The 143658-nt window shown below is 52.1% G+C and overlaps 2 protein-coding genes and 1 long non-coding RNA gene across 5 annotated transcripts; all 3 read right to left on the bottom strand.

Moving 5' to 3' along the window:
- Positions 1-44154: 44154 nt before the first annotated feature.
- LOC127571246 (solute carrier family 41 member 1) lies at positions 44155-77752 on the bottom strand. 3 transcript variants are annotated; one of them, XM_052017472.1, is made up of 11 exons: positions 77730-77752; positions 76501-76757; positions 61287-61394; positions 59858-59929; positions 59298-59442; positions 57162-57308; positions 56098-56242; positions 55311-55390; positions 48850-48984; positions 45189-45337; positions 44156-44913 (listed from the first exon to the last, which is right to left on the bottom strand). In XM_052017472.1, exons 2-11 carry the CDS (start codon positions 76747-76749, stop codon positions 44743-44745), a joined length of 1401 nt encoding a protein of 466 aa, XP_051873432.1. In that variant the 5' UTR covers positions 76750-76757; positions 77730-77752; the 3' UTR covers positions 44156-44742. The 3 variants fall into 3 exon arrangements, with proteins under 3 accessions (XP_051873433.1, XP_051873432.1, XP_051873431.1); XM_052017471.1 differs by lacking the exon at positions 77730-77752 and adding an exon at positions 77399-77423; XM_052017473.1 differs by lacking the exons at positions 76501-76757; positions 77730-77752 and adding an exon at positions 67084-67649 and having other exon boundaries at positions 44155-44913.
- Positions 77753-86459: 8707 nt separating this feature from the next.
- LOC127571253 (uncharacterized) lies at positions 86460-95663 on the bottom strand. The gene is made up of 3 exons (XR_007956463.1): positions 95603-95663; positions 93512-93588; positions 86460-86471 (listed from the first exon to the last, which is right to left on the bottom strand). It is a non-coding gene; the product is annotated as an uncharacterized LOC127571253 (long non-coding RNA).
- A 13840-nt stretch (positions 95664-109503) lies between these two features.
- On the bottom strand, positions 109504-130314 carry LOC127571291 (phosphatidylinositol 4,5-bisphosphate 3-kinase catalytic subunit gamma isoform-like; the record flags this gene model as incomplete). Its single annotated transcript, XM_052017560.1, has 10 exons — positions 109504-109769; positions 114391-114548; positions 117930-118041; positions 118438-118568; positions 119749-119839; positions 120650-120796; positions 121519-121613; positions 124082-124307; positions 125551-125616; positions 128662-130314. Coding segments are annotated over 10 exons (2943 nt in total), but the record flags the coding sequence as incomplete, so codon positions are not given.
- Between the last annotated feature and the right edge of the window lie 13344 nt (positions 130315-143658).

The raw sequence follows: 143658 nt of genomic DNA, 5'->3' as shown, positions 1-143658 counted from the left end.
AGGTAGTACAGGTAAAAACAGTAACAGTTCAGAGTAAAGTGTCACAGCTACAGGGTAGTGCAGTGCAATAAGGTGCAGGGTCACAACAAGGTAGATCGTGAGGTCAGAGTACATCTTATCGTACTGGGGGCTGTTCAATAGTTATAACAGCAGGATAGAAGCTGTCCTTGAGCCTGGTGGTACGTGCTTTCAGGCTTTTGTACCTTCTGCCCGATGGGAGGGGGGAGAAGAGAGAATGTCTGGGGTCGGTGGGGTCTTTGATTATGTCGGCTGCTTTATGAAGGCAGCAAGAAGTGTAGACAGAGTCCATGGAGGGGAGGCTGGTTTCTGTGATGCGCTGAGCTGTGTCCACAACTCTCTGCAGTTTCTTGCGGTCTCAGGCAGAGCAGTTGCCATACCAAGCTGTGATGCATCCAGATAGGATGTCTTCGATAGTAAATAGATAAAAATCGGTGAGGGTCGATGGGGACATGACAGATTTCTTTATCCTCCTGGGGAAGTAGAGGCTCTGGTGAGCTTTCTTGGCCGTGGTGTCTACATGGTTGGGCCAGGACAGATGGGGTTGAAGGTGCTGTGGTTGTAATTCTCTGCTGGGAATATCTTGACAGGTTCTGCTTTGAGGATGGTGCTTGCAGAACATCAGGGTCTGCCACATTGAGGGAGGCTGAGGTGGGCTCCGTGCTGAGCCACGGTGCGAGCCTCCTGCTCGTTGTTTGTTGGACTCACAGAGAAACGGTTTGCTGTTCAGAGCTGCCTCTTGCTGTGCCCATGGTTGTCCTGGCCAATATTCCTTCCCAGCAATTTGGGCTCTACCCTGCTTACAGTGTGTTGTGTAACCACACCCAGCTGTGTTATTCCCAAATAGCCGACTGTTCCAAACTCCTGCAGGAAGCAGATGAAAGGAGAGAACATGCAGAAGTGTTTCCTGAAGCAAAGGACTCCCACTGCGGGATCCGATCCACACACAACGACAGTACTTGCGGGGAGAGGGACTCTCATTGGTGTCTAGTCACACTCCCCCTCACTGGGGGACGAGTCACACACAACCCCCCCCCCCCCCCCCCAACACACACTCACTCGCAGATGGGTCCCACACGCACTGCCCCTCACTGCAGGGCTGTCCCACAGGCAGAGAGTGCCTGTAGCTGGTTACAGTTGTACCTACTCCCGGACTTTACAACATGCTGTTTTGGGCTTCTATGGACTATTTTTCAGCCTGTTTCTCCCCAGTGTCACACTGAGACAGTGCTGCACAGTCAGTGCCTTCTCGTGTGGGGCAGGAGACCGTGGCAGGCTGTCCGGCGTCTTCCCATGGATGTGGAAGATCCCAGCATCCGAAACCCTGAAAGAGAGCAGGGCAGTCTCGGTTGAAGTTCAGAGCCCGCATCAGTAACAGCAGAAAATCAGACAATTATTATATTTGTTAGTGGGATCTTGCTGAACTTGGCTTGGATATTGCCTTGGGATGTTGAGGCGTGGAGACCCGTGGTCCCATCTCTGATTCTGTTGGAACTGGGAAGAGGGAGTGTGGGCGGACAGGGAGAATGGACGAGCTGCGGAGAAGGCCTCTCTGTAGTGACTCTCCAACACTTCATCTTGGTAAAATGCCTGCTGTGTTCAGCACTGTTTCTGCGTGAACGAGGCTGGAGCTTGATGCTTTGAGCTGTCAGCGGCCTCGGAATGACAATCTGCGAGGGAGCTTGGCAAGAGTCGGCATTGGCGGTGCCGCAGACCCCACTGCTGTTGTCCTGGCTGTTTTCTGTTACTGCTTCAGGGTAGTTTGGAAGGGGCTGTGGGTGGGTACAGCCGAGGTCTTCATCAGTATTCAGTTCTCCAGCACTGTGCCACATGGCTGAATCCTGCTTGCTGTTTCGGTGGAATTGTGGCCAGTACAGATACTTCCAAATGTGAACGTGGCAGGAATTTCCCTGGAGCCGGTGGAGGTGGGTCTACTACTGAGGATGGTCGAGGTGCTGCTTTAATCTGTCACTGGGCACAGTATCTGCGCTCTCCAGCACCGGCACACGGTGACTGCAGTGTGCACCGTCTACACAATGCACTTGCCCAGGCTTCTTCCGACCTCACCCCCCAGACCTGACAGCTCTCCCACTGGAGTGCGAGGGCAGTCGGTGCAGGGGAACACCACCACCTGCAGGTTCCCCTCCCAGTCACACATTGTCCCAACCTGGAAATGTATCACTGGACTGTCGTTGCTGCTGGGATCTCCCTTCCCCCACACCACACCCCCCCACCCAGACACTCCTTCCAGGTGAAGCAGTGATTCACTTCCTCCAGTGTCCTGCATTCAGTGTCCACACTGAGGTCTCCTCTACACAGGAGAGACCACGCACAGACTGGGTGATTGTTTTGTGGGCAGTCCGTGAGGGATGACCCTGAGCTCCCTGTTCTCTTCCGCTTTAATTCCCAGATCGCACTCCCACTCTGACCAATCGGTTGGTGACCTCCTGCTCTGTAACCACACAAGCTGGAGGAACAGCACCTCCTCTTCAGTCTGGGCACGTCGCAGCCTCCTGCCCTCCATTCTCCAACTCCCAGTTTGTCTGTGGGACAGTCTTCCCAATGTAGACACCAGCCCCCTGATATTTGAGCCGAGCACTTTGCGAGGCCGACTGTGCTGGGACTTTGGCATCTCCAATTTCGATGATGGGGTGGTCAGTCTAATTTTATTCCTTCTGGTTAAACCTACAACTTGGTGGCTTGCTAGGCCACTTGACAGGGTAGTTAAGAGTCAACAAAATGGGGCATGTCTGGAGTCATAGTCATAAAGCACGGAAACAGGTCCTTCAGTCCATCTGGTCCATGCAGACTAAGATGCCCCATCCAAGCTAGTCCCATTTGGAGATGAGCCTTTGAAAGCTGTTAACCTGAAACATCGACTGTCCGTTTCCCTCCATAGATGCTGCCTGACCTGCTGAGTTCCTCCAGCATTTTGTGTGTTAGACCCATTTGCCTGCATTTGGCCCATAACCTTCTAAACCTTTCCAATCCATGTACCTCTTCAACTGTCTTTTAAAAACAGTTATTGTACCTGCCTCAACCACGTCCTCTGGCAGCTCATTCCACGTAGATACCACCCTTTGTGTAATAATAAAAAGAGGTTGCCCCTCAAGTTCTTATTAAGTCTCTCACCTTGAGCCTGTGCCCTCTAGTTCTTGGTTCCCCAACCCTGGGAAAAAGACTGTGCGTTCACCCCTCACTGTAGACCAGGGAAGGTTGGCAGAGTTCCTCCGGAGGAATTAGTGAGCCAGCTGGGTTTTATAACAAGCCGGTAGTTTTCATGGTCACCTGTACTAAGATTGGTTGATTTCCAGAATTCCACATTATTACTGAATTCCGATTTCAGAGATGCCATTAGAGGTCTGTCCTGCGGATAGTCTAAATGATTGGATTACCAGACGGTAACTTGCCTGATGTGCCGCCCATCCCTCCCCAGTTATCACCTTCTCTGCTGTTCCCAGATACTCCCGTCAGAGGGAACATCCCTCTGCATCCATCCCCTCCAGTACCCTTATACTTTTCACTCGCCTCTAATTCTTCTGAAGCCCCATGAGTGAGGGCTCAACCCGCTCAAACCTTACCTCATCTGTTCATCCCTTTATCCCAGGATCAACCCCGCCAACCTTCCCTAACCTTCCCTACACTGCCTCCAGTGTGAGTACAACCTTCCTTAAATATGACCCACCCTGTGCTCAGCACTCTAGCTGAGTCTCACCAGTACCGCGTCAATCTGCAACAAAACTTTCCTCCTCTTGTACCCCATACCCTCCTCAATAGAGACCAACGTCCACCAGCCTTCCCAATTCCTAAATGGTCCCTCTGCCTGCCAACCCTGCCCTTTGATTTCGTGCACTTATTATTTGTGGAGACACTTGGGGAGGTCAATTCGGCGTTACATTTCTGTAGCACCTCAGGATGTCACTGGGGGTTTTGACAGCCAGTGAGCTAGTTTCAAGTGTAGTTACTGCTGTAATGTCAGAAAACGAGCAGTCTGATCAACTGCTATTTGGTGATGTTAGGAGATAAAGCACTGGCCAGGGCATGCGGGGAGCATTCCTTTGAACCAGGACCCTGGGATCCACTGCTCCTCATCCCAGAGACAGTACAGCACTCCCTCAGTGCCGGCAGTGGGAGTGTTGGTTGGGAATATGCACTTGAGACTTGAGCAGGAGGTCAGGAGATTTGCCTGTGGCACGTTTGAAGAATTCTCTGCATTCTGCTGAAGTATTCTGTCTGGGCCTGCCTCAGTGAGCTGTTTCGGTCCTGGAGGGAGCGCCAAGATCCTGCAGGGCCCTTAATGTCTTCGGGCTGATGGGGAGGAATTATTGGTTCTGGGATGGAAAGGGTTTAAGGGTGAAAGAAACTTCCACAACTGGTACAAGATCTACTGTGGCTGTTCCAACACTCGCAGAACCTTTAACTGTATCTTCCCCAAGGCGCACACACTAACTGCCTTAATCCCTAGAATTTCATCTTTTTTTTTACTTAATCTTGTAGCACTGTGTGCAGTTCTGGTCGCCCCATTACAGGAAGGATGTGGAGGCTTTGGAGAGGGTGCAGGAGAGGTTCCCCAGGATGCTGCCTGGATTAGAGGGTATTATTTGTAGGTTGGACAAACTTGTGTTGTTCTCTCTTGGGAGTCAGAGGCTGACAGGAGACCTGATAGAAGTTTACAAAATCACGAGAGGCATGGATAGACAGTCAGAATCTTTTTTCCCAGGGTAGAAATGTCAAATACTAGAGGATATAGCTTTAAGGTGTGAGGGGGAAAGTTTAAAGGAGATGTGTGGGGCAAGTTTTTTTACACAGAGAGTGGTGGGTGCCTGGAATGTACTGCCAGGGGTGGGGGTGGAAGCAAATACGATAGAGGCGTTTAAGAGGTTTTTAGACAGACACACAAATAGGCAGGGAGTGGAGGGATGTGGATCACGTGCAGGCAGAAGAGATTTGGTTTAATTCGGCATCATGGTCGGCACAGACGTTGTGGGCTGAAGGGCCTGTTCCTGTATTGTACTGTTCTGTGTTAATCATGGACTTCTTTACTTTAACCAGCTCTGTCTGTCTCACCCACAAAGATTTAACCTCTTGAGAGACCTTGTGATCACCCCCCTCCTGAAGTTCAGGGTTGCTGCTTCTGGTTCCATTTGAGGTGCTGGCTCAGCCCTGGGTATGTTCCAGCCCGCCATTGGTCCCTCACTCCACCACAAGGAGATGTCATTGGCCAAGTCAGCTTGCCTCGTTTCTGTATCACCTCCTGAGTACCAATCCCCACCTCAGCCACCAGCATCCCATGTGAAATCATTTATTGACCCAAGAGGTCCGAAACTCTCCGGGTCCCAAACACCTCTAGTCTTGGTGTCTTGGTCATCCCCAGTTTTAATGTCTGTACCTTCATCCGCCTGGTTCCAACCTCCAGAGCTCCCTCCCAAAACCTTTCTTCCCTTCCAACTTCAAGATGCTCCTCAAAGCCTTTCCCTCTGACAGAGGACCTGTTCACCTCCCCCAACATTGCACCTGGTGGGCGTCAGTTTTTGTTTGACAAAGTTTGCACTTTGCAAGGGGAACAGGCCATTCAGCTTGTCTGCTCTCTGATGGAACGTGCTCCACACCAGCCTCCCTGCCACTCCCAGCTTCCCTTAGCTCTTCACTATCTCCCTCTTCCCCATAAACTCCTCCCTCCTGTTCCCCTCAACCACTCCCCATGGGAACAGGCTGCACCGGTGCCCCCGCCCTCACCCCCCCTGACCCCACCCCCAGCTCTCCGGACTATGAAGGTCATTGGCTGGATCACTGGGGGTGGGAATTCAAAGAAGAGTTGGTACATTTCTGAACATTCAGGGGATTGAGGGTGATGGAGAACTGGCGGAGGAGGGGAGCTGATTCCTAGGTTTTGAGTTAATAATTGGTTTATTATTGTCACATGTAGCGAGATGCAGTGAAAAATGTTTGTTTCCATACCATCCTGACAGATCAGTCTGTACAGAAGTACACCTAAGTAATACGACGGGAAAACAGAATGCAGAATAAAGTGTTGCAGTTACAGAGAAAGTGCAGAGCAGGCAGACAATAAGGTGCAAGGGTCACAACGAGGTAGATTGAGAGATCAAGAGTTCACCTTTATTATATAAGAGGTCCGACCAAGAGTCTTATAACAGCAGGATAGAAACTGTCCTTGAGCCTGGTGGTAGGTGCTCTAAAGCTTTTGTATCTTCTGCCCGATAGGAGGGGGGGGAGTGAGTGGTCGGGTGCTCAGCACCCAGATGTGGGGCTTGGGGCTGCACCCAGGTCACGTACGGTGGCTGCAGATCATTGCGGGGAGCTGGCAGCACGTCCTCTGTATGGCAATATCTGCACCTCCTCCTCTGGCAGCACCTCCTCTGTATGGCAATATCTGCACCTCCTCCTCTGGCAGCACCTCCTCTGTATGTTGACTTTGCACTACAATGGACTTATATTTTGTTCTAATTGCTTCCTCTCTGGTACAATTTATGTTTTTCTTGTGGATGTCGTGTCTCTGATGCTCCGTGCCTGTGATGCTGCTGCAGGTAAGTTTTTCATTGCATCTGTGCACACATGGACTTGTGCAGATGACAATGAACTTGACTGAGCGCCCAGACACCACAGTCTCTCTCATCGCTTCGCACTGGGTGTGATGAAGCTGCTCTGTCCCCCTCTCCTGCATGGCTCCCCCCTCAGCCCAGAGATTTCTCTGTGGTAACAAGACCAACTGGCAGGGAAAGTGGTTCTGATGTAAAAGATCAACTGTGATCCTATGGAATGCTGGAACAAGTATGAGGGGCCAAATGGCCTATTCCTGCTTTCTTTTATGTTCTCATGAAGCCATTTGGGGTCTAGGATCGTAAGAATTCTTCAGCCTGCCATCTCCATGCCTATCGCACCCATATCCACCAACTCATTGAACTCGTCTACAAGTCTGCGGATGAGACCACCGTTGTAGGCCGTATCTCAAATAATGATGAGTCAGAGTACAGGAAGGAGATAGAGAGCTTAGTGATGTGGTGTCATGACAACAACCTTTCCCTCAACGTCAGCAAAACAAAAGAGCTGGTCATTGACTTCAGGAAAGGGGGCAGTGTACATGCACCTGTCTACATCAATGGTGCTGAGGTCAAGCGGGTTGAGATCTTCAAGTTCCTGGGAGTGACCATCACCAATAGCCTGCCCTGGTCCAACCACGTAGACACCACAGCCAAGAAAGCTCACCAGCACCTCTACTTCCTCAGGAGGCTAAAGAAATTCGGTATGTCCCCTTTGACACTCACCAACTTTTATCGATCCACCATAGAAAGCATCCTATCCAGATGCATCACGGCTTGGTACGGCAACTGCTCTGCCCAGGACCGCAAGAAACTGCAGGGAGTTGTGGACACAGCCCAGTGCATCACGGAAACCAGCCTCCCCTCCATGGACTCTGTCTATACCTCTCGCTGTCTTGGTGAAGCCGCCAACATAATCAAAGACCCCACCCACCTGGGTCATTCTCTCTTCTCCCCTCTCCCATCAAGTAGAAGATACAGGAGCCTGAGTGCACATACCACCAGGCCCAAGGACAGCTTCTACCCCACTGTGATAAGACGATTGAATGGTTCCCTTGTACAATGAGATGGACTCCTGACCTCACAATCTACCTCGTTATGACCTTGCACCTTATTTCTACCTACAATGCACTTCCTCTGTAGCTGTAACACTTTACTCTGTATTGTTACTGTTTTTACCTGTACTACCTCAATGCACTCTGTACTGACTTAATGTAACTGCACTGTGTAATGAATTGATCTGTACGATCGGTATGCAAGACAAGTTTTTCACTGTACCTTGGTACAAGTGACAATAATAAACCTATACCTGGTCCATAGACTTCCATGCTCTGGTGATTCAGGTGCTCATGCAGATGCTTCAATGTTGTGAGAGTCTCTGCCTCCATCACCCCCTCGGGCAGTGCGTCCCGGATCCCAACCACGCTCCGGGAGAAAAAATTCTTCCTCGGATCCTCCTTCCTGAATTTCTAAATTGTTATCACTGTGCAAGGTTATTTTCTGTCTACACTCATGTTCTGTAGGTTCATTAGTTTTCCTCAGTCTTAACTTACCAGCAAATAATTTACCAGATCGTCTGGGAGCCTCAGGCTCCCACGTTAACAAATCCGTTCAACACAATGTTTCTGGAGTCTGAAAATATACACATGACTCAGTCTGCAAGTTGTCTACAACTGTGGGACACTCTAGACAGCTTGTAAGCACCTCTGCACTGGAGACAACATACAGCAAGCCAGACAAGAAGACCACATCCATCATCAAAGATCCCCACCATCCGGGCCGTGCCATCTTCTCACAGCTCCCATCGGGCAGGAGGTACAGAAGCCTGAAGTCCCCACACCACCAGGTTCAGGAACAGCTACTTCCCTTCAACCATTCGGTTCTTGAACCAACCGGCAAAACCCTAATCACCACTACAGTTTAGCAACACTGTGACCACTCTACACTAAAATGGACTTTTTTTGTTCAAATTGTGTTTTGTCCTTGTAAAATTGTGTATAATTTCTGCTTAATTTATGTGATTGCTGCTTATCTGATGCTCTGTGCCTGTGATGCTGCTGCAGGTAAGTTTTTCATTGCACCTGTGCACACATGGACTTGTGCAGATGACAATAAATCTGACTTTGACTTTTGACTTTGACTCTGTGAGTGTCTGGTGTCACAGCAATGCCTCAAGTCTTGAGCACAAGCTTTGAATCCTCAAACATGGAACAGTACAGAACAGGAACAGGCCCTTCAGCCACATGTCAACGTCGAGGTTATTGTCATATGCACAAGCACATGAAAAGCTCACTTGCAGCGGCATCACAGGTACCTAGCATTAGAGAGACAACTTTCGCAAGAAAAACATAAATTAAACATAAATTAGATACAATTTTCACAAGAAAGAACACAATTAGAACAAAGAAACAATGTCTGTTGAAGTCCAAAGTGGTCATAGTGTTGCTGTACCATAGTGATTAGGGTTGTGCAGGTTGGTTCAAGAACCAAATGGTTGAAGGGAAGTAGCTGTTCCTGAACCTGGTGGTGTGGGGACTTCAGGCTTCTGTACCTCCTGCCCGATGGGAGCTGTGAGAAGATGGCATGGCCTGGATGGTGGGGATCTTTGATGATGGATGTTGCCTTCTTGAGGCAGCGCCTCATGTGGATACTCTTGATGGTGGGGAGGGATGTGCCTGTGATGTATCGGTCAGACCATGATGCTAATCTAATCCCATCTCCCTGCACGTGGTCTATACCACTCCATTCCCCGCCTGTTCGTGTGTCTAAATGCCTCTCAATCATTGCTATCCTATCTACCTCCATCACCTCCCCTGGCAGCACGTTCCAGGGACCCACCACTCTGTGTTCAGAAAAAAACTTGTCTTCTGCACAGTTACTAAAGTTAGGTTGTGCTGAGTCCAAAGGAAGTCCGTCACTATCGAGTGGAACAGGGCAATGTGTTTTTGAAGAATGAGGTGATTTTACTGAAACTTAGGTAATGGTTAACTTTCTGAGAATTAACGTATGGTTTACAAGTAATACATCCTTTTCAGACAAAAGAAAAGTGAGCAGGAAAGATATGCAGCTGTGGATATCAGGGGAAACTCCAGACAGTATTACATCAAGAGAAAAGGTTCATAAGCTTGCTTAAAAAAAATGCTGTTTGCCTGGAAAATCACCGGCATTCAATCCGGGAGGACCAAGGCGTTAATGAGGGCAGGGAAAACACAATGGGAGCAAGGCCAGCAAGAAACACAAAAGAAAAGATTGTAAGAATTTCTATGGATATGTAGAAAGCAAAGGATTAGCAAAAGTTCGTGTGAAACCCATACAAACTGAGATAGGAGAAATTATACTGGGGGATAAGGAAATGGCAGAGATATTAAATGGATATTTTGCACTCTTCCTGGAATTGGAATCAAGTTTATTATCACCGACTTGTCGTGAAGTGTGTTGTTCTGTGGCAGCAGTACAGTGCAGGACATGAAATTACTATAAATTACAAAATAAATGAGTAGTGCCAACAAAGGAATAACAAAGTGGTGTTCATGGGTTCATGGACCCTTCAGAAATCTGATGGCAGGGGGGAAGAAGCTGTTCCTGAATCGTTGAGTGTGGGTCTTCAGGCTCCTGTACCTCCTCCCCGGTGGTAGTAATGAGAAGAGGGCTTGTCCCGGGTGGTGAGGGTCCTCAGTGATGGACACTACCCTCTTGAGGCACCGCCTCTTGACAATGTCCTCGATGGTGGGGATAATTACCCAGAATAGTGAGGATTTCATGTCTGGAGTAAATGAGGGGCACGGTAAATCGCTGGTGCTGGGGAAACTGAAGCAACACCTCACGTTCCACCGGGCAGTCTCCAACCTGCCGGCATGGCCGTCGAATGCTCAAACCTCTGGTAACCACTCCCCCTCTGTCCCTTTTCCCCCATTTTTCTTTTTTCTCCCTTCTACTGATCCAGTTGGCCCCCATTACCCCATCTTCTTCCCCCTCCCCGCCCCCTCAATCTGCCCATCATCCACACACCCCTCCCATTGGTTCCCCTCCCCACCTCCCCTCCTTTATTCCGTGCTCCACTGTTCTCTCCAATCAGATTCCATCACCTTCAGCCCTTTGTCACTTCTGCCTGTCACCGTTCCCATTTTTTCCACCTTTCCCAGTCCCCCCATCTGCTTATCACCCCCCTCACCTGAATCCACCAGCCAGTCTTTGCTCCACCCCTCTCCCCCCAACTCTCTCCCCTCTATCTTTCAGTCCAGACGAAGGGTCTCGACCCGAAACGTCGACCGTCCATTTCCCTCCACAGATGCTGCCCGACCCGCTGAGATCCTCCAGCTTTTTGTGTGGTGCTGCAGAAATTAATGGGATTAAAAGTGATGGACCCTAGGACCCGATGTGGTGTCCTCAAACTTCAAGAGGTCTTTAGGAGCAAGAGTAGGGTGCAGGATACTGGGGGTAATGTATTGGCACGGATTAAGGACTGGTCAATGGAGAGAAAGTGAAGATCAGGAACGAACAGGTAACTCTCGGCTTGGGAGGTGGTGACCGTTCCGTGCTTCAAAAATTATTGTTTTTCCAGCCATTCGCAACTTGTGTCAATGCTTTGGTTGGGGGAATCAAGTATAATATATCCAAGTCTGACGGTACTAAGGCGGAAGTGAGGAGAATGCAGACAGGCAGCAGGGGATGTGGACAGACTGAGTGAATGCAGTGTTGAAACATTTTACCCTATCCACTTTGGCAGAGAAACTAGAAAAACGGAGTAATTTTTTTAAATGGTGAGAGGTTGAAAGGTGTTGGTGTTCCCAGGGACCTGATTCTTGTACACACATCTCTGGAAGTTGATGAGCAGGTTCACTGAGCAGTTAGAAAGGCAAAGGGGGTGGAGGGTTTTGCCCAGAGTTTTGTGAGTGTTTAGTTGTTGAGTACTGTGAGTGCTGAGGGCAGTAATGATTTGGACACTGGCGGAGTTTACCACTCAAGACGGCCGTGTAGTTCCAGGAATCTCCCCTGGCTGAGCGTGCGAATCAACCTCGTCCCACTGCCCAGTACTTTAGAGAGGAAATGCCCCTGATTGCCTCTTAGGCAGTGAGCTCCAGACCCTTCCACTCTCGCTGGGAGTTAAAAACCTCATCTTCCCAGTCATAGAGTCACACAGCATGGAAACAGGCCCTTCGGCCCAACTCGTCCATGCCGACCGTGTTGCCCAGTGAGCTGGTCCCATCTGCCCACATTTGGCCCACAGCCCTCTAAACCTCTCCTATCCGTGGACATCTAGATGGCTTTTAAACGTTGCTACTGTGCCCGCCTCACCCACTATTTCTGGCAGCTCATTCCAAATATGCATCACACTTTCTGCGAAGAAGCTGCCCCTGATGTCCCTTTTAAATCTCTCGCCTCAAACCTACGCCCTCTTGTTTTTAGCACCCCCTCCCTGGGAAAAAGACTGTGTGGTTTCACCCTGTCTATGCCCCTCATGATCTTATACACCTCTATCAGGTCACCCCTCAAACTCCTACATTCCAGGGAATAAAGTCCTAGCCTACACAACCTCTCCCTGTAACTCAGGCCCCCAAGTCCAGCAACATCCACGTAAACCTTTTCTACACTCCTTCTAGTTTAGTAACGTCTTTCCTATAACAGGGTGACCAAAACTGGACACAATACTCCGAGTGCAGCCTCACCAACGACTTGTACAACTGCAACATAATATTCCAACTCCTGTACTCAGTGCCCCGACTGATGAAGACCAGTGTGCAAAAGGCCTTCAAATGACTTGGTCTGTTAAGAAAGTTTGCTGATGACACGAAGATTGGTGAAGCTTTAGATAGCGAGGATGGTTGCCCATGGATACAGCGAGACATAGATCAGCTGGAAAGTTGGGCAGAGCGGTGACAGTTGGAACTTAATCCAGACAAGTGTGAGGTGATGCACTTTGGGTCATTTACTTCTGGCCAGACATGCTCTGTAAAACTGCAGGGACCTTAGTAGCTTCGATGTATAGAGGGACCTTGGGAGTTCAAGTTCATATCTCCCTGAAAATGGTGACATAGGTGGATGAGAAAGTGAAGAAGGCATTTAAGATCTCTTTATTAGTCACATGTACATCGAAACACACAGTGAAATGCATCTTTTGCATAGTGTTCTGGGGGCAGCCCGCAAGTGTCGTCACGCTTCCGGCGCCAACATAGCATGACCACAACTTCCTAACCTGTACGTCTTTGGAATGTGGGAGGAAACCGGAGCACCCGGAGGAAACCCACACAGACATGGGGAGAACGTACAAACTCCTTACAGATGGTGGCCGGAATTGAACCCGGGTCGCTGGTGCTGTAAAGCGTCACGCTAACCGCTGCACTATAGACGGGTATTGAGTACAAGGCTTGGGACGTGTTGCAGCTGTACAACACATTGGTTAGGGCACACTTGGAATATTGTGTGCAATTCTGGTCTCCACACTACAGAAAGGTTATGGCAGCTCTGGGAAGAGTGCAGAAGAGATTCACCTGGATGTTGCCAGGAGTGGAGGGCTGGGGTTACAAGGAGAGATCGGATAGGCTGGGATTGTTCCCACTGGAATGTGGGAGGCTGAGGGGTGACCTGATAGATGTGTATGAAATTATGATGGGCAATGCGGAATTGGTTTATTATTGCCACATGTACTGAGGTACAGTGAACAACTTGTCTTGCATACCGTTCATACAGAGATAGACCGTCTTTTTTCAAGGGTAAGGTACATAAGGTGAGAGAGGAAAGATTTAAAAGATCCCCCCTGAGGGTGGTGGGTGTGTGGAATGAGCTGCCGGAGGAAGTGGTAGAGATGGGTACAATTACAACGTTTAAAAAGCATTTGGACAGGTTCATGCATGGGAAGGGAATATGGGTCAAATGCAGGAAGATAGCGTGAACAGACATCTCGGTCAGCATGGATGAGTTGGGCTGAAGGGCCTGTTTCCATGCTGTATAACTGTGAGTGTGATCTCCCCATTTAATCTCTCAGCCCTTTACTCCCTGCGAGGGAAATGGTCCTTCCTGTCCGCTCTCAGTCTTGTCACCTGACAACCTCGGGTAAATCTCCAGCTAATTTCCTCATTCTCTCCTGGAGTAAACCTCTCCAGTGCCGGCAGCGCCAAACCGAGTCCCCTCTGTGTTCTCCCACTGTTGTTATGTGAGAACTTCCCAGTACAACCCCATTATAATTCCTCAAATTTCACTGCTTCTCGGAAGCCAAGCAAAACTACATAACGGCCAAGCAACATAATGACTGGCGCAGAGCTGGACTCAAAGCCAACTGTGTGAAATGAAAGCAGAAAATGCTGGAAACACTTAGCAGGTCAGGCAGCAACTGTGGGGAGAGGAATGGTTAATGTTTCAGGTCCAAGACCCTTCGTCAGAGTCATAGATTCTTAGAGTCACACCGCACGGAAACAGGTCCTTCAGCCCAACTGGTCCATGCCGACCAAGATGCCCATCTAAGCCAGTCCCATTTGCCCGCGTTTGGCCCAGATCCCTCTAAACCTTTCCTCTCCATGTACCTGTCCAAATGTCTTTTAAATGTTGTTAATGTACCTGCCTCAACCGCTTCCTCTGGCAGCTCGTTCCATATACTGACCATCCACTATGTTTAAAAAAAAAGTTGCCCCTCAAGTTCCTATTAAATCTCTCCCCTCTCACCTTAAATCTGTGCCCTCTAGTTCTGGATTCCCCAGCCCTGGGAAAGGACCGTGTGCATTCACCCTATCGATGCCCCTCGTGGTTTCATACACCTCCCTCTCCGGGGGCTGACGTTACCCGTCAGCTGGTGTCACTGCAACGCTGTCTCGCCTGCTTTGCCTCTGCCATGTGTGGGATCTTGCTGTACACAAGCTGGCTGTTGCCGTTTGCTGCGCTTCCTTGTATTCAAACCTGTGGAGTTGTAGGGCGCTAGGTGAATGCAATCTTTTGTGGTCCTTTTACATCCTCCACCGCCCCCTCTACCCCCAACCACCCCCCCCCCCCCCCCAAAGCTGAATGTCCCCAGGAGTTTGGCAACAGACTCTCCATCATCCCAGGGCAGTTGGGGTTATTGGAATTGGTCTATTGTTGTCACACATACTGAGATACAGCGAAAAACTTTGTCTGTGTGCCATCCATACAGATCATGCCATCTGTAAGTTCATCGAGGTAGTACAAAGGAAATCAGAATGTAGAATATAGTGTTACTGTTACAGAGGAAGTGCAGTGCAGTGCAGGCAGACAGACAAGGTGCAAGGGCCACAACGAGGTAGATTGGGAGATCATTTGTCATACAAGAGGTCCGTTCAATAGTCTTATAACAGCAGGATAGAAGCTGTCCTTGAGCCTGGTGGTGCGTGCTTTCAGGCTTTTGTATCTTCTGCCCGATGGGAGGGGGGAGAAGGGAGAAAGTCCAGGGTGGGTGGGGTCTTTGATTATGCTGGCTGCCTTACCAAGGCAGTGAGAAGTGTAGACAGAGTCCATGGAGGGGAGGCTGGTTTCTGTGACGGACTGAGCTGTGTCCACAACTCTCTGCAGTTTCTTGAGGTCCCAGGCAGAGCAGTTGCTGTACCAAGCCATGACACATCCAGACAGGATGCTTTCTATGATGCATCTGTAAAAATTAGTGAGGGTCATCAGGGACATGCCAAATTTTCTTAGGTTTCCGAGGAAGCAGAGGCACTGGTGAGCTTTCTTGGCTGTGGTGTCTACAAGCTTGGACCAGGACAAGTTGGTGATGTTTACACCAAGGAACTTGAAGCTGTCAACCATCTCCACCTCAGCACCGTTGTGGCAGACAGGGGTGTGTGCTCCACCCTGCTTCCTGAAGTTAATGATCAGCTCTCTGGTTTTGCTGACACTGAGGGAAAGGTTGTTGACATCATAGAAAGAACCAGGGGGTGGAATTAATTGGATAGCCCTTTCAAAGAACCAGTACTGGCAGGATGGCCAGAATGGCCTCCTGCACGTGATTTCCTACTCCTGGGGCTGTCAGCTCCTCCAGTGACTCCCTGCTGTACACAGATGAGGGTAGGATTGACCTGCTGTGATGCTTCCGCGTGTTCAATAGTCCAGGCATTTGGATATATTGCAGGCAGGATTGGCTGAGGTAGTGGGAGAGGGGGGGCAGGGAGTGGGCCGAGGGGGGTGTTGGACAGGGTGGAACACACGAAGGTGGAATCAACAGTCGATGTTTTTCCTGTTACAGCATTTGACCAGCTGAGACCGATCCAGACAGGAAAGGAAAAGGAACAGGTAGTCCTGGGTCACTGGTCCTACAACTTCAACAAGGTAGGTGTCCCTGTGGGTGGGGGCGGGGCGGGGTGGGTTGGGGGGGGCCCTGCCTGTTCACCAGCCACCCCACCACAATCTCACGGGGGAGTTCCTGAGGGACGGGCACTGATGGGGTCTGGCGTTATTCACTGGGGAAGGGATTGGAGACGCATCCCTGGGCCGGAGCTCGGAATCTGCTCAGTTTTCCCAGCTCCAGCTGGTTCAACCCCAGGTGACGGGTCACGGGGCACGGGGCACGGCACAGGTCACAGATGCACCCTCCCAAGGGGCAGGGGAAGTCCAGCCAGAGAGAACGGCAGAAACACAGGAAAATCTGCTTGGTTGGATATTGCCGTGAGAGGGGCCATGCGGAGGGAGCACCGTGGTGCGGAGGGAGGGGCTGCGCTGTGGGAGGGGCAGTGCAGAGGGAGCGCCGCGGTGCGGAGGCAGTGCCACGCCGTGGGAGGGGCAGTACTGCATTTTTTAGAGGTGTCCTTGGGATGAGGTCTTAAACCAAGACTAACTTGCTCGGGTGAATGTAAACGTTTCCCTGGTTATCTGGGGCGATATTAATCCCTGAACAGACTTCAGTAAGGCAGATGATCCAGTCATTATAACATTGCAATTTATGGGAGCTTGCTGTGCACTATTTGGCTGCTGCGTTTCGTGCATTTCTGTGGCACACTCCCTTTCAAAGGTGTAAATGTTTTAACTGAATGGTTGTCTGCCACGAGTCCCAATCTGCTCTGTGACAGAGGTTGTGAAAGCTGCCACTTCAGTCGATCCACTCTTTCAGAATTCCTTCTAAAGTATTGTTGGAGACTCTGGAATCGATCCAGGTTTGCCTTGAGGCTGTAACTCTATCTGCAAGGTCTCTTATTAGTAAAAAAAATGTTTCCCATAAAGCACAATTTGTTTTGCGATGTGGGTGTGATGGTTTGTATTTATTCTCTGTTGAAGGAGCAGTGTGATTTCAAGGCGTCTGCAAATTATTTCTGTTGTGTATCCAGTGACGTTATAAGTCAGGGCAAATGTTAAACCTCTCACAAGATCACTGCGGATTAATTCAAAGGGTTAGTGGGGTCTGCCTCTTGTCTCTGGGGTAAGGTGTGCAAAGTTACACCACAGTTGTGGCAGGGGTGACACTGGTTCTATAACAATGATGCACAGCTCGTGGGTTAGGTCATGAGGAAAGGTAGGATACAGTGGGTTTGTAAGGAGGTGATCTTATCGACGTCGTTAGGGTAAATGAAAGCTTCATTCAGTTGGGGAGAACCTTAAAATCCAAGCCAGGACATTGGTGAAATCAAAGAACATTTACAATTCGAGATCTCAACCATTCGAGATCTTGCTGATTCCTGGTGCACTGATCCAGTTGGTACACCCCTCGTCCTTCCTCTGTAACCCTGCAAATTATTCCCTCCCCACCACCTTCCTGCTCCCTACTGAGTAAAAAAACTCAGTGGGTCGGGCAGCATCTGTGGAGGTCAATGTTTCCGGTCGAGATCTTGTGTCAGGCTCCCTGTTGATTGATCCTGTTTTCCACCAGCAGTTCCATAAAATGCCATTCTCTGCCTTCCCCCCCCTCCCCTTTTAACATTTTGCCCCAAAATTTAAGTCTGTGCCCCCAGTCCTTGAACCGTCTGCCAATGGGGAACCACTTCACCTACTGTCCTGATGCAGGGATTCGACCTGAAAAGATGACTATTCCTCATCCCTCACAGATGCTGCTCAACCCGCTAAGTTCCTCCAGCAGATTGTTTGTTGCTCCAGATTCCCCCTGGTAGCTCCTCCAAGCTCATCATCACCCTGTCTGCATCCGTCATATCTCCTGCCAGCGTTCAGAGTGGAGCTGGGAGCTCTGCTTCACTCAAGGGACTGGGGACAGCATTCTGGAATCCAAACCATACCAAGCTGCGGGTCAGTCTAATGAGTGTATGAGGGGATCTTGGAGACGGGGCTGGTGGAGGGAGCCAGCACAGGTCTTGGGCGCAGTTAGTGCCACAGGGGCCCTGGCTCACAGGAGAAGGCATTTGGGAAACTGCTAATTCTCTCTGCTCCCATCTGCCAGAAGCTTGGGAACGTGTACCACCAGGCTCAAGGACAGCTCTATCCTGCTGTTAGCAGACTCTTGAATGGACCTCTTGTACATAGAACAGTACGGCACAGGCCCTTCGGCCCACAATGTTGTGCTGAACTAATTAAGCTAATGATACCTAATCTCTTTTGCCTGCACAAGGTCCATCTCCCTCCATTCTCCGCACATTCATGTGGCTAAGAAACTCTTAAATGGCTGTATCATATCTGTCTCCACCACCACCCCTGGCAGCACGTTCCAAGCACCCACCACATCCTGTGTGTTTTAAAAAAAAACTTGCCCCGCACATCTCCTCTGAACTTCCCCTCTCACCTTAAATGTATGCCCTGTAGTACTAGACATTTTGTCCCTGGGAAAAAGATACCGGCTGTCTACTCTGTCTATGCCTCACATAATTTTATAAACTTCTATCAGGTCTCCCCTCAGCCTCTGACGCTCCAGAAAGAACAACCCAAGTTTGTCCAACCTCTCCTTGTAGCTCATACCCTCTAATCCAGGCAACATCCTGGTGAACCTCTTCTGTACCCTCTCCAAAGCCTCCACATCCTGTCTATGATGGGAATACAATACTCCAACCTAACGAGAGTTTTACAGAGCTGCAACGTAACTTCCCGACTCTTGAACTCAGTGCCTCGACTGAGGCAGGCATGCCATACGCCTTCTTTACCACCATATGAACATGTGCAGCCACTTTCGGGGAGCTATGGGAGTTGGACCCCAAGATCCCTCTGTACATCAATGCTGTTGAGGGTCCTGCCATTAACTGTACACTTGCACTTTGGGAGATCAAATGTACAGAGAAACACCTCACCCTTGCCCAGATTAAACTCCATCTGCCATTTCTCCACCCATATCTACAACTGATCTGTATCCGGCTGTATCCATTGGTAATCTTCGACACTGTCCACAATGTCACTGTAAAGATGGACTCCTGATCTATCAATCTATCTCGTCATGGCTCTTGCACCTTATTGTCTGCCTGCACTGCACTTTCTCTGTAACTGTGACACTTTATTTTGCACTCTATTTTCCTTCTGTACTACATCGTTGTACTTGCATATGAAATGATATGTCTGGATGGCACGCACACAAAAGCTTTTCACTGTATCTCGGTACATGTGACAACAATAAACCAATTACCCTCCAACCTCACTGTGCAAGCTTACCCAAGAGTCGGGGAGATCTCGTACACCGAGTACTGCAGTCCTGTTGATTTACAGAGCATGATCCCAAGAACGGCCATAAATTACACTGTGTTGCCCTATCACACAGTATGATCCTGTATCGAGACCACAGATCTGCGACATTGGGAGGCACTCTGTCGGGTGTGGGGCAGGGGAAGAATTAAAAATAGTTTAGTTAGCACTGCTCAGGCCCTGTCAGGCTGTGCGTTCTTTGTCTGCAGGGGGCTCAGGGCTGATTCCTCACAGCTGTGTCAACAGACTTGGTTGCCAGAAACTCAGCCGATGAATCCAGTGCTCAGCCACCCCCAGCAGTGGTCTGGTCTGGGCACGCTGTGATCCAGCAGGACACGTGGACCTCATGTCTACCGCCTGTTGATCTTTGATGCCTTACCAATGCTCGCAGTCACCGTGTCCGCCTCTGCTCCCCTCCTGGCTGGCTGGTTGAGACAGCGCCTGATTACTTGGTGGAGGGGGAGCTGAGATAACTTGCTTCCCCTCCTGGTTATGGCTGTCTCTGGGATACACTTCCGCACACACCCACTCTCTGAGGGAGCCGAAGAGGGGAATGTGGGACTTGCAGACTCTGCCATAGATGGGGGGGGGGGGGGGGGGGCTGACGGGGTGGGGGGGGTGTAGTCTGTGAGATGGGGCCCTTCCTCTTCCACTGGTACACTTTGAGCTCCCCATTTACAGACTCAACGTCATAGTCATACAGCACAGATTCAGGCCCTTCAGCCCAACTCCTCCATGCTGACCAGGGCGCCTTCCTGAGCCAGTCCCATTTTAAGATAAGATCTTTATTAGTCACATGCACATCGAAACACTCAGTGAAATGCATCTTTTGTGTAGAGTGTTCTGGGGGCAGCCCGCAAGTGTCGCCACATTTCCGGCGCCAACATAGCATGCCCACAACTTCCTAACCCGTATGTCTTTGGAATGTGGGAGGAAACCGGAGCACCCGGAGGAAACCCACGCAGACACGGGGAGAACGTACAGACTCCTTACAGACAGCGGCGGGAATTGAACCCGGGTCACTGGTGTGTTTGGCCCCTATCCCTCTAAACCTCTCCTATCCATGTACCTGTCCAAATGTCTTTTAAATGTTGTTGTTGTTGTTGTACCTGCCTCTACCCCTTCCTCTGGCAGCTCGTTCCGCACACCCACCACCCTCTGGGTGAAAAACCTGCCCCTCAGGTTCCTTTTAACTCTTTCCCCCCTCACTTTAAGCCTATGTCTTCTTAGACTCCCCTACCCTGGGGAAAAGACTGCGACCATCCACATTATCTATGCCCCTCATGACTTTATAAATCTCTATAAGGTCACCCCTCAGCCTGCTTCGCTCCAGGGAAAACAGTCCCAGCCGTTCAGTCCCTCCTTATAACTCAAGCCCTCCAGTCGCTGTAACATCCTTGTGAATATTTTCTGTCCCCTCTCAATCCCATCCCAAATGCTCCTCCTCCACTTTGAGGTCATAGATTCCCAGGAGTCAGTGGGAATGTTGCATTTCTCCAAGGAAAGTTCAAGCTGATCCTTGAATCTTTTCCTCTGTCCACCTGTGAATCACTTTCCATGAGAGACCTCAGAATAGAGACTGTTTCAGGAGTCTGGTGTTGGGCATGTAAGGGGTGTGTGTCTGGGACCTGTCCCCCAGTGAGGGTCAGTGTGTGTGTGTGTGGGACCCGTCCCCCAGTGAGGGTCGGTGTGTGTGTGTGTGGGACCCGTCCCCCAGTGAGGGTCAGCGTGTGTGGGTCCCGTCCCCCAGTGAGGGTCTGTGTGTGTGTGTGTGTGGGTCCCGTCCCCCAGTGAGGGTCTGTGTGTGTGTGTCAAACTGGGAGGGGCAGTACTGAAGGAGCGCTGCACTGTGGGAGGGGCGGTGCTGAGGGAGGGTCACACTATTGGAGGAGCGATGCTGAGGGAGCTTCTGATCCTAGGATCGGTCTGTCCTATTCCACCATCTACAACTCTGCAGTTCCTGGCCACATTTCTGAAATTTCTCACATCTGCACCATGGCCTCTCTCTGTGCTTGCTGGATCACCTTGTTCTGTGACCAATGTAGCTGCCTCACTGCCTCATCTGCGGAGGCTGGACTTAGATCAAACCACAAACTGACAGCGCCATCAACAAAGTTTTCTCGGCAGCTGGACTCCCATCATGGCGTCTGTGGCGAACCACGTGTCCTGGCACAGACACCTGGGCTCAGGGCATCAGTGGGTGAGAAAGTGAGGACTTGGGGGTGGGGGATGTTGGTCATGGGTTGGATGGGAACAGAGGCTGAGGTTCACTGTGTGTGTGTTTATCCGTGCTTGAGTCTGTATGTGTGACAAATGTGCAAGGGCCAACATGGACTTTGTGCGTGTGAGTCCGTGGTTTGTGTGTGTGACTGTTCTCCTTGACCGACACTGGTTCTAAGGCAAGAAATGTGCTGAGTTAAAAACACAGAACAGTATACCATAGGAACAGGCCCTTCAGCCCACCGTGTCTGTGCTGACCCTGAGGCCAATCTAACTAATCCCATCTGCCTGCACACGGTCCAGATCCCTCCATCCCCTGACTGTTCAGGTTCCTAAGTGCCACTTCTCACTGTCGTGCCTCGGCACCCACCACTCTCTGTGCAAAATAAACGTGCCCCGCACATCTCCTTTAAACCTTCACGCCCTCTAGTATTTGACATTTCCACCCTGGGGAAAAAAAATTCCGCCTGTCTACCCTATCCATGTCTCTCATGGTTTTATAAACTTTTATCAGGTCTCCCCTTAGCCTCTGATGCTCCAGAGAAAATGACCCAAGTTTGTCCAACATCTCCTTGTAACTAATATTACAGCACCAGCGACCCGGGTTCAATTCCAGCCGCTGTCTGTAAGGAGTTTGTACGTTCTCCCCGTGCCTGTGTGGGTTTCCTCCGGGTGCTCCGCTTTCCTCTTACACTCTAAAGACATACGGGTTAGGAAGTTGTGGTCATGCTATGTTGGCGCCGGAAGCGTGGCGACACTTGCAGGCTGCCCCCAGCACATTCTTTGCAAAAGATGTATTTCACTGAGTGTTTCGATGTACATGTGACTAATAAAGAAATCTTATATCTTACTCTCTAATCCAGGCAACATCCTGAACTCCCTGAAGCCCTCCCCACTGTCTCTGTAACCCCATCTGGCCCCACACCCCATGGTGATTAATGGGCTCCTATCTGTACCCCTGGATTCCCATTGCTCCACCAATGGGGCTGTGCCCTTGAGCTCTGGAACTCTCAGAGGATGCAGAGGAGATTCACCAGGATGTTGCCTGGGATGGAGCCGTCCACTTATGAGGAGGGACTGGAGAGGCTGGGTCTGTTTTCCCTGGAGCGGAGGGAGTTAAGGGGGAACATGACTGAGGTGTGTAAAATTACAAGGGGTATAGTTAGGGTAGACTGCAGGAAATGTTTCACCATATCAGAGGAAGATCAGAGGACATAGATTCAGGGCAAAGGAGAAGAGATGTAGAGGGGACGTGAGGGGGACTACCTTCACCCAGAGGGTGGGGAGTACCTGGAACACACTGCCGGGGAGAGAGGTGGAAGGAGAGTCACTGACAGCATTTAAGAAGTGTCCAGATGAGCACTTGAATGGCCCAGGTATAGAAGGCTGCTGGTTTGATATGGATGGGTGCCCACTACAACTACCTGGTTCCCTGAAAGTGGCGTCGCAGGTAGACAGGGTGGTGAGGAAGGCATTTGGCACGCTGGCCTTCATCGGTCAGGCACTGAGTATAGAAGTTAGGGTACTGTGTTGCAGTTGTAAAAGGTGTTGCTGAGGCCACATTTTGAATATTGTGTACAGTTTTGGTCAGAATAGAAAGAGTGCAGAAAAGATTTACAATGATGTTGCCAGGACTCGAGGGCCAGAGGTATAGGGAGGGGTTGGCCAGGCTGGGACTTTTTTCCTTGGAGTGTTGGTGACTGAGGGGTGATCTTATAGAGGTGTATAAAATCATGAGGGGCAGATAGGGTGAAAGTGCACAGTCTTTTTCCCAGGGCTGGGGAATCAAGAACTAGAGGGCATGGGTTTAAGGTGAGAGGGAAGAGGTTTAATAGGGACCTGAGGGGCAACTTCTTCACCCAGACAGTGGTCAGTGCATTGACCGAGCTGCCAGAGGGAGTGGGTGAGGCAGGTACATTGCCAACATTTAAAAGGCACTTGGACAGATCCATGGATAGAAAAGGTTTAGAGGGATCTGGGCCAAACGTGGGCAAATGGGACTGGCTTAGATGGGAACCTTGGTCAGCATGGACCAGTTGGGCCGAAGGGCCTGTTTCCGTGCTGTGTGACTCATCACCCCTTTCTCCAGTCTTAAGATGCTTCTTGGAACCTCCCCCCCCTTGTCCTAACATCTCTGCATCACACTCTTGCGATGTTTTTCAGGAGGTTTGGATGCATTTAAACAGCTGCTGCAGAGTGACGTTGTCACTCCGATGTGGTGGGTGAGTAACAGGAAGGCTGCTCTCGCCTCTGCTCTTCAGCCTTCCATAGTCAAATAGCCCGACGTAACTCGATGCTGAAACTTGTGGTCCTCAGTGATGTGTGAAGAAAGGGTGCTCCAAACTGCATCACAGCCGGTGAAAACATTTAGAATTTCTGATCGGGGAAACAAGCCCTTAATCAAAAGAAGGACCCAATGATCTATTTTTGGGGATATTGACTGGGGAACAAACGCTGGCGTCAGGAGTCTGAAGGCTCCTTTCAGAACAGTGGCCAAGGGATAGTTTCAGGTCAATGGAAGGGAGCAGATGGGGAATTGGGTCAGGATTTTGCTCCATAACAAGGTCCTGTCCATAGTGTAGTGCTCCCCTGACACCGCCCCTCCCCTGACACCGCCCTGCTCTAGGAACACCAGTGTGAATCTTGTCCTTCAGTGCCCAGACGGCACTCGAATCCATGGACCCCGAACTCAGGGCAACGGAGAGGGTGGTCAGACTGAGCCGAGCCTAGGTTGGTGGGGCACTGGGTCTGATCCGCTGAGGGGCTTTGTGAGGCAGCAGGACACCGTTCAAATCCCGACATCGGTGAACGGGGAGACTTGCCCCTTTGTGCAGGAACTGGCCGAGGAAAGATTCTTTGACAAAAATTAGTTCTGCTGCATTACAGTTCTCCCCCTTGTTGAAAACCACAGCCTCCATTCCTTGGGGGAGATGAGCAAGGGCTGTCATCGGAGTTTGGAAGAATGAGAGGTGATCTTATTGACACCACAGGTTATGGGATGTTGAGAGGATGTTTCCCCTTGTGGGGGTATCTAGACCATGGTTTGTTCTAGTTTCAGATAAGGAGACGAGGAGGAGTTTCTGCTCAGAGGGTGATGATTTGTTGGACTTCCCTCCCCGTGAGAGTTGTTGAGCAAGGCAGAGACAGACAGATGTTGGGATTGTGGGTTTCTGGGTCACAGATGGGGAAGTGGAGCTGAGGTCAAGGTTACTGGAGTTGGGGATGACCAGCTCTTCCTACTTGTAACGTCCTTGTCTTTAAGGTAGAATAACCAGGGAGCAAAGTTTGCTGCAGCTGGCAGAATCCAGATGTAGAACTTGTTGATGTAAGACGGGCACCAATAAATCCAGGAGAAACCTCCCCTGGACAGCACTGGGAGTGTGGAACTTGCTCCCACATGGAGGGGAATAGCAGTGATGGATTTTGCCTGATGAAGGAGAAAGGAATGGAGGGAGATGGTGACGGGGGTGGGGGGGGGGGACCAGGGATGGGAGGATGTTCAAAGTTGACAGACACTCCAGCACAGAGCAGAGGTCCAGATAGTTTCATTCTGTACGTCACCAGACATAACCGAGTCATATTGGGGTACCTCAGGCTGCTCAGGAACACCAGTTGCCATTGGCACTGAGCATGGGGTTATAGCCCTTTTCCAGACATAAAGCACTTGTCTCGGTTTTCCAGTCAACGACAAAGGTGCCCTTTAACGGGGTTTTGCACAATGAAGCTATTTTGTTTGAAAGATCTGTGTATTTCAGATGGGGGATGGAATTCAGGAAATGGGAAATAAACCTCTCATCTCCAGGCTGAAACCAGTTGATTAATTGACTGCTGGGTTCCATGGGCCTGTGCAGGGGAGGGATTAACTGTGGGGCTGATGTGCGTGCTTTTATCATTAGCACACTGGGAGTGAGTGGTGGAGGTGACGGTGATGTTGGTTGGGTGTTGGCCTGGATCCTACTGAAGACCGACTCTCCCATTAACAGACACGTAGTTTGTCTGAAATACTCTCCAGTGTAACTGTTTCCTAAACTGCAGGTCCAATGTTCATTACTCATTATTTTCGGGCTCTTTTGGTGCTTTTATTTTTCCAGCTGGGCTCTGGAAGGCTGTCCCTCATTGCCTCCTGAGAAGGTGGGTGGGGGTGGGGGGGCGATGGGGGGGTGCAAGCCGCCCCCTTAAACCGCTGCAGTCCTTCTGGCAAAGGTGCTCCCGCAGTGCTGTTGGGGAGGGAGTTCCAGGGTTAGACCCAGTGACGATGAAGGAACGGTGATATATTTCCAAGTCGGGCTGGTATGTGACTGGGAGGGGAATCAGAGATGTTTTACTTTTTAAGATTTAAGATTTCTTTATTAGTCACATGTACATCGAAACACACAGTGAAATACATCTTTTGTGTCGAGTGCTCTGGGGACAGCCCGCAAGTGTCGCCATGCTTCTGGCGCCAACATAGCACGCCCACAACTTCCTAACCCGTACGTCTTTGGAATGTGGGAGGAAACCAGAGCACCCGGAGGAAACCTACACAGACACGGGGAGAACGTACAAACTCCTTACAGACAGCGGCCAGATTTGAACCCGGGTGACTGGCGCTGTAAAGTTGCGCTGAGAATTTCCAACCATCGCACAGAGTCGCCTCCTGTTAGTCCTTATTGAATTGGTTTTTAAGATTGTAAGCCTGAAACGAGAGCTTGGCCAATCAGGGTTGTTCTCGGGAATGACTCCTTGGGATGACGCTGGAGACAACGGGAGCTATCGAAACAGACAGCGATGAGTATTTCCTGGGGTTGGGCTCTGAGCCAAGGTGGGAGGAAATCAGCAGTTGTGACCAGCGTGCCTAGAGTTATAGAGCAATACAGCATGGATACAGGCCCTTCGGCCCAACTAGTCCATACCAACCATGGTGCCCAACCAGCTAGTCCCAATTCCCCACGTTCAGCCCATATCCCTCCAAGCCCCACCCCTCCGTGTACCTATCCAAGTGCTTCTTAAATGATACTGTTGTACCTGCCTCACCCACTTCCTCTGGCAGCTCGTTCCACATACTTACCACCCTCTGCGTGAAAAAGTTACCCCTCAGGTCCCTTTTAAATCTTCCCTCTCTCACCCTAAACCTATGACCCCCTAGTTCTGGACTCCCCTACCCTGGGGAAAAGACTGTTATCGTCCACCTTATCTATGCCTCTCATAGTTTTAAACATTTTATAAGGTCGCCCCTCATTCTCCTACGTTCCAAGGAATAAAGACCCAGCCTGGCCAACCTCTCCCTGTATCTCAGGCCCTCGAGTCCTGGCAACATCCTCGTAAATCTTCTCTGCACTCTTTCCAGTTTAACCACATCTTTCTTATAACAGGGAGACCAAAACTGTCCGCAGTGCTCCAAGTGTGGCCTCACCAACAACTTATACAACTGCAACATAACGTCCCAACTCCTATACTCGATGTCCTGACTGATGAAGGCCAGTGTGCTAAACACCTCTTAGAGTAGTGTAGCGGTTAGCATGATGCTATTACAGCGCCAGCGACCTGGGTTCAATTTCCACCGCTGTCTGTAAGGAGTTTGTACGTTCTCCCCGTGTCTGCGTGGGTTTCCTCCGGGTGCTCCGGTTTCCTCCCACATTCCAAAAAGACGTATGGGTTAGGAGCTGTGGGCAAGCTATGTTGGCGCTGGGAGAGTGGTGATACTTGCGGGCTGCCCCCAGAACATTCTCACTAATGCAAAAAGGCGCATTTCACTGTGTGTTTCGATATACGTGTGACTAATATATAAATATCTTTCACCACCCTGTCTACCTGTGGCGAGGCTGCTTTTACCTAAGGATTGACTGGGCTAGCCTATGATGCCTGCTGTTGTTGAACAGCCAGCTGGTCAAGGTGTTGATTGGGGTGGGGGGGGGTGGTGGGGGTGGTGGCTTTCTGATCCTGAAGCCACATTATCCCCAGCCCTGGTAACACCCTCTCTGGTATCTCTTGGTGTAATGGTTGTGTCTGTTTACATCAGCGGCCTGATGTACTGCATACGTTAGTTGAAGTTGATTGCTGGCAGTTATCGAGAGCCTGGTGTTTAATAATCTGATAGTCAAGGACATTCATTGAAACAATTCCAAGTTGTACAAGAGTAGCCAAGATGTAATACCATTTGGCAGCACTGCAAACCCAATAAAAAGTACCAGATGTTTTGGAGAAGCCCATGAGTGGTTGGAGAGTGGGGGAGAACGCAATAACTTTTGTCTGCATCTTTCTGCTTTCCATTATCCCCTGGTCTTCCTCTGGAAGGTTCTCTTTAACATTTGCCAAAAATTAGGAATGGTTGCCTGGTTCTCGAATTATTTCACTCAGCTGGAAACAACAAGAGTTGTTGGAGAAACACACACAAAATGCTGGAGGAAGTCAGCAAGTTGGTAATAAACAGTCAACGTTTTGGGCTGAGACCCGAGATGGAGAGGGTGCAGAGGAGTTTTACCAGGATGTTGTGTGGATTAGAGAGTGTTGTCTGAAGTTTGGACAAACTAGTGTTGGAGCCTGATAGTTTATAAATTTATGAGAGGCAGAGATGGCGTAGACAGTCAGTCTTTACAGCGACCTGGGTTCAATTCCCGCCGCTGTCTGTAAGGAGTTTGTACGTTCTCCCCGCGTCTGCGTGGGTTTCCTCCGGGTGCTCTGGTTTCCTCCCACATTCCAAAGGCGTAAGGGTTAGGAAGTTGTGGGCGTGCTATGTTGGCGCCGGAAGCGTGGCGACACTTGCGGGCTGCCCCCAGAACACTCTACGCAAAAGATGCATTTCACTGTGTGTTTCGATGTACACGTGACTAATAAAGAAATCTTCTCTTTTCCAAGGGTGGAAATGCCAAACACTAGAGGGCGTAGGTTTAAAGTCAGAGGGGGGCAAGTTTAAAGGCAAAACAAATTTTTTTTTGTACAGAGAGTTGTGGGTGCCTGGAACAGACTGCCAGGGGTGGTGGTGGAAGCAGACACGATAGTGGTGTTTGAGGCACTTATACACACACATGAACATGCAGGGAATGGATTCAAATGCAGGCAGGTGGCAATGGTTATATTGGCATCATGATTGGCATAGACACTGTGGGCCTAGGGGCCTGTTCCTGTGCTGTACTGTTCTATGTTCTAATTCGACTGGGCTTGACAGGATGGATACAGGGATGTTGTTTCCCCTGACTGGGAGTCCAAAGCCAGGGAGCACAGTCTCAGAATAAGGGGTGGGCCATTTAGCACTGAGGTGAGGAGAAAAGTTGAAAGGTTGACTGTCCAATTCCTTCCACACACGCTGCCTGACCTGCTGAGTCCCTCCAGCGTTCTGTGTGTTGCCCAGATTTCCAGAATCTGCAGTCTCTCTTGGTCTTTAGTCTGACCAGAGGGTTGGGAGGTGAATTTTGGGAATTCTCCCTCCAGACACTGTCGAGGCCCAGTATGGAGGCCAGCACACCATGCACTTTCTTAACCACCCTCCCAACACACAAGTTGATCGGGTGGTTAAGAAGGCGTATGGCGCGTTGGCCTTCATCAGCCGGGGGATTGAGTTCATGCGCCGAGAGGTAACGTTGCAGCTCTATAAAACTCTGGTTAGATCACACTTGTAATATTGTGTTAAGTTCTGGTCACCTCATTATAGGAAGGATGTGGAAGCTTTGGAGAGGGTGCAGAGGCGATTTACCAGGATGCTGCCTGGGTGGAAGAGCATGTCTTATGAGGAGAAGTTGAGCAAAGTAGGGCTTTTATCTTCGGAGCGACAGAGGATGAGAGGTGACTTGATCGAGGTATATAAGATCGAGAGGCATAGACAGAGTGGACAGCCAGCACCTTTTCCCCAGGGCGGCAATGACCAATACTAAGAGGTCACCCGTTTAGGGTGCGCAGAGGAAAGTTCAGGGGAGATGTAAGAGGCAGGTTTGTTTTACACAGAGAGTGGTGGGTGCCTGGAATGCACTGCGGGGGGTGGTGGTAGGGGCTGATACAATAGGGTCATTTAAGACACTATCAGACGGGCACATGGATGAAAGAAAAATGGAGGGTTATGGGAAGTGAAGTAGAGAGGGGGATAGATTGGAGATAAGGGTTACATGGGTCGGCACTACATTGTGGGCTGAAGGGCCCGTACTGTGCTGTCCTGTTCTATGTTCTCTTAAGTTCATTCAGAACTGAGCAGGTCCAATTACTGGACATTGAGGGATGTGGGGATAGTGCAGGAAAATGGAGCTGCTCTTGATGAATAGCAGAGCACGTTTGAAGGGCTGGATGGCCTACTGCCCCATTTATTAAATGTATCCAAAAGCACTTCATGGACAATGGCGGACAATTGACGTGCAGATAGTACCGTAATGTAGGAAACACGGCAGTCTATCTGTTCACAGCAAGATCCCACAGTTGCTCGATAACCTGCTTCAGTGAAGTGGTTTGAAGAATATTGCTTGGTGCAATGCTCTTGTTGAAATAAAGTCTGTGGGATCTTTTGCACGTCTCTGTGGGGCTGAATGTGTTGAATGCTGATCTGACAGCACCACTGGCAGTGTGGCACACCCACAGCTCTGGAGGGAATGCCAGCGCAGGGTTTCCTTGTTCAGCTTTTGTGCCACCATTCTGTGTGGGCTTGTGTAACTGCCGATGATCAGTGATCTGCTGGTTGGTGGCTCCTCTCTTCTGCAGTTGTACAAGACGTTGGTGAGGCTGCATTTGGAGTATTGTGTTCCGTTTTGGCCACCCTGCTATAGGAAAGATGCCGTTAAGCTGGAAAGAGCGCAGAGGAGATTTTTACAAGGATGTTGCTGGGGCTCAGAGTTATGGAGAGAGGCTGAGCAGCTTCCTTGGAATGTAGAATGAAGGGTGATCTTATAGAGGAGTATAAAATCATGAGGGGCATAGATAGGGTCAATGCACACAGCCTTTTTTCCCAGGGTTGGGGAATCAAGAACTAGAAGGCATAGATTTAAGGTGAGAGGGGAGAAATTTAATAGGAACCTGAGAGGTGTCTTTTTTACCCTGAGGGTGGTCCAGATATGGTAATAGGAAAGAGGGATATGGGCCAAATGCAAGCAAATGGGACTAGCTTAGATGGACATCTTGGTCGGCATGGACCTGTTGGGTGGAAGGGCTTGTTTCTGTGCTGTGTGACTCTCTGGGACACCTGCAGGAGTGCATCATGATAAATGTTTTAGAATGGAGTGCCTCGGAGGCAGTTCAATAGAAAACAGGAGCAGGAGTAGGCCACTCGGCCCTTCAGATCTGCCCCACCATTCACTATGATGGTGGCTGGTCCACCTTAAGCCTCATCTCCTCTTCTGTACCAGTTCCCCACAACCCTCAATTCCCAAATCCTGCAAAGATTTACCTCCCTCCACTCTAATAATCCGGCCTCCACAACGTTCCAGGGTAGAGAATTCCAGCGATTCACCACCCTCTGTGAGAAGGAACTTCTACGCATGTTGGTTTTAAGTGTCCAGCAGCTTTATGGTGACTCTGTCCTCTTGTTCATGACTCTCCCACTAGTGGCAACCTCTCAGCATCCGCCCTGTCAAGCTCCCTGAGCATCCTATATGTCTGAATGAAGTTAATCCTCATTCTTCTAAACTCCCACTGTCAACCCACTGTCCAGCCTCTCTTGATAGGACAACCTGGTGGATCTACTTCTGACTGCCTCCAATACTACTAGATCCTTCCTTGGGTAAAGGGACCACAACTGCCCAGGACTCCAGGCGAGGCTTCACCAACACCCTGTACAACTGGAACGGCACCTTGTTTCTAAACTCCGATCCCTTTGCAATAAAGCCCAATCTGTCATTTTCTGCCTTAACTACTTGCTGTACGTGCCTGAGAAGTTTTTCAGGGTGCAGGCAGGGTTGTATTCTTGAGCTGCAGGGTATGTAGCCCAGTTGAGACAGAGAAAGATCCCAAGAGCAATGGAAAAGGAATGATGTTAACTAATCTGTCCTTGGAAGTGTTGGACGTGACAGCTCTCTGTTGCTTCTTGAAATCTCTTCCATCCAATGGAACCCTGAGGTGGTTACAAAAACAAAGGGCTGGAAACACCTGGCAGGTCAGGCAGCATCTGTGAAGAGAGGAACAATCAGCACCGACGGTGCTCCTCCAGTACTTCCATGTATCTGGTGTCAGTTGCCCAGAAGTCAACGAGAATCCCTGTTGTCCAGGAGAACATGAACTTGGTGTTGGGTTTAAGGTCTTGATCTTCAAACACCCTTCTCCTCAGTTGGCCAGAGGTTGGACTGGCATACTGACAACATTGGTGAGTCCTGATCAATGCCTGTCCTTGGCAGCCCCTGAGATGGAAAATGATCCATGTTCTTCAGCACTTTGAAATTCGGTGGTGAGGTTGTGTAGTGGGACAGGTTTCTGAAGGACCTTTGTCTCATGGATATTTATTCACAGCTCAATGTAGTGAGTGTAGGACTCAACAATGGTTTGGAGCTTGGTCTTCAAGTGTGCACACATGGTAACTCAGTAACAGGGTCTGAGTGCTGTTGTGGTGGGCGTTTCCTGCTCAGCCTATTGATTAACTCACTCCAGTAGAAAAGTCAGTCAAAATCAAGTTTATTGTCATCTGCACAAGTCCATGTGTGCACAGGTGCAATGAAAAACTTACTTGCAGCAGCATCACAGTCACATAGCATCAGATAAGCAGCATTCACAAGAAAAACAAATTAAGCAGAAACTACACACAATTTTACAATGATAAAACACAATTAGAACAAAAAAAGTCCATTTTAGTGTAGAGTGGTCACAGTGTCGCTAAACTGTAGTGGTAATTAGGGTTGTGCTGGTTGGTTCAAGAACCGAATGGTTGAAGGGAAGTAGCTGTTCCTGAACCTGGTGGTGTGGGACTTCAGGCTTCTGTACCTCCTGCCCGATGGGAGCTGTGAGAAGATGGGACGGCCCGGATGGTGGGGATCTTTGATGATGGATGTTGCCTTCTTGAGGCAGCACCTCCTGTAGATACTCCCGATGGTGGGGAGGGATGCGCCCGTGACGTATTGGGCAGAATCCATTACTCTCTGCAGCTTCTTGCGTTCCTGTGCATTTGAATTGCTGTACCAGACCATCGTGCAACCAGTCAGGATACTTCCAACAGTACGCCTGTAGAAGTTTGTTAGTGTGTTTGGTGACAAGCCCAACCTCCCTAACCTCCTAAGAACGTAAAGGCGCTGGTGTGCTTTCCTTACGATTGCATCTGTGGGGTGGGCACAGGACAGGGTATCTGATATCTCCAGGAATTAAACACCCAGGAATTTAAAGCTGCTGACTCGCCACCGCTGATCCCCAAATGTAGGCTCGTGTTGGAGGCAGGCTGCAGTATTGCTCTGAGCAAGACTGAGCGTTTGGAGCATTTGTGCTTGATCTCTATCTGCACTGGGATGGGGTCACTGGTGGATCCACTGCTGAGAATCGCAATGTGCACCACTGGAGAGGCTTGTGATGAGTTTATGAGAAAAGCCAGACTTGGGAAGGACTGTTGATGGAGTAGAAGGCTTTTGTGAGTTAATGAAAGCCACGAGCTACGTTTAAGAGACATTTAGACAGGAACTTAAATGCTAAAGGATGTTAGACAGAGAGAAAAATTCACACATGGGACAGGTTGAAGCTGTGAAATGTGGGTCAGAGCTGTTGGTGAGAAGTGAAAGGAGAATGTTGGAAATGTCCGCAGACTGGGCAGTGTCTGTGGGGAGGAAAACTGAGTTAATACGCAGATACCCTTACAGCAGACCTGGCCAGTCCTGATACAGAGAAAGAAGTTGCCTGAAATCGTTGAGTTTGACGTTGACACTTGGAGGCTGCGGAAGATGAGGTCTAGTTCCTCAGGCTAATGCTGGGCCTCGTTGGAACGTTGCAAGGAAGCTGCAGACAGATACTAGACTGCTGATTTGGAAATATCAGTTCAAATACCACCATAGAAATTGGGGAATTTAATTCAAGTAAATAAATAAGTCTAGAATTTAACAAAAATTCTAATCAATAATAGTAGCCATAAAACTACCAGACTGTTGCGTAAAATAAAAAAAACATGAACTGGCAGATATGGGCCATGTTCAGGCAGACAGGGTTAGTGAAGACATCTAACTAATGTCTGTCAGTTGGCTTCACTCATCTAACTAATCCCAGCTGGGCCGAAGGGCCTGTTCCTGTGCTGTACTGTTCTATGTTTGGGAGGAAGAAACAAGAGCTGGAAAATCCTGCAAAGAGTGTTTCATATTTGTGGGAAGACATGAAATTTTTCTAGAAACAAAGTTTGGAACCAGAGTGCAGAGCTGGACTGGGGAGGGGAGGGGAGGGGAGGGGAGGGGAGTGCGGGGAGGGGAGGGGAGGGGAGGGGTGGGCGGGGCGGGGAGGGGCGGGGCGGGGCGGGGTGGGCGGGGAGGGGAGGGGAGGGGCGGGGGGGGGTGGGGAGGGGAGGGGAGGGGAGGGGAGGGGGCTGGTGTGTGGAAGGATACTCAGGGGCTGCTGGAACCATCAGCTGAAATACTCAGGGTCCCAGCAATCACACTAACCTTCGGAATCAAACACTGTGGGTTAGTTTATTGCCCAGTGACAAATGGGATTTGGCTCGATGTTATTCATTACAGCAAAGCCTCAAAGCATTATGGCAGCCTACTATTAAACAGAAACATCACGTCCCACAGCTGTCGAGCTGATTTTTAAATGTGGAAGAATTATCATTCAGCTGGTGTCTTTTGCAACTGCAGGACACCTCAGCCAAGGAAGCAACGCTGCAGTGTAGTCACTGCTCTCGTGTGTGAAGTTCAGCTCAAAATTGTGCACAGCAAGGTCCCACGGTCAGGAATGTGATAATGATCTACTAGAGGGGTGGTGACTAGGATATAAATGTAGAGCTCCTCTGTGGCATCTTCTACATCCAGCGACTGGTGCAGGTGGAGCCTTGGTTAACAATCTCATTTGAAAGACCCCCCCCCTCCCACAATGTGACCCTCCCTCAGTACTGCCCCTTTTCTTTTAATAATAAACGTTTATTTGCTAAAAGCACTACAAAAGACAACCAGTGTCAATGCACATCTAATACAGAAAAGAAGAAACTACGCAACGACATACTACGATAGAGAGTGCAACTAATACTAGCAAAACACACACGCGACGCTACACCCGTCAACGCGCCACGCGACACTTCAAATGAGAATCGCGTTTGTACCGTCCACCACACACGCGATCCCCTGAGGGGCACACCGAGCGCGGAACTCAGCTAGGGTGCCTGCGGAAACCGCGTGCTCCCTCTCTAAATGCACCCGCGCGCGCACGTTAGCGCGGAAGATGGGCAGGCAGGCCGACCTGCCGGTACCCTTGGCCGCCCGCCACCGCATCCCGTGGATGGCCAGCTTGGCCAGGCTCAGCAGGAGACCCACCAGGAGATCCGCCGCGCGCCCCTCCCCGCGCTGCACCGGGTGCCCGTAGACCAACAGCGCCGGGCAATCAGTACGGCCCCTCCCACAGTGTGACCCTGCCTCAGTACCAACCCTCCCATAGTACGATGCTCCCTTGGTACTTCCTCTCCCACAGTGCGGTGCTCCCTCTCCACCGCCCCTCCCACGGGGCCTGTTCCTGGTGTTGTGTGGGGTGGAGGGAGAGAAAAGGCTGTGTGTGGGGTGTTGGGAATGAGGGTCAGGACAGGGAACCACTGATGGGGCAGTAGTGCTGTAGTGGAGGGAGCTCTCTGATTAGTGAGGCAGGATGGGTAGGGTCAGTGCGGCCAAGTGACTGATGGTTGGGCAAGTCGGTGGAGGTGGGAGAGGGGTCACATGTAGAGTGCGTAACTCTACCCATCAGTTCCCCGAGCTGGGCAGGGAGGTGCTCAGGAATGTCCCACTTCTGGGATGTTCTTCCATGCTGGAACGCTCCACATGGTTGGCAGCCCTCCTCCCCCCGTCGGCTGTGACTACATGAGACACCACACTGCCCAAGGAAGTCCCCCTGGGGTATCTGTGTGTGTTCTGTGATCTCTTGCGTCCTCGCTGCACTTAACGTCAGATGCACTGTGAAGCTCGGGGGGGGGGGGGGGGGGATGGGAGAAGAGCTTCAGAATAAGGGGTTGCCCAATTCATGCGGGGGTGGGGGGGTGTGGGGAAGAACTTCTCATAGGGCGTCCCAACAGAGGTTGTGTCAATGAGCACATTCAAGGACAAAATGCACTGTGTAGTGGAGTGAAAGCTTGCAGGAAACGGGCAGGTCAGCGCAGCCAAGGCCAAAATCAGCTGAGGCCTGATGTTCAATAGTACAGTGGACCTGATGGGCCGAATGGCCTACTCCTGTTTCTTGTCCCCTTGAAGTTGTAGAGTTCAATCTGGAAGTCCCTAGTTTTCATTTAAAGTTCGATCAAAAATGCAGCAAACTGCAATCACTGGACAAATAGGGTTCCAGAGCCGACTAATTGCATCTTCTGCAGAGCTCCCAACGATGAGGTTGTCCCGATGCCTCATTTGTTTGCCAGTGTTAGGCTGGCGCAGTGGGTGTTAGACTCTCCCCGTCTGCACAGGGAGTTGACACAGAACTGCTGGTGTTCTGAAACAAAATCATATACGCTCAGCAGCTGAGGCAGCGTCTGTGGGGAGGGAAAGGAGTCCATGTTTCTGCTTGGTTCTCTCTCTGCAGATGCTGCCCAGCCTGAGTGCTTCTGGCGTTTTCTGTTCTGGTTGCAGTACAGGGAGCTCCACCCCGAGCCCATCTGCACGCTGCAAGAGTGCCATCTGTAGCTGCTCAGGCTGAGCTTTACAACAGCCACTGCTTTACGAGGAACATGCGTTGCAATAATACTCCCCCACTGACAGGTCAGCACTGCCATCCCAGCTGTGGATCCTTGATGCCTGTGAGGGGTACAGTGTCACAGAAACAGGCCCTTCGGCCCACTGAGTCCTGCTGACCATCAACCATCCATTTACACTAATCCTGCATTAAGACCAAGTTTTATTCTCCCTGCATTTCCATCAACTCCCCCCAGATTCTACCCCTCATACATACCGGGCGCAATTTACTGCAGCCAATTAACCCACCAACCCGTGCATCTTTGGGATGTGGGAGGGAACTGGAACACCCATGGGAAGCCCATATGGTCACAGGGAGAACGTGCGGACTCCACACGTAGCACTAAAGATCAGGATTGAACCAGGGTCTCTGGTGCAATGTATGGTTGCACAGTGGTCACGTTACTGGACATGTCCAGAGGTGAAACTCATCACAGTGTGTGCAAAGTTTAAATTCTGAAATAAAAGGTCTCCATTCCAGCGATTTATAAAACTCCCAGATTATCATGAAAACCCATCCCTAATAACACTCTCCAGAGGAGGGGGCCCTCTGGTCTGGTCAGTATGTGACTCCAGACCCACCAACATGGTTGACCCTCAGGATCTTAAACACAGTGTACAGTGGGGTCAGAATGGAAAATTCACGGGATATCGAGGGAGCCTGTCAGTTCCATCAACTTCTCCATTGAAGCTTGGCTGCAGTGGGGACTGCAGCAATCTGTCACCACGAGGGTACAGTTGAAAATGTTCCCCCACTCCTAGGGATGAGGCACTCACTGCTATTGATGCACCTCCAATACAGTGGAAACTTCCTGAAAGGAGAGCGCTGGGCCAGAGGACGGACGTTCACAAAGTGTGACGGCACGCTGCACAGGTGCTCGGCAAGGTCGAGCAAACGGCCTGGCACAAGTGCCTTGACCCCCCCCCCCCTCCCCCCCCATGAGACTGAAATGTCAGGGCTAACCCACCCCCTCCCCCTCCCCCTCCCCCTCCCCCTGCCAAACCAAGGGTTTAATCTCCTGGAATGCTGTGGGTTTCCCACAGGAAGCTCACTGCATATCTCCCTTGAAATAACAAAAAAACTGCAGATGGTGGAAATCTGAAACCAAAAAATGCTGGAAACACTCAGGAAGTCGGGCAGCATCTGTGGAGAGAGAAATAGGGTTAATCCCTGCCCTGGGAGTGTGTGACAGAACAGTGCAGAGGGAGCTTCACTCTGTAGCTAAACAGACTGGAAGAACTCAGCCAGCCAAGCAGCAGCTGTGGAAAGAGAATCCAATTAACGTTTTGGGTCAGGGACACTTCCTGTAAGACAAAAGCCTGGATGGAGGTTGGCTAAGGCAGATCCGGTGATGAGGAGCACAAGTACTGACCGTTACCGAGGCATTTCACAGAAACAGGGTGAGAAGAGGACTAAGCACAGTAATGAGAAACAATTCGAGAGCAGTTTACTTGAAGTTGGAGAATTCAATGTTCATTCCAAATGGTTGCAAAGTGCCCAGACGGAAGATGTTGTTCTGTTAGTTTACATTGGGCCTCACTATGGCAGCAGAGGTTGGAACAGGAGTGGGAGTGAGAATTAATGTGTCAGGCAACGGGATGCTCAGGATCACGGGGTCACCCAGTCCATGTTTGGTTTCTCCAGTATGGTGGAAATGAATCACTGCTTCAGCTGGAAGACGGTTTGGGTCCCTTGATGGTGGGAAGGGAAGAAGTGAGAGGGACGAGGGTTGGGTCTCGTCCACGTGCACGGGAAGGCACCTTGGGACAGGGAGTGGTGGGTGGGGATGGAAGGTCATTATGTCTAACTCTGGGGGGTGGGGAGGTGACCTTGGACGGATGGCTGACCAGAGGGGATGGACAGTGACTCTGCCTGGACATTGACCATGGCCGGACAGGTTTCCAGAGGGACTGGACAACTGATCACAGCGGGACAGGGGACTGGACAGGTTACGGGATTGGGCACCAGACCTGACCCTGCCTGGACCAGCAACTTGTGACTGGACAGCTGACCACGGTGGGACGGGGCTGGGGACTGGACAGCTGACCACACTGGGACGGGTCTGGGGGTGGGACGGGGCTGGGGACCGGACAGCTGACCAGACTGGGATGGAGTTAGGGACAGGACATCTCACCCACTCACCCCTGTGTCCCCCCCACAGCCGGCTGACACGGACGCCCAGCAGCAGCTCCAGCAGCGGCGCCGGGCCCTGCTGGACAAGGCGTGCGCGGCGCAGGGCGGCCCGCGGCGGCTGCTGGCGCCCGCCGACCTCCGCCACCTCATCGTCGACGACCACCACCGCCTGCTCTACTGCTACGTGCCCAAGGTGGCATGCACCAATTGGAAGCGGGTGCTGATGGTGCTGGCGGGGCAGGCGGCCGAGCCGCTGGCCATCCCGGCCCGCCGGGCCCACTCGCCGGCCAACCTGCCCACCCTCGACGCCTTCCCGCCCGCCGAGATCAACCGGCGCCTCCGCCATTACCTCAAGTTCGTCTTCGTGCGCGAGCCCTTCGAGCGGCTCGTGTCCGCCTACCGCAACAAGTTCACGCGTGCCTACAACACCGCCTTCCACCGGCGCTACGGCACGCGCATCGTGCGGCGGCACAGGGCGCGCCCCAGCGCGCGCGCCCTGCGCCTCGGCGCCGACGTCTCCTTCCCTGAGTTCGCCTGGTACCTGGCGGACCCACGCACCCGGCGCGATGGCCCCTTCAACGAGCACTGGGCGCCGGCGCACTCGCTCTGCCACCCCTGCCTCATCCGCTACGACGTGCTGGGCCGCTACGAGACGCTGGCGGCCGACGCCCGTTACCTGCTGGCGCTGGCCGGTGCCGAGCGGCCGGTCGCCTTCCCCGCCGCCGGCCGCCACACCACCACCGCCGCCATGGCCGCCGCCTTCTTCCGCAACGTCTCCGCCTTCTACCGCAGGAAGCTCTACCAGATCTACCGGCTCGACTTCGAGCTCTTCAACTACAGTGTGCCCGCCTACCTGGACATCGGCTGAGGGGGCGCGCCCCTGCGGGGGGGGTGGTGGGGGCCAGGCGCAGGCACGGTGGCTGGGGCGCGGGGGTCGGGGAGGGAAGGGGGGGGTGGAGGGAAGGACGGAGGGGGGGGTCTCCTGTGAACGATGGGACACCCGGGACTCAGGGAGGGATCGAAGGACTGGGGAAGGAGAGTGGAGAGTGAGGGGGTGGGGGTGAGGGGAGGGATTGGAGGGTGGGAGAGGGAGGAAGGAATGGGGAAAGAGGGAGGGAGGAGTGAAGATGGAGTGGGGGAAGTGGGGAGGGAGAGTGAAAAGGGAAAGGGGTGAGTGGTCAGTGGGGGACGAGCAGAGGGGAGTGGGGGAGAGGATGGAGGGGCAATGGGGGACAGAGTGGTGGAGTGAGAGTGAAGGGGGAGTGATGACCTATTTCTCTACCTGCCCTATCCCCGCGTGTCGACTCCTGTATTATTCTGAAATGTATGGATGAAGTCAGTGACAGAGTCAGTGACAGAGCCTCCATGACGCTCCAGGGGAAAGAATTCCAAAGATTCATCTGTGGGTGGAGAAACCTTTCCTCATCCAAGTCCACAACGGCCAAGGCCATTTTCTGAAAGCTTGGTCCTAGACTGCACACGTGGTGACTGGAATTCAGGGTGACGGGTTGGGGTGGCAGTGTGGGAGGTGTTGTGCCTTCACCAGCACCAGTGAGAGTTTCCTCCAGTCGTCACCAATGATGGTGAGGGCAAGTCCTCACCATCAGCCTTGTCCGGTCAATGGGACCTTTACCAAATAAGGGACACATATCTTCCTCTCCCATCACTTCTCCTCCCTCAGGGCAACCCAGAACCGATTGAGGTAGGAACTGAGGCCCTTTCTTACAGCCAGGACGGCTTGTTATATTTCACACAGTTATACAACATAGAAACAGACCCTTTGGCCCAACTCGTCCCTGCCGGCCAAGATGCCCACATAAGCTAGTCCCATTTGCCTGCATTTAGCCCATAACCCTCTAAACCTTTCCTATCCATGTATCCATTGTCCCAGTGAAGACGGAGGAAGTTAGCGTGAGCAGCCCCAACCTCTGCGTGGCCACATTGCTCCTGGCCCTTGTAGCACCCTGTGTTACTCGTCCTGCAGCCGTGCCTTGCACTTGGGTTTAATGCAGTTTGCACCTTGAGCGGGCGTTCAGGCAGATACTGCTTACACTGCAGAGCACAGTTAGGGTAATACTGCTCTCCATGATGCCTGCCTGCAACCACGTTTCCACTAGTAGGAGAGTCTCGAACAAGAAAATGCAGGTGCCAGATTATGCGGCTGGTCATTCCGGCCACTGTCTGTAAGGAGTTTGTACGTCCTCCCCGTGTCTGCATGGGTTTCTTCCGGGTGCTCCGCATTCCAAAGACATACGGGTTAGGAAGTTGTGGGCATGCTATGTTGGTGCTGGAAGCGTGGCGACACTTGCGGGCTGTCCCCAGAACACTCTACGCAAAAAGGTATCTTATTTAACACTGAGTTGTGCAGAATTTTCTCTCAGGGGGGGTGGTGAATCTCTGGAATTCTGTGTCTCAGAGGGTGGTGGAGGTCAGATCATTAGATATATTTAAGAACATAGAACAGGACAGCACAATACAGGCCCTTCAGCCCACAATGTTGTGCTGACCTTTAAACCTTGCCTGAGACTATCTAACACCTTCCTCCCACATATCCCTCTATTTTAAATTCCTCCATATGCTTATCTAGTAACCACTTGAATTTGACCAATGTACCTGCCTCCACCACCGCCCGAGGCAGCGCATTCCATGCCCCAACCACTCTCTGGGTGAAAAACCTCCCTCTGATATCTCCCTTGAACTTCCCGCCCATTACTTTAAAGCCGTGCCCTCTTGTATTGAGCATTGATGCCCTGAGAAAGAGGCGCTGGCTGTCCACTCTATCTATTCCTCTTAATATTTTGTATACCTCTATCATGTCTCCTCTCATCCTCTTCCTCCTCTCCAAAGAGTAAAGCCCCAGCTCCCTTAGTCTCTCCTCATAATCCATACTCTCTAAACCAGGTAGTATCCTGGTAAATATCCTCTGCACCCTTTCCAATGCTTCCACATCCTGCCTAGAATGATGTGATCAGAACTGGACCCAGTACTCTAAGTGGCGCTAGACAAATATCTGCAAGTTCAGGGAATTAAGGGCTGTGGGAAGCTGGCACAGAAGAGGAGTTGAGGCCAGCGTAGATCAGCCATGATCACGTTGAATAGCAGGGCAGGCTTGCAGGGCCAAATGGCCTATTTTCCCATGTGCTTGTGCCCGTCGTACCTCAGGGATTTCAGCAGTCTGTGTATCTCTGAATTCTGCTGTTGTCCTCTCCACCGCCATCTGGTATCAATCACCCCTCTTCAAAATGGGCTGCCGTCACCCAAGTCCTGGGTATTAAGACTAAGGAAGTGAACATCAATGCCAGCTCTGGCAGGGTCAGTGTGTCCTCCCCTCTAGTCAGTAAATCATCGCTGGCTCCAGCTCTTAGCCAAGTGCTAACTGTTATGCCTGTCCTGTACCAGGAATGTCCTGTAACAAGTCAGTATTCTGGTGGTTTAACCAATGCCTTTTGTACATCTGTACTTAGAACATCACCGCACATGTTCATTGACATTTCTTTCATCAAAGAGCTCAGCTGGGGCTCTGGATGAAGCTTGATGGATTTGTTGGTTCAGGGCATATGGACAAGGCAGAGTAAATGTTGAGGTGCAGAGCAGACCTGAGCCAATTAATGATGGACCTGGCTCAGTGGGTTAAAGCCTGTTCTTGAGCTCCTGTTGTACAGGGAGTGGGTGAATCAGTGGGATGGGCCTTCCCAAGGCAAGGAGAAGGCTCAATGCTCAGCCCCAGGAACCCAGTCCCTTAATTCCCGGTTACTCAGTCATAGAATCATAGTGTTATACAGCATGGAACAGGCCCTTCGGCCCAACTCATCCATGCCGACCAAGATGCCTCCCTGAGCTAGTCCTACTTGCCTGTGTTTGGCCCACATCCCACTAAACCTTTCCTATCCATGTACCTGTCCAAGTGTCTTTCAAATGTTGTAACTGTACCCACCTCTACCACTTCCTCTAGCAGCTCGTTCCATATCCCCACCACCCTCTGTGTGAAAAACATGTCCCTTAGGTCCCCTTTAAATATTTCCCCTCTCACCTTAAACCTCTGCCCCTAGTTTCAGACTCACCTGCCCTGGGGGAAAAAAGCCTATGTCCCCCCCCCCCGCCCCCAACTTCGTGATTTTATACACCTCTATCAGCCTCCTTTGCTCCAGGGAAAACAGTCCCAGCCTGTCCTTATAACTCAAGCCCTCCAGTCCCGGGGACATCCTGATGAATCTTACAGTGCTCCCGGTGCGGTCTCACCAACGTCCTATACAGCTGCAACATGACAGCTCAGCTCTTGTACTTGATGCACCGTCTAATCAAGTTCCTGGGTGCCAAATCCCTTGGTGCTGGGTCTGTTGGGTGCCAAGTGCTGTGGTGTTGGTTGCCTCCAGTACTTGGCCCATGGGTGCTTATCCCCCTGGTGCTGGGTTCCCATGGGTGGAGGTTCCCCCTGGGTGCCCCAGGTCGGTGCCTGTCAACTGGTGCTGAGTGGGGAGTGGTTGAGGCTGCCGGTGGTTAGCTGGTGTCAAGACACCCAGTGTTATTTATTTAATTCCTCCCCCAGCCCTCCCCATTCTCTCAGCTCCACACAGTTGATGCCCAATTCTGAGCAATTAGTTAATCCTTACATTACAAGCAGGAGGAATCCTTGGTTACCACTAGTTATGCATGAGTAATTTAGTTAAACTCCTATCTTGAATGGTTGTTCACTCCTGGTCTGGATAGTTGCTTATTACCTGGTACTGTGTAGTTACTTTGGATAATCCCAGCAAATGGTGCAAATTTACTTAATCCTTATTTAATTCTCTGTAGCAGTTGGCTAAATGGAGCATCACTTTTTTTTTATTGATTAGTTAATATGGTTAACCACAGTAATGGCTGTCCCTGTGACTCTGGAAATGTGAACTTGTTAGAAATGTGGACTCAAAGCTGGTGCCCAAAACAATCTGAGCTCCGATCAAAACTGGTCAAATGTTTTTTTTAAATAAAAATATTTTGTAAGTTTCTATTTTGCTGGTGATCTGTCCCCTTCCCTCCCATTGCTGCCTGTGCAGATTGTGTGATCCAATCCCAGTGGTCCCCTGGGTCAGTGGGCTGGAGGGTGGGGGGGGGGGGGGGGCAGAGGAGAGGAGCGGGCTGGGGGAGGCGGCGGCTGGGGGGAGGAAGGGGCGGCTGGGGGGAGCTGGGAGGAGGGGGCAGGGGGCAGGAGGGGTACGGGGGGAGGCGGGGGTGGTGGGGGCAGGAGGGGGGGCTCTCAGCCAACCAGGTGGCAAGTTCTGGAACTCCCACCAGACCGGGTTTCAGGCGATTCCAACAAGGTGCAATTAGGGATCAGCAGGGAGTTTAAATGTGAGGTCACAGGATCCTGACTGACAGTTAAAGGTGCACTGCCTTGGTGAATTATTTCCCAGGGACTGGACCCCTTTCATCAGTGGTTAACCTTCCCACTTGGGACAGATTTGGACAGCTGGTCACCCAATGGTACCAGCACTCCTGGCAAAATGACAGAGAAGGTTCCAGATTTGTTCCCATTGCTTTCCTGCCAATGTTGATTGGCCGCAGGCAGACACAGCCCTGTCCACACCCGGCATCCCAGCCCCCGGTGAGTGACCCCAGCACCATAACAAAATACGATCTTGTTTCAACAGCAGTCTGTGTGGCAAGAAACACACCCGACCCTCACTGGGGGACAGGTCCCGTACACACACTGACCCTCACTGGGGGACAGGTCCCACACACACACTGACCCTCACTGGGGGACGGTCCCACACACACACACTGACCCTCACTGGGGGACGGGTCTCACACACACACACTGCTGTAGAGATTGTTATCATTAAACATTGTGACACTTGTTATAATATCACAAGCATGCAGACCATCTCTGAAAGAACTGAAAAGTTATGTTAAACTTAGGTTATTTAACACATCATCTGAACAGTTCTGGCAGATTAATAATTCTGACAAGGCACATGAGAAGGTGCAGAAAGTGTTTACTAATGTGGTACCAGAACTGGAAGTCTAGAATTGGCTGAGAAGAGCTCAGTACCTTTCAGAACCTCCTCATGGGTTTGATGGGATGAGCTGTGGTGAAGTTACCCCTTTGGTGAGCGATGGGGGCCTCATGCAGAGGTAGGCACTAATAAATCCCTTCAGGAATTCTGGTGAAGCTGCTTTCTGTGGAATGTGGGCTGGCTTCCCACACAGAGGGCAAGGCAAAGAGCAGAAATGGGTGTGCAGGAGCAGGGTGTGAGTGGTGGGGACGTTGGGTGTGGGGCAGAACACACAGAGTGTAGAGGGGCCGGACAGCCTGTCTCTGTGGGGTTTCATCCTGGGCAATGGTGAGGTCCCCTGTGTCCTGGGAATATTCAGCAGCCTGGCACAGACCACGCTGACCAGCACGTTGTGTGGTGAGGGGTAGGCAGGGGGCACAGTGAGATAGGTTCCATGTTGCTCAGTCTCGGCCACCAGCTGCCTCTCCCACTGTCCCGAGTGTCTCCGCACAGAGTTCAGTCTGGCTTCAGACCCAGTTCCCGATGGACAGCACGGCGTGGAAGCAGAGGGCCAGGAAACCGGTGCCCAGCAGGTCGCCGAGTGCGGTGAGGTAGGGGATGGAGAAGTTGTCAGGGTCCAATCTCAGGCTCCACGTCAGTCGGACCAGCAGGTCAGCGGCGTAGAGCAGGAGGAATACCTGTCCACGGGGTGAGAGACAAGAGTTTCAGGGGGTCGAACCGCAGACCTCCCTCAGTACTGCCCCTCCCACAATGTGACCCTCCCTCAGTACCTCCCCTCCCACAGTGTGACCCTCCCACAGTGTGACCTTCCCTCAGTACTGCCCCTCCCACAGTGTGACCCTTCCTCAGTAACCACCCCCCAAGTGCGTTGCCTGTGGTTGGGAACCCGCGGCTGTGACTGTGTTGAACCTCGGCGATGTGGTGGACGGGACACGGTCCCAGCGGCCATTACCTGCAGCAGGGCGGCGGCGAGGTAGAAGACGGTGAAGGTGAGGTTGATGGCCATGTGTCCAGCTCGGACGAACTGTATGGTGAGGATGAAGAACAGGTGTCCCGGGACCACCAACAAGAGCAGCACCCGGGCTGATGTCGAGTTCATACCTGGGGCAGGAAGAAGGTGAAGTGAAGCCTCGTGAACTACAGCGTCAGTCACACAGCACAGGAACAGGCCCTTCGGCCCACCATGTCTGTGCTGACCATTGAGTACCCACCTAATCCCATTTGCCATCTCTTGGTCTGTAACCTCCTCTGCCTTGGTGATTCAAGCGTTCATCCAGAAGTTTATTAAATGTTTGAGTCTCTCTGCCTCCACTGCCCCCTCAGGTGCCTCTTAATCCACACCTTAAACCGATGCCCTCTGACTGTGGACACCCCTGCCACAGGGAAAAGCTTCCTCCCTTCTCCCCTACCTCTGCCTCTCAGGTCCCCTCCCTTGATCTCCTCCATTCCAGTGTAGTCTCGTACCACCCCTGGCAACTTCCTGGTGGAGACACAGGAGACTGCAGAGGCCGGAATCTGGAGCAACACACAATGTGCTGGAGGAACACAGCAGGTCGAGCAGCATCTGTGGGAAGGAAAGGAATTGTATTAGGAGACGCGCAGGGTTAGGGAATGCAGGGTTTCAAACCAAAACGTCGACAGTTCCTTTCCTCCCACAGATGCTGCTCCCCACCATCGGGCACATCTTCAAGAGGTGGTGCCTCAAGGAGGCGGCATCCATCATTAAAGACCCTCACCACCCGGGACATGCCCTCTTCTCAATACTACCATCAAGAAGGTGGTACAGGAGCCTGAAGACCCACACTCAACGATTCAGGAACAGCTTCTTCCCCTCCACCATCAGATTTCTGAACGGTCCATGAACCCATGAACACTAGCTCGTTATTCTTTAACTTGCACTATTTATTTACTTTGGTAATTTAAGCTAATTTTATGTCTTTGCACTTTGCAAAACAACAAATCTCACGTCATATGTCAGTGATATAAACCTGATTGTGACCCACTGAGTTTCTCCAGCAGATTGTGTGTTGTTTGTGGTGGATCTCCTCTGCACGCTCTCCAGTGCAATCACATCCTCTCCCTCCTGTGCTCTCCCACTCTGAGCCCTGAGCAGTGAACGCAGCTCTCCATCCCTGGCTCAGCTGCCAGTGGAAATAAAACACTGAGTTTCAAGGTCACAGATCAGGGTCACACCCCTGGGGATCTCACAATGGGACTGGTGAAACCAGAAAGAAAGAGCACGTTGCAATCAAACACTGGCAACTGGGTGAGACAAGAACCAACAGCCACGAAGGCAAGAAATCTCTTTCACGGAGCGTCCTCAGGCAGGTTAAACAGGTGAAATGCAGATCACTGACTGAATATTGGAGACATCACAATTCTTTGCCCTGAGCTCCCACAAGCAGCAATATAATACAGCAAATAATCATTTTTATAGAAACATGGTGATGCACCCATGTAGATATATTATCACTACACTGAAGAATCTTCGAAAATTTACAGCACAGAAGGTGCCCCTCAGAAGATTGCGCTGGTCAAAGAAAGAGTCACAGAGGTGTACAGCACGGAAACAGGCCCTTCGGCCCAACTCGTCCATGCCGTCCAAGGTGCCTTCCTGAGCCAGTCCCAGTTGCCCGTGTTTGGCCCGTCTCCCTCTAAACCTTTCCTAACCATGTACCTGTCCAAGTGTCTTTTAAATACTGTAATGTTTACCCCTCTACCACTTCTTCTGGCAGTTTGTTCCATAAACCCACCACCCTCTGCATGAAAAACTTAATGCTGAGATCTAAAACTTCTCTACCCTGGGAAAAAGACTGTGGTCATCCTTATCTATGCCCCACGTGATTTTATACTGTAAATCTCTATCGGCTTCCTACACCAGGGAAAACAGTTCCAGCCTCTCCTTATAACTCAACCCGTCCAGTCCTGGCAACATCCTGGTGAATCTTTTCTGCCTCCTCTCCTCATCCTTCCTATAGCTGGGTGACCAGAACTGCACACAATACTCCAAGTGTGGTCCCACCAGCATCCTCAACAATTCCTGTACTCAGTGCCTCATCCGATGAAGGCAAGTGTGCCAAACGCCTTCTTCACACCCTTGTCTACCCGTGTTGTCACTTTCATGTACCCGCAGGTCTCTCTGTTCTACAACACTCACTGGGGGCCCTGTCATTTACAATGTCCTGCCCTGGGTTAACTTCCCAAAATGCATCACTTTGCACTCGTCTGATTTAAGTTCCATCCGCCGTTCCTTGGCCCACTTTCCCAGTTGATCTCGATCTTGTGGTAACCTTGGACCTTCTTCGCCGTCCGCCACACCACCAATATTGGTGTCATCCGCAAACTTATTAACCACACCACCTACATGGTCATCCAAATCGTTAATATGTATGACAAACACCAGTGGACCCAGCACCGATCCCTGCGGCACACCACTGGTCACAGGCCTCCAATCTGAATAACAACTCTCCACTTCCTCCCTCTGACTCCTTCCACCAAGCTGATTTTGTATCCAATTGGCCGGTTCACTCTGGATCCCATGTGATCCCACCTTCTGGACTAGCCTACCATGCGGGACCTTGTCAAAGGCCTTGCTAAAATCCATGTAGGCAACCCTGCCCTCATCTATCCTTTTGGTCACCTCTTCAAAACAGTTAATCAAACTCATGAGACACGATTTCCCACACACAAAGCCATGCTGAACACCCCTAACCAGCACTGACTTCCCAAATATAGATACATCCTGTCTCTTGGAATCCCCCCAGTAACTTTCCCACCACTGACGTTAGGTGCACTGGCCTGTAGTTCCTGGCCTTGTCCTTGCAGCCCTTCTTAGATAAAGAACAACATTTAGCCACCCTCCAGTATTCCGGTACCTCAGCCATGGCTAATGATGATACAAATATCTCTGCAAGGGCCCCAGCAATTTCTTCCACTGCTTCCCACAGCATCCTAGAAACCACTTCCCACTGCCCCAGGAAAGCAACCAACGTAAAATAGATCCCTCCCACCCTGGACATTCTCTCTTCTCTGTTCCATTGGGCAGAAGATACTAAAGCTTGAGAACGTGAACCATCAGACTCAAGGACAGCTTCTATCCCACTGTTCTAAGACTCCTGAATGGACCTCTTATACGATGAAGATGAATTCTTGATCTCCCAATCTACCTCGTTGTGGCCTTTGCACTTTATTTGTCTGCCTGCACTGCACTTTCTCTGTAACTCTGTTGTAAGACTACTGAACGGTTCCCTAGTACGATGAGATGGACTCTTGACCTCACAGTCTACCCCGTTATGACCTTGCACCTTATTGTCTGCCTGCACTGCACCTTCTCTGTAACTGTAACACTTTACTCTGCATTCTGGATTGTTTTACCCTGTACTACCTCAATGCACTGTGCAATGAATTGATCTGTATGGACGGTGTGCAAGACAAGTTTTTCACTGTACCTCAGTACTTGTGACAATAATAAACCAATTTTATGTACCCTGCATTCTGTGTACTACCTCAATGTACTTATGTACGGAATGATCTGTCTGGATGGCATGCACACAAAAACTTCTCACTGTACCTCAGTGTGACATAATAAACCAGTTACCGAAGAGGTGACGTACCTGAGCGGGTGAAAGTGGTGCACACACTGGGGCACAGCTCCTGCATGCTCTGGGGCAGAACGCCTGGCACACTGCACTGGTGCAGGTAGGTCGAGATGCGGCTGGCCTGGATCGCCACGAGGTTGCCCCCAACACCTGGGGACAGAGCCAAAGGAACCCAATCAAGGTGGAGTCAGAATGGAGTCAGGTGTGTCCAACTCCTGCCTTGGACCCTCTGATGACACAGGAGGCCATTTGGCCCATTGACTTCATTGGCACCCTCCATTCCCCACTTATTTCCCAGCAAAACCCCAGATAACCCTGGGAATTACAGACCAGTGAGTCTTACTTCACTGGTGGGCAAATTACTGGAGAAGATTCTTAGGGACAGGATTTATGGGCATTTGGAAAAGCATAGGCTGATTAGGGACAGTCAGCATGGCTTTGTGAAGGGCAGGTCGTGCCTCACGAGCCTGAATGAAGTCTTTGAGGATGTGACAAAGCACATTGAAGGTAGAGCAGTGGATGTGGTGTACATGGATTTCAGCAAGGCGTTTGATAAGGTTCCTCATGGAAGGCTCATTCAGAAAGTCAGGAGGCATGGATTCCAGGGAAACTTGGCTGTGTGGATTCAGAATTGGCTCGCCCATAGAAGACAGAGGGTGGTTGTAGATGGAGTGTATTCTGCCTGGAGGTCGGTGACCAGTGGTGTTCTGCAGGGATCCGTTCTGAGACTCCTGCTCTTTGTGATTTTTACAAATGACTTGGATGAGGAAGTGGAAGGGTGGGTTAGTAAGTTTGCAGATGACACGAAGGTTGGTGGTGTTGTGGATAGTGTAGAAGGTTGCTGTAGATTACAACAGGACACTGATAGGATGCAGAGCTGGGCTGAGAAGTGGCAGATGGAGTTCAACCTGGAAAAGTGTGAAGTGATACACTTCAGGAGATTGGATTTGAAGGCAGAATACAAGGATAATGGCAGGACTCTTAGCAGTGTGGAGGAACAGAGGGATCTTGGGGTCCACATCAACAGATAGGGTTGTTAAGAAGGCGTATGGTGTGTTTTCCTTCATTATTTGGGGTATTGAGTTCAAGAGCCACGAGGTGATGTTGCAGCTCTTAGACCACACTTAAGAGTATTGTGTTCAGTTCTTGCACAGTAGTGTAGCGGTTAGCGTAATGCTTTACAGCGCCAGCGACCCGGGTTCAAATTCGGCCGCTGTCTGTAAGGAGTTTGTACGTTCTCCCCGTGTCTGCGTGGGTTTCCTCCGGGTGCTCTGGTTTCCTCCCACATTCCAAAGACGTACGGGTTAGGAAGTTGTGGGCATGCTATGTTGGCGCCGGAAGCGTGGCGACACTTGCAGGCTGACCCCAGAACACTCTACGCAAAAGATGTGTTTCACTGTGTGTTTCGATGTACATATGACTAATAAAGAAATCTTATCTTATCATTATAGTAAGGATGTGGAAGCTTTAGAGAGGGTGCAGAGGAGATTTACCAGGATGTTGCCTGGATTGGAGAGCATGTCTTATGAGGATGGGTTGAGCAAGCTAGGGCTTTTCTCTTTGGAGAGAAGGAGGTTGAGAGGTGACTTGATAGAGGTGTACAAGATGATAAGAGGCATAGATCGAGTGGACAGTCAGAGACTTTTCCCCAGGGCGACAATGGCTAACACGAGGGGGCATAATTTTAAGGTGACTGGAGGAAGGTATAAGGAGGATGTCAGGGGTAAGTTTTTTTTTACACAGAAAGTGGTGGGTGCGTGGAACGCACTGCCGGCAGAGGTTGTGGGGGCAGATACATTAGGGACATTTAAGAGACTCTTAGATAGACACATGAATGATAGAAAAATGGAGGGTAATGTGGGAGGGAAGGGTTAGATAGATCTTAGAGCAGGATAAAATGTAGGCACAACATTGTGGGCTGAAGGGCCTGTGCTGTGCTGTAATGTTCTATGTTCTAAGGTCACGGCTGATCTACCTCAGCACCACTTCCCTGCCCTATCCCCGGATCCCTCAATATCTGAAGATCTCGGATCCCTGTCTGGGGAACATTCCGTGACTTAGCCTCTACACCCTGCAGCCCAGGAACCCATCTGCAGTTGGGTCACAAGGCCAGACCAGTGTATAATATTCCAGGAGTGGACCCTCTGGGACAGCCCTGTATAATTGCAGAGTGACTGCTCTATTGTTGGACTCAACCCTTTTCATAACAAACACAACATTCCACTTCCTACGGAGCAGCTTGTACAGGTCATTCCCGGGTCACAAATGCCTGACTTACAGACATCCCTAATATTCATAATGTTGCTAAATTCAAAAGCCTAGCCTATGTCCATTCCTACGTTCCCACACCACCAGGTTCAGGAACAGCTGCTTCCCTTCAACCATTTGGTTCTTGAACCAACCGACACAACCCTAATCACTGCAGTTTAGCAACACCATGACCACTTTGCACAAAAATAGACTTCGTTTTGTTCTAATTGTGTTCTTTCTTGTAAAAATTGTGCTTAATTTATGTGTTTTTCTTGTGAATGCTGCTTATCTGATGCTCTGTGCCTGTGATGCTGCTGCAAGTAAGTTTTTCATTGCACCCGTGCACATATGGACTTGTGCAGATGACGATAAACTCGACTTCCCTCCCTCGCCTCGAAACCTCTCTGCATCCTCCTCACACTGCCATCCTGATGAATATCAACAGCAGACTTGGATATAGTACACATGATCCCTGATCCAAATTACTGATCGTGAACACCTGCTGCCCAGCACTGATTCCAGCCCCACCCATCGGTCAGACCGTCACAAACCGAGAGTGACCCATCTGTTCCTCGCAGTTTTCCCAGGATATTTTACCCCAAGACCGTGTGCTCAAATTTTAGAAATATAGGACATAGAAACATAGAAAACCTACTGCACAGTTCAGGCCCTTTGGCCCACAAAGCTGTGCTGAACATGTCCCTACCCTAGAAATTACTAGGCTTACCCACAACCCTTTATTTTTCTAAGCTCCATGTACCTATCCAAAAGTCTCTTAAAAGACCCTATCGTATCCGCCTCCACCACCGTTGCCGGCAGCCCATTCCACACACTCACCACTCTCTGAGTAAAAAACTTACCCCTGACATCTCCTCTATACCTACTCCCCAGCACCCTAAACCTGTGTCCTCTTGTGGCAACCATTTCAGCCCTGGGAAAAAGCCTCTGCTATCCACACGATCAATGCCTCTCATCATCTTATACACCTCGATCAGGTCCCCCCTCATCCTCCATCGCTCCAAGGAGAAAAGGCTGAGTTCCCTCAACCTGCTTTCATAAGACATGCTCCACATTCCAGGCAGTATCCTTGTAAATCTCCTCTGCACCCTCTCTATGGCTTCCACATCCTTCCTGTAGTGAGGTGACCAGAACTGAGCACGATACTCCAAGTGGGGTCTGACCAGGGACCTATATAGCTGCAACAATACCTCTCGGCTCCTAAATTCAATTCCCCGATTGATGAAGGACAATACACCATATGCCTTCTTAACCACAGAGTCAACCTGTGCAGCCGCTTTGAGCGTCCTATGGACTCGGACCCCAAGATCCCTCTGATCCCCCACACTGCCTATAGACCTACCATTAATACTATATTCCGCCATCATATTTGACCTACCAAAATGAACCACTTCACACTTATCTGGGTTGAACTGCATCTGCCACTCCTCAGCCCAACTCTGCATCCTATCTATGTCCCTCTGTAACCTCTCACAGCCCTCCAAACTATCCACAACACCCCCAACCTTTGTGTCATCTGCAAACTTACTAACCCACCCCTCCACTTCCTCATCCAGGTTGTTTATAAAAATCACAAAGAGCAAGGGTCCCAGTACAGATCCCTGAGGTACCCCACTGGTCGCCAACCTCCATGCAGAATATGACCCGTCAACAACCACTCTTTGCCTTTTGTGGATCCACAAAGCAACGTCCCCTTGGATCCCATGCCTCCTGATTTTCTCAATAAGCATCGCATAGGGTACCTTATCAAATACCTTGCTGAAATCCATATACACTACATCTACTGCTCTCCCTTCATCGATATGTTTAGTCACGTCCTCAAAAAATTCAATCAGGCTCGTAAGGCAGGACCTGCCCTTGACAAAGCCATGCTGACTATTCCTAATCATATTATACCTCTCCAAATGTTCATAAATCCTGCCTCTCAGGATCTTCTCAATCAACTTACCAACCACTGAGGTAAGACTCACCGGTCTATAATTTCCTGGGCTATCCCTACTCCCCTTCTTGAATAAGGGAACAACATCCGCAACCCTCCAATCTTCCGGAACCTCTCCCGTCTCCATCGATGATGCAAAGATCATCGTCAGAGGCTCCGCAATATCCTCCCTCGCCTCCCACAGCAGCCTGGGGTACATCTCATCCGGTCCCGGTGACTATTCCAACTTGATGCTTTCCAAACGTTCCAGCACATCCTCTCTCTAAATATCTAAATGTTCAAGCTTTTCAGCCTGCTGCAAGTCCTCACTACAATCCCCCAGATCTTTTTCTGTAGTGAATACTGATGTAAAGTATTCATTAAGTACCTCCGCTATTTCTTCCAGATCCATACACACTTTCCCACTGCTGCACTTGATAGGCCCTATTCTTTCGCATCTTATCCTCTTGCTCTTCACATACTTGTAGAACACCTTGGGGTTTTCCTTAATCCTGCCCGCCAAGGCCTTCTCATGTCCCCTTCTGGCTCTCCTAATCTCCTTCTTAAACTCCTTCCTGTTAGCCTTATACTCTTCCAGATCTCTAACATTACCTAGCTCTCTGTACCTTTTGTAAGCTTTTCTTTTCTTTTTGACTAGATTTATTATAGTCTTTGTACACCACAGTTCCTGTATCCTCTCGTGACTCCCCTGTCTCATTGGAACATGCCTATGCTGAACTCCACACAAATATCCCCTGAATATTTGCCACATTTCTTCCGTACTTTTCCCTGAGAACATCTGTTCCCAATTTAAGCTTCCAATTTCCTGCCTGAGAACCTCATAATTCCCTTTACTCCAACTAAACGCCTTTCTAGTCTGTCTGTTCCTATCTCTTTCCAATGTTATTGTAAAGGAGATAGAATTATGATCACTATCTCCAAAATGCTCTCCCACTGAGAGATCGACACCTGACCAGGTTCATTTCCCAATACCAAATCCAGCACAGCCTCTCCTCTTGTAGGCTTATCTACATATTGTGTCAAGAATCCTTCCTGAACACACTTAACAAACTCCACCCCATCTAAACCCCTCGCTGTCTGGAGATGCCAATCGATGTTTGGGAAATTAAAATCTCCCATCACAACAACTCTGTTATTCTTGCACCTTTCTAGGATCTGCTTCCTTATCTGCTCCTCGATATCCCTGTTACTATCGGGCAGCCTATAATAAACACCTAGTAAAGTTGACCCCCTCCTGTTCCTAACCTCCACCCACAGAGACTCCGTAGACAGTCCTTCCATGACGTCCACCTTTTTTGCAGCCGTGACACTATCTCTGATCAACAGTGCCGCTCCCCCACCTCTTTTGCCTCTCTCCCTGCCTTTCTGAAACATCTGGACCACTTGAAGTAACCATTCCAGTCCCTGAGCCATCCAAGTCTCTGTACTGGCCACCACATCGTAGCTCCAAGTACTTACCCAAGCTCTAAGGTTATCTGCCTTGTTCACAATACTCCTTGCGTTAAAATAGACACATCTCAAACCGTCGGTCTGAGCGCGTCCCTTCTCTATCACCGGCCTATCCTCCCTCTCGTACCGTCTACAAGCTTTCTCTGTTTGAGAGCCAAACACCTCTTCCCCAGTCTCTCCATTTTGTTCAAGAATTTCTTGTGTGACACCATTCTGAAGACCTTCCAAATATTCAAAATACTCCACATAACTACACATGGTTCCTCAATAACTACTTGGTGAGATACATCCTCAAACATTTCCATCAGATTGGTCCAAGCTGCCTTTACTTCTGTAAATCCAGTCCCCTCTCTTACATCTGCTTCCTGGTGGTGTTGCCACGTACCCGGACCCTGAATTCTGCCACTTCGGAAAGGACACTAGCGTTTCTTTTTGCACTATTTCAGTTTGCACTACCTGGACTTTGCACCATTATTCATTTTGTGCTCGTCGCTGTATTTATTAATACCACGGACACTGTTTACTCTGTGAGCGAGGAGTTTTGTTGCACCCTGGTGTGTGCGACAATAAGCTCATCTAATCTACAATTTTCCTGTGACCACTTCCTCAACGTTAGATTCCAGTATTTTACCTCCGACTGTCAGGCGAACTAGTCTATTGTTCACCGTTTTCTCTCTCCCTCCATTCCTGAATTAATTTCCTAAAAATCCACCACAGGGTGACGGGGATAACTGTGCAAATCGACACCTACTTCGGGCAGAGGAGGGGAGCTGCTGACTGCTGCTAGTGGCGGTGTAACACGATCAGGTGGGCAACTCACCGTTAATGACAGGAGTGAACACAGCCATACCCTCAAACTTTGGATTCGTGATCATCTTGTCCAGGATCAGACCTCCGAAACTGGAAAACATTTGGAAGTGAAGGTGTTTAATAAAAGGAATAGGAGTCAGAGAAAACACAGAACTCCATCTCACCTGCACTGTCCCTGCCCTGGGAGTATGTGATGGGACGGTGTAGAGGGAGTTTCACCCTGTGTCTGACCCCGGGGGTGTGTGATGGGACGGTGTAGAGGGAGCTTCACCGTGTCTGACCCCAGGAGTGTGTGATGGGACAGTGTAGAGGGAGCTTCACCCTGTGTCTGACCCCGGGAGCATGTGATGGGACGGTGTGGATGGAGCTTCACCCTGTGTCTGACCCCGGGAGTGTGTGATGGGACGGTGTGGATGGAGCTTCACCCTGTGTCTGACCCCGGGAGTGTGTGATGGGACTGTGTGGATGGAGCTTCACCCTGTGTCTGACCCCGGGAGTGTGTGATGGGACGGTGTGGAGGGAGCTTCACCCTGTGTCTGACCCTGGGAGTGTGTGATGGGACTGTGTGGATGGAGCTTCACCCTGTGTCTGACCCCGGGAGTGTGTGATGGGACGGTGTGGATGGAGCTTCACCCTGTGTCTGACCCCGGGAGTGTGTGATGGGACGGTGTGGAGGGAGCTTCACCCTGTGTCTGACCCCGGGAGTGTGTGGCGGGACAGTGGATGGACTGTTTGTTTAAGTGTTGATCCTGTTGTGACCGACGGTGATGTTTCGAGACACCCCCCGCCCGACCCACCTACTGATCACCATGGCGATGAGGACAGGCTGCCAGCCGGACTTCAGCACCTCGCGGATCTGCGGACTCCGTCTGGCAATCACCACCCAGACGGGGATCACGGCGATGAAGAGGCTGCACAGCGTGGGTGCGATGTAGACCGTGCCTGGGGCAAGGGGGGACAGTACGTCAGCACCCCTCCACAACAGTCCTGCCACCCCTCACCCGACACAGGAACCATCCTGCTCCAGCTATTCAACCACAGTGGCATCACTAATCCCCCTGAGCCACAGGTCACTGTTAAGCAGGAACGTGACCGGGCAGTGACACTGGGTGCGCAGTCAGCTGGGAGAGGCTGAGGGAGGGAGGGAGAAGGGAGGGGGTGAGTGAGGCGTTGAGGGACTGAGTGAGTATGGCAAGTGTTAATGGAGGGGGTGTGAGGGAGGTGTTTATGGATAAAGTGGGAGTAAGTGTTAGGGGGGGACAGGGAGGAGAGGGAAGGGGAGGGGAGGGGACGGGGAGGGGCACAGGGTGGGAGAGTGAGGGAGGGAGTGTGAGGTCTTAATGGAAGTGAGGGAGGGGGTCAATGTGGGGGAGGGGAGGGGGGGTGGGAAGGGGGAGGGAGGGGGTGAGAAGGGGAGGCGACGCGACGCGGAGGGGGGAGGGAAGGGGGGCAGGGCGTGGGTGAGCACGTACGCTGGGTGTATCTGCAGCTGCCGATCATCTCGACAACACCACCTCCCTCTGTGATTACCCCCCCACTGCCCCCCCATCGCCCCCGCCGCCCCCCCCCCGACCGCCACCCCTCCCCACGCCCACAGAGCAACGACTGAGGTTCCACAAGGGGGCACTGTTGTCACCATGGGAAATCACACAACCCAATAGCACAGCAAGATCCCACACACAGCAGCACCCAAACGAAAGCTGCGACATGTAACCCAGTCCTCCCCTCAGTGTCACCAGAGGGGTGGGGGGCGGGTGGTGGGAGGCTATCTCACTGCCCCTCCCACAGTGTGACCCTCCCTCAGTACCATCCCTCCCACAGTGCAGGGGGTGGGGAGGGGCCGTGCTGCCCCCTGACGTACCCAGGTGCCGGTACAAGGTGCTGCTGATCACCGCCAGCAACGAGAGGGTGGTGAGGTCCCCCAGACTGGCTGCAATCGGCGTGGCCACGTTATCCGGGTTTATGCCCACCTTCCTGGAGCCAAGGATCACGGCAATCATCACCAGTCCTGGAGACGTGGGGGGGGGAGGGGGGGGGAGGGGGGGAGAGGGAGTGGGGAGGGAGGGGAGAGAGGGGAGGGGGAGAGAGAGGGAGGGGGAGTGGGGAAGAGGGGTTGGGGAAAAGGGGTTAGGGGAGAGGGGGGAGAGAGGGAGGGAGGGGGAGACTGCATTAATCCAGAAGCAATGTGCAGAAACAGAGGTCACACCCCCCAAAATATTTCATAGGACTGCTGGTGTAAGCTCAGAAACAGTGACCTCGCCCCCTCCCCATTAACTGCCGCCAGTATCAGTGGGAACCTGCAGCACCGATTGGAGACTCTTCCAAAGGGCTGTTACGGCCTTGATAGACCGATCGGCCTTCGTGCTGTGAATCCTCTGACGGGGGGGAGGCAGGTGGTTGGGGAAGTCTGAGGGTCACCGTCCCAACTCCCAGCTCACACCCTCCCCAGCACAGTGGCGCAGTGGGCAGAGCCGCCGCCTGACAGTCCCAGAGACCCGGGTTTGATCCTGACCTCCAGCGCTGTCTGTGCAGAGTTTGCACGTTCTCCCTGTGACTGCGGGGGTCTCCCTCGGGTGCTCCGGTTCCCTCCCACATCCCAACGACGTGCGGGTCGGTGGGGTAATTGGCCGTTGTAAATTGCCCCTAGTGTGTGGGTGAGGGGTAGAATCTGGGGGGAGTTCATGGGGATGGGGGGAGAATGAAATGCAGGGGTCAGAGAAACAAGGCTAGAGGTGGGAGTGGGGGCTCCTCCTGCATTGTGATGTCAATGGAGTAGGGATTGGGTGAAAGGCGAGGTGGGGGGGGGCAGGTGAGGAGTTGATGAGGGGGAGTGGGGGGAGGGATGGGAGCGAGGGGTGAGTGGGGGCAGGGCGAGGGTTGGGTTGGAGAGAGGGGCAAGGGGTGGGGGTGAGTGGTGGGGGGGCGAGGGGTGGGAGTGCAGAGTGGGGTGTTGGAGCAAGGGGGTCGGGAGTGAGGGGAGGGGGTCAGGAGTGAGGGGAGGGGGTCAGGAGTGAGGGGGTCGGGAGTGAGGGGTCGGGAGTGGGGGGGTCAGGAATGAGGGGGTTGGGAGTGAGGGGAGGGGGTTGGGAGGGGGTCGGGAGTGAGGGGAGGGGGTCGGGAGTGAGGGGGTCGGGAGTGAGGGGAGGGGGTCGGGAGTGAGGGGGTCGGGAGTGAGGGGAGGGGGTCGGGAGTGAGGGGGTCGGGAGTGAGGGGAGGGGGTCGGGAGTGAGGGGGTCGGGAGTGAGGGGAGGGGGTCGGGAGTGAGGGGAGGGGGTCAGGAGTGAGGGGGTCGGGAGTGAGGGGGTCGGGAGTGAGGGGAGGGGGTCAGGAGTGAGGGGTTCGGGAGTGAGGGGGTCGGGAGTGAGGGGGTCGGGAGTGAGGGGAGGGGGTTGGGAGTGAGGGGGTCGGGAGTGAGGGGAGGGGGTCAGGAGTGAGGGGTTCGGGAGTGAGGGGGTCGGGAGTGAGGGGGTCGGGAGTGAGGGGAGGGGGTCAGGAGTGAGGGGAGGGGGTCAGGAGTGAGGGGAGGGGGTCAGGAGTGAGGGGGTTGGGAGTGAGGGGAGGGGTTCGGGAGTGAGGGGGTCGGGAGTGAGGGGAGGGGGTTGGGAGTGAGGGGGTCGGGAGTGAGGGGGTCGGGAGTGAGGGGAGGGGGTCGGGAGTGAGGGGAGGGGGTCGGGAGTGAGGGGGTTGGGAGTGAGGGGAGGGGCCGGGAGTGAGGGGAGGGGGTCGGGAGTGGGGGGGGTCGGAGAGGGAGCGGTGAGTGCAGTGACCCAGGATCTTTGTCCTGCTCAATGCCCCCACCGTGTGGTTGCAAATGGAACTGCAGCGGCAGCTGGGAAACCACAGGGAGGGTTCCCAGCAGAGTGAACTCAATGGGCGGAATGGCCTCCCCCCTCCGGAGATTCACACTCCACTTTCCGTCTGCAAGTGCAGGGAGAGGTGCTGAGGGTGGGAGGGGGCAGGCGGTGGGTGTCAGGGGCAGGGGGTGTCGGGCAGTTACCCAGCGAGAGTGCGGCAATGAACGCAGTGCAGGTGCTGCTTGCACACAGCAGGGCTGCCTGGGCCAGGTCGACGTGGCCCCTGGAGAACGATCCCAGGATCACTGCTGCCACAGCCGCCAGGAAACCCACCACCGTGGCCTGGACCTGCAGGAGAGACAGGAGCAAGGTCGTCAGTCCCTGATACGGGCACACACGTGGCATATGCACACGCACACCGAACACACATGGGGAGCACACACGTGGCATATGCACACGCACACTGAACACACACGGGGAGCACACACGTGGGATGTGCATACACACACACATGGCGTGCACGTATATGCACACACGTGCGCACACACACAGTGTGCACGCATACGGCACACACACAGCACACATGTAGCTCTTTACATGCACACTCGCTCTCAGTTGCTCACCCACTCACAGGCCTGCTCACTCACTCACACTTGCATGCACACTTCGAGCTGCTCACACACACACGGACAGATGCACAATCCCTCACGGACACAGGGCAGGAGCAGGGTGTTGGACGGCGGGAGCTGGTTCCGTTCCCTACCTGAATCAGCGCCAGGTTGCAGGTCACCATGGTCCACCTGTCACTGGAACTGTCCAGTTTACCGGTGTTCGCCTGTTGGGGAGGGAGCAGGCAGCACGGGTGAGAGCGAGGCTGAACCACCAGCAGCGACAGGGCAGGGGGACCCCTCAAATTATCATCACCAGGGCAGCGGTTGAAGGAAGGGAGCCTGTGGTGAGTGGGGCACCCACCCCAGGGCACCCACCTCTGGGGGACCCACCCCCAGAACACTGGCCCCTGGGGCACCGACCACTGGGGCACCCACCCCAGGACACCCACCTCTGGGGGACCCACCCCCAGAACACTGGCCCCTGGGGCACCGGCCACTGGGGCACCCACCCCAGCTTCATTGGGAGCAGAGCGAAAGGCAAGGGAAACGTTCAGAATCATTACAGGAAGGGTGTGGAGGCTTTGGAAAGGATGCAGAAGAGGTTCCCCAGGATGCTGCCTGGATTAGAGAGGATTAGGAGAGGTTGGTTTAGCATACGAGGAGCGTTTGATGTCTCTGGGCCTGTGCTCAATGGAGTTCAGAAGGAATGGGGGGGGGGGGGGGGGGGGATCTCATTGAAACCTACCAGATACTGTACGGCCTGGATAGAGCGGACGTGGAGAGGATGTTTCCGTCAGTGGGAGAGTCCGGGATCCGAGGGCACAGCCTCAGAATAAAGGGACGTCCCTTTAGAACTGAGATGAGGAGGAATTTCTTCAGCCAGAGGGTGGTGAATCTGTGGAATTCGTTGCCACAGACGACTGTGGAGGCCAAGTCATCGGGTGTATTTAAGGCAGGGCTTGACGGGTTCTTGATTGGTCAGGGGTTTAAGGGTTATAGGAGAAGGCAGGAGAATGGGGTTGAAAAAATAAATCAGCGATGATTGAATGGTGGGGCAGACTCGATGGGCCAAATGGCCTAATTCTGCTCCTATATCTTGTGGTTTCATGGTCTATGACAAACTTGGGTTGTTTTCTCTGGAGTGTCGGAGGCTGAGGGGAGACCTGATAGAGGTTTATAAAATTATGAGAGGCACAGATAGGGATCCATGGTGGAAAATGTCAAATACTAGAGGGCAGAGGTGTAAGGTGCGAGGGGGGAAGTTCAAAGGAGATGTGTGGGGCAAGTTTTTTGTTACAAGGAGAGTGGTGGGTGCCTGGAACGGGCTGCCAGGGGTGGGGCTGGAGGCAGATACGACAGCAACGTTTAAGATGCATTTAGGCCGGGGATGGAGGGATATGGACAGTGAGCAGGCAGATACGGTTTAAATTGGCATCACGGTTGGCACAGACATGGTGGGCCGAAGGGCCTGTCCCTGTGCTGTACCGCTGTGTTCACTCTCAGTGAGCTCGTTACGTGGATGAGGTTCCTAGGTCCCAGGAGAGGAGGTCAGAGTGAGGGCTGTGGGGGGGGAATACTCACCGCCGTTGACAGCCGGGAGGCCAAGGTCATCTCCAGGTTCCCCTTCAGTCCCACCAAGGCAGGGGCCAGGATGAAGATCTCTGAGATAGCCTTGAAGACCGGCCAGTGCTGCAGAGAGCAGGAAGGAGAGGTTACAGTCAGTGACCGACAACCTGTCCTGTCCTCGTCCCCTTTGACTTTCACCAACTTTTACCGATGCACCATAGAAAGCATCCTATCTGGATGTATCACGGCTTGGTACAGCAACTGCTCTGCCCAGGACCGCAAGAAACTGCAGAGAGTTGTGGACACAGCCCAGCGCATCACGGACACCAGCCTCCCCTCCTTGGACTCTGTCTATACCTCTCGCTGCCTTGGTGAAGCAGCCAGCATAATCAAAGACCCCACCCACCTGGGTCATTCTCTCTTCTCTCCTCTTCCATCGGGTAGAAGATACAGGAGCCTGAGGGCACGTACCACCAGACTTAAGGACAACTTCTACCCCACTGTGATAAGACTATTGAATGGTTCCCTGAAACAATGAGATGGACTCTGACCTCATGATCTACCCTGTTGTGACCTTGCACCTTATTGCACTGTACTTTCTCTGTAGCTGTGACACTTTACTCTGTACTGTTATTGTTTTTACCTGTACTACATCAATGCACTCTGTACTACCTCAATGCACTGTGTAATGAATTGACCTGTACGATCGGTTTGCAAGACGAGTTTTTCACTGTACCTCAGTACAAGTGACAATAATAAACCAAGACCAATACCCTCCAAACCTCACATCAATGCAGGCGAGACCTGTGGACACCCAGGAGAACCTGCCATTGGGCCCAACAACTCCACCCTGCTGTTCCTGGTCTGTACAGACCACACCGTCTCTGGGGAGAAATGGGGACGGATCATGTGCCAGGTCTGAAGCCCCCTCCCCTCCTTCACCAACACTGGGGGGTCTCCTTGCCACACATCTGGGACCCCATGACAGGGAACCATCACTGGGATCTGTCGTTCTCCAGTCTGGTGCCGGGAACGAGACCCACTGCGAGGTTCCTCGTACATCACAGTCCATGGAATTGGCAATGGGGATATTTACCTGAGGAATTCCGGCTGCTATTTTATCGAGGTCACAGAACCTGCTGGACATCCCAAAGCACCTCGCTGGACGAAGCACACTCACCGTCGGGAAGTGGGAAATTGTACACACAGCAGCATCCCACAAACAGCACTATGGTAATGAGGGGGGTGGAGGTAATCCACTTCCCCAGCGATTTTGGCTGAAGGATAAACTCTGGTCCCAGGACACGGAGGTGGTTGGGGGGAGAGATTCCCCACTGCTCTCTGAGATACTGGCCAGGGGTCTGTGGAATTAGGTGGGGGCTGCTGGGATCTTGCTGGGTTAGTGTGCCTCAGGACAACCTCATAAGAGGGGCTGAGCTGGCTCGAGGGACTGCATGGCCTCTTCCTGTGCCCGATTCTGATTGTGGGCCGAAGGACCTGTTCTGTGCTGTACTGTTCCATGTTCTATGTTACCTGGATCACAAGCTGGGACCCAAACTGGGGATCTACAACCACACCAATCACCGCTACGATTTCACCCACCAATGGTGGGGAGGGTCAGAGAAGGAGGGGAGGGTGGAGTGGGAGGACATCAGGCTGAAGTAAACACGGCACAGAGCGTAGGGCTCTTCTCTCACAGCACCAGAGACCTGGGTTCTCCGGTCTAACCGGTGTTTGGTAAAGTTCCAACATAACGTGCCAACTCCTCTATCCCACACCCCGACCTATGAAGGCAAGCATGTCGTACGCCTTCGTCACCACCCTGTCCACCCGTGCTGCCACTTTCAGGGAGCTATGAACTTGGACTCCAAGGTCTCTCTGTTTAGCATTCCTCAGGGCCCTACCCTCTACTGTGTATGTGTCCTGCTCCTCTTTGACCTCAGAGTCATACAGCACGGAAACAGGCCCTTCAGCCTAACTCATCCATGCTGACCAAGATTCCTATCTAAGCTAGTCCCACTTGCCTGCGTTTGGCCCATATCCCTCTAAACCTTTCCTATCCATGGACCTGCCCAAGTGCTTTTTAAATGTTGTTAATGTACCTGCCTCACCCACTTCCTCTGGCAGCTTGTTCCACATACGGACCACCCTCTGGGTGAAAAAGTTGCCCCTCAGGTTCCTATTAAATCTCCCCTCTCACCTTAAACCTGTGCCCTCTGGATCTTGACTCTCCTATCCTCAGAGTCACACAGCACAGAGACGGGCCCTTCGGCCCAACTCGTCCATGCCAGACTCTGTACCATAGTCACAGATTTGTACAGCACAGGAACAAGCCCTTCGGCCCAACTCGTCCATGATGGCTGTGATCTCCATCTATGCCCACGTCCCTCTACACCTTTGCAATCCAGGTAGCTGTCCAAATGTCTTTTGAACATTGCTACCACAGCCTTCCTGTAGTGCTCTAGGTGCGGCCTGACCAATGTGCTGCACGTGCAACGTGATGTCCCAACTCTCAAGCTCAATGCCTTGGCCTACATAGGCAAGCACACCAAATGCCTCAATGGCAGCTTCAACATCGATTTCTCCCCTTACCCCCCGACATCTTCCCTCGTTCCTGTGGCCCCCTCCCCCATGACCTGCCCGTCTATTCCCCACCTCCTTCCCTTTATCCCAAGGTCCACTGCCCTCTCCTACTGGATTCCTCCTCCTTCAGCCCTTTGCCTCTTCCACCCATCACCTCCCAGCTTTTTACTTCTCCCCCTCCCTCCTACCTTCCCCCCACCTGCCAGCCTGTGCTCCTCCCCCTCCCCCCACCTTCTCATTCTGGCTTCTGCCCTCTTCCTGTCCAGTCCAGGTGAAGGGTCTTGGCCTGAAATGTCGACTGTTCATTTCTCTCCACAGTCGCTGCCTGACCCGCTGAGTTCCTCCAGCGTTGTGTGCGTTCTACCAAACCCCTTCTTCACTACTGCACCTACCTGTTGTATCATGTTCAGGGAGCTACAGACTTGCACCCCAAGATGCCTCTGAACATCAGTGTCCCTAAGGTCCCAGCCATTTACTCGACAAGCCCTACTAGAATCTGACCTCCCAAAAGTGAATTACCTGACACCATCCTGGATTAAATTCCATCTGCCACCATCCCATCTAACTTCCCAGCTGATCTATGTCTCTCTCTACGCTGAGGCAACCTTCTTTCTTATTACAACGTCACCAATTTTTGAATGCGCAGGAACGTAAGAAGCTGCAGAGAGTAGTGGACTCTGCCCAATACATCACAGGCACATCCCTCCCACCATCGGGAGTATCTACAGGAGGCGCTGCCTCAAGAAGGCAACATCCATCATCAAAGATGCCCACCATCCGGGCCGTGCCATCTTCTCACAGCTCCCATCGGGCAGGAGGTACAGAAGCCTGAAGTCCCACACCACCAGGTTCAGGAACAGCAACTTCCCTTCAACCATTTGGTTCTTGAAGCAACCGGCACCACCCCAATCACTACAGTTTAGCAGCATTACAACCACTTTGCATTAAAATGGACAGATTTTTTTGTTTTGTGTTCTTTCCTGTAAAAATTGTGTTTAAGTTTTCTTGTGAATGCTGCTCATCTGATGCTCTGTTCCTGTGATGCTGCTGCAGGTAAGTTTTTCATTGCACCTGTGCACACGTGGACTTGTGCAGATGACAATAAACCTGACTTCAACTTTATCTACCACCCCACATCCTCATCCAAGTCATTTACATACATCACAACCAACAAAGGTCCCAGCACCGATCCCTGCGGTACACCACTGGTCACAGACTTCCAGCCAGAGGAGCACCCCTCCAGCACCACCCCCTGTCACCAAGCCAATCTTGGATCCAGTTTGCCAACACACCTCGGGTTCCTTTACTGTACAGCCCTGTCCCAACACCACCATGGGAGGCTGCTGGCGTTGAACCAGGGGCTTCTGAATCCCTCCGACACACCTGCACTGTTAACCCAGCGGTGGAAATGGGGCTGAGACATGCAGAGCATGGATCAACGAGTCATAGAGCTATACAGCACGGAAACAGGCCCTTCAGCCCAACTCTTTCATACTGACCAACGTTCCCATCTAAGCCAGTGCCATTTGCCTGCAATTGGCCCAGATCCCTCTGAACCTTTCCTCACATTTACCGGTCCAGGTGTCTTTTAAATGTTGTTAATGTACCTGCCTCACCCACCTCCTCGCACAGCTCTGGCATGGGAATACTCCACAAGGAGACAGCACAGACTCGATGGCCCGAACAGCCTGTTACCCTCTAACAACAACTCGCTGAAATGAAATGAATATGCAGGGAGAGGATGAAAAGGAAGAGTGATCAAGAAAGGGGGAGTGAAAAAGTGAGAGCAGAGAGATGGAGAGTGTGTCAGAAATTCAGGAAGGATGGATAGAGTGTGGCGCAGTTTTCGAGAAGCTCTTTTGTTAGCAACTGTCAACAGACCTGATCAAAAGCAGAAGGTTCTTCTAATCAACATTCTGGCACTTTCCACATCAAATCATGTGCTTTAAATAGAATGAGACCTCCAGACAAGGCGACGTTAGTTTGCGGTGTGGATATGTGGGTAGGGAGAGTTACCGCTTTGTTTACACTGGGAAACTGGCCCAGGTTAATCCAGGCTTCAAACTTCCCCGAAAAATAATTGCAGTCGTAAAACCTTCTGTAAACCAGGATAATGGGACAGGTCGGGTTTCACTTTGGGTGGGGTAGTACTGAGGGAGGGGCACACTGTGGGGGGGACGGTACTGAGGGAGGGGCACACTGTGGGGGGGGGCAGTACTGAGGGAGGGTCGCACTGTGGGTGGGGTGGCGCTGAGGGAGGGTCGCACTGTGGGTGGGGGGCGGTGCTGAGGGAGGGTCGCACTGTGGAAGATGCTATTTTTCCACTAGCATTGCATTTATCAGTCAGCTAATACGGGATCTTGCTGTGTACAAGTTGGCTTTCCCACACTGCACCAGTGGACCCTGCAGTCAGAGGCTTTGGACAGCCCAGACGTGGTGATAGGCGCTAGATAAATGCAGCCTTTCCTTATCGGCGACCAATGGGACATTCGAGGTGTGCGGCTGTGAGATACGGCATCCTGAGGACGGATGGAGGCCATTCACGCCTTCAGTCTGTACTATGGGCAGGCACGGTAGTGTAGCGGTTAGCGTAACGCTATTACAGTGCCAGCGACCCGGGTTCAATTCCCGCCGCTGTCTGTAAGGAGTTTGTACGTTCTCCCCACGTCTGCGTGGGTTTCCTCCGGGTGCTCCGGTTTCCTCCCACATTCCAAAGACGTACGGGTTAGGAAGTTGTGGGCATGCTATGTTGGTGCCGGAAGCGTGGTGACTCGTGTGGGCTGCCCCCAGAACACTACACAAAAGATGCATTTCACTGTGTTTCGATGTACATGTGACTAATAAAGATTTCTAATCTCTCATTTTACGCCAGTCCTCACCGCTTTACCCTTGTATTCCCAGAAATCTAGCCCAGCTTGGATATACAGTCACACCGCACAGAAACAGGCCCTTCGGCCCAACTCGTCCAATGCTAACCCAGATACCCAGCTAAGCTCGTCCCACTTGCCTGCGACTGGCCCGTATCCCTCTGAAGCTCTCCACGTCTCTCCGTCTCCACTGGACGTTCCCAGTGCTGCATCTCCAAGCTGGTGCCTCCTGCTCTGGACCCCACCCCACCCCCCTCTCCCGCTCGCACCTCGCTTGAATCGAACGCCCCGTCAACCCCCACCCGGGTACATCAAGTGCCAGCCTTTGCCCCAGATCAAGCACACTCTGCAGGAATACCCACTTGTGCCGTGTCGATGACGAGTCCAGCGGCCACCAATCCGAGTCCTGCCAGCAGGAAGGGCACGAGGACCTGGCACGCCGTGGCGGTGCCAGTCTCCGGTCGGAAGCCCAGAGGGAACCTGCGGAAGCTGCAGGTGAACCGGTGCAGTCTCTGCTCCCAGAACCACAGCCCCAGTCTGATCTGAGTCACTGCCATGGTGGTCGCCCAGCTAGCCCATGGCGCCAGGCGGAGGGAAGCTCCCCGCCGCCTCCTCCCTCAGCCACCGGACGACGGCCCTCCTACACGCACGCGCCCCCCAGTCTGCCGGGGTGGAGCTTCAGCGGGGAGGGAACCGGGTGGAATTTGTTTCCCCTCTACCCCCCTCACCCCTACCCCAACCCTTCCTCCTGGAATCTCGCCGCCGTCCAGCAGCTCGTCCCTGGGCTCCAGCCGGTCACTGCGTCGGGGGAACTGTTTCTGCTGACGGACTCAGGGTCACCTTGGTTCCACGGCTGGAAAGCCAGAAGATCTGATGAGTCGCACAGAAATTTAAGCTAAACCCTCTCTCTCTGACAGGGCAGGGTTAAAACTGGCCGGCTTCAGTGGAGTCAAAAAGCACTCGGTACTTATTTATGCCCTGCCTTCCTTGTGACTCAGATTTCCATTATGCTCCACACCAGATAAGCTTATCGGCTGCTGTTGGCCTTTTCTGGGAGGCTGAGGAGGCAGCTTCACAGCGTGCTCTGCAGTCTCGTCAGCTGGGCACAGTGTCAGAGCTGCACTGCAAATACATCAGGACTCGGGTTGGAGCTTGCACACTGGGAGCTGGGGGTGGGGGTGGGAAGTCCCAGGGAGGTGCAGAGGTGTACAGGTGGCAGGGGTGGGGAGGTGGGGAGTACAGACCCCCATGAAGTCTCATGGCATCAGGCCAACCAGGGGAAAGGGTACCTCTGTCCACTGACGAATCGGTGCTGCTCCCCGTAGGAGGGGCACGGAGTGTCCTCTGGGTGCGGAGCGGGGGAGGTGGGCACCCATGTCCAGCACCCCCACTGACCGAGCCGGCCCAGTCCTGGAGGACCGAGTGGCCAGACTGGGTCTGTGGCAGGGGGCGAGTGACCAACACCAGGGGTGAACCTGTCGTGGACCTCGTTCTCAGCGACCTCCCTCTGGGCAGGTCCACCTGTCAGTGTCGGTGTGAGTGACCAGGACCCGTGTGGTCTCCAGATGATAAGATTTAATTGCCAGCATCAGTCTGAGGACATCCCCCGGTACAAGGCAAGGAAGGGTGGAGACTTCATTACCGGTAGAAGTGACCACTGCCCAGTCCTTGTAGAGACCAAATCCACTGAGGTCATCCTCCACGGTGTGTGGCTCCACAATCGTGCTAACTGGGACAGACAAAACTGGGTGTCCACAAGGCGCTGTGGACCAATTGGAGCAATAGGAGGGCACTGATCACCCCCTCACGCCCCCGGCGGGGGAGTGGTGCTAAATGGGAGAATGGATCAGCTCATGATAGAATAGTGGAGCAGACTCGATGGGCCGAATGGCCGACTTCTGCTCCTTTGTCTTATGGTCTATGGTCTCACCCTGGAACCTCGTGCCCCCCCAAACCCCACCCCCAGACCCCGTACAAATGAGGAGCCGACCCGCTGAGGTTGGAGTCTCGTGTGACGGACAGCCGTGCCGGTATGCGCTCAGCAACGGAGCAAAGCTCTGCAGCCCTGCACATCTGGGTGTGAAAGATGCACATCTGCTTGCCAGTGGTGAACACGAGAAACGGGAGCAGGAGATGGTGTCTGTCCTGTCCTTCACTGGGATCAAGGCCGATCTTCAACTTCAGTGTAACTACCCTGCCCACAATGTTGAGCTCATCTCGATGCCCATTTACACTAAATGTCCTCTTCCTGAGTATCATCCACATCCCTCCATTCCCCTCACATTCATGGGTCTATCTAAAACGTCTTAAACTCCACCACACTTCCTGCTTCCACTACTACCCCTGGTAACCCATTTCAGGCACCCACAACTGTGTAAAAAAACTTGCCCCTCCTGTCGCCTTTGGGTGAAGACTTCCAGAGACTGCGGGTGAAGAGATTTCTCCTCCACCCCATCCAGAATGGCTGACGCCCTACTTTGAGACTGTGACCCCAGTTTTAGACACTCCAGGCCAGAGGATCTCTGCATTCTACACTGTCAAACACCCAAAGAATTTTGTGTGTTTCAGAGAGATCCCTCTCATACTCCTAAGCACAGGCTCAGTCTGCTTAACCTCTCCTTGTGCAATAAACCCACTGTCCGAGGAATCTAGCTGGTGTATATTCTTCTGTAGGAGGGAGACCAGAACTGTGCACAATAATTAGGATGAGGTCTCATCTGGGCTGTATATGATTGGAACAAGGTGCCTCTACTCTTGTACTCAAGTCCTCTTGCAATAAAGGCCAACGTTACATTTAATTTCCTGCAGCAACACACACAAAATGCTGGAGGAACTCAGCAGGTCAGGCAGCATCTATGGAGAGAAACAAACAGTCAACATTTCGGGCAGTCTTGATGAAGGGTCTCGACCTGAAACATCGACTGTTTACTTCCCTCCACAGATGCTGCCTGACCCGCTGAGTTCCTCCAGCATTTTGTGTGTGTTGATCCAGATTCCAGCGTCTGCGGAATCTCGTGTCTACATTTACTTGTAAAACCTGCTCCTTAACCTTTAGGCTTGCACAGACACCCATGTCCCTTGACACACCAGCATCTTCAATCTCCCCATTAAATAATGCTCCATTTGTCTATCTTTTTCTACCCACATGGATGATCTCCCTTTTTCCTGCAATTATGTCCATCTGCCTTGTTCTTGCCCTTTCATTAACCCTGTTTATATCCCCCACGAGCTCTCTCTGCATCGCCCCACACTGCCATCATCAGCAAATGTGATTATTCTAACTGTTACACTTGATCCCTTTCTTCCAAATCAGCGATGTAATCAATGAACAGCTGGGGCCCCAGCAGCCGATCCTTGCAGCACTCTATGGTCACCATACACCAATCCAAGAAATATGCCTATTCCCTGCTTCTGTTAACCAGTTCCCAATCCACACCACTGTACGATTCCCAATACCATCTGCAGTTATTTTGTTTAAAAATATCTTGTCTAAGGCCTTCTGAAGGTCCAAATATACCACATCAACTGGTCCCCCCTTTACTTATTCTGCTAGTTATCTCCAGAGTATACTGTTGTGTCAAACACGGTTTCCCTGTCGTAAACCCACATTGGCTCTGCCCAATTCTGTTACTATTTTCTAAGTGCTTTGTTACTAATAGAAGACAAAGCAGGACAGCACAGGAACAGGCCCTTCAGCCCATAATATCTGAACTGACCACGATGCCCTTTGACTCACTGAATCTGCACTGATTATCAACCAGTCATTTACTCTGATCCTACATTAGTACATTTTTCCTATCCTATCTTATCTAATCCTATCTGCCTGCACATGGTCCCTACCCCTCCATCCCATGCCTGTTCACGCATCTGTCTAAATGCCTCTTGAACATTTCCATCGTATCTGCCTCCATCCCCACCCCTAGCAGCCCGTTCCAGGCACCCACCGCTCTCTGTGTAAAAAAACTTGCCCCACACATCTCCTTTGAACTTCCCCCTCTCACCTTACACCTATACCCTCTCATATTTGACATTTCCACCCTGGGATAAAGACTCTGTTTACCCTCGTCTCATAGTTTTATAAACTTCCATCAGGTCTCCTCTCAGCCTCCAGCACTCCAGAGAAAACAACCCAAGTCTGTCCAACCTCTCTGAAGTTTCCAGCACTTTCCCTACCACGGACATCAGGCTAAGTGGCCTCTGTTCTCTCTCCCTCCGTTCTTAAACAGTGGGGTGACATCCGCTCCCCTGCAGTCTGTGGGAACTGTTCTAGGATCTGTGGAACTTTGGAAGATGACAGTCAGTGCATCCACGCTCTCCGCATCACGTGACCTGTGATGCAGGTCACCGGATCCTGGGGAGTTGATCGGTTTTACCCACTAATACTAATTTCCCCAGAGCTCCTCACTCAGCCTGGACCCGTTGTACTCCCACAACTTCTTCTGCGCCTCCTTCCTTGAAGATGGGCACAAGAGATTTTTTGATTTCTCTGCCATTTGCTGGTCCCCAGTGTAATCGTTCTTGCCTCGTCTGAGAGATACGGGTTGGATAATTAAACCGATCACAGGAAAAGGAGGCTCCAAGAACACCCTCAACGGTGGCAAGAGAGAGGTAAAGTCAAGGTTGAAGCAACTGCAGCAGTAAAAAGCACAGTGCTGAGCGGATAATCTATGTCGGCCTCTTCCTGAGATCCCCATCATTATTGAAGAACCACCTATCACCTACCAGTCTGTCTTAGCACCCCCCCACCCACCCCTATCTGCCCATCATCCCTCCCCCATCAACTACCAGCATCTGCCTCACCCCTCCCTCTCACTCGACACACCGACTCTCTCCCCTCTACACACCCAGTCTTGACGCAGGGTCTCAACCTGAAACATCCACCATCCCTCTGCCTATTCCGCTGAGTTCCCCCAGCAGTTCATTTGCTCCAGATTCCAGCATCTGCTGTCTCGTGTCTCTCTCTCTCTCTCCTGTCACCACTCAGGCAGAGGACAATAAGGGACTTCACCAAAAGCGGCTCAGTAACACACCGACTGACCAAGGTGCTGAGTCAACGTATCGGACATAGTTGCCAGACTAGGTCTGCGGCAGGTAACAAGAGAAGCAACAGTCTTCAAAGAAATATGATTCACTCCACGTGATACCAAGAAACCGCTGGGAGCACTGAGCACAGCAGAGGTTGGGGGACGACTCAGCATCCCGCAGTACTGAATAGCACAATGGTGTAGACCTACTGGTGAGAGGGACGGGGAACAGAGCCAGGGGGAACCTGGCATTGTTCCGGCAATTCAAACAAAAATCAGTGACATCACAGGAAGGGAGCTAGGTGATTGGCTGGAGAGGTTTTCTCTCCAGGTTAGGGCTGCCTGTCGAATTACAACTTGCAGCAAAGAGCATGGAATTCAAATAAGGAACAAGGAACATTGGACTGGGCTAAAAAATTGAAAATATCCATTTCAATAATTGCATTTCAAAACTAGGAAGATAAAACAATAACAGTTCACTCGAGTACCAGCTCTCCCCACCACTGAGGACATCTACAACAGGCAATGTCTCAAGAAGGCAACATCCATCATCAGGGACCCCCCACCATCCGGGCCGTGCCCTCTTCTCGATGTTGCCATCGAGCAGGGGGTACAGGAGCCTGAAGACCCATACCTCACGGTTCAACAACAGCTTCTTCCCCACTGCCATCAGGTTCTTGAATCCACCTGAAAAACCTTAACACTAGAACCATAGAACACTACAGCATAGAAAACAGGCCATTCAGCCCTTCTAGTCTGTGCCAAAACTTTATTCCGCTAGTCCCATTGACCTGCACCCAGTCCATAACCCTCCAGACCCCTCCCATCCATGTATCTATCCAATTTATTCTTAAAACTCAAGAGTGAGCCCGCATTTACCACATCAGATGGCAGCTCGTTCCACACTCCCACCACTCTCTGAGTCAAGAAGTTCCCCCTAATGTTCCCCCTAAACCTTTCCCCTTTCACCCTAAAGCCATGTCCTCTTGTACTTATCTCTTCCAATCTGGGTGGAAAGAGCCTACTCACATGTACTCTGTCTATACCCCTCATAATTTTGTAAACCTCTATCAAATCTCCCCTCATTCTTCTACGCTCCAAGGAATAAAGTCCTAACCTGTTCAATCCTTCCCTAAAACTCAACTCCTGAAGACCTGGCAACATTCTAGTAAATCTCCTGTACACTCTTTCAATCTTACTGATATCCTTCCTATAGTTAGGTGACCAGAACTGCACACAATACTCCAAATTTGGCCTCACCAATGTCTTATACAACCTCACCATAACATCCCAACTCCTATACTCAATACTTTGATTTATGAATGCCAGGATACTTCAGACTATATTTTTTTGGTCTCTCAATCTTGCACTAGTGCTGTACAAGTTATGTACAATTCATGTTAATTTAAGTTTATGTTAACTTATGTTTGTCCTCGTCTGGTAATGCACTCTGCTGCTGCCGCAAAAAGCTAATTTTCATGGCATTTATACCCTGGGTATGCGTGCCCATGACAATAAACTTGAACTAAAAATAAACCTGGCTAAACCTCGGGTGAATACAACCCTCTATTCGACATTTCAGAATCAGAATCAGGTTTATTATCACTGACACGTGTCGTGAAATGTGTTGTTTTGCAGCAGCAGTACAGTACAAGACATAAAGACGTAAAAATTACAAAAATGAATAAATAGTGCAAAAGGGGAATAACGAGGTGGTGTTCATGGGTTCATGGACCGTTCAGAAATCTGATGGCGGAGGGGGAGAAGCTGTTCCTGAATCATTGGGTGTGGGTCTTCAGGCTCCTGTACCTCCTCCCCGATGGTAGTAATGAGAAGAGGGCATGTCCCGGATGGTGAGGGTCCTTAGTGATGGATGCCGCCTTCTTGAGGCACCACCTCTTGAAGATGTCCTCGATGGTGGGGAGGGTTGTGCCCGTGATGGAGCGGGCTTAGTCTACAACCCTCTGCAGCCCCTTGCGATCCTGTGCACTGGAGCCTCCATACCAGGCGGTGATGCAACCAGTCAGAATGCTCTCCACCGTACATCTGTAGAGATTTGCAAGAGTCTTTGGGAGACTGCAGATGCTGGGATCTGGACAAAAAGCAAGCTGCTGGAGGAACAGCGGGTTGAGCAGCATCCGTGGAGGTAGAGGGATGGTAGATGTTTCAGGTTGAGACCCTGCATCAGGACTTGTATGGTGGGTGTAGGGGATTCCATCCTGAGGGCTTTAGGCAGGTGCTTCTTCAACCATCAACGAGGGTCTCCTGTGATGTGTTGGTGCCCTAGTCCTGGGGTGAACGACAGCCCGAGGGGGTGGGATGTATTATTCTGAGCAGGTAGGGGGGAGAGAAGAGGCACGGGCAGCAGATTTGGTTCACGCAGGAGCCTTTGACAGGGGGTTGGGCGGGCGGAAGAGGGTTTGAAGCCCTGCAGGAGGAGTTAAAAAGTACGACCTCTAGGGTCCCGACCTCGGGAAACAAAGATTGCCCGGTTAAACTCAAACGGGACAAGAGGACCCAGGGACAGGCGAGGTCCTATCCTACAGGGGGAAGACCAAAGGGAGGGCTCTCTGGATGGCACTGGAGGTACGGAGGACGATGAGACAGACAGGGTGGGTATTGACACAGGGTCGGGGGAGTCTCCACTGAGAACCCGGCTGGGTGGGGAAGGTGTGTGAAAAATAGGACCAGCAGAGAGGATGGTGATCATCAGGAAAGGGGAGTCTAGAAGTCCCCCTTCTGGTGTGGAATCGTTACCAGGTGCAGGTTGAACCTCTCGATGCTTTGAATCTGTAGTACAGATCTACACTAATTAACTAATTCCAACTAAGTGCTAACATTAGCTAAAATCTGTACTAATCTGCAGCTAATTAACCTCCCAGTTCTGCAATCTTAACTGACAGTGTTTCCAATTTACAGAAACTTCAGGTTACCGACAGTTCTGGGAAGCCTTGCGTGACCCGGGGAATGTCTTTACTTACAAAGAAAAAGTTCTCCTGCCCAGAGGGAGCTGATCAGGGGCAGGTTCTGTGGTCTGAAACCAGTCTGTTGGTGCTGGGCAAGAGAACTTCAACCTGTCGTAAGTGCAGGGGTCAGGCCAATTAGAGATCAAGGAGGTGACCGATACACAGTGACAGAACGCAAAGGTGGAATGTGTTAATGAGTACTTTGTGCTGCTGTTCATCAAGGAGTTGTCCACCTTGGTAAATACTCATTGCACACTGCCCTCAGCTTACTGCGGGTAAATGAGTGACGTGGGGGAAAGGTCCCTTTTAAATCTCTCCCCTCTCACCTTAAACCTGTGCCCTCCAGTTTTTGATTCCCCAACCCTGGGAAAAAGACTGAGTGCATTCACCCTATCGATGCCCCTCATGATTTTATACACCTCTGTAAGGTCACCCCTCAGTCTCCTACGCTCCAAGGAATGAAGTCCCAGCCTGCCCAACCTCTCTCCATAACTCAGTCCCTCAAGTCCTGTTAACATCCTCATAAATCTCCTCTGCACTCTTTCCAGCTTAATAACACCTTTCCTATAGCAGGGTGATCAGAACTGTACACAGTACTCCAGGGGCGGCCTCACCAACGTCTTGTACAAACTGCTAATTAACATCCCAACTCCTATTCTCAGTGCCCTGACTGATGAAGGCTCGCGTGCCAAATGCCTTCTTCACCACTCTGTCTACCTGTGACGCCACTTTCAGGGAACCATGTACTTGCGCTGCTAGGTCCCTCTGTTCTACAGCACTCCCCAGGGTCCTCATCTTCTGACTCTGTCTCTGGTCTTCCTGCCATGAAGATAATTCCTCTCCCCTCAGGTACACCTAACATCTCCAGAATCCCACTAAAATCACCCGTTAATCTGGGCATGACTTGGAAATGGGGAATGACTTGGAGGTCAATAACTGGGTCACCCTAGTGACATGGTGTCATGACAACAACCTTTCCTTCAACGTCAGCAAAACAAAAGAGCCGGTCATTGACTCAGGAAGGGGGCGGTGCACCTGTACCCGTCTACATCAATGGTGCTGAGGTCAAGAGGGTTGAAAGCTTTGAGTTCTGAGGAATGAACATCACCAATAGCCTGTCCTGGTCCAACCATGTAGACGCCACGGCCAAGAAATCTCACCAGCGTCTCTACTTCCTTAGGCTAAAGAAACTTGGTATGTCCCCTCTAATCCTCACCAATTTTTATCGACGCACCCAAGAAAGCGTCCTATCTGGATGCATCATGGCTTGGTACGGCAACTGTTCTGCCCGGGACTGCAAGAAGTTGCAGAGAGTTGTGGACACAGTCCAGCGCATCATGGAAACTAGCCTCCCCTCCATGGACTCTGTCTATAACTCTCGCTGCCTCGATAAAGCAGCCAACATAATCAAAGACCCCACCCACCCCGGACATTCTCTCTTCTCCCCTCTCCCATCGGGCAGAAGATACAAAAGCCTGAAAGCACGTACCACCAGGCTCAAGGACAGCTTCTATCCCGCTGTTATAAGACTATTGAACGGTCCCCTGGTACGATAAGATGGACTCTTGACCTCACAATCTACCCCGTTATGACCTTGCACCTTATTGTCTGCCTGCACTGCACTTTCTCTGTAACCGCAACACTTTATTCTGCATTCTGTTATTGTTTTCCCTTGTACTGCCTCGATGCACCGATGTGATGAAATGATCTGTATGCAAACCAAAGTTTTTCACTGCACCTCGGTACATGTGACAACAATAAACCAACTTACCAGTTTAGAGTCACTGACCTGAATGATGTCGAGGACGAATCCTGCCAGAACCATCCCCACGCCAGCCAGCAGGTACGGCAGGAGGACCTGCAAACACACCTCCCACGATGTTTCCCTAACCTCCACTCGCTTCCGCTCCGACTGATCCCGAGTGGCCCGGTCCCTCCATGCTTCCAGCTGCTGGCGTGGGGCCTGGACTCGGAGTTGCTGAGGCAGCTCCTCATTCCTCGACCCCCTCTTCCTTCCCCGAGTCTTCACATCTTCCATCTTAGCCTCTAAATGGTGGACAAACAGAACAGGTTGGAGGTGGGATTGAAAGCCAATGGATTCGCTATCCCCGTGGGGGCTGTTCGACACACAAGGCCGTGCAGGTTCGGGGGGTATCTCACAGGGGGCTAATTGGAGTGTCTCAGACACTCAACACGTCAAATCCCAGCGGGGGAGGGGGGGGAGTGGGGGGAGGGGGGGGGAGGAGGGGGGGGGGGAGGAGGGGGGAGGGGGGGGAGGGGGGGGAGGAGGGGGGAGAGAGGTGGGGGCTGGAGGGGAGGGGTTGGGGGCTGGAGTGGGGGAGAGTTGGCAGACGAGGGGAAGGGTGGCAGAGGAGGGAAGGGGGGTTGAGGGGGGTAGGGGGGGAGGGGGAGGGGAGGGGGAGAGAGAGAGGGGGGAGGTGGAGAAGAGAGTAAGGAAGCGTTTACTCGCCACCCTTCCAACAGTCTGTCACTAGTGGAGGGATGGGGAGAGGGGGAAGACGAGGGATGGAGGGGAAGACGAGGGATGGAGGGGAGGATGAGGTGGAACATGGAGGAGGCAATATGCGATTTGGGAGCGAGGGGAAACCATCGAGCGGGGATCCGGCCGGAGCAAGTTCCGAAACTTTGACGAAAGTTTGAAAAGTTTGACGAAACTTCGGTCCGACCTCCAGCTCCGGGACACGTCCCGCCCCTTCCGGCTCCGGGCCGGCCCCGTCTCACTGACCCCTGTCCCAGGCTCCGGCCCCCGCCTCACTGACCCCTGTCCCGGGCTCCGGCCCCCGCCTCACTGACCCCTGTCCCGGGCTCCGAACCCCCGCTCACTGACCCCTGTCCCGGGCTCCGGCCCCCGCCTCACTGACCCCTGTCCCGGGCTCCGAACCCCCGCTCACTGACCCCTGTCCCGGGCTCCGGCCCCCGCCTCACTGACCCCTGTCCCGGGCTCCGGCCCCCGGATCACTGACCCCTGTCCCAGGCTCCGGCCCCCGGATCACTGACCCCTGTCCCAGGCTCCGGCCCTGGCTCAGCGACCGTCCTGGGCTCCGGCCCCCGGATCACTGATCCCTGTCCCAGGCTCTGACCCCCGGCTCACTGACCCCAGCCCAGAGCCCATCACACAGTCAGAGCAGCAAGAAGAGGCCATTTGGCCCCTCCATCCTCCGCCATTCATCTACACCATTGCCCTGTACTATCCCCCGATAATTCACACACTCCGGACTGATGGGGCCAGATTTGCCAGAATTCCAGACTACTGGATGATTAATCCCACACATTATGAATTTACTGTTTTTTAGATGTTACGCAGGAACTGGGGCCACAATGAGCAGAGCTGAGCACAGCAAACACTGCCTGCTCAATCAGATACAGGCCCTTTGGCCCAACTGGTCCATGCCAACCAAGGTGCCCATTTAAACCAGTCCCATTTGCCAGCGTTTGGCCCAAATCCCTCTAAACCTTTCCTATCCATGTACCCGTCCAAGTGTCTTTTGAATGTTGTACCTGTACCTGCCTCACCCACTTCCTCTGGCAGCTCGTTCCACACACTGACGAGCCTCTGCGTGAAAAGGTTTCATCTCAGGTCCCCTTTAAATCTTTCTCCTCTCACCTTAAACCTCTGCCCTCTAGTTTTAGACTCCCTACCCTGGGATAAACGCTGTGACCATCCACTCTATCTTTCCCCCTCATGATTTTATAAATCTCTACAAGGTCACCCCTCAGCCTCCTTCGCTCCAGGGAAAACAGTCCCAGCCTGTCCAGCCTCTCCTTATAACTCAAGCCCTCCAGTCCCGGTAACGTCCTGGTGAACCTTTTCTGCCCCCTCTCCAGCTTAATCACATCCTTCCTACAGTGTGGTGGCCTGAACTGCACACAGTACTCCAAGTGCAGTCTCACTATCATCTTGTACAGTGTAATGATGATGTCCCAACCCCTGGGCCAATGAAGGCCAGTATGCCAAACACCTTCTTTATGAAGCCTCTTGTACTCAAAATGCCGAACCATCCGATTTCTGCATGTTCAGATAGTGGATCATCAGAGTGAAATCCATGAAGACTTCCCTGGTTGAGAATTCCAAAGATTTACCTCCTCCGAGTGAAGGTACCTCATTTCAGAAATCTAAACTGCCAAGCCCTTTATTCTGAGACTGTGACCTCTGGTCCTAGATTCCCCAGCCAGGGGAAACGTCCTCCCTCTATCCAACCTGTCGAGCCGTGAGAACTTTGTAAGTTTCATCGAGATCACCTGTCATTTTTCACAACTCTGGAGACCACAGTTCTAGTCTATGCAACCTCTCCCTGAACAACAAACCCACCACCCCTTGAGTCAGTCTACCAAACATGCACTGTGCTCCCTTTATGGTGAGTACACCTCCTCCAAAACTGTACACAATATTCTCACCAAGGTCTAATGCAGGAACGGTAGTGTAGCGGTTAGCGTAATGCTTTTACAGCACCAGCGACCTGGGTTCAATTCCCGCTGCTGTCTGTTTGCACGTTCACCCTGTGTCTGTGTGGGTTTCCTCCGGGTGCTCTGGTTTCCTCCCACATTCCAAAGGCGTACAGGTTAGGAAGTTGTGGGCATGCTATGTTGGCGCCGGAAGCGTGGCAACACTCGCGGGCTGCCCCCAGCACATTCTCAGTAATGCAAAAAGACGCATTTGGCTGTGTGCTTCGATGTACATGTGACTAATAAAGAAATCTTAATTGCAATGACTGCCGTATTCAGATCCTCCTGTAATAGAGGCCAGCTTACCCTTCGCCCTAATCCTAGAACAGTACAGCACAGAACAGGCCCTTCAGCCCACAATGACTTACTGCATCTGCAGGTTGGCTCTCAGTGACTTATATACAAGCACACCTGGGTCCCTCTGAGCATTAACACCACATGACCTATTTACAAAATTCTGTTATGTGCATCAAAGTGAGACACTTCACATTCTGCCACATTATATTCCATCCGCCACGTTCTTTCCCACTGTGGGTCAGGCAGCATACTGTATATGGAGGGAAACGGACAGTCAACGTTTCGGGTTAAGACCCTTCATCTGGACTGGGACCCGCTGATCATAATCATAAGGGGAAAGCCCGCCAGCATCTTTACTTTCTTAGGAGGTTTGGCTTGTCACCGAACACTCCAACAAACTTCTACAGATGTGCTTTTGGAGATATCCTGACTGGTTGCATCATGGTCTGGGACGGCAATTCAAATGCCCAGGAACGTAAGAAGCTGCAGAGAGTAGTGGACTCTGCCCAATACATCACGGGCACATCCCTCCCCACCATCGGGAGTATCTACAGGTGGCACTGCCTCAAGAAGGCAACATCCATCATCAAAGATCCCCACCATCCGGGCCATGCCATCTTCTCACAGCTCCCATCAGGCAGGAGGTACAGAAGCCTGAAGTCCCACACCACCAGGTTCCCTTCAACCATTTGGTTTCTTGAACCAACCAGCACAACCCTAATCACTGCAGTTTAGCAACACTGTGACCACTTTGCATTAAAATGGACTTTTTTTCAGCAACACTCACAAAACGCTGGAGGAACTCAGCAGGTCGGGCAGCATCTGTGGAGGGAAATAAACAGTCGACGTTTCGGGCTGAGACCCTTCATCAGGACTGGAAAGGAAGGGGGCAGAAGCCAGAATGAGAAGGTGGGGGGAGGGGGAGGATCACAGGCAGGTGACAGGTGTCCAGGTGAGGGGGGAGGGTAGGTGGGTGGGGGGGGGATGAAAGGGAGTGGCTGGGAGGCGATCGGTGGAAGAGGCAAAGGGCTGAAGGAGGAGGAATCCGGTAGGAGAGGACAGTGGACCTTGGGATAAAGGGGAGGAGATGGGGAATAGATGGGCAGGTCATGGGGGGGGGAAGGGGGAAAGAGAAGGGGGAGGGGGCCACAGGAATGAGGGAAGACAAAGGCGGGGAGGAGAGGAGGGGAGGGGTTACCAGAGGTTCGAGAAATTGATGTCGAGGCCGCCAGAATAGGAGGTGTTGTTCCTCCGACCTGCGCCTGGCCTCAACGTGGCAGTAGAGGAGGCCGTGGACAGACAGGTCAGTGTGGGAGTGGGACGTGGAATTGAGGTGGCTGGAAATTAAACATGTTATGCACAATTTTTACAAGAAAGAACATAATTAGAACAAAAAAAAAACCAAAGACACAGATCCGATCTAGAGCAGATCTAGCGCCTCTGCTCCGGATCCCAGCATCTGCAGAATCTTGTGTCTTTGTCTTTTTGTGTGTTCTTTCTTGTAAAAATTGTGTATAACATGTTTAATTGATGTTTTTCTTGTGAATGCTGCTTATCTGATGCTCTGTGCCTGTGATGCTGCTGCAGGCAAGTTTTTCATTGCACCCGTGCACACATGGACTTGTGCAGATGACAATAAACCTGACTGTGAGTTTACAGCATGGAGACAGACCCTTTGGTCCACTCCCATCTTGCAGCATGGCCCGTAGCCTTTCACGCCTGTGCTCGTCTGGACGCCTCTTACATGCTGTTAGCGACTCCCCACAGTCCTCCAGCTGAGGTCTGATCAATGTTTTATAATGTCGGAGCATAACCTCCCTGTTCATGTATTCAGTGCCCTGACTAATGAAGCCAGTGTCCCAGTTGCCATTTTAACCGTGTTATCTACCCACACTGCCACCTTCAGAACCCTTGGACATACACCAAGGTCCCTCTGTTCCTCAACACCGCCTGAGACCTTACCATTCATGGTGGATGTCCGAGTCTCGTTAGTAATCTGAAAATGCTTCTCCTCACATTTATCAGGATTAAGCTCCGTCTGGCACCTCTCAGCCCATTTCACCAACACATCGATATCGCCCTGTAGTCTAAGACCACCCTCTGCACTGTCAACAACCCCACCAGTCTTCGTGTCATCTGCGATCTTACTGATCCTGCCTCCTGCATCCATGTCCGTATATTACAAACAGCAAAGGTCCCAGCACCGATCCCTGTGGAACACCGCTGGTCACAGGCATCCAATCACGAAAACGACCCTCGACCATCACCCTCTCTCTCCTATTGCCAAGCCAATTTTGGATCCATGCACAAAGCGCTGGAGGAACTCAGTGGGTCAGGCAGCATCCAGTCCAGAGGAAGGGCCTCGACCTGAAACATCGACTGTCCATCTCCCCCCACAGATACTGCCTGACCTGCTGAGTCCCTCCAGCGCTTTGTGTGTTGCTCCAGCATCTGTGTCTCAATTTTGGATCCAACTTCCCTGGATTCCAGGGGTCCTAATCTTTTGAACCAGTCTCTCAAACTCTCAGCAAGAAGTAAGCTGCACCCAAAACACCAACAGAGCAAAATAGAGAGTTTAAATACCTTTCTGTGGGGGCTTTGGATTTCTGGTAGGCACGTCCTGGCCTCAAGCAGTCAGGACTTGACCAGTCTGCAGTGAACACTGTCCTAGTGACAACCTTCCTCTGATCAGAGGGACTATTTTTGGCAGCTTTTAGTTTCAGATTTCAGCTCTGTTGGCAAGTTGTGAATCCCTGAAGCAGGTTCAGATGATGTTCAGAGGGGGAGTCCCTTTCCCCTGCCTCAGCTGTCGTTCCTTAAAGTGGGATCTGGATTCCCTCCTGATGACAGAGATAAGCTATCGGTGATGGGTCAGCAGGTAGGGAGCCACACCAGCTCTGTGTCACATCAGTTTTGTCACACCGGCTGTGTGCTGCACCACCCAGGTAGCCCTTGTGTGAGGGAGCATCGTACTGTGGGAGGGGCAGTACTGAGGGAGCATCGTACTGTGGGGGGGGGGCAGTACTGAGGGAGGGTCACACAGTGGGAGGGGCAGTACTGAGGGAGGGTCACACGGTGGGAGGGGCAGTACTGAGAGAACACCAATACAATGGGTGCAGAAGACGTACTGGGAGCAGCTCCAGACATTCCCAACAATTAACACTTGAAATTTAGAAGCAACACGACTTGCTAGGAAGCCGTCCAGTGTACCTAAGAGTTTTGTTTTATTTCCAGTCTCAGTCACTCTACATCAGGTCAGGCACGGGCAAGCAACTCACAACATTAAACCAGATTTTGTTTCAATGAGAAACCATTTTCAACCAAAATGACAAAACTCGTCAGACTGAAGTTGTGTGGTCGCAGTGGAGCAGGTGGTCCGGTGAGTCACTTACTGCCTGACACCCTAAAGCCTTTCTAACATCCACAAGATACAGTGGTGCAGCGGGTAGTACTGCTATCTCACTGCCCCAGAGACCCAGGTTCGATCCCAACCCCCGGCGCTGTCTGTGTGGAGTTTGCACGTTCTTCCTGTGTCTGCGTGGGTTTCCGCCAGGTGCTCCAGTTTCACAAAGACGTGCAGGGTCGGTGGGTTAACTGGCCACTGTAAATGGCCCCCAGTGTGTGGGTGAGGGGTAGAATCTGGGGGGAGTTGATGGGAGTGTGGGGAGAGTGAAATGGGATCAGTGCTTTGCTGGTCAGCATGGACTCAGTGGGCTGAAGGGCCTCTCTCTGTGCTCCACTTATGCTGCCGGATTTTGCTGCTTCCTGGATGAGTTTGGGACTGATGATTAGATTTTTTTTTCCTGCCTTTGGTTTCCGGTGGGAGGGGGAGTGGAATTAGATGCCAGCACGGGCAAAACAAAACTGAATATTCAGCAGCAACGGGTACGAGCAGAGAGAGGTTGGGTGTGGTGGACTATCCACATCTCCACATCTGGGCAGTGTTGGGAAGCTCTGGATCTGTGGAAACTGGAAGCTGGAGATCAGTAAGTCCCACAGACCACCAGCTCTGCCAAGGGACAACCTCAGCAATATTCACATTGCTCCAAGCGTCACTGCTGAGTGTAAGGGCACGTCCGGATCACTGGGAGTTAGACAAAGGCAATCACTGAATCTGCTCTTGAAGAGGATGAGTTTTAACTGAACCCCTTTTGAACCTCATTCCCTCCTCCGTGTGCGCAGTGCGTCAGGGTTGCCTTGTCTTCTGTGGTTTGTTCTCCGTTTTCCTCTGTCTCTGTCTCTGGCAGAATCACCGTCCAACAGGGAACTACAGAACAGAAAATCAGGGGGATATCTGCCAGGAGAAATGTCCCATCACACACTCCTGGGGTCAGACACAGGGTGAAGCTCCTTCTGCACTGTCCCATCACACACTCCCGGGGTCAGACACGGAGTGAAGCTCCCTCCACACCGTCCCGTCACACACTCCCGGGATGGGCGTGATGCACTGGGACCCTGTGAATAACATTTAATATGGGTGTTTGCCCAGGTTAACACTGCATCTTCCTGCAGTTTTGGATCCAACAAGACCGGACTTTTTCCAATCCCCTTTTTCACCGGCCGACTCTGTTGCTGTGATTGGTTCATGGTGGTAAGTGTCCAGCCAGTTCCGTGGGCTTAGCATCGTCACCACTGTCCTGGGTTGTAAACAGTGTGAGGACATTAAGGGACAGTCTCAAAAGATGCCTGGCCAGTTTCCAATGTTCAGCATCCTGTCCCCATTGTGTCACAGGGACTGTGACTGTGACATTGATACCCCTCCAGAAAACATCACACTGCAGTGAAGACAACAACACGGTAAGTGTGATGGCCAAACTCTTACAGAAAGATTCCTTTCCCTAAATGTGCAAGGTTGCATTAGTTCAGTAACATTGGGTTACTGAAGCTCCCCGCACACTGTTACACAGGATGTAACATTCAGTCACATCCTCCAGGAGGGAAGGGCAGGGGATGCTGTGTGAAGGGGGATTGGGAAAGATCCAGAGAGGGGAGGGGGAGAACGTTTCTCCACGGTGGGTTGCTGAGATCGGGGACGGTGTTTGAAGGGGCAGTGGGAGCTGGGTCAATAGGGACTTTCACAAAAGATGGAGAAATGTTGCAGGTCTCTGAGGAGAGAGTCTGTGAATGGGTCTCGTTCACAGAGCAGGTACAGGGTGGATGGCCAAATGTTCCCTGTCAGAGAGACTTTATCACGGGGTAATTCCACTTTAAGGATGTCAGAAGCAGTGGCGCAGTGTGGCTCCAGCTATCGGGAGGTGGGTTCATTCTGTATCTGGAGGGGTTGCACGCACTGGTAAGGACAGGGTTGCTCACCTCTGGGTATCAGTGACCCAGATGTCTTGTCTTGTCTCTGGGAGGGGCGGTACTGAGGGGGGGGGTCACACTGTGGGAGGGGCGGTACTGGGCGGCGGGCGGCCGAGGGTCCCGGCAGGTCGGCCTGCCTGCCCGTCTTCCGCGCTTACGTGCGCACGCGGGTGCGTCTAGAGAGGGAGCACGCGGTTTCCGCGGGCACCCTAGCCGAGTTCCGCGCTCGGTGGGCCCCTCAGGGGATCGCGTGTGTCGTGGACGGTACGGACGCGATTCTTATTTGAAGTGTCGTGTTGACGGGTGTAGAGTCGCGTGTGTGTTTCGGTAGTATTAGTTTGCATTCTCTACCGTAGTATGTCGTTGCGTAGTTTCTTCTTTCCTGTATTAGATGTCATGTATTGACACTGGTTGCCTTTTGTAGTGCTTTTAGTGAATAAACGTTTATTATATAAAAAAAAGGGGCGGTACTGGGGCCGAGTTCCACGCTCGGTGGGCCCCTCAGGGGATCGCGTGTGTCATGGATGAGACCGATGTGATTTTGGTATGAAGTGTTGTGTGTTGCGATAGCGGGCGTAGCGTTGCGCGGGTATTGGTTTTGGCCAGGTTGCTTCTTTCTGTCCTAGGTGTAGTGTATTTGCTGTTGGTTGTTTTTTGTAGTGTTTTTAACGAATAAATGTTTTGTACAAAAAAAAGGGGAGGTACTGAGGCAGTACTGAGGGAGTGATGGACTGAAGGAGGAATCTGTTTTTGAACTGCTCTGTGGCATTGTTCTCATGCCTGTGTGAGGACCGGCAGGGTCTTGGTTCAAGATTTCATCCAAAAGGCGGCTCCTGTGACAATGCGGCGCTCCCTCTGGATCGCTCTGGCAGTATCAGTGGGGACTACAGTAGCACCTTGAACTGTGTCCAGCTGGTCTCTGCTGAAGAGGTGTTGGTTATGTTCACCGGACACCCTCTCCCTGATCATCCACACTCTCCACCTCCTCTCCTCTCCCACCCCCCATTCCCTCCCCTCCTCTCCCTCCCCTTCCCTGTTTCTCACTCCTCCACTCCTCTCCCACCTTCCCCTCCCCATCCCTCACCTCCTCCCATCCTATTCCCTCCCCTCCTTCACCCCCTCAAGCTCCCATTCTCTCCCACCCCTCCCTTCCGTCCTACCACCTTCCCTCCCCTGCCACCGCCACGCCTCCCTCTCCCTCCCTCACACCCTCTCCCTCCCTCACACCCTCTCCCTCCCCAGCTCCCATTCGCTCCCCTCCTCCTGCCTTCCATTCCTCCCTCCCCTCCCACCACCCCCTCCCCTCCACCTCGCCTCCCTCCTCCTCTATCTCCCTCTCCCCTCTCCCTCCCTCCCCTTCCACCTCCCTCCCTCTCCCCTCCCCTCCCACCACATCACTTTCCTCCCTCCCTCTTCCCTCTCTCCCCTCCCCTCCCATGGAACCCCAGACCCTACCAGCTTCCTCCTGCCACCGGCTGTTTTCCGGCCATCCACCGATCCCGGGACCAGGAACCTCCGTGGACCCTCCCGGCCCGCGCTGTCGTTGAGGTCGGGCAGTGGGTTTGCGTTGAGGATCAGCGTTGCGCGTTCCTGCTGTTTCTGAGCATCCCTGCGCATTCCATTTACCACAGGGTGCGGCCGTTTATTAGCCCAGGGGTGCGCCCCCCTCCCTCGCCTCTCCTCCCGCACCGTGGTCTTGAACAGAAGCACAGACATCCATTTCATAGAACATAGAACAGTCCAGCACAGTACTGGCCCTTCAGCCCACCATGTTGTGCCGACCTATATAACCCTTATCCCCACTCAATCTATCCCCCTCTCCACTTCACCTCCCAGAACCCTCTACTTTTCTTTCATCCATGTGCCTATCTGATAGTCTCTTAAATGACCCTGTCGTATCGGCCCCTAACACCACCCCTGTGTATAAAAACCTGCCTCTGACATCTCCCCTGAACTTTCCTCCATGCACCTTAAATGGGTGACCTCTAGTATTGGCCATTGCTCCCTGGGGTATAGATGCTGGCTGTCCACTCTGCCTATGCCTCTTGTAATCTTATACACCTCTATCAAATCTCCTCTCATCCTCCATCGCTCCAAAGAGAAAAGCCCTAACTCACTCAGCCTCTCCTCATAAGACATGCTCTCCCACCCAGGCAGCCTCCTGGTAAATCTCTTCTGCACCCTCTCCAAAGCTTCCACATCCTTCCTATGATGCGGTGACCAGAACTGAACACAATATTCCATGTGTGGTCTAACCAGAGTATTATAAAGCTGCAACATTACCTCTCGGCTCTTGAACTCAATCCCCCGTCTAATGCAGGCCAGCACACCATACACCTTCTTAACTATCCTATCCACTTGTGAGGCAACTTTGAGGGATCCATGTACTTGGACCCCAAGCTCTCTCTGTTCCTCCACACTGCTAAGAATCCTGCATTAACCATGTACTCTGCCTTTAAGTTTGTTCTTCCAAAGTGTATCACTTCACACTTCTCCGGACTGAACTCCATCTGTCACTTCTCTGCCCAGCTCTGCATCCTGTCTAAATCCCGTTGCAACCTACGACAACCTTTTTCACCATCTACTACACCACCAGCCTTCGTGTCATCTATAAACGTCCCAACCCTCCTTCCACTTCCTCATCCAAATCATTTATAAAAATCACAAAGAGCAGGGGTCCCAGAACAGATCCCTGAGGAACACCACTAGTCACTGATCTCCAGGTCAAATACTCCCCTTCTACAACTACCCTCTGTCTTTTGTGAGCAAGCCAATTTTGAACCCACACAGCTAATTTCCCACTGATCCCATACCTCATGACTTTCTGAATGAGCCAACCATGGGGAACCTTGTCAAACGCCTTGCTAAAATCCATATACACCACATCCACTGCACTATCTTCATCAATTTGTCTTGTCACTTCCTCAAAAAACTCTTTTATGTTCGTGAAGCACGACCTGCCCTTCACAAAGCCATGTTGACTGTCCATAATAATACTGCGCTTCTCCAAATGGTCATAAATCCTGTCCCCAAGAATCCTCTCCAATAGTTTGCCCACCACGGATGTAAGACTCACTGGTCTATAATTCCCAGGATTATCCTTTTACCTTTCTTGAGCAATGGAACAACATTTACCATCCTCCAATCCTCCGGTACCACTCCTGAGGCCAGGAAGGACTCAAAGATCATTGTTAACACTCCAGCAATCTCTTCCTTTGCTTCCCATAGTAACCTGGGGTATATCCTGTTTGACCCCAGGGACTTATCTATCCTAATGCTTTTTAGTAGCTCCAACACTGCTTCTTTCTTACCCTCAACATGCTCCAACACATTTGCCTGTTCTACACTAACCTCACATTCGTCTAAGCCCCTTTCTGGTGAACACTGAAGCAAAATATTCATTAAGGACCTCCCCAACCTCCTCCGCCTCCAGACACATTTTCCCCCCTTATCCCTGAGCGGTCCTACCCTCACCCTAGTCATCCTCGTGTTCCTCACATACGTGTAGAATGCCTTAGGATTTTCCTTAACCCTACTTGCCAAGGCCTTCTCATGTCCCCTTCTAGTTCTCCTAAGTCCCTTCTTAAGCTCCTTCCTGGCTACCTGATAACTCTCAAGAGCCCTATTTGATTTCTGCATCCTAAACCTTAAATACATTTCCTTCTTCCTCTTGACTAAACCTTTCACCTCCCCTGTTAACTATGGTTCCTTCACCCTCTAATACCCTTTCCTCGTCTCAGCAGGACAAACTTATCTAGAACCCCATGTATGTGATTCCTAAACAACCTCCACATTTCTGCGGTGCATTTACCAGAGAACATCTGTTCCCCGTTTTATGCTCCCAAATTCTTGCCTAATACCATCGTAATTTGCCCTCCCCCAATTAACCACTTTCCCATAATGTCTGCTCCTATTTTTGTCCACGGCTATGCTAAAGGTCAGGGAGCTGTGATCACTAACCCTGAAATGCTCGCTCACTGAGAGGTCTTTCACCTGACCAGGTTCATTGCCTAATACCAGATCCAGCATGGCCTCTCCTCTAGTTGGCCTGTCTACATACTGTGTCAGGAATCTTTCCTGTACACACCTAACAAATTCTGCCCCATCTAAACCTTTTGCACTAAGGAGGTATTAGGGAAGTTGAAGTCACCCATGTCAACAACCCTGTTATTTTTGCACCTTTCCAAAATCTGCATCCCGATCTGTTCCTCAGTGTCCCGGTTGCTGTTGGGGGCTTATAGAATAGAATACTCCCAACAGAGTGATCGCTCCCTTCCTGTTTCTGACTTCCACCCACACTGACTCAGTAGACAATCCTTCTGTGATGTCCTCCCTTCCTACAGCTGTGATGTTACCTCCGATTAGCAATACCACCCCACCCCTTCTACCACCTTCCCTATCCCTTTTGAAACATCTAAACCCTGGAACCTCAAGCAGCCATTCCTGCCCTTGCGACAGCTAAGTCTCTGTAATGGCCACAACATCGTAATTCCACATACTGATCTGTGCTCTGAGTTCACCACCCATATTCTTAACACTTCTCACATTAAGGTCAACACATTTCAACCCATCTAACTGACTGCATTTATGCCCCGTCCCCTGCCTATCCTTCCTCACCTTCTCTGTACACATCGCATCTACTTCTACACTGACTGATCCATCCTCTAATCTGACACTCTGTTTCCCATCCCCTGCCAACCCAGTTTAAACCCTCCCCAACAGCTCCAGCAAACCTGCCTGCAAGGACGTTGGCCCCTCTCCGGTTCAGGTGTAACCCGTTCCTTTTGTACAGGTCATACTTACCCCAGAAGAGATCCCAATGATCCACAACTCTGAACCCCTGCCCCCTGCCCCAAATCTTTAGCCACTCATTTGTCTGCCGTACCTTCCTATTCTTTCCCTCCCTGACATGTGGCACAGGGAGCAATCTGGAGATTACCACCCTTGAGGTCCTATTAGCTTCCTTCCTAACTCCCAATACTCACTCTTCAGGACCTCATCCCTTGTCTTACCCATGTCGTTGGCGCCAATGTGCACCACGACTTCTGGCTCCTCCCCCTCTCCCCAAAGAATGCTGTGCACTCGATCCGAGACGTCTCTGACCCTGTCATCTGGGAAGCAACGTACCATCCGAGAGTCTTGTTCTTGTCCACAGAATTTCCTGTCTGTCCCCCTAACCAACGAATCCCCTATCAATATCGCAATCCTCTCCCCCCACCCCACCCCGTCCCTTCGGAGACAAAGACCCAGACTCTGTGCCAGAGACCTGGCCTGCTGTGGCTCTCCACCGGTGATTCATCCCCTCCAACAGCATCCAAAATGATATACCTGTTATCAAGGGAAACAGTCACCGGGGTGTCCTGTACCGACTGTCTGTTCCCTTTCCCTCCCCTAACGGTCACCCAACTACCTACATCCCGGACCTGAGATGTAACTGCCTCCTGGTAACTCCTGCCTATCGTCTCCTGAGCTTCCTGAATGATCCGGAGTTCATCCAGCTGCAGCTCCAGCTCCCTAACGCGGTCTGTAAGGAGCTGCAGCTGGACGCATTTCCTGCAGGTGTGGTCCTCAGGGACACTGGAGGTCTCCCTGACTTCCCACATCCTACAGGAGGAGCAGACCCCTGCCCCGACTGCCATTCCCACTGTTCAGAAAAACACAAATAACAGAGAAAGAAGGAGAACCTACCAGAAGCCTCCGCTCACCTACTACACCTCTTCACGCCGAAGCCTCTTTATCCAAAGCCTCAGCTCCCCACTCCAACACTGTCCACTCCCACAATGGCCGCTCCATCTGACCCTGATTTCTTTTTATTGGCAGCTGCTGCCTAATTATCCAATTAGCTAATCAATAGGCCCATCAACTCACCACAGCAACAAGAACAACAACGGGCCTACCTTTCCAAACTGCTTCCTGCTCTCGTTCTCCATTGCACCTTCTACGGGTGAGGGGATCCCAGGGGAAATGAAGCCTTATCACCGGTGTAGGTCAGCCTACAGCCTGGGAACAGCAGAACTCTGTCCCAGTCTACATTGTTAGGAGTTTGAGGAGATTCGGTACGTCACCAAAGACTCTTACAAATTTCTACAGATGTACGTTGGAGCATTCTGACTGGTTGCATCACCGCCTGGTATGGAGGCTCCAATACACAGGATCGCAAGAGGCTGCAGAGGGTTGTAGACTCAGCCGGCTCCATCACGGGCACAACCCTCCCCACCATCGAGGACATCTTCAAGAGGCGGTGCCTCAAGAACGCGGCATCCATCACTAAGGGCCCACACCACCCGGGACATGCCCTCTTCTCGTTACTACCATTGGGGAGGAGGTACAGGAGCCTGAAGACCCACACTCAACAATTCAGGGACAGCTTCTTCCCCTCCACCATCAGATTTCTGAACGGTCCATGAACCCATGAACACTACCTCATTATTCCTTCTTTTATGCACTATTTATTTTTTAACTTACTTATAGTAACTTTATGTCTTGCACTGTGCTGCTGCCGCAAAACAACACATTTCACGACATATGTCAGTGATAATAAACCTGATTCTGATCCTGAACTCCTTCATCCAGGAACATCACCGGGTGTGTGAACAGGTTGATAGCTTCAGAGCTTTTACCTACAGATTCCTTAATGCTAATTCTGTGAAAGGGATTGGAGAATAATAGAACTTCCTTAAAATTATCTTCTGAATTTAAAAATGTTCTGGGAGCTCGATCGTATGTGAAGGTGTCCGTAAGTCAGGAATCCGTAACCTGGGGACGGTCTGTAATTTCAGTGCAAGAACCCAGTGCAGTTCTGGGGGAGTGCTGCAGGGTCAGAGGTGCTGTCTTTTAATTGAGGTACCTGCTGAAGTGGATGTTAAAGATCCCGCGGCCACTACTTCAAAGCAGAGCAGAAGAGATCTGCCCAATATCCTGGGGCCAACCCGGGCTGTTATTGCTCAGTACTGAGTTGGCTGTGCGCAGATTGGCTCCTGTGTTCCTCTCAGTCTATCGCCGGCTGTAAACAGACTGTCTATTCTGAGCTCTCTCATGGGAAGAGATACCAGGGCAGAGGGAACGATCCAAGGAAGTTCTCAAAGCCTCCTCGAAGAATACAACGTCCCCACTGACTCAGAATCAGGCTTCAGACTCAGAATCAGGTTTAGTATCACTGACATATGTAGTGAAATGTGTTGTTTTGTGGCAGCAGCACAGTGCAAGACATAAAGACATAAAAATGACTATAAATTACAAAATAAATAAATAGTGCAAAAGAGGAATAATGAGATAGTGTTCATGGGTTCATGGACCGTTCAGAAATCTGATGGCGGAGGGGAAGAAGCTGTTCCTGAATGGTTGAGTGTGGGTCTTCAGGCTCCTGTACCTCCTCCCCGATGGTAGTAACGAGAAGAGGGCATGTCCCGGGTGGTGAGGATCCTTAGTGATGGATGCCGCCTTCTTGAGGTACCATCTCTTGAAGATGTCCTCGATGGTGGGGAGGATTGTGCCCGTGATGGAGCTGGCTGTGCATGGAGCCTCCATACCAGGTGGTGATGCAACCAGTCAGAATGCTCTGCACTGTACATCTGTAGAAATTTGCAAGAGCCTTTGGTGATATGCCGAATCTCCTCAAACTCCTAATAAATTAGAGCCGCTGGCATGCATTGTTCGTGATTGCATCAATGTGCTGGGCCCAGGATAGATCCTCTGAGATGTTGACACCCAGGAACTTGACTCTGCTCATCCTTTCCACTGCTCTCTCCTTGGACACCACAGAGACTCCTGGGAATCTCTGGCCCACAGCCACTCGTGGTGGACAAGGAGCACTTGGGATGGGATTGACAACCTCAAGTCCATGCCTCAGGAGCTCACGGAGCAGAAGGAGGGCACCAACTGCCCCCTCAGCCCCTCCTGCCCCATCTGTGGAAGGCTTTGCAGTTCCAACACTGGTCTCAACAGCCACCTCAGCACCCACAGAACTGGAGTAGAAGAAAATCACCCTCCATCCCCAGGGACTGCTAGAGGGAAAGAAGAGATACAAGGATGGTCAATGTCTGCGGGACGGTGGGAATGGTGTTGGTAGTTGGTTTGTTATTGTCACGTGTACCGAGATAGAGTGAAAAGATTTTGGTCTTGTGTACTGTCCAGACAGGTCATTACATACGTAAGTACATTGAGGGAGTACAAAAGGAGAATAGAATGCAGAACATAGTGTTACAGTTACAGAGAAAGTGCAGTGCAGGTGGACAAATAAAGTGCAAGAGCCACGACGAGGTATATTGGGAGATCGAGAGTTCATCTTTATCATATGAGAGGTCCGTTTAATAGTCTTATAACAGCAGGATAGAAGCTGTCCTTGAGCCTGGTGGTACGTGCTTTCAGGCTTTTGTATCTTCTGCCCGATGGAAGGGGGGAAGAAGAGAAAGTGTCCGGGGTGGGTGGGGTCTTTGATTATGTTGGCTGCTTTACCGAGGCAGTGAGAAGTGTAGACCAAGGAAGGGAGGCTGGTTTCTGTGACGCGCTGGGCTGTGTCCACAGCTCTCTGCAGTTTCTTGCGGTCCTGGGCAGAGCAGTTGCCGTACCAAGCCGTGATGCATCTGGATGAATGCATCGGTAAAAATTGGTGAGGGTCATCGGGGACATGCCGAATTTACATGGAATGGTGGGATTCCCGGAATGTGCATTGGGATCCATGGGACACATGGGGTTTTCCCCTTCCTTGAGCACTCACCCTTCCATTATTATTTTACCTGCAAAAGGACCTGAGGGCCTCTGCTTCTGGAACCTTCTCTCACAAATCGCCACAACTGTTCGGCTGTCACCTGGCCTGCACAAGTAAAGTCATAGAGTAATGGATGTGTAGAACAGAGAAACAGGCCCTTCAGCCCACCGTATCTATGCCGACCATCATGCCTATCGATACTAATCCCACTTAATTCCCTCCCTCTGTGCCCGGCTCATTCCGGTACCTGTCCAGGTGCCTCTGAAATGTTGTTACTGTTCGTTTCTCCACCTCCCCCTCCGGCAGCTCGTTCCAGACACCAACTACCCTTGGTGTGAAAGACCCTTTAAATCTCCCTCTCACCTTAAATGTATACCCTCTAGGTTTAGCCACCCCTGCCCTGGGAAGCAGACTCTGGCCATCTCGCCTATAGCTCTCATGATTTTATAAACCTCTATCATTTGTCACCTGTCAGCCTCCTTCACTCCAGGGAGAACAGTCCCAACCTATCTAATCTCTCCCCATGACTCACACCCTCCAGTCCCGGCAATATCCTTGTGAATCTTTTCCGCCCCCTCTCCAGCTTAGTTACATCTCTCCTGTAATGGGGCGTCTTGTACAGCTGGAACATGATGTCCCAACTTGTGTACTCAGTGCCTTGGCCATGTTACAGATCTTCTTCACCACCTGTCTACCTGTGTTTCCATTTTTGGGGAAGACGTACCTGTAGCACAAGGTCTCTCTGTTCAACAACACTCCTCAGGGCCCTGGAGACTTGAGGGGAGGCTGACTTATCCCGTGGACTGGCCTGGGGAAAAGGGCTCTCTCGACTGCAAATACTGAGCTTCTGTTCCTGGCTGGGGATAGAAGGGACCTCCAGCTGACCAAAATCATCAAACAAGTCCCTGTACTGCCAACAGCACCTCTCAAACCCACCACCTCTGTGACCAGGAGGGACAAGATGTCAAATCAAAGAAATCAAAGCTGGGTTTATCGTCATCTGCACAAGTCCATGTGTGCAGGTGCAGTGAAAAACTTACCTGCAGCAGCATCACAGGCACAGAACATCAGATAAGCAGCAATCACAAGAAAATCATAGATTAAACATAAATTATACACAATTTTTACAAGAAAGAACAGAATTAGAACAAAAAAAAACAAAGTCTATTTAGTGCAAAGTGATCAGTGGTCCCAGTGTTGCTGTACTGAGGCAGTAATTGGGGTTGTGCCGGTTGGTTCAAGAACCGAATGGTTGAAGGGAAGGAGCTGTTCCTGAACCTGGTGGTGTGGGACTTCGGGCTTCTGTACCTCCTGCCTGATGGGAGCTGTGAGAAGATGGCATGGCCCGGATGGTGGGGAGCTTTGATGACAGATGTTGCCTTCTTGAGGCAGCGCCTCCTGTAGATACTCCCGATGGTGGGGAGGGATGTGCCCGTGGTGTATTGGGCTGAGTCTCTCTGCAGCTTCTTACATTCCTGTGCACTTGAATTGTCGTACCAAACCGTGATGTAGCAGGTGCAGGGGAAAGTCTGAAAGCACGTACCACCAGGCTCAAGGACAGCTTCAATCCCGCTGTTATAAGACTATTGAACAGTTCCCTCGTACGATAAGATGGACTCTTGACCTCACCATCTACCTCATTATGGTCTTGCACCTTATTGTCTGCCTGCACTGCACTTTCACTGTAACTGTAACACTTTATTCTGCATTCTGTTATTGTTTTCCCTTGTACTACCTCAATGCACTGAGTAATGAAATGATCTGTATGGATGGCATGCAGAACAAAGTTTTTCACTGGACCTCGGTACATGTGACAATAATAAACCAATTTACCAATCTAATTTACAAATTTCCCCTCCGAGTCCCACACCACCCTGACTTGGAAATACCTCACTGTTCCTTCATTGGCACTGGTTGTAAACCCTGGAACTCCCTCCCCACCAGCTCTATGGGAGCACTTTCACCAGAAGGACTACAGTGGTTCGAGAAAGCAGCTCACCCCCACCTTCTCAAAGGGGGGAGGGTAAGAGATGGGCGATAAATGCTGGCCTCATGAACGATGCCCACATCCCAAAGAAATTCACATTAATTCGACGCTTGTGATACAAATCACACTCACCTCCCATTCCCTCCAGAAGCTGCTGAACCAAGGGGTTAGGCTGACAGCGCACGAGATGAGGTTGGAGGAAGTTCTCAGCCTCTTGGGGCCCAAGGAGCCTTGAGGGGGAAAATAGAACATCAGGGACTGACGGGATCATTCGTCACGCATGACAGCGGCAAGTCCTCTTTCTCTAGGCAGGGGAAGGCTGAGTGACTGATAGACATCTTTAAGATCTGGAAAGGGATTCTTTGGGAAGATACGGAGATGTTTCCACCTGGAGGAAATCAAATCCAGAGGTTTGTAAATATCAGATGGACAAACTAATTCTGCAGGGGGTTCAGGAGAAACCCCTGGAGTACCTAAAGTTAGGGAGGTAGAGAGGGGTAATATAGAACCGGGGTAATTTAGAACCGATGCCATAGGGAGCTGTCTGCAGAGACAGATGTAAGGGGGAAGCTGGATGGACAGCCAAGGGAGAGAGGGCTGGAGGAAGGGAGGATAGTTAAAAAATCAGAGGTTGCTGAAAACACTCAGCAGGTCAGTCAGCTTCCGTGGAAAGAGAAGTGGGGTTAACATATCAGGTTGATGAGCTTCCGAACAGAAATGGGAAGAAATAAGCTTTAAGATGAAGAGAAAAGTTGGGGAGGGGAAGAGAGAGCCAGTGTCGGGGTGGAGGACCGGAGAGAGGGAAGGACACGCGGGGCGATGGTGTCTGCAGACTCAGACAAAAGAACGGTTGAGAATAGAAGCATGATCAGTTATCTCATAGGAATGCACACAGTTCTGACGGGTCTTGACAGGGAATTGACGTTTCTTCTGGTTGGGAGTCTAGAACCAGCGATTACAGATTCAGAACAACCGTTCAGCTATTTAGATAAGATAAGATTTCTTTATTAGCCACATGTACATCTAAACACACAGTGAAATGCATCTTTTGCATAGAGCGTTCTGGGGGCAGGTGGTGAAGCTTTGGAAGATCCCACCCCAAGGAGGTGTGGAGACAGGGATACGAGGTACATTCAAGGCAGAGACTGATAGTGGTACTGAGGTAAAAGGCCAGTGAAAGGACCGAACAAGCATGATGGGCTGAATGGCCCACTCCTGCTTCTGTTTCTGATGTACTTACGTGGGACAAACAGCTCCCATTTTGCATAAGGCACAAACAGCTGTGATAACGGGGAAATAACCTGCTCTGGGGTAATTGGTTAAGGGATAAATGTTCTCCAGGGTACTGTGGAGAATCCCTTGACGTCCTGCAAAGACGTTGGGCTAGATCGTTCACAGCAACCAGGGGGAGCAGACGTGGCCTTGGGAACACAACGCAATAGGGTCATCAGCGCCTGGAAGCTGGAGACTTGCCTGTAGAGCTGCTGCTTGTACTCAGGCTCACTGCCAAGGTCCAATGGTAGGCCAGGTTCCTCTGCTGAGGGCTCCCATTGGTCAGGTTCTTCTGCCAAGGGCTCCCATTGGTCAGGTTCTTCTGCTGAAGGCCCTGATTGGTCAGGTTCTTCTGCTGGTGGTTCACAGTGTGAGGCCTGGCCCACAGCTTCCTCTGGAGAATGGCTGCCCTCACAAGGCATGCTGATGTCCATCGTCATCCAAGATGCCTGGGCGAGCTTCCAGCTGGCGATGGCAAGACAGCACTGTAACGCATCCCTGTAATAAATTCCTGTAACATCCCTGTAATACACTCTTGTAATACATTCTTGTGACATCACTGTAATAGACCCCTATCCTGTAGGACGTTTACAGTAAATGGTAGAGTATGAAGGGATGCTGATGAACAGAGAGACCTTGGGATACAAGTCCATAGCTCCCTGAAATATGGGGTGGTGAAGAAGGTGTACGACATGCTTGCCTTCATCACTGGGGGCACAGAATATAAAAGCTGGGACGTTATGTTGCAACTTTACCAAACACTTTGTGCGTTGTGTGCAGTTCTGGTCACCACTCGATAGGAAGGATGTGGATGCTCAGGAGAGGGTGCAGAGGAGTTCACCAGGACGTTGCCTGGATGGGAGGACTTTAGTTATGGGGAGAGATTGGACTGGCTGGGAGTGTTTTCCCTGGAGCGACGGAGGCTGAGGGGTGACCTCAGGGAGCTGTGTCAAATTATAAGAGGCACAGATAGGGGAGAGAGAGCCTTTTGTCCATGGAAGGGGTATCAAAAATGGGTTTAAGGTGAGGGGAAGCAGTTTTAAAGGGGATCTGAGGGGGTAGATGTTTTACCCAGAGAGCGGGTGATACCTGGAACTCGCTGCCAGAGGAGGGGGTGGAATCAGATACAGACACTGCGTTTAAGAGGCATTTAGACAGACACATGTAGGCAGGGTGTGGAGGGATACGGTCCTGATCTGGGCAAATGGGATTAGTGTAAATGGACAAAAAGTCAGCATGGACGTGATGGGCCGAAGGGCCTGTTTCTGTGCTGTACGAATTTAATCCCGTAACACCGATTGTAACACATCCCAATAACACCCCTGTAACCCACGTCTGTAATATACCCCTGTAATCAGCCCTGTAACGTGTTAACATGCCCCTGTAATATACCCCTGTAATCAGCCCTGTAATCACCCCTGTAACACGCTAACATGCCCCTGTAATATACCCCTGTAACACGTTAACAGGCCCCTGTAATATACCCCTGTAATCAGCCGTAACATGTTAATATACCTCGTAATATACCCCTGTAATCAGCCCTGTAACACGTTAACATACCCCTGTAATATACCCCTGTAATCACCCCTGTTAACATACCCTTGTAACATACCCCTGTAATCAGCCCTGTAACATGTTAACATACCCCTGTAATCAACCCCTGTAACATGTTAACATACCCTTGTAATATACCCCTGTAATCAACCCTGTAACATGTTACCCTTGTAATATACCCCTGTAATCAGCCCTGTAACACGTTAACATACCCCTGTAATCAACCCTATAACATGTTAGCATACCCCTGTAATATACCCCTGTAATCACACCTGTAACACATTAACATACCCCTGTAATATACCCCTGTAATCACCCTGTAACACGTTGACAGCCAGACAGAGCAGGTCACAGACAAGATTTGGCTCTGAAATGCAATGCGAACATGGGACAGTGGACAAGAGGTTGGGTGGGAGAGGGAGGTTTGTGAAGTGTCTAAGGTCAGGGAGGTAGAGAGGGGGCTGGGCCATTGATTCCACCTTTGGAGAAGAACGGGGAGGTTCTGCCCCATTTCCTGCAGCAAGTACCCAGCCCTCAACCAAGGTCAGAAGGATGGGACTGAGCCCTCATTCACACGCATCTCCTCCGGCCTGGTCTCCTGATCACTGGTCACGATCTACCTTGTTGTGACCTTGCACCTTATTGCACTGCACTTTCTCTGTAGCTGTGACACTTTACTCTGTACTGTTATTGTTTTTACCTGTACTACCTCAATGCACTCTGTACTAACTCAGTGTAACTGCACTGTGTAATGAATTGACCTGTACGATCGGTGTGCAGGACAAGTTTTTCACTGGACCTCGGTACAAGTGACAATAATAAACCAATACCAGTACTGCACTTGGTTCTCGAGGTGTGGCCCCTGCCCAGCATAGACTGGGCGATCGCTTTGCCAAGTACCTGCACTCTGTCCGCAACGGCTGTCTTCAGCTTCTGGTTCCTGTCACTTTGGCTCCCCTCCCCACACCCACACCGACCCGTCCGTCCTCTGCCTCCCCCACTGCCAGGGCGAGGCCCAGCGCTAACCAGAGGAACAACATTTCATATTCCACAGACAAGAGACACTGCCGATGCTGGAATCCGGAGCAACGACCAAGGTGCTGGAGGGAGGTCCTGATGGTATTGGTATTGGTTTTGGTTTATTATTGTCACTTGTACCGAGGTGCAGTGAAAAACTTGTCTTGCATACCGATCGTACAGGTCAATTCATTACACAGTGCAGTTACATTGAGTTAGTACAGAGTGCATTGAGGTAGTACAGGTAAAAACAGTAACAGTACAGAGCAAAGTGTCTCAGCTACAGAGAAAGTTCAGTGCAATAAGTTGCGAGGTCACAACAAGGTAGATCGTGAGGTTAGAGTCCATCTCATTGTTTAAGGAAACCGTTCAATCGTCTTATCACAGTGGGGTAGAAGCTGTCCTTGAGTCTGGTGGTACGTGCCCTCAGGCTCCTGTATCTTCTACCCGATGGAAGAGGAGAGGAGAGAGAATGACCTGGGTGGGTGATTATGCTGGGCTGCTTCACCAAGACAATGAGAGTCCAAGGAGGGAATGCAGGGTTTTGACCCGAAATGTCAACAATTCCTTTCCCCCCCACAGATGCTGCTCGACCCGCTGAGATCCTCCAGCACATTGTTGGAGGAATTCAGTGGGCTGGCAGCATCTATGGAGGGAAATGGACAGTTGATGCTTCAGGTCCAGATGAAGGGTCTCAACTCGAAACGTCGACGGTCTATTTCCTTCCACAGATGCTGCCTGACCTGCTGAGTTCCTCCAGCACTTTGTGCGTGGATCTCATATTCCACTTGGGGAGCCTACAACCCAATAGTTCATACCATTGTAAGCCATTCATACACATATTAGAAACAAGAGGGTAGCTAGGGAAAGAGTAGGGATCAAACGGGAAGCCTCTGTGTGGAGCTAGCAGATATGTGTGGTGTCCTGAATGAATACTTCACATCAGTATTCACAGGGAGAAGGATGGGGGGGGGGGGTGGGGGTGAGGGTGGAGAGTTTGGGGGTTGTACACTGATAGTCTGGAATGTGTGTGTATCAGGAAGTGGAAGGGCAGGCACGGTAGTGCAGCGGTTAGTGTAACGCTATTACAGCACCAGCGACCCGGGTTCAATTCCTGCCGCTGTCTGTAAGGAGTTTGTACGCTCTCCCCGTGTCTGCGTGGGTTTCCTCCGGGTGCTCCGGTTTCCTCCCACATTCCAAAGACGTACGGGTTAGGAAGTTGTGGGCATCCTATGTTGGCGCCGGAAGTGTGGTGACACTTGCGGGCTGCCCCCAGAACACGACGAAAAAGATGCATTTCACTGTGTGTTTCGATGTCCATGTGACTAATAAAGAAATCTTATCTTATCAAAAAGTGTCAGATATTGATGCACATTAATGCAGACAAATAGCCAGGGCCTGATGAAATCTATCCCAGGGTGTTACGGGAGTCAAGGGAGGAGATCGCTGAGGCTCTAACAGAGACTCTTGCATCATCTTTAGCCACAGGTGAGGTACCGTTAGACTTGTTGGTGGTTAATGTTGTTCCCATATTCAGGAAGGGCGGCAGGGTTATGCCAGCAAACTACAGGCTGGTGAGCCTTGGGTCAGTAGTCAGGAAACTATAGGAAAAAAATTCCTTAGGGATAGGACTTATGATCACTTGGAAAGGCAGGAATTAGTGGGAGTCAGTATGGGTTTGTGCGTGGGAGATCCTGTCTTACAAATCTGACTTTTTTGAAGCGGTAACAGAGAACTGATGAAGGCACGGTGGTAGACGTGGTTAATGGGACAAGGCTTTTGACTGGGCCCTGCATGGAAGGCAGGTCCAGAAAATTGGAGGACATGGGGTTCAAGGTGTTTGCCAACCTGGGTCCAAAGTTGGCTTGGTGACAGGAGGCAGAGGGTGGGCGCTTTACTGACTGGAGGTCTGTGACCGGGGATGTGCTGCAGGGATCTTTGTTGGTTGTCATATTTATAAATGACTTGGAATGAGAATGTCTGTGTCTGATAAGTTTGCTGATGACACAAAAATTGGTGGATTAGTAGGTAGCAAAGGTTGTGAAAGGATAGGGGGAGACATAGATCAGCTGCAAAGTTGGGCAGGGTGGTGGCAGATGGAGTTTAATCCAGACCAGTGTGTGAGGTAATGCATTTTGGGTTACCTAACACTGGCCGGACCAGAACCCCTGCACTGTCTCCCTGTGTCTGTGGACATGTGGGTACATTACCTCCCTCTGCGACTGGATCCTTGACTTCCTGACCAACAGACCGCAATCAGTGAGGATAGGCAGCAACACCTCCAGCACGATTATCCTTAACACTGGTGCCCCACAAGGCTGCGTCCTCAGCCCTCTACTCTACTTCCTACACACTCACGACTGCTCTACGTTTGAGGTGACGCCACTGTAGTGGGCCAAATCTCAAATAACGATGTCGGAGTACAGGAAGGAGATAGAGAGCCTAGTGACATGGTGTCAGGACAACAACCTTTCCCTCAATATCAGCAAAACAAAAGAGCTGGTCATTGACATCAGGAAAGGGGGCGGTGTACACTCTCCTGTCGACATCGACAGTGCTGAGGTTCAGAGGGGTGAGAGCCTCAAGTTCCTAGGAGTGAACATCATCAACAGCCTGTCCTGGTCCAACCACATGGATGCCACAGCCAAGAAAGCTCACCAGCGCCTCTACTTCCTAAGGAGGCTAAAGAAATTCAGCATGTCCCCTTTGAGCCTCACCAATTTTTATAGATGCACCATAGAAAGCATCCTATCTGGATGCATCCCGGCTTGGTATGCCATCTACTCTGCCCGTGACTGCAAGAAACTGCAGAGAGTTGTGGACACAGCCCAGCACATCACGGACACCAGCCTCCCCTCCATGGACTCTGTCTACATTTCTCACTGCCTTGGTAAAGCAGCCGACATAATCAAAGACCCCACCCACCCCGGACATTCTCTCTTCTCCCCCCTCCCATCGTGCATAAGATACAAAAGCCTGAAAGCACGTACCACCAGGCTCAAGGACAGCTTCTATCCTGCTGTTATAAGACTATTGAACGGTCCCTTAGTACGATAAGATGGACTCTTGACCTCACAATCTACCTCGTTATGACCTTGCACCTTATTGTCTACCTGCACTGCACTTTCTGCATTCTGTTATTGTTTTCCCTTGTACTGCCTCAATGCACTGATGTGATGAAATGATCTGTATGGACGGCATGCAGAACAAAATTTTTCACTGGACCTCGGTACAGGTGACAATAATAAACCAATTTACCAATTATTCCTTAAAGGATTCACATTTTGATTTTCACATTTGTGTTTGACTATATCCACAATAACAATCAACTTTATGAAAGAAATATTTTAGTATTTATATTAATTAAATTTATTGAATATATTTTAATCAAACTTTAATCTCTCTCTCTCTCTCTCCCTCCCTCCCTCTCTCTCTCTCTCTCTCCTATGTACAAGTGTCAGGTGTGTCTGTACCTGGCAGTGAGGGAAGGAACGTCCTCCTGAGTGGTGGTCTCCATGACAACCTCAGGCTGGGATGGTTCAAGGAGCGACTGGATGAGTGAACCACAACCAATCCGAGGAAAGCTGGCAGGAAAAGGCGAGCAAAACATTCCTTACCTGGGGGGACGGTGGGGAAGGGAGAGTCAGCGAGCGACTCCTGAGCATGTGCACAAGGCTGGGGATTGATGGGTGAAACACTCGTTGTTTGGTCTTCAGGGCTGGTGCGGACTCTCCCACACACGCTAGGCTGTCGAAGCGATGCTTTCTGCACAGGGGCACGTTTGGAGGAGTTGGGCTGAGATCTGACACCTTGGCTACGATGGGCCCGGTGAGGTGCCTGGTCTCTGTCTACACCAGTGCCTTGTCCTCAGTGCTCTGTGTGTCAGGCTTCGCCCAGACCAGACAGTAACACCAGCTCCTCTTCCCTGTAAGCCGGTCGGGTTTTAGAACAACCTCCATTTTCTTCAGTTATTGAATGTAATTTCAGAAGTTTTACCCACGACATTTAAAAGGCACTTGGACAGATACGTGGGAAGGAAAGGTTTAGAGGGATATGGGCCAAACGCAGGGAAATGGGACTGGCTTAGATGGGAATCTTGGTCAGTATGGACCAGTTGGGCCAAAGGGCCTGTTTCTGTGCTGTGTGACTCTATGACCAAGTTTTAGTTACTTATTCACGGGATCTTGTCACCACTGACAAGCCCAGCATTTATTGCCCATCCCTACCTGCCCCTGGAGACGGTGGGGGTGAGCTGCCTCTGAAACCGCTGCAGTCCTTCTAGTGACGGTGCTCCCACAGTGCTGGTGGGGAGGGAGTTCTGGGATTTAGAACCAGTGACAGTGAAGGAACGGCAGGATATTTCCAAGTCAGGGTGGGGTGTGACTGGGAGGGGAAGCTGCAGGTGGTGGTGTTCCCCTGCACCTTGTCCTTCTGGGTGGGAGGGGTGGCGGGTTTGGGAGGTGCTGTCGGAGTAGCCTGGGTGAGTAACCCCAGTGCGTTGTGTAGACAGTGCACACTGCAGCCGCTGTGCGCCGGTGCTGGAGGGACGGGGTGTTTGGGGGGTGGGTGGGGTGCTGATCGAGCGGGCTGCTCTGTCCTGGGTGGTGTTGAGTTTCTCGAGAGTTGTTGGATCCACACTCACCCAGTGCGGAGGGGGTCCCAGCACACAATGTGCCTGTCGAGGGTGGAAAGGCCTCGGGGCATCAGCAGGTGAGTTCCCTGCAAACATCAGCTCCATTGCTTCCAGAGCCCCGTTTCTGGACAGAATGTTTTGTCTCTCTCAGCTCTCCAGGGGCAGCCTTCCTTCATCACCACACGTGGTTATTGAACCCCTCACCTCCCGCCACAGACTGGAACCAAGCCCTACGTCTGAGACCCTGCCTTGGTTAATGGCCTTCAGGCTGCTCTTGTCACCGAGAAGAGACTAACCAGTCACCAAGCCCAGTGCTGGTTGTGGACTCCGCTGTGCGATTGGCTGTAGCTCCCACAGACTGTGTGTCTCCACCCCCTTACCCATGAACTTTACCCCATCCCTGACCACCAGTCACTTTACCTCATCATTGTCCACGGGGGCCTCGCTACCCAACGCCTCAACAGGGCTGTCAACAGGAGCTGGCGGTCACCCTAAACTCCATTTGGCCTTAATTGCGAAGGGGCTGGAATTGAAGAATAGGAAGGTGCTGTTCCAGTTGTACAGGGTGTTGCTGAGGCCACACCTGGAGGACTGGGAACAGTTTTGGTCCCCTTACCTAAGAAGGGATCTAGTAACATCAGAAGCAGTCCAAAGGGGATTCACCAGGCTAATTCCTGGGATGAGAGGGCTGTGCTGTCAAGAGAAGTTGGACTGTTTGGGTCTGTATTCCTTGGAGTTCAGAAGAAATGAGGGGAGACCTGATTCAAACATACAAGATCCTAAAGGGGTTTGACAGGGCAGATGTTGGGATGTTTCCAGCAGGGGCAGGGTCATGAACAAGGGGACATTGCCACAAAATTAGGGGCCGGTCATTTACAACTGAGGTGTGTAGAAATGTCTTCTCTCAGAGGATGGTGAATCTCCAGAATTCTCTGTCCTGAGGGTGGAGATAGATAAATATTTGGAAGATCAAGGAATTGAGGATTAGGGAGGCATAGGGTCATCCAGCACAGAAATAGGCCCTTCAGCCCAACTTGTCTACCTGAGCCAGTCCCATTTGCCTGTGTTTGGCCAATATCCCTCCAAACCTTTCCTGTCCATGTACCTGTCCATGTGTCTTTATGGTTATGGGGAACTGGCACAGAGGAGGGGTTGAGGCCAGTGTAGATTAGCTACGATAGGACTGAATGGAGGGATGGACCGGAGGGGCCGAGTGGTCTTTTCTTGTGCTGGAGTTTCGTGAGGACTGTCTCCCTGAACCGGAAGGATGGGGGTTTAACTGTGCCCCGGGGTGCTGAAAGACAGTCACTGAGGGGTGCTGCACGGTCAAAGAGATGCCTCGTGGTTGGGATGTTGAATGAGGCTCCTGCCACTGGGGTGAGGGATGATACCTACCTCAACCAACACAAGATGGCCCGTACATTATCCTCACTGCTGTCGGTGGGATCCTGCTGTGTACAAACTGGCTTCCAAGCTCCTTATGTCGTGGCAGTGACTCAATATCAAAAGCTTGAGGGGGCAGGGATGTCTGCAGCTGGTGAGAGGTGCTCTCGAAAGGCGGGTGATCCTTTCTTTGGTCACCCGTCGCAGTACCAACCTTTGCCCGGGTAAAGCCCACCCTGGTGGGGGCTGGTAGAGGGGCAGGCATTGTTCAGGATGAGATTTCCATGATACTGCTGCTGTATTCCAGACCTGGGCAGTGAAACCACCTTGGAACAGGAATCTCTCCCATCTTCCTTCCCAACTCTTCGTCCCATTGGCCGGTCCCCAGACCCGTCATAGTTCCAACGGTGTTCCCGTTGGGACAGCAGGTTCCCAACAGGTGACAGGACCCTAAATCCCACCCCCAGATGATGGCCCTCCATTGGTTCAACCCACAAGCCCAGCGGACTCCCAATTCACAAAGTAAAGCTCTTGCCCTGGCGGGAGAAGGTTGTTCGGGTACCTCTGTGGCAGGATCCTCTGGCTGTTCCTTGTTCTCCACTCTCTCCCCTGTCGTTTGACTAACTCTTTGTTTTTCAACTCCCTTCTCCTCCCTCTCCTCTGCCATGGCAACCACACTATCCTATCCTTGGATTCAAAGTAATGATTAATTAAATCAAGGAAGTGCTGGAAGCTCTTTGTTCACCAGTAATGCGCCATCCGAGATCCACAGAAACAGAGGAAAGGGCAGCAGGGGTAGGCCATTCGGCCCTTCAAGCCTGCTCTGCTGTTCAGTACCATCATGGTGGATCTCTCCAAATACAGCTTTCTCTCCCTTGCACCTTATTGTCTACCTGCACTGCACTTTCTCTGTAACTGTGACACTTTATTCTGCATTCTGTTTTCCTTTTGTACTACCTCGATGTACTTATGTAGGGAATGATCTGTCTGGATGGCACGCACACAAAAGCTTTTCACTGCATCTCGGTACGTGTGACACTAATAAACCAATTACCAACATCTTCCTGTAACCACTGAGTGCCAGATTACTCCAGTAACTGGTCTGGACAGCTGTTGTAACCCATAGCCAATGACGTGACTCTGTACTTAACAAGGTAACAGCTTAAAGGGACAGTCCTCCTCTACCAATGCTGACACAGGATTGCCCCAATCAGTGTCCAGAGAGGGGTTCAGCATTTGGGACCTGGGCAAATGTTTCTCAAGAGTTGATAGTTGCTGCCCCGCTGGGCTAAATCCCCCTCTATCCTGGGTCTGTGACCCTCAGGAACCCCCTCTGTGACCGTCAGCTGCTCTCCTCAGCTGAGTGAGACCTGATCTCCACCACCCCACTCCTTCCCTCTCCCACAGCCAAGCCCTTTTCCTTTAAATTACAAAAGTAACTTTATTTCGAGTAACTACAAATACCACATCAAACTACAACAACCTACAGCAACCAAACTTCAAGCCACAATATTACCAACGCAACGACCCTGTGGTGCCCAACGGTCCCAGAACACCCCCATGGTGCCTGTGGACACAGTGTGTTCCTTCTCCAGGGACACATGGGCACGGACGTAACCCGGGAAGAGGGGCAGGCAGTCGGCTGGGGCAGAGCCCTTGGCTGCACGCCTCCATGACTCATGAGTGGCCAGTTTGGCGCAGGCACAGCAAAGACCCCCCCTCCTGGCCCGCCCCCCTCCATGCCAGGTGACCAATGATTAGAAGAACGGGGCTAAAGTGCAGCTGGAAGGCAAGGGGCTGCCCCTTCAAGAAGGAAAATAGGGGGTGCAACCTAACAGACCAAGCCCTGGGGGAGGGGGAGGAGGGGAGGGGGGTGGATCTGTGCGGTTCAACCCTCTCTGACAGAGAGGTGCACAGGATAGATTCACAGAGCGGGGTACAGCACAGACATAGGCCCTTTGGCCCAGCACGTCCATGCTGACCTTTTTGCCCACCTAATCCCCAGAGAATGGGGGGGGGGGGGGGGGGCCCACACTGTCTTAAAGGGACCACGGACTGGTTGCATCACCGCCTGGTATAGAGGCTCCAATGCAAGGATCACAAGAGGCTGCAGAGGGTTGTAGACTCAGCCAGCTCCATCATGGGCACAACCCTCCCCGCCATCGAGGACATCTTCAAGAGGCGGCGCCTCAAGAAGGCGGCATCCCTCACTGAGGACCCTCACCACCCGGGACATGCCCTCTTCTCGTTACTACCATCAGGGAGGAGGTACAGGAGCCTGAAGACCCACACTCAATGATTCAGGAACAGCTTCTTCCCCTCCACCATCAGATTTCTGAACGGCCCATGAGCCCATGAACACCACCTCATTATTCCTCTCCTTTTTTGCACTATTTATTTAGTTTTGTAATTTATAGTAATTTGATGTCTTTGCACTGTGCTGCTGCCGCAAAACAACACATTTCACGTCATATGTCAGTGATAATAAACCTGATCCTGATCCAGATCCGGATCCCGACCACCACCAGTATAACACCAGCGGGATTTCCCCCTCCCCAGCTCCACCACCTCCTCAAGCCCCTCGTTGAACCCCCCCCCCCCACCAGCTCCTCCCACCTCCCTCCCCATCGACGGACTGCTGGACAGCCACCATTTGAGTCAGGACCCTGTTCCCAGATGGGGCGGGGGGCGGGGAAGGTTGGTGGGTGGGGGTGGGGGTGATGAGGGGCTGTTTATAGTGAGGCTTCACCAGTGCAGGAGGGATCATGGAACTGTGGGAGAAGTGCAGCACAGGAGCAGGCCACTCAACCCATTGTGTCCATGCTGGTTGAGAAGGAACCACCCAGCCTGACTCCAACCTCCGCACGTCTGCCCTCCCACCTCCCAGCCCATCACGGAAACCAGCCTCCCCTCCATGCACTCTGTCTACACCTCCCACTGCCTTGGTAAAGCAGCCAACATAATCAAAGACCCCACCCACCCCAGACATTCTCTCTTCTCCCCCCTCCCATCAGGGAGAAGATACAAAAGCCTGAAAGCACGTACCACCAGGCTCAAGGACAGCTTCTATCCTGCTGTTATGACTATTGAACGGTTCCCTAGTACAATAAAATGGACTCTTGACCTCACAATCTACCTCGTTATGACCTTGCACCTTATTGTCTGCCTGCACTGCACTTTCTCTGTAACTGTGACACTTTATTCTGCATTCTGTGATTGTTTTCCCTTGTACTGCCTCAATGCACTGATGTGATGAAATGATCTGTATGGATGGCATGCAGAACAAAGTTTTTCACTGCACCTCGGTACGTGTGACAATAATAAACCAATTTAACAAACTTATTTACCGATTTACCAAGTGTGGGGAGGGTCTGTCCTCTCCCTCCTCCTCAGGCAGCGAGTTCCAGACCCCACACCACCCTCTGCCACAGGTATACTTCCCACTCTCCCCTCTACCCCCACCACCCAATCCTTTAAATCTCCACCTTCTGTTGTTGACCGTTCTGCTGGGATGAGGGTCACTGAACCACAGTCACAGCGCACACAGGGTTGCCATTCCTCCCTCCATGTCTCTGCTGGCCCCCAGACCCCTCTCCATGGCCCTGGTCTTTGTCTCAGCTGTTTAGACACCCCAGTGAAGTCTCCTCTCAGCCTCCCCTGTTCCAAGGAAACGGCCCCAGCCGCTCCGGTCTTTCCGCAGGGACACGGTTTTCCAATCCTGGCAACATCCCGGTGAATCTGCTCTTCACCCTCCCCAGTGCAGTCACATCGTCCTGCGACTTGTTGTGTTCTGTCTGTCCCATGACGTGTTGTCCACCTGTCCCGTGACGCGTTGTCCGTCGGTCCAGTGACGCGTTGTCCGTCGGTCCCGTGACGCGTCGTCCGTCGGTCCAGTGACGCGTCGTCCGTCGGTCCAGTGACGCGTTGTCCGTCGGTCCCGTGACGTGTCGTCTGTCGGTCCAGTGACGCGTTGTCCGTCGGTCCAGTGACGCGTTGTCCGTCGGTCCCGTGACGTGTCGTCCGTCGGTCCCATGAAGTGTCGTCCGTTGGTCCCGTGATGTGTCGCCCGTCTGTCCCATGACATGTTGCCTGTCTGTCCTGTGACGTGTCATCCATTGGTCCCGTGACGTGTTGCCCGTCGGTCCTGTGACGTGTTGTCCGTCTCCCGCGCTGGACTCAGGCCTGTTTGATCCCCATGAACATGTGGATCCACCAGTTGGCCTGCACCGTCCAGCCCAGGCTCTCGCAGAGACTGATCTGGCTCAGGAAATGTTCGCGGGCGGCCTGTTCCTCGCTGCCCACGGCCAGCGCTTCCCGCAGGTAGGTGATGTCCCGCGTGCAGCTCAGCTCTGGAATCCCCGTGAGGAGCATCAGCGAGAAGAGGTTGATCAGGAGCGGGGAGTGGGCCCGGAGGCTCAGGTAGGCCTGGATACAGGTGTCCTGGAAACAGAGGTCAGGGGTTACCACCTGGCTGTGGTCAACCTGGCCAAGGAGGTCTGGGGCTACACACACCACGGTCAGTACTGGGGGGGGAGGGGGGGCCACACTGTGGGAGGGACATACAGTCATACAGCACAGAAACAGGCCCTTCGGCCCAACCAGTCCATGCTGACCAAGATTCCCATCTAAGCTAGTCCCATTTGCCTGCGTTTGGCCCATATTCCTCTAAACCTTTCCTATCCATGTACCTGTCCAAGTACCTTTCAAATGTTGTTAATGTACCTGCCTCCACCGCTTCCTCTGGCAGCTCGTTCCATATACTCACCACCCTCTGGGTGAAAAAGTTGCTTCTCGGGTCCCTATTAAATCTCCCCTCTCACCTTAAACCTATGTCTTCTAGTTCTTGATTCCCAAATGGCACTAATACTCAGTGGGAGAGCACTTTGGAGATAGTGATCATAATTCTATCTCCTTTACAATAGCATTGGAGAGAGATAGGAACAGACAAGATAGAAAAGCGTTTAACTGGAGTAAGGGGAATTATGAGGCTCTCAGGCAGGAAATTGGAAGCTTAAATTGGGAACAGATGTTCTCAGGGAAAAGTACGGACGAAATGTGGCAAATGTTCAGGGGATACTTGTGTGGAGTTCTGCGTAGGTACTTTCCAGTGAGACAGGGAAGTTATGACAGGGTACAGGAACTGTGGTGTACAAAGACTGCAATAAATCTAGTCAAGAAGCAAAGAAAAGCTTACAAAAGGTACAGAGAGCCAGGTAGTGTTAGAGGTCTGGAAGAGTATAAGGCTAACAGGAAGGAGCTTAAGAAGGAGATTAGGAGAGCCAGAAGGGGCCATGAGAAGGCCTTGGCGGGCAGGATTAAGGAAAACCCCAAGGCATTCTACATGTATGTGAAGAGCAAGAGGATAAGATGCGAAAGAATAGGGCCTATCAAGTGCAGCAGTGGGAAAGTGTGTATGGATCCCGAAGGAATAGCAGAGGTACTTAATGAATACTTTACATCAGTATTCACCACGGAAAAAGATCTGGGGGATTGTAGTGAGGACTTGCAGCAGGCTGAAAAGCTTGAACATGTAGATATTAAGAAAGAGGAGGTGCTGGAACTTTTGGAAAGCATCAAGTTGGAATAGTCGCCGGGACCGGATGAGATGTACCCCAGGCTGCTGTGGGAGGCGAGGGAGATGGTTGCGGAGACTCTGACGATGATCTTTGCATCATCAATGGGGACGGGAGAGGTTCCGGAGGATTGGAGGGTTGCAGATGTTGTTCCCTTATTCAAGAAGGGGAGTAGGGATAGCCCAGGAAATTATAGACCGGTGAGTCTTACCTCAGTGGTTGGTAAGTTGATTGAGAAGATCCTGAGAGGCAGGATTTATGAACATTTGGAGAGGTATAATATGATTAGGAATAGTCAGCATGGTTTTATCAAGGGCAGGTCCTGCCTTATGAGCCTGACTGAATTTTTTGGGGACGTGACTAAACACATCGATGAAGGGAGAGCAGTAGATGTAGTGTATATGGATTTCAGCAAGGCGTTTGATAAGGTACCCCATGCAAGGCTTATTGAGAAAGTAAGGAGGCATGGGATCCAAGGGGACATTGCAGTGTGGATCCAGAACTGGCTGGCCCACAGAAGGCAAAGAGTGGTTGTTTACAGGTCATATTCTGAGTGGAGGTCAGTGATCAATGGTATACCTCAGGGATCTGTTCTGGGACCCTTACTCTTTGCGATTTTTATAAACGACCTGGATGAAGAAGTGGAGGGATGAGTTAGTAAGTTTGCTGATGACACAAAGGTTGGAGCTCTTGTGGATAGTGTGGAGGGCAGTCAGAGGTTAGAGCAGGACATAAATAGGTTGCAAAACTGGGCTGAGAAGTGGCAGATGGAGTTCAACCCAGATAAGTGTGAAGTGGTTCATCTTGGTAGGTCAAATATGATGGCAGAATATATTATTAAGGGTAAGACTCTTGGCAGTGTGGAGGATCAGAGGGATCTTGGGGTCCGAGTCCATAGGACACTCAATGCAGCTGCACAGGTTGACTCTGTGGTTAAGATGGCATATGGTGTATTGTCCTTCATGAATTGTGGAATTCAATTTAGGAGCTGAGCGGTATTGTTGCAGCTATATAGGTCCCTGGTCAGACCCCACTTGGAGTACTGTGCTCAGTTCTGGTCACCCCGCTACAGGAAAGATGTGGAAGCCATAAAAAGGGTGCAGAGGAGATTTACAAGGATGCTGCCTGGATTGGGGAGCATGCCTTATGAAAGCAGGTTGAGGGAACTCAGCCTTTTCTCCTTGGAGCAACGGAGGATGAGGGGGGACCTGACAGAGGTGTAGAAGATGATGAGAGGCATTGATTGGGTAGATAGTCAGAGGCTTTTCCCCAGGGCTGAAATGGTTGCCACAAGCGGACACGGGTTTAAGGTGCTGGGAAGTAGGTACAGAGGAGATGTCAGGGGTAAGTTTTTTACTCAGAGAGTGGTGAGTGTGGGGAATGGGCTGCCGGCAACGGCAGTGGAGGCGGATACGATAGGGACTTTTAAGAGACTGTTGGATAGGTGCATGGGGCTGAGAAAAATAGAGGGTTATGGGTAAACCTAGTAATTTCTAAGATAAGGACATTCGGCACAGCTTTGTGGGCTGAAGGGCCTGTATTGTGCTGTAGGTTTTCTACGTTTCTCTGTTTTCAAGTCAAGAGATTGGTCCATTATAGGTTCTTTAGAACATGGAACAGTATAGCACAGGAATTGGAATTGGTTTATTACTGTCACAAGTACCGAGGTACAGTGAAAAACTTTGTTTTGCATGCCTTCCATACAGATCATCACATCAGTGCATTGAGGCAGCACAAGGGAAAACAATAACAGAATGCAGAATAAAGTGTTACAGTTACAGAGAAAGTGCAGTGCAGGCAGACAATAAGGTGCAAGGGCCACGATGAGGTAGATTGTCCATCTTATCGTACTAGGGAACCGTTCAATAGTCTTATAACAGCGGGATAGAAGCTGTCCTTGAGCCTGGTGGTACGTGCTTTTGGGCTTTTGTATCTTCTGCCTGATGGGCCCACCACGTCTGTGCCGACCATAATGCTAATCTAACTAATCCCATTTATATGGACTTCAGTAAGGCATTTGACATGCTCCCACATAATCAGTTAATCAAGAAAGTTCAGATGCCTGGGGTCAGTGGAGAATTGGCTGTGTAGATCCAGAACTGGCTTGCCTGTAGAAGACAGAGGGTGGTGGTTGAAGGGACTTATTCAGGCTGGAGGCCTGTGAGTAGTGGTGTTCCGCAGTGATCTGTACTGGGACCTCTGCTGTTTGTGATGTACATAAATGACCTGGATGGGTATGTTGATGGGTGGGTTAGTAAGTTTGCAGACGATACCAAGATTGGTGGAGTTGTGAATAGTGTAGAAGACTGGCGACGGATACAGCGTGATATAGATCAGCTGCAGATGTGGGCAGAGAAATGGCAGGTGGAGTTTAACCCGGATAAATGTGAGGTGGTGCACCTTAGAACATAGAACAATTACAGCACAATTCAGGCCCTTCGGCCCACAGAGCTGTGCCTTGAGAGGACTAATGTCAAGAGGCAGAACACTCTCAAGGGCAAGACCCTTAACAGTGTTGAAGAGCAGAGAGACCTTGGGGTGCAAGTCCATGGCTCTTTGAAAGTGGCTACACAGGTAGACAGGGTGGTTAAGGCGGCTTACGGAATGCTTGCTTTCATTAATGAAGGTATTGAGTACAGGAGTCAAGAAGTCACGATGCATCTCTATAGAACTCTGGTTAGGCCACATTTAGAGTATTGCGTGCAATTCTGGTCACCTCACTATAGGAAGGATGTTGAGGCTTTAGAGAGGGTGCAGAGGAGGTTTACTAGGATGCTGCCTGGATTAGAGGGCATGAGCTATCAGGAGAGGCTGGACAAACTTGGGCTCTTTTCTCTGGAGCGGCAGAGGCTGAGGGGTGATATGTTGGAAGTGTATAAAATTATAAGGGGCATAGATAGGGTGGACAAGCAATATCTTTTCCCCATTATTGAGCGATCCAATACCAGAGGGCATGGATTTAAGGTGAGAGGGGTAGGTACAGAACAGGCTTGAGGGGTTTTTTACTGAGAGAGTGGTGGATGCCTGGAATGCGTTGCCTGATGGGGTGGTGGAGGCAAATTCATTGCGGGGCTTTTAAGAGGGGCTTCAATGGGCACAGGAATGAGAGGAAAATAGAGGGATGTGGGCATTCTGTAGGTAGGAGGGATGAGCTATGTCAGCACAACGTTGTGGGCTGAAGGGCCTGTTCTGTGCTGTACTGTTCTATGTTCTATCTCCTACAGTATGATCCATATCCCTCCACTTCCCGGCTGTTCATGTGCCTGGCTAAATGCCTCTTAAACACCACCATCGTATCTCCCTCTCCCACTTCTGGCAGCTCGTTCCAGACACCTAACACCCTCTAACGGGCACCTTGCCTTTTACAGCAACTACAGTTTGGAATCATCCACGGATAAGGAAGCTGACTCCTCGTTACCAGGGGAGCTGGTGAATGGAGGGACGGAGGGGTCTGTGGGGAACTCCCAGAGCCCAGTACGGCCGCTCACCTTGAACCGCTGGAAGTACAGGCTGGGTCTTCTGTTCACGCGTCCCATCACGTAAAGGAAGTCTGGCGTCAGGACGAAGGGTGCGCGCTCCCGGTTCACCCCCAGGATCCGCTTCCGGTTGCCTAGAATGTGACCAAAGTCGATGTGGAATAAATTCCCTGTGGAAGGAGGAAAAACAGAATAAAAATGAACACCTCCTGCCAAATCTCTTTCAGGATGTACCAAAGCACCAGGGCCACAGAGTATAGAACAGAGGACAGGACAGCACAGGAACAGGCACTACAGCCCTTGATGTTGTGCCAAACTCATTAAGCTAACCATACCTAGTTAAACTAATCCCTTCTGCCTGCACAATATCCCTCTCTCTCCATTCCCTGCACATCCATGTGCATATCTATGAGCATCTTCAATGCCACAATCGTATCTGCCTCCACCCCCACCCCTGGCAGCACATTCCAGGCACCCACCTCTCTCTGTGTAAAAAACTTGCCCCATACATCTCCTTTGAACCTTCCCCCTCTCACCTTAAATAGATGCCCTCTGGTATTTGACATTTCCACCCTGGGAAAGACTCTGACCGTCTACCCTATCTGTGCCTCTCATAATTTTATAAACTTCTATCAGGTCTCCCCTCAGCTTCCAGAGAAAACAACCCAAGTTTGTCCAACCTCCCCTTACAGCTCATGTTCTCTAATCCAGGCAGCATCCTGGTGAACCTCTTCTGCACCCTCTCTAAAGCCTCCACATCCTTCCTGTAATGGGGCGACCAGAATGAATGCAATACTCCAGATGCAGCCGAACCAGAGTTTTATAAAGCTGCAGCATAATTTCCCCACTCTTGAACTCACTGCCTCGACTAATGAAGGCAAACGTGCTGTATGTCTTCACCACCACCCTCTTCACTTGTGCAGCAAAACTGAACTGCTGGAGGAACTCAGCAGGTCGAGTAACAGGTGCCTTTGCAGCGTGATGACTCTTGTGATGGAGGAAACATGTACTTCATGTGTGCACAGCAAGATCCCACAAACAGTTTTATGATTACAAGCAAACATCCTGCTTTTGTGAGATTGGCTGAGAGATAAGTATTGGCAACAACCAACCGCTCCCTAGTAGTCCATTATGAGAAGGCACAGGTCAACCCACGGTGGTGGCTTGCTGAGGGGGCTCCCCATCCGAGTGAGGAGGTTCCGAGGGAGAAGGAATGCTGGGAGATGGGAGTGGATCGGTGTGGTGTGGGGTAGGTGGGTCACTGACACCCTTTCCAGGTGCAGGAGTGGTAATGACTGGGTGAGGATGTCCCTGGAAGTGCCCCCTTCCTGATCTCTCCTCTCTTGTCCAACAACGGGCCAAATGGAACACCATCTCCCCTCACTGAACAACTGGCAAATCAACCCACCACCTGCCCACCAGCCCACCAAAGAACCAGCCCACCAACTGACCAACCCATCAACCCACCAACCCATTAACCGACCAACCCACCAACCGACCAGCTCACCAACTGACCAAGGCACCAACTGATCAGCCCACCAACCCACCAACCTATTAACCAACTAACCCACCAACCGACCAGCCCACCAACCAACCCACCAACTGACCAGCCCACCAACTGACCAGCCCACCAACCAATCAACCAACAAACCCACTAACCAACCAGCCTACTAACCAACTAACTCACCAATTAAACAACCAGGTCTCCAAGCCACCAACCAATCATCCAACTAACCCACCCACCAACCTAGCCAGTGCAGGTGATGCTGGGCTCAGGTGGTGCAGGGGCTGGGGGTGGGGACCAATACTTGTTTTATCTACGCCCAGAATATGGGCATCACTGGGACATGAGTCCAAATCCACCCCAGCGGCTGGGGATTACCATTCAGCTGATGTGAATACAAAACTGGTCTGGGCACTGAAGACCACAGTGACCGTGTAAACCCTGCGGTCCACCCATTTCCTTCCTGAGAAGGAACTTACCAACCTCACTGAGACTGGTCCACATGTGACTCCAGACCCCAGCAGGGCCAACTTTTAAATGGTGGCCCAGAACGATTCAGCAGAGGGGCAGAAGATGAGAGGCTGAAGTGAGAGGATGGCATCTTCTCCAGATTAGAAAGTTGAAGTCAAACTAATCTAAGTGAAAATGTTGAATTTTTAGAGTGTAATGGCTCCTCGTTGCCTCAGTAAAGCAGCCAACATAATCAAAGACCCCACCCACCCCGGACATTCTCTCTTCTCCCCTCTCCCATCAGGCAGAAGATACAAAAGCCTGAAAGCACGTACCACCAGGCTCAAGGACAGCTTCTATCCCGCTGTTATAAGACTATTGAATGGTTCCCTTATACGATAAGATGGACTCTTGACCTCATAATTTACCTCGTTATGACCTTGCACCTTATTGTCTGCCTGCACTGCACTTTCTCTGTAACTGGAACACTTTATTCTGCATTCTGTTATTGTCTTCCCTTGTACTACCTCAATGCACTGTCGTGATCTGTGTGGATGGGATGCAAAACAAGTTTTTCACTGTACCTCAGTACATGTGACAATAATAAACCAATTTACCAATTTGGCTTTCTCTACAAGGAAAGATGTGGATATTGGGATTTACTGGGACTTTCCAGACTCAAATCTGTGGAATTACAAGGGTTATTGAGGAATTTAACTCAGACAAGTGCGAGGTGTTGCACTTTGGGAAGTTCAACCAGGGCAGGACTTCCACAGTGAACGACAGGGCCCAGGGGAGTGTTGTAGAACAGAGACCTCAGGGTACAGGTACATAGTTCTCCGAAAGTGGAGACACCAGTAAGCAGGGTGGTGAGGAAGGTGTTTGGCGCACTGGCCTTCATCGGTCAGGGCACTGAGTACAGGAGTTGGGACGTCATGTTACAGCTGTACAAGTTGTTGGTCCCAGCTACAGGAAGGATGTGATTAAGTTAGAGAGGGGGCGGGAAAGGTTCACCAGGACATTACCGGGACTGGAGGGCTTGAGTTATAAGGAGAGGCTGGACAGGCTGGGACTGTTTTCCCTGGAGCGAAGGAGGCTGAGGGGTGTCCTTGTAGAGGTTTATAAAATCATGAGAGGCGTAGATAAGGTGGACGGTCACAGTGTTTCCCCAGGGTAGGGGAGTCTAAAACTAGAGGGCACAGGTTTAAGTTGAGAGGGGAAAGATTTAAAGGGGACCTGAGGGGAACTTCTTCGCGCAGAGGGTGAGGGTGTGTGGAACGAGCTGCCACAGGAAGTGGTTGAGGCAGTTCCATCAACAACATTTAAGAGATATTTGGACAGGTTCACGGATAGGAAAGGTTTAGAGGGATATGGGCCAAACGTGGGCAGATCGGACTGGCTCATGGAGACAACTTGTTCAGCATGGACGAGTTGGGCTGAAGGGCCTGTTTCCGTGCTGGATGACTCTGTGATACTGAACAAAGGTGGAAAAATTGGGAACATATCAGCTGGGGGGGGGGGGGGGGGGGGGGGGGGGGGGTGAACCAGGCTGGGAGGGCTGTTCCCAATGTCAGAGTGCGGGGGTCGGAGGTCATACCTTGCTCAGTTATCATAATGTTGTCGTTGTGTCGATCCCCGATGCCCAGCACGTACGTCGCCACACAGTACCCGGCGCACGAGGTGACGAAGGTCTCCATCGCATGGTAGTACTGGGGAGCACAGGTAGTCGGTCTCAGTCAGACAGAGTGGGCAGCAGAAACCCCCCACCGTCCAACCCTGAAATTACACTGGGGTTCTGCTCTCAATCCGCACTGTGGGAGGGGCGTACTGAGGGAGGGTCACACTGTGGGAGGGGTAGTACTGAGGGAGGGTCACTGTGGGAGGGGCCGTACTGAGGGAGGGTCACACTGTTGGAGGGGTGGTACCGAGGGAGGGTCACACTGTGGGAGGGGCCATACTGAGGGAGGGTCACACTGTGGGGTGGGTGGTACTGAGGGAGGGTCACACTGTGGGAGGGGCCATACTGAGGGAGGGTCACACTGTGGGGGGGAGGTGAGGGGGCGAGGGTTGGAGAGAGTGAGGGGGCGAGGGAGTGAGGGACTCACCTCTTCTTCCACCTGCAGCTTGTTCCTCAGCCAATCATGCAGCGCGTCATTCTTGAATGCGCCGCTGTTGCCGCCCTTCATCCGCTGCACGGCTGCAATAGTGGCTGCGCCTCCCACCGCCTCGATCATCCCTGCAACACACACAGCCGCAGCATGATGCGATGGTGGTCCCCCCACCCCCCGGTCTCCCCATCTCCGCAGAAGACGGTGGCTCCCTGCTCCCGCCGAGTGGTGCAGACACCGCGGGAGAGGTTGGAGGGAGACACTCAAACTACCAGTTTGGAAGGAAGATGCTGGGACTGGGGGCAGGGAGAGGAGAAGGCTCCCTTCACCAGTGCAGGGTGGTGCATGCAGCAATGCATCAGCACCATTGCAGCTGGAACTGTGCAACAATGCACCAACAGTAATGCAGCTGGAACTACACAACACATCAGCACCAATGCGGCTGGAACTACACAGCAATGCATCAACACCAGTGCAGCTGGGAATCAGCAACGGTGCACCTGAACCAACACAGCTGAAAATAGGTGGCAGTGAAAATTCACCAATGCAGCTGGAATTAGGCAGCAATGAATCAGCACCATTGCAAGTGGAGTGAGGCAGCAGTGCACCTGAATCAACACACTTGGGAACAGACAACAGTGCACCAGCAAAAATGTCGATGGAATCAGATGGCAATTCATCCAAAACAGCACCGATGGAATTAGGCAGCACTGCATCAGCACCAATGCAGGTGGGAGTAGGGAGCAGTGCATGGGACGGAGAGCTTGGAGCTCTGGCTGCTGGGAGAGCTGAGCAGCTGGATTCGGCCCCTCCTATGACAGGGTCAGCCAGATTCAACAGAACTGGCAGGGAAGATGCTGACGCCAGAACCCGGAGCAACACTGGAGGAACTCAACTGGTCGAGCAGCGTCTGTGGGGGGAAAGGAATTGTTGACGTTTCCGGACAAGACCTGGCAAGCTTGTTGAGCTTCAGGGAGGGGGGGGTGTCTCTGACAGGGTAAAACTGGGTGACTGGGGGTAAAGGTGTAAACAAGATCTGGCCAATGAGTGCAGGCCTTGAGGAACTGATGGCACCTTCTGTACCAGACACCGCCATCGTTTGGGAGCCGCTGCCTTCAATAGTGGATGGTTGGTTGATGATGTACCTCTGCAAATAGCAACACAAAAGGTCCTGCGGACACCGCAGAAATTGGGAGAGACTGACAGAGGGATAGTGAAAGAGGGAGAGAGATAGGGAGAGAGCGAGAGAGAGGTGAGGAGGAGAGGAGGAACGAGGGGGGGAGAGAGAGGGAGGAGGGGAGGATTTACCGATGTTGTATCCAGTGGAGATGCACCCGTAGGGGATGAGGTTCAGATCGAGCGAGTTCTCCTGCCAGATGGAATCCATTATCACCAGAGCCTGTGAGACAGGCAGACGAGGGGGGAAGGGGAGGGGGAAGAGGGAGGTGGAGGGTGGAGGGGGATGGTATGGGGAGGGGGAGAGGAGGTGGAGGGTGGAGGGGGATGAGAGGGGAGAGGGGGAGAGAGGAGGAGGGGGAGAGGGGGAGAGGGGAGGGGGGAGGGGGAGGGAGGGAGGGAGGGGGAGGAACAAGAGTTAACCCTGAGCTGACCACCAATGGTCTGACTTTGACTTTGGTCCAGATCCAATCTCAGGGACCCAGGGACCAACTCCGAACGGGCCCTGAGCCCTCTGCATACCCCCGTTAGCATTCGTGGGTGCTGCCACCCACTGACGTCACCTTCCCCACCCACCCCCACCCTGAGGCACATGGTGGGAAACTGAAACGGGCCTTCACAGTGCCCCCTCCTCACTGTCCCCTTCCCCCCCCCCCCCAGCCTCATTCTCCCTCTCCCCTCCCCACTCCCTCCTCACCCTCCTCCCCACCCCCTCCCCTCAGTGACCCCTCCTCACTAGCTACCCCCAACCCTCTCTGCTTGCCCTCCCCTCCTCTCAATCTCCTACACATCTCCTCACCCCTCTCTGATCCCTCCTCAACAGCCCTCCCCTCTCCATCATCTCCCCCTGCCCGCCCCCTCCTCCCGCCACCCACACCCCCCCCCCCATTCTCCCCACAGTCACCGGCCCCTCCCGCCAACCTCTCCACCCCCTCAGCCCCTCCCTCGGTGAGTAGGGAGCCCAGCCTGGAGGGTGGTGTTGGTACAGAGGACAGAAGCGCTGGGGACCGATCAGCCTCTGAGGTGTCCGTACCTGGAGGATCAGCATGTCCTGCCGCAGGTCGTCGCCGTGCTTGAAGATGATGCCGATTGGCCGGTCCGGTGACCCCTCGGGGTCAGCCCAGGTGAACTCTAACCACAGAGGCTTCTTCTTGGAGGCCATGACCTTACATCGATCGACCTGTCCAGGGGCAGGGGGACCGGCTGTTCACAAAGTGCCCCGAACCCACACAGCCCACCCCACCCCAGGGGCAGCACGGTCTGCCTGCTGTCCGAACCCTGTCACCGGGAGGGGGGGGGGGGGGGGTCAGAGAAGGTCCCAGAGCTCAGGGTCCCAGAGTTCAAGGTCCCCTCCCACAGTGTGACCCTCCCTCAGTACTGCCCCTTTTTTTTAATACAAGACATTTATTCGCTAAAAGCACTACAAACGACAACCAATACATTACAGATAATACAGAAAGAAACAACTGAGCAACTACATGACTATAGAGAATAATGCAAACTAGTACCCGCGAAACACACACGCAACACCATGCCCGCTACCGCAACACACAACACTTCAGATCAAAATCGCATTTGTACCGTCCACGACACATGCGATCCCGAGGGGCCCACCGAGCGTGGAACTCAGCCAGGGCGCCCGCGGACACCGCGTGCTCCCTCTCCAAAGACACCCGCGCGCACACGTATGCGCGGAAGACGGGCAGGCAGGCCGACCGGCCGGAACCCCCAGCCACCCGCCGCCGAGTCCCGTGGATGGCCAGCTTGGCCAGGCCCAGCAGAAGACCCACCAGGAGATACCCCGCGCGCCCCGCCCCACACCGGGTGCCCGTAAACTAACAGCACCAGACTAAAGTGCAGCCAGATCATTACCGCCCCTCCCACAGTGTGACACTCCCTCACCAGGATGCGACCGGCTTTGATGCGCGGGTTGTAGGGAGTCACGAAGTCCTGGGGCAGCCCCGCCTTCCTCAGCAGGTCCTGCAGCAGGGAGGCGGCTGCGACGAGACGAGAGGTGTCAGTGCCCTTAACCTGCCTCCGCTCCTCTCTCCTCACCCACCTCCCTCACCCCCTCCCCCTCACCCACCTCTCCTCACTCCCTCCCCTCTCCCCTTCCCTCCTCCCATCCTCCCCCTCACCACCTCCCCTCCTCCCCTCACCCACATCCCCTCCCCTCCACCCCCTCACCGCCTCCCCCTCCCCTCCCCTGCCATCACCCTGTCTTCCCTCCCATATCCCCTCACCCCCTTCCCCTCTTCTCTCCTCCCCCTCACCCCCTCCCCTCACCCCCTCCCCTTCCCTGCCGCACCCCCTCTGCCCTCTCCCATATCCCCTCACCCCTCCCCACTCCCGTACTCAGCCCACATGTGGATCCACATCAAAGCGGAGTGGTCTGCCCCGAAGGTCTGGGGTTTGGATCTCCCCCAGTGCAGTACAGAGGGAGTGCCACACTGCTGGAGGTGCTGTCCTCAGTGAGACACCAAACTACCACCCCAGAAGATCCCCAGGGCTCCGACTTCGAAGAAGCAGGTGAACTGTTCACCCCAGGGTCCAACACATTCCCGCCCCCATCGCAGCCTCCGGCTGTTGTCACGTCCCATGTGAGGGGTGTGTACACAACGCAGGGGTGACCACCTCACCTGCTGTAGGTGAGGAGTTTGGACCAATTCCCAAGAGCTTCAGTGAGCGAGCGGTGACCTTATTGAGCCAGAAGCTTCGGCGGGGTCAGCGGGTGGATGCTGAGAGCGTCTCCCCTGTGGGAGATGGAGAACGAATGTAGGATGGCCCATGGGAATGCAGATGGGGGAGTTTCTGCTCTCAGTGGTAAATCTTGGGAATTGTCTTCCTGGAGGAGTCACTGAAGAGACAGGGGTCTGGTCTGTGGAGGGGTGGAGGGAACAGGGAACAGGCAGGGAGTGGAGCGCAGACCAAGATCTCACTGAGGGCCCTGGTGATGTATCCGAGCCCTGCTCCTGGGTCTTAAGCTTAAAAGAAGTTCAAGAGGAATGTTTTGGGACATCCCATGACGGGGAAAGATTCGGGGTAAAGCAAGGTCTTCCCGATCTGGACAGCAGTGAGAGAGGGTTCGACCAGAGACGTACGACTATACCTGGGCCCACAGGTTCACTGACCAATCAGTGAGGGGCTCTACCTGGGCCCACAGGTTCACTGACCAATCAGTGAGGGGCTCTACCTGGGCCCACAGGTTCACTGACCAATCAGTGAGGGGAGCAGACAGAGGAGTTGGACCTGACCCAGACCCCAGGACAGGAGGAGGTTGGGAGGTTCTTGCCGCTGCTGCCGGATCTGTTCACCTCACGTAACTTGTTCACACGCACAAACACACACACACACACGCACACGCACGCACACACACACACACACGCACACACACACGCACACACACACATGCACACACACACACACGCACACACGCGCACACACACACGCACACACACACACACACGCACACACACGCACACGCACACACGCACACACACACACACATGCACACACACACACGCACACACGCGCGCACACACACGCACACACACACACACGCACACACACGCACACACACGCACACACGCACATACACGCACACGCACACACGCACACACATGCACACACACACGCGCACACACACACGCACACACACGCACACACACACACACGCACACACACGCACATACACGCACACGCACACACGCACACACAGGGACAGTGAGAGTCTCAGAGTCTCTGGAGGGAGAAGGTTCACTCGAGGACAGGAAGGGGTATGGGGTACACTCGACATGAAGGAAAGACAACACAGTCGTGGGCTACAGATACACAGTGATGCCCCCCACCCCACAGACTACTAAACAGTCCCCTAGTACGAGAAGATGGACTCTTGACCTCACGATCTACCTCGTTATGACCTTGCACCTTATTGTCTGCCTGCACTGCACTTTCTCTATTCTGCATTCTGTTACTGTTTTCCCTTGTACTGCCTCAACGTACTGATGTGATGAAATGATCTGTATGGATGGCAGCAAAACAAAGTTCTTCACTGGACCTCGGTACAGGTGACAATACACAGACACCCCCCCACCCCCCATCACCCTGGGCAGGCTGATCCCGCAGGTAGGAGATGGACCCTAGTCCTCAGCAGGCAGGGCCCAGGGCTGTGGGAACCTCGGTCCCAATCCCAGCTCAGGGTGGGACATTGGCTAGTGCTCTGGGTCCTTGGAGCAGGAACCTCCCTCCCAGATATCCACCTCCAACCCCTCTCCCCCAGCCCCCTCCATACTCCCAACTCTCTCGCTCCCCCAGCAACCCCCTCAGTGGGGTTTCCCTGGCCCCTCCACCACCCAGCCTTCACCCCTCGTCCACCCCCCACCCCACCCAATGTCTCCGCCCTTCCCTCGGTCCCAGGGTGGGCCAAGCACTGCCCCCCACCCCCCACCCCTGCCCCTGGGCTGACCGTTGTGCGGGACGTCGCTCTTCTCAGCGATGGCTGTCTTCATGTGGGTGGCCACCCGGCTGAGGGCCGTCACCAGCTGCACCTGCCGCTGGAAACTCTCCAGCAGGGCCTGACTGCAGCCCAGCAGGTAGGCCTCAAGGATCACCGCGTAGCGGTCCGCGCAGTGCGCCGAGCCCGTCACCTCAGCGCGGCAGTACCAGAAGAAGAAGTGGCCGATCGTCTTGCTCTGTGGGAGAGAAGGAGTGAGGGGTGTCGGTACACAGAGCGATCCCACAGTGCGGACCCATCCCCCCCTCCACGTTCCCACATGGTCAGCCCAACCCCGGGAAGAGCAAGGCGATGACTGCACAGACTGATCCCATGGTCCGGCGAGGGTGTGGAGGGAGCGTCACACTGTGGGAGGGGTGGAGATAGAGTGGGTCCAACATTAACATCACTGAAGCAGATTATGTCGTTGGTTTGTAAGATAGCCTGTCCTGGTCCAACCACGTAGACACCACGGCCAAGAAAGCTCACCAGCGCCTCTGCTTCCTCAGGAGGTAAAGAAATTTAGCATGTCCCCTTTGACCCTCACCAACTTTTATAGATGCACCACAGTAGGCACGGTAGTGCAGCGGTTAGCGTAATGCTTTACAGCGCCAGCGACCTGGGTTCAATTCTGGCCACTGTCTGTAAGGAGTTTGTACGTTCTCCCCGTGTCTGTGTGGGTTTCCTCCGGGTTCTCTGGTTTCCTCCTATATTCCAAAAGACATACAGGTTAGGAAGTTGTGGGCGTGCTATGTTGGCGCCGGAAGTGTGGCGACACTTGCGGGCTGCCCCCAGCACACTCTACGCAAAAGATGCCTTTCACTGTGTGTTTCGATGTACATGTGACTGATTAAGAAATCTTAGAAAGCATCCTATCCAGATGCATCACAGCTTGTTACGGCAACTGCTCTGCCCGGGACCACAAGAAACTGCAGAGAGTTGTGGACATAGCTCAGCGCATCACACACACCAGCCTCCCCTCTGTCTACACTTCTCGCTGCCTTGGTGAAGCAGCCAACATAATCAAAGACCCCACCCACCCAGGTCATTCTCTCTTCTCCCCTCTCCCACCAGGCAGAAGATACAGGAGCCTGAGGGCATGTACCACCAGACTTAAGGACGGCTTCTATTCCACAGTGAACAGACTATTGAACGGTTCCCTTATACGATGACCTCACAATCTACCTTGTTATGACCTTGCACCTTATTGTCTGACTGCACTGCACTTCCCCGTAGCTGTGACACTTTGTTCTGCATTCTGTCATTGTTTTTACCCTGTACTGCCTCGATGCCCTGATGTAATGAATTGATCTGTACGATCGGAATGCAAGACAAGCTTTTCACTGTACCTTGGTACAAGTGACAATAATAAACCAATACCAATACCAGTGGGAACAGGGACCCTCTCGTGAAGTGTGATGCCTTCCCTAGTCGACACTCACCCTCAGCGCCCAGCCAATCAGGAACCTGGCCAGGCTGCTGTCGTGGTACGGTTCAAATTTCAGTGCCTGGAGGACAGACAGACAATACTCAGAGGTGGGAGGGTGAAGGGGAGGGGACGGTGAAGGGGGGGGGAGGGGAGGGTGAAGGGGGAAGGGGGAGGGAGGGGAGGGAGTGGAGGGGGAGTGGGCGGAGGGAACCTCTCCCCTGGGTCCAGGCAATGTTTGAAGACTGGAGTCGGGGTTCAGTATTGACCTCCCCCGGAGGGTGGGGATCCAGGGAACTGGGGGTCTGGGATCTGGGGGTCTGGGATCCGGGACGTGGGATGGGCACAGTCCATCAGTTGTCGATGTTCATTCAGAGTTTTGTTCCTCAGTTCCTGAGGATGAGGGGCAGGAGGTGGGGGATGGGGGTGGGAGTGGAAGGGGCTGAGGATGAGGGGCTGAAGGGCCTCCTCCTGTTGCAATGAGAGATGATCAGCTGATAAGGAGTGGGCACAATGGTTGTGGGGGGTGGTGGGTGCGGGTGGTGAACCACTGTACCCAGACCACGTGCCGTCACCACGAGGGGAGGGAGTGTGTCACTGAACCAGACGCAGGTGGGGGTGGGGGAGGGGAGGACACTGGGGGTGGTTCCCGCAGGGTAGACCAGGGGCACCGTCCCGGGGGTGGGGGTAGACATTTCACCCTGGGGAAGGGGTAGGGGAGGAATTTCTGCCCCGAGGGGGGTGGGTCTGTGAATCTCTCCCAGGAACCGGTCACTGACACAGGCCCCTTGGACCTGCAAGTCCATGTCAACCAACTTTGTCCCAAGTTGTGGAGCCAAGGGGGGCATCAGGAGGTGTGTGGGGGGTGGGGTGGTGGCAAAGATCAGTTGAGGGGCTGAATGGCCTCTGGTTAAAGTTCAGGACCTACCCCAGGCCCGGTGCCCTCAGGGGGGGTGTTGGGGGAGGGTTGTGGGGGGCATGCGGTGTGTTGGAGGGTGTGGGTGGTGTGTATAGGGGGTGTGGGGGTGGTAGGGGTGTGTGTGGGGGTGTGGGTGTGTGTGTGTGGGGTGTGTGGGTGTGGGAGGAGTATGTGGGGGTGTGTGTTGGGGTGTGTGCAGGGTGTGTGTGTGGGGGGTGTAGGAGGGATGTGTGGGAGGAGTGTGTGGGGGTGTGTGTGTGGGGGGTGTGTGTGGGGGTGTGTGTGTGGGGTGTGGGGGGTGTGTGTGGGGGGTGTGTGTGTGTGGGGTGTGTGGGTGGGGTGTGTGGGGTGTGTGGGTTGGGGGTGTGGGGTGTGGGGTGTGTGTGTGGGGGGTGTGGGGGGGGTGTGTGGGGGGTGTGGGGAGTGTGGGGGGGGGGGTGGGGTGTGTGTGGGGGGTGTGTGTGGGGTGGGGGGTGTGTGTGGGGTGTGGGGTGTGTGTGGGGGGTGTGTGTGGGGGTGTGTGTGTGGGGTGTGGGGGGTGTGTGGGGGGGGTGTGTGTGGGGTGTGTGTGTGTGTGGGGTGTGGGGGTGTGTGTGGGGTGTGGGGGGTGTGTGTGGGGGGGTGTGGGGGTGTGTGTGGGGTGTGGGGGGTGTGTGTGGGGGGTGTGTGGGGGTGTGTGTGTGGGGGGTGTGTGTGGGGTGTGGGGGGTGTGTGTGGGGGGTGTGAGGTGTGTGTGGGGTGTGGGGGGTGTGGGGGGTGTGTGTGGGGTGTGTGTGGGGTGTGGGGGGTGTGGGGGGTGTGTGTGGGGTGTGGGGTGTGTGTGTGGGGGTGTGTGTGTGGGGTGTGGGGGGGTGTGTGGGGGGTGTGTGTGGGGTGTGTGTGTGGGGGTGTGTGTGTGGGGTGTGGGGGGTGTGTGTGGGGTGTGGGGGTGTGTGTGGGGGGTGTGTGTGTGTGGGGTGTGGGGGTGTGTGTGGGGGTGTGGGGGGTGTGTGTGGGGGGGTGTGTGTGGGGTGTGGGGGGTGTGTGTGTGTGGGGTGTGGGGGGTGTGTGTGGGGTGTGGGGGGTGTGTGTGGGGGGTGTGTGTGGGGTGTGGGAGGTGTGTGTGGGGTGTGTGTGGGGTGTGGGGGGTGTGGGGGGGGTGTGTGTGGGGGTGTGTGTGTGGGGTGTGGGGGGTGTGTGTGGGGGGGTGTGTGTGGGGGGTGTGTGTGGGGTGTGGGGGGTGTGTGTGGGGGGTGTGTGTGGGGGGTGTGTGTGGGGTGTGGGGGTGTGTGTGGGGTGTGGGGGTGTGTGTGGGGGGTGTGTGTGTGTGGGGTGTGGGGGTGTGTGTGGGGGGTGTGTGTGGGGTGTGGGGGTGTGTGTGGGGTGTGGGGGGTGTGTGTGGGGGTGTGTGTGGGGGGGTGTGTGGGGTGTGGGGGGTGTGTGTGGGGGGTGTGTGTGGTGGGGGGTGTGTGGGGGGGTGTGGGGGGTGTGTGTGGGGGTGTGTGTGTGGGGTGGGGGGGGTGTGTGTGGGGGGGGTGTGGGGGGGTGTGTGGGGGTGGGTGTGTGTGGGGGGGTGTGTGTGGTGGGGGGTGGTGTGTGGGGTGTGGGGGGGGTGTGGGGGGGTGTGTGTGTGGGGTGTGGGGGGTGTGTGTGGTGGGGGGTGTGTGGTGTGTGTGGGTGGGTGTGTGTGGGGGGTGTGTATGGGGTGTGGGGGGTGTGTGTAGGGGTGTGTGGGGTGGTGGGGTGTGTGTGGTGGGGGGTGTGGGGGGTGTGTGTGGGGGGTGTGTGGGGTGGGGGGGGTGGTGGGGGGTGTGGGGGGGGTGGTGGGGGGGTGTGGTGTGTGTGTGGGTGGGTGTGGGGTGTGTGTGGTGGGGGGTGTGTTTGTGGTGTGTGGGCTGGGTGGGTGTGGGGGGGTGTGGGTGTGGGGGGGTGTGTGTGTGGGGTGTGTGTGGGGAGTGGGGGGTGTGTGTGGGGGTGTGGGGGTGTGGGGGGTGTGTGGGGGGTGTGGGGGGTGTGTGTGGGGTGTGGGGGGTGTGTGTGGGGTGTGTGGGGTGTGGGGGTGTGTGTGGGGGTGTGGGGGGTGTGGGGGGTGTGTGGGGGGTGTGGGGGGTGTGTGTGGGGGGGTGTGGGGGGTGTGTGTGCGGTGTGTGTGTGTGTGTGGGGGTGTGGGGTGTGTATGTGTGTGCGGTGTGGGAGGTGTACAGTGGGTGTACAGGGGGTGTGACTCACCTGCACCAGCTGCAGTAGGTACCTCTGCACCTCTCCGCTCCGCAGCCGCTGCAGCCGCCGCACCGACAACCTGCGAACCTCCGGGTCGGGGAACTGCGCCCCGAGCAGCTGCAGGGCGTCGGGCAGCTCCAGCCGGGCAGGGTCCCAGCACCGGAGCAGCCACTGCACCTCCTGCACCGCCCGCTGCTCCCCCCAGGGCACCGTGCCCAGGAACGGGGGCAGCGAGCGGCTGTAGCGGCCGCACTGCTCGGTGAAGTGCCCGAACGCGTCCGTCTGCTGTCCGGGACCGGCGTCCACCCCGGCCGGGGCACCCCCGGGGTCCGGCCCCCTCCCCGCCGGACCCGGGCCGCTGGGCAGGACCACCGGCCAGTCGTAGGTGTCGAGCAGGATGCAGAGGGCGGCGGAGGTGTGGAGCTCGGGGTTGGTCCGGGCCGGCAGCCAGTGGAGCTGGTGGGCGGCCGGACCCCCCTCGCCGCCGGGGTGGGGCCACAGGTGCAGCACCCGCTCCCCCTGCTGCAGGTGCGAGCGGTGGTCGATCAGCGGCAGGCTGGCGTGGTGAAGGAGCCGGGGGTCCCTGGCATCCCGGGCCGGGGACGAACACTCCTCGTCCAGCCCGTATACCAGCAGCCCCAGCCGGCAGCCCCGGGGGAGGTCCCGCACCAGAAGGTCCAAGTCCAGCCAGATGTTCCAGAGCACCTCGTCGGCCAGGGGCAGCGAGGGGGTCCGGGCGCTGGACAGGACGAGGGTGCCGTGGAGCACAGACACCTCCACGTACACCCGGTTGGCACCCTTGCCCGGTGGGCCGGGGGAGTCCAGTCCCAGCAGCTTGACTCGGAAGGGGTGGTGGCAGTCCCAGAGTGAGAGTACGGATACCTCCTCGGCCCCCCGGCCGCTCAGGGTCATCTGCTGGTGGGTGAGGCTCAGCCCCGTGTCCTCGTCCACCAGCGGCCAGTCCTCCTCGGCCGCCACCTCATCCTCGGCCAGGGGCGGCACCAGCGCCAGGTGCAGCTCCTCCTTGTTCTTCAGGCAGTGGCGCACCCAGCAGAAGTCCAGCAGAGACCAGTTGCCGGTGAGGTACTCCTCGCGCCCGCACACCTTCAGCACCAGCTGGCCGTCGGAGGGGTCCACAGGCAGCCCCTTCTCCTGCATCCTCTGGAAGTAGGTGTGGATGACCACGTCGGGCGTGTGGTAGGCACTCACCTTCATCTTGCGGCTGCTGCTGCCGTGGTGGATGGCCACCACCAGGTCCTTGGTGGCCAGGGCCAGCAGACCCTCGGGGAGGGGGCTGGTGTCCAGCCAGGGCTCCATGGCGTAAGCCCTGGCGTCGCGGTCCTGCAGCTCCGCTCGCCTGACCGCAGCCAGCTTCCTCCTGGCTGAGTTCAGCTCGTCCTGCTCGCTGGTCACCAGGGTCCGGACATCGCAGCCGATCAGCTGGGCCATCCTGTCCCAGAAGCACTGACTCTCCGCCGTCTCTCTGGCTCGCTGCTTCATGAAGATCTGGCCCTTCCTGCAGCCCAGGTTCCTCCAGTACCGAACTGAATCCAGTGTCTGCAGGATCTGCTGGTTGTCGAAGATCTCGTACCAGGTGGGACCCTTCCTGTAGAGCAGCTGGAAGTAATCAGGACTGGAGAGCTGGTAGGTGCTGGGCGTGGCACTCTTGCCCGCGGCCCTCACCCACACCAGCAGACGGAGGGACCTCACCGTGCTGTTGACTGGCACCTCCACGTCGATGACCTCGGACTGGCCGTCGGCTGGACTCTGTGTGGGCAGCACGCAGGTGAAGAGCAGTGTGCCATGGCTGGTGAAAGGGCCCTCAGTGGACAACTCGCTCCCCTCGTCCTGCCCCGCCGACAGCTCCATGTCCTGAACCTGCGGGGCAGGAAGGGAGAGGTCAGCAGGAGACACAGGGCTCTGCGGGGGCGCGTGACCAGTGTCAACACTGGGTACAGCATGGGTCACACACAGGGTGAAGCTCCCTCCACACTGTCCCATCACACACTCCCGGGGTCAGACACAGAGTGAAACTCCCTCCACACCGTCCCACCACACACTCCCGGGGTCAGACACAGAGTGAATCTCCCTCCACACCGTCCCATCACACACTCCCAGGGCAGGGACAGAGACAGATAAGAAGTGCCCTCCATTGTGACGATGAATCAGTGGTGATTTGAAAGGCTGGCTGTTTTACTTGTGTGGGCAAGTGATGTCCTGAAGCTGATTGACGTCATGTACAAGTGCATCAGTCAGGAGTGTGACGGGACACTCTCCACTAGCATGGATGAGTCCTGTCAATACCAGCCAGGACAAAGCAGCCCCACTCGATCAACTTGCCATTCACCACCCTAAACACTTCTTGCCTACCTCCCCAGCGCAAAGGGGCCGCAGTGTGCACTGTCCACACAACGCACTGCAGTTACTCACCCAGGCTACTCCATCAGCACCTCCCAAACCCACCATCCCTCCCACCCAGAAGGATGAGGTGCAGGGGAACACCACCACCTGCAGCTTCCCCTCAACCATCCTGAATTGGAACTAGATTGCCGTTCCTTCACCGTCACTGGGCCTACATCAAGGAACTCCCACCCCACGAACACTGTGGGAGCTCCTTCACCAGAAGAACCACAGTGGTTCAAATGGCGGCTCCGCCCCACCAAGGGCAATAAACGCTGGCCTTGTCGAGAATTTCCTTCAATGTCAGCAAAACAAAAGAACTGGTCATTGAGTTCAGGAAGGGAGGCAGTGCACATGTTCCTGTTTACATCAACAGTGCTGAAGTTGAGAGGGTTGACAGGAGTGACCATCACCAACAGCCTGTCCTGGTCCAACCACATAGACACCACGGCCAAGAAAGCTCCTAGTGCCTCTACTTCCTCAGGAGGTGAAAGAAATTTGCCATGTCCCCCTTGACCCGCACCAGTTTTTATCGATGTACCATAGAAAGCATTCTATCTGGATGCATCACAGCATTGGGCACGTTATGTTGGCACCGGAAGCGTGGCGACACTCACGGGCTGCTCCCAGAACACTCAGTGCAAAAGATGCATTTCACTGCGTGTTTTGATGTACATGTGACTAATAAAGAAATCTTGTCTTATCTTAGTTTGGCAACCGCTCTGCCCGGGACCGCAAGAAACTGTAGAGAGTTGTGGACACAGCCCAGCACATCACGGAAACCAGCCTCCCCTCCATGGACTCTGTCTGCACTTCTCGATGCCTTGGTAAAGCAGCCGACATAATCAAAGACCCCACCCACCCTGGACATTCTCTCTTCTCCCCCCTCCCATCGGGCAGAAGATACAAAAGCTTGAAAGCACGTACCACCAGGCTCAAGGACAGCTTCTGTCCTGCTGTTATAAGACTATTGAATGGTCACCTAGTACGATAAGATGGATTCTGGACCTCACAATTTACCTCATCATGGCCTTGCACCTTATTGTCTGCCTGCACTGCACTTTCTCTGTAACTGTAACACTTTATTCTGCATTCTATATTGTTTTCCCTTGTACTACCTCAATGCACTGATATAATGAATTGATCTGTATGGATGGCATGCAAAGCAGAAATTTTCACTGTACCTCAGTACATGTAACAATAATAAATCAATTTACCAGTATTTTGTTCTAACATTTCTTTAGCAAACAATCTCTGGGCTCGAGCTGCTCAACGGTAGGTCACTCTGTTTCACATTACCTGGACACAGACTCCCTGATTGTGGGGGTGAAGTCTGCCCCTGCCGCTACACTCTCTCACCAATGAAAGCCAGGACTGGAGCTCACATACGTCGCTGGGGTCTCCTGAGGTTCGGGCAGGCAGAGAACGGGGAAGCGTGTCAGCTAGCAAAGGGCTTCAGCTTGCTGAGACGTGGTGGTTCTGCTCAACTGCAGACTGTGCAGGTGTTGTAGAGATTTCACTGCACTTCCTCATTCCTGGTTAATTGGATACCTGCTCAACCAGTTTGGAAACACAGTGCAGGGCTCCGATCTGCTGAGCAGTTACTGAGACCACATACTTCAGCTATTTCAATCCTTCCCACTGCCTGGGCTGCAGTGAGGTACCTTGTGTGGGATGAGGTATGAAATTTGACCCACCTTAGAATCAGAATCACAATCAGGTTTATTATCACTGACATATGGCGTGAAATGCAGCCGTACAGTGCAATACATAAAATTACTATAAATTACAAAATAAATAAATAGGACAAAAATGAGTAACAAGGGAGTGTTCATGGGTTCATGGACCGTTCAGAGATCTGATGGTGGAGGGGAAGAAGCTGTTCCAAGATCGGTGAGTGTGGGTCTTCAGGCTCCTGTACCTCCTCCCCAATGGTAGTAACGAGAAGAGGGCATGTCCCGGATGGTGAGGGTCCTCAAAGTGATGGATGCTGCCTTCTTGCAGCACCGCCTCTTGAAGATGTCCTCGATGGTGGGGAGGGTTGTGCCCGTGATGGAGCTGGCTGAGTCTACAACCCTCTGCAGCCTCTTGCGATCCTGTGCACTGGAGCCTCCATACCAGGCGATGATGCAGCCAGTCAGAATGCTCTCCACCGTACATCTTCAGAAATTTGTAAGAGTTTTAGCTCCACTCTTGTGAGTGTCCCACCCCAAAAGAGGCTCTAGTGGCTCTCAATGTTCAGACATGGGCACTAATACCTGGGCTGCACCGGATGGGACACTACGTAGAGCAGGGTGATGTGGAGACCAAGGTAGACCATGACCCAAGCCGGGAATGCAGTCATGTAGGGAATCCTGTCTCGGACAGGCTCGACCCAGGACTGCAGGCTTGGGCCTACACTTCCCGGCTTGGTGAAGTGCTGAGCTGGTCCGAGCCAAGCCCACACATGTAGTGGGGTTGCCTCGTGTGGCCACCTAGTGTGGCCAGGCTCCAGACACTATTGGAGCTATGATTTTTTTGGATCATACAGTGAAGAAGGTGTTTGGCACACTTGCCTTTATCATTCAGGGCTTTGAGTACAGGAGCTGGGACGTCATGTTACAGCTGTACAAGTTGTTGGTGAGACCACACTTGGAATACTGTGTGCGGTTCTGGTCGCCCAGCTACAGGGAGAATGTGATGAAGCTGGAGAGGGGGCAGAAAAGGTTCACCAGGGCGTTACCGGGACTGGAGGGCTTGAGTTATGAGAGGCTGGACAGACTGGGACTGTTTTCCCTGGAGTGAAGGAGGCTGAGGGGTGTCCTTATAGAGGTTTATAAAATCATGAGGGAAATAGGTAAGGTAAATAGTCACAGTGTTTTCCCCAGGGTCCCAGGCCAAAGGTGAGGGGCTGTTCCTCCAGTTTCTGTCGTGCTTGGTTGGAGGGGGGGTGGGAAATAATGTGGGAGAGGGAAAGCTCTCCGGCAGAGAGCTCGGCAGGGATTAACAAGCCCTCACCCCCCCCCCTCCCTCGGACAGCAACCACGCCCCCCACCCCCAACTTGTGTTGTTCAGACTCAGCTCTGACAAAGTGTCTTCAACCTCAAATGTTGACTGTTCCTCGCTCCAAGCCTGACCTTATGATTTACAAGGATGTTGCCAGGACTTGAAGGTCTGATAGAGCTCTGGTGGTGGGACAGGCTCGGACTTTATTCCTTGGAGACTGAGGGGTGACCTTATAGAGGTGAATAAAATCACGAGGGGCATCAATAAGGTGAATGTGCACGGTCTTTTCCCCAGGGTTGGGGAATCAAAAACCAGAAGGCACAGGTTTAAGGTGGGAGGGGAGAGATTTAAAGGGGACCTGAGGGGCAACTTCTTCACACGGAGGGTGGTGGGTATATGGAACGAGCTGCCAGAGGGTGAGGCAGGTACAGTTACAATGTTTAAGAGACATTTGGACAGGTTCATGGATAGGAAAGGTTTTTTTTTAACTACCTCAGTGTACTTATGTATGGAATGACCTGCCTGTGGATGGCACGCAGACAAAGTTTTTCATTGTATCTCAGTACATGTGACAATAATGAATCAATATCAGATAAGGTGGATGGTCACACTCTCTGACTCATGAGCTGAGGTCTGTTTCTGTCACCAGTGGAGGTCAGTGAGGACTACAAGATTATCACAACACCAATTCCTTTCACTAACATTGCAGCCAGTGGTGACCTTTGGCTGTGATCGGTTTCCTTCATCCATTGACAAGTAGCTGAGGGAAGAACGATGGAGCTGATTTTAATTCCTCCCACACTTTTCCTCGGTCAATAGGCCGAGGTTAAGATGAGGGCAGGCCACATCACTGAGGTCGTTTGCCTGACGAGAGTGTGACTGGAACTTTAACCCAAGGCCCAGAGCGGTGCTGTAAGTGAGGGGTTCACTCTCTGACCTTTCAGGCCAGTGTTGGTGGAATTATCAAACAGATGAGCTGCTACATCTTCACCTTTGTGGCTGAGACTTAACTTTGCATCCATCGGGTATAATCCAGCTCCCAGCAGCACTTCCACCTCCTTTCTTCCCTGTGTCCCACAACGAACTCTCACACATACGCCCATCAATTGCCCTCTCGTTCTTTTGCCACCTCACACCACCAAGGGGCATTTTAGGTGGCTCACCAACCTGCCGGCACACCTTTGGGACTTGGGAAGAAACCGGAGCACCCAGGTGAAGTCCACGCGGTCAGTCGTTGACTGAAAGCAGTCCAGGCGGAGGGTCTCGACCTGAAACATGGACTGTCCATTTCCCTCCACAGATGCTGCCCGACCTGCTGAGTTCCTCCAGCATTTGTGTGTTGGGTAGATAGTCGGAATCTTTTTGCCACAAGTGGGTGTATCAAAAAGAAGGGGGCATGTTCAAGTTGAGAGGAAGGAGTTTTAAAGGGGATCTGAGGGGTACATTTTTTTTTCCCCACACAGAGAGGGGTTGATATCTGGATCTCACAGCCAGAGGAGGTGGGGGAATCAGATACAGTCACTACGTTCAATAGACATTTAGACAGACAATTAAATAGGCAAAGTGTGGAAGGATACGGTTCTAAAGTGGGCAACTGGGATTCATGCGGATGGGCAAAATGGTCAGTATGGATGGGAGGAATGGCCTGTTTCTGTGCTGTACAACCCTATGCCTTGGAAAATCCCATCTACTCTGGTGTTTGGTCACTTAATGATAGCGGTGGAACGAGTCCCAATCACCTCTCAAGCCCAGGGCAGGATCAGGACTGTTCACTCACCCTTGGTATGTTCCTTTAGATGGTGCCTAGTCAGCTCCATAAACCTGCAATGGATTTCAATCCCTCACTACCTCTCCCTGTTAAATATCCACCTCTTGCACCTCTGAAGTGGTCGACCCATTGTAAAAGGCGTGAGGGGAATGGGGAATGGTTGGAATCTCAAGAGGCTGCAGAGGGTTGTAGACTCGGCCAGCTCCATCACGGGCACAACCCTCCCCACCATCGAGGACATCTTCATGAGGCAGTTCCTCAAGAAGGCGGCATCCATCACTAAGGACCCTCCCCACCCGGGACATGCCCTCTTCTCATTACTACCATCGGGGAGGAGGTACAGGAGCCTGAAGACCCACACTCAATGATTCAGGAAGAGCTTCTTCCCCTCTGCCATCAGATCTCTGAACGGTCCATGAACACTGCCTCATTATTTCTTATTTTTGCACTATTTATTTATTTTGTAATTTATAGTAATTTTATGTATTGCACTGTACTGCTGCCACAAAACCACACATTTCACAACATACGTCAGTGATAATAAACCTGATCCGGTGTGAGTGGGTGCATGCAGGGAAGGGAGTGTAGGATCAGACTGGACATGTTTTAATGAATTTGGGGAGGGAGGGGCACGAGGCCGCAGGAAAACAAGTGAAGGCCACTCGGTCCCTCAAGCCTGCCACACCATTCAATACGGTCATGGGTGATCTGCTCCAGGCCTCATCTGCTCTTCTGTGCCAGTTCCCCATCACCCTTAATTCCCTGATCTTTTAACGATTGATCTTCTTCTTTCAATCCCCTGATGATCCAGCCTCCACAACCCTCTGGGGCAGAGATTTCCAAATACGCCACCCTCTGCGAGAAGTCCCAACATACCTCAAATGACCCCCTTATCTGGTAACTATTGTTTGAGACTCTCCCATGGGTGGAAGCATCTCCACATCTCCCTCAGGATCTTACAATGCCCCTCGTTCTTCCAAACTCCGAAGAAAATAGATCCAATTTCTTTGGCCAACACCTGACAACTCCACATGGAGTCAACTCTAGTGAAGGGCCATCGACTCTGTTTTCTGTCTCTCTACAGATGCTGTCTGAACTGCTCCCCACCCATCCGTGGTTTACTTCCTTGGTATGCTGGAAGGTTGCAGGAGGCTGTGGTGAGCTAGATGGGAAGGATTGTTATTGGAATACTGCACCAAGATTAGGAAATGTACTGTGAAAGGCTGGTACCGTCCAAGGTATAAATATGTACTGCACATGAACCAAACTGAGAACCTCCTACCACCACGCCTGGGTTAAGCAACAACTGTTGATATAGAGAGGCATTTCAGCCTTTCTTGGAAGCTGCTCAGTTACATCGATGTGCTTCAGTCAGACAACAGAAAACTATAAAACTCTAGTTTCTATGCCGCATCTGGGGTATTGCATTCAGTTCTGGTCACCATTACAGGAAGGATGTGGGGGCTTTGGAGAGGGTGCAGAGGAGGTTCACCAGGATGCTGCCTGGATTAGAGGGCATGAGCTATAAGGAGAGGTTGGACAAACTTGGGTTGTTTTCCCTGAAGCAGCGGAGGCTGAGGGGAGACCTGATGGAGGTTTATAAGATGATGAGAGGCATAGATAGGGGAGACAGCCTGTGTCTTTTTCCCGGGGTTGAAATAACTAATACCAGAGGGCATGTACTTAAGGTGAGAGGGGGTAAGTTCAAAGGAGGTGTACAGCACAAGTTTTATTTTACACACAGGGAGTGGTGGGTGCCTGGAATGTGCTGCCAGGGGTGGTGGTGGAGGCAGATACTAAACGAGGATTTCAAGAGGCTCTTAGATAGGCACATGAATGAGAGGGAAATGCTAGGACATGGACACTGTGCAGGCAGATGGGATTAGTTTAGTTGGGCATTTGATTACTAATTTAGTTAGTTCAGCACAACATGGTGGGCCAAAGGGCCTGTTCCTGTGCCGTACTGTTCTATGTTCTCACCAACCAAGAGCTCCTCTGTAAAACTCAGATATCAAACCTTGTGTTAAAGGACAGAGGAGAGTGGGGTTAGACCAGGTGGGATATCAGAGAGCTTGGGGTTAGACTGGGGTTTATCAGAGGATAGAAACCACAGAAAAACTACAGCACAGAAAACAGGCCATTCGGCCCTTCTAGTCTGTGCTGAAACATTATTCAGCTAGTCCCATTTACCTGCCCCCAGCCCATACCCCTCCAGACCTCTCTCGTCCATGTATCTATCCAATTTACTTTTAAAAGTTAAGAGCGAGCCCACATTTAGCACATCAGATGGCAGCCCATTCCACACTCCCACCATTCTCTGAGTGAAGAAGTTCCCTCTAACATTCCCGCTAAACCTTTCACCCTAAAGCCATGTCCTCTCGTACTTATCTCTCCTAATCTAGGTGGAAAGAGCCTACTTGCATTAACCCTGTCTATGCCCCTCATCATTTTATAAACGTCTATCAAATCTCCCCTCAATCTTCTCCGCTCCAAGGAATAAAGTCCTAACATGCTCAATCTTTCCTTATAACTCAACTCCTGAAGACCCGGCAAGATTCTTGTAAATATCCTCTGCACTCTTTCAATCTTACTGACATCCTTCCTGTAGTTCGGCGACCAGAACTGCACACAATATTCTAAATTTGGTCTCACCAATGACTTATACAACTTCACCAAAACATTCCAACTCCTGTAGTCAATACTTTGATTTATAAATGCCAGGATGCCAAAAGCCTTTTTTACAACCCTGTCTACCTGTGACTCTACTTTCAAGGAATTATGTATCTGAACTCCCAGATCCCTTTGTTCCTCCGCACTCCTCAGTGCCCTACCATTTACTGTGTATGTCCTACCTTGATTTGTCCTTCCAAAATGCAACACCTCACACTTGTCTGCATTAAATTCCATCTGCCATTTTCTGGACCATTTTTCCATTTGGTTCAGATCCCTCTACAAGCTTTGAAAGCCTCCCTCGCTGTCCACAACGCCTCCAATCTTAGTGTCATCCGCAAACTTACTAATCCAATTTACCACATTATCGTCTAGATCATTGATATATACAACAAACAACAATGGCCCCAACACAGATCCCTGAGGCACTCCACTAGTCACAGGCCTCCAATCTGAGAAACAACCATCCACAACCACTCTCTGTCTTCTCCCACTCAGCCAATTTCCAATCCAGTTTACAACCTTTCCATGGATACCCATTGACTGAACCTTCTGAACTAATCTCCCATGTGGGACCTTGTCAAAGGCCTTACCAAAGTCCATGTAGACAACATCCACAGCCTTACCTTCATCTACTTTCTTAGTGACCTCCTCAAAAAACTCCACAAGATTCGTTAAACATGATCTACCACGCACAAAGCCATGCTGACTAACAAATATAACTATTTGGACAGCCATGTTAATCAACCCTTGGCTGTCCAAATACTTATATGTCCTATCTCTCACAACACCTTCCAGTAATTTACCCACTACTGATGTCAGGCTCACTGGCCTGTAATTACTCGGTTTACTCTTCGAGCCTTTCTTAAACAATGGAACAACATGAGCTACCTCCAGTCCTCCAGCACCGCACCTGTGGCTAAGGACATTTTAAATATATCTGCCAGGGCCCCTGCAATTTCTACACTAGTCTCCCTCAAGGTCCGAGGAAATATCTTGTCAGGCCCTGGGGATTTATCCCTTTATTCACTGTAAAGCATCAAGTACCTCCTCCTCTTTAATCTCTATATGTTCCATGACACTACTGCTTGTTTCCCTTCCTTCCATATCCACGATGCCAGTTTGTGGGGAGTGGGGCTAGACAGGTGGGATATTAGATGGTGGGGTTAGATCAGTTGGGATATCAAAGGGTTTGTGGAGTGTGTTTAGTCCAGGTGGACTATCAAAGTGTGGGGTGAGACCGGATGGGATGTCAGTGGGGAGAGTTGGGTTAGACTGGGTGGATATGACCGTCCCTCTGCCTCCACAAATGCTGCTTGATCCGCTGATTTCCTCCAGCAGATTGTTTTTTGCTCCAGATCCCAGCATCTGCCATCTCCTGTGTCTGCACCCAGGGGATAATGATCTGTCTTTGGCTATTTTCAAAATTACACCCCAAGATTACTTCATGGCCCTTCTTTAAGCAAGGGACAAACCATCTTCCAAGCAACAGTAATTCAAACTCCATGGAACCGAAGCATCCGATGGCAGGGGATACGACTGGTCCACTCCCCAGGGAAGTACCGGATCTTTGGAGCTCCCTAGTCAGACCAAACCTTTCATTCATTCCCCATCGCTCTGCAAATCATCACCCTTGCAAAGGGGTGCACTTCCTACCCCTTGGTAAACCAACCAATGTCACTCCAGAGGGGTTAAACGTGTGCTCCAAACCAAGCCTAAGCCCCCATCACCCCTGTGCTGACCTATGTCTGCTGGGTAGGGGCTGGAGGGGATTGAACAGGTGTCTGACCCATATGTGGTAGTCACCAGTTGGGGAGCAGGCAGCCAAGTCTCCCCCATTCCAAGGATTGGAAATAAAGTCCCACCTGCCGATGATTCAAACACTTGCCCCTGATTTAACAGCCAACGCTCATTGTTGAAACACTCAAATTCCATGATAAAGAGTTATTGCAAAAACATTTAAAATATTGGCACAAATATCTTTAAAAACAAGTGTGAAAACACAAATCCAATTTGCTGCCAGCTAGTTCATAATTCACAGTGATTTTGTTCATAATGCAGCTGAATTATATACTTTTTAAAAGCACAAATAATTAAAACCCTTAAAACTTTTGCTACTCTTGGTTAATACAATTCACATGTACAAACAGGCAGACAGCTACAGACAGACATTAAAATGGTCAGAGACATACAGAATATTTTCTGTTGTGTTTCAATAACACTTTAAAATCTCACCCTTAAGTCTCAGAGTAGACAAGGTCTCGTTCAGGGTCAGTGGTTTTCAAAAACCAGTCACTTAATTAGAACGGAGGGCCTCACTGATGAAGTTGGGACGTTTAAAATGTTGGCACTACGACCCACTGTTGCTGAAACTCTCAACGCTGGAAGCCCTTCAAGGTTCCAGGAGCCCACGGCCCACGGTGTGGGAGACACAGACTTCCCCACACGTTCATGGGTGCTGCTTTCAGGGACATTATCTCCCTGACCTCCCAAGGGGTGTGTTTGCTCTGAGGTTACAAGTTCTACCTGCCATGCAGTGCTTCAGGAGGCTAGTTAACTTTGGGCAGCATAACACCAAGTCACCCCAGTCCGCTGTCTGAGTCCACACACACACACACACACACACACACACACACACAAGCTGCAGGAAGCTTCTCTGCATTAAACCCAAACTGGGCGGGGGGGAGGGGGGGTAGGATTTGGAATGGCAACTGGATCTTTGAGCAGGCTAGACAGGTGGGATATTAGATGGTGGGGTTAGATCAGTTGGGATATCAAAGGGTTTGTGGAGTGTGTTTAGTCCAGGTGGACTATCAAAGTGTGGGGTGAGACCGGGTGGGATGTCAGGGGGGAAGAGTTGGGTTAGACTGGCGGGGGGGGGGGGGGGGGGGGGGCGGGGGGGAATATCGGCAGGGAGTTGGGTTACACTGAGTGGGATATCAGTGGGGATACCACCACCAGGAACTCCCGCACTGACGTGCTGTGGGAGTTAGGTTGATGCTAGCTGCATCACCATCATTGATCATTGGTACAGTGGTGGGTATCCCCACCTTTGGTTATCGTGGAAGTGATGGGCTGAAGTCCCTTTGTCTGTGCTCTATGAACGATGGCTAAAGTCAACCCAACAGAGACAGCTTGTGGAGGAAGGCCAACTGCACTGGACATGGCAGAGAGCTGTGTGCCCAGGGTTTGGGAGGGGGAGCTGTGGTGTATCATCTGTCAGAAACCACTTACGCTCAGATGCAACACCACCCTAAATAGCCACTAACCTCAGTAGAAAATGCGACACAGGCAGCCTATCTAAACGCATCTCACTTTACGAGCAGCTCCTAACTCTGTAACCAGGGCACAAGCCCTGATCTGAACACACTCGTGCTCCATTTCCCCTGGCCTTGGGCCAGAGTGCGTACAGGAAGGTTAAAGTTCAGACAATGGGCAATGGGATCCACATGATGCAGGAAAAGGCAAGACTCTGATTATTTTACTTCCCCATCAAGAATGCACATTGCCGGGTCCAGATTCTCAATTAGCCACATGTCGCTGAGAAAACGGGACAATACTGCTTTCAATACATTCTGTATCAAATGTTGGATAAGTTTGCCCAGAGAGGATGGTTGCATTCCAATAAACATCTGGCTTTTTACACCATCTCAGGGGTCATCTTAACTCCCTGTTATGCAGCATTCGAACTAAAATCACTCCAAACACTGCACTTATCATTCATAATACTTCACTTTAAATCTGAATTCAAGCTAATTAAACTTTAGACAGGTCTCACTAAGCCCTGCTCTCTTCCTCCCTCTCTGGTGTTTCAGGTGAAGATTTGTCACGTAATACACTTGGCACTTACATCCACTGCCTCTTGCAAAGAAACTCTTCACAGGAGCTTTCGGTCAGACCAGGTTTAACACTGAAGCACATGTAATCACTAGGTGACCAACAGCTTGGCCAGAGGTAGGTTTTAAGCAGCATTTTAGAGAGGAATCAGGGGAAAAGAGAGAAGGGGGCAGAAGGGGTTAGGGAGGGAACTTTACAGAAAACAAAAGGCCACAATGAGAGGAATGCTCATTAAATGACCTGACTCCCCAGCGATCCTCTGCAGTTGGCCAACACGCACACGCACACGCACGCACCAGTGACCGTTGGGTAACAAAGACACAGTGGTGACAGGGTGACTGCCAGGGAGTCGGTCCCAGTGCAAACTTATCTGTCCAACTGTCAGCCATTCACCAGCTCTCCCCCGACAGGTGGCGAGCAGCAGCAGGTTTAATGCAGCGACAATCTTGCTGGAACGTTACACGGGGGAGGGACAAGTTGAGGAAGTCTACGTCGAGGCCCAGACTAGTCAATGACGGTAGGTTTTACCTCTGAAAGTACACTGGCCAAACAGATGGCACTTTGCAAATAATCTGACCGCTTCATTGTCACTGTTTCTAACAAAACGACAGACCAGCTGAGCAGAACCTCCCCCTGGGGGTTTACCAATCTCGGCCCCACAGCAAAGGATGGGAAAGGTTAGCAGTTTAAAACAAATCCTTATTTAATCAGGAATATATGAAGGTTTTAGCTGGCATTACATACTAGGTGCACTAAAAAAACACTGTACTAAGGTGCAATAGTATTAAAAATGTAGCACACCTCCCAAACATTTGGCCTGCAAGGACACTTCTGCGATCGAGAGTTGCCCAGATCAGTCTCTCTGAATCTCACAGCACTTGGTGGATGAGGTGAAGGCGCTGGCTCATTGGTCCCACTCCCCTGCACCGTTTACTAGCTTGCAAACCTCTCCCGAACACCAGCTCCGTCCTTTATCCAACGAGCCTTTTAGAGGGCTCCAGTGCAGCTAATCCTGAAGGGAAGGGAGAGGAAGCAGATATTCCTTTGTGTGCACCACTGCTGGGATCGGACGGTGAAGATGGGAAGATGGGGTGGGAGGACTTCCTTGTTCGAATTGCCTGTCACTTCAAAGTGCCGGGTTAGCGCCCAATCAGAAAGCAGCTTCACAGTCTGGTTGGCAGACTGCGTGCACGGCCTGGAGTGGAATCGCAGCAGTCTTAGAAACATAGAAAACCTACAGCATAATTCAGGCCCTTCAGCCCACAAAGCTGTGCCGAACATGTCCTTATCTTACAAATTACTAGGCTTACCCATAGCCCTCTATTTTTCTCAGCTCCATGTACCTA

The sequence above is a fragment of the Pristis pectinata genome, chromosome 6 (assembly GCF_009764475.1).
Source record: "Pristis pectinata isolate sPriPec2 chromosome 6, sPriPec2.1.pri, whole genome shotgun sequence".
NCBI lineage: Eukaryota > Metazoa > Chordata > Chondrichthyes > Rhinopristiformes > Pristidae > Pristis > Pristis pectinata.
Note: the sequence above shows the minus strand (reverse complement) of the source record. Positions and strands in the feature narration are given on the sequence as shown.

Coding starts and splice junctions, on each gene's coding strand:
- LOC127571246 (XM_052017472.1), bottom strand. CDS start 76,749: ATGGAAGATGTGAAGACTCGGGGAAGGAAGAGGGGGTCGAGGAATGAG. Junction 59,930..61,286: donor CCTCCCGGCTGTCAACGGCG/GTGAGTATTCCC, acceptor CCTCCCCAACAG/GCGAACACCGGTAAACTGGA. Junction 57,309..59,297: donor CATTGCCGCACTCTCGCTGG/GTAACTGCCCGA, acceptor CCACGTCTCCAG/GACTGGTGATGATTGCCGTG.